We start from the raw sequence: 140,120 nt of genomic DNA, 5'->3' as shown, positions 1-140,120 counted from the left end.
ATAGCTGCCGGCCTACACCACAGCCACCGCAACGCCAGGTCTGAGCTGCCTCTGCGACCTACACCACAGCTTATGGCAACCCTGGATCCTTAACCCACAAAGCGAGGCCGGGACTCGAACCCACACAGACATCATCGGTGACACTGTGTCGGGTTCTTGACCCGCTGAGCCTCCATGGGAACTCCTGATTAGCTTTTCTGAAGGAATGAGGGAACCAAACATTTTCTAGCCCAATAGCTGCCCATCAGGTGCTAGGGCATTTGTTCCAGGAACACGACATCGAGAACCTCTGCAGACATTGTCCTCACCACTTGGTTAAACGTATGATGCTCTAGAGGCAGGGCTGGACCCATGGCCGTCTGTGGGCCCTGTCTTGCCTGTGGTCTGTCTCTGCACAACCAGTCAACCAAGAATGGCTCTACACGTTTTAAGGGTCGTGAACGTAAGACCAAGAAGAACATGGGACAGAGACCCATCTTGGCCCCCGGAGGCTAAAATATTGACTACCCGACTCTTGACAGGGAACCCATGCTCCATGGTTCCTCGGTAACTCAGCCGGCCTGAGCACTGGCCAATGACGAGAGCTCACAGGGTGTGCGGAAGGGCCGCACCTGAACCTTTCACGTCTTTGATAGCGGCATCGATTTCTGCAATTCCTTCCTGGACTGTGATTGTGGGGGTGCGTCCCTGTCTTGGTGAGAGGGACTTCCACCTGACTGTCCATCTCTAAACGCGGCAAAGCCACCAAATGCACCTGTTCTGGGTCCTGGGAGATTCCCGAGGGATGCGTGTATCATCTCCCTGGACCTGGAAGAGGACGGGTGTGGACCAAGAGTCCAACCAGCACCTGAAATCCACAGGCCCCTTCTTGTGCTGAACCATGTGGGGTTTGGAAATAGGGTCTTTGCCGATGGTCAAGGTGAGATGAGGTCATTAGCGGTCTCATGTGTCAGTACAGAGCTAATGTTGAATGATTTTCCGAGCTAATATTTAATGAGCTTCAGAAAGTCTAGGAGTTCCTGCCATGGCACCGTGGGTTAAGAAACTGACGGCAGCGGCTTGGGTCTTTGCAAAGGTGAGAGTTCGGTCCCCTGCCCAGGGCAGTGAGTTAAAGGTTCCTGTGATGTCGCGGCTGCGATCCCTGGCCTGGGGACATCCATGTGTGGCTGGTGCAGCCGTAAAATGGAAAAAAAAAAAAAAGAAAAGAAAGATACTTTCCTCTCCATCATAATCACCCTTGTTGCATCAGTTTCAAGGGCTGCTGTCAGAACGTACCACGAACGGGGTTTACAGCAGAAACCTGGGGCCTCCCAGGCCTGCAGTTCAAGATCAAGGCCTCACCAGGGTCGGTCCCTTCTGAGGGCGAAGCTGTCACACACGCCTCTCTCCCAGCTGCCGGCGGCCCCAGGGCTTCCTTTGGCAAGAGATAGTGTCCTCTCTGTGTCTTCACGTCATCGTCCCTCTGTGCGTGTCTGTGTCCAAACACTCACCTGACAAGGACACGGCGTATTGGATTAGATCCCATGCTTTGACCGCTAATGACCTCATCTCACCTTGATCATTTGCAGAGACCCTATTTCCAAAGAAGGCCACATTCAAATAAGGTGTGGGTGAGGGTTGCAACATTTTTTTTTCCTTCTTCTTTCTTCTTCTTCTTTTTTTTTAATGGCTGCATCCACAGGATATGGAAGTTCCCAGGCCAGGAATTGAATTTGAGCCGCAGCTGCGGCAGCGCCAGATCCTTGAACCCACGGCATGGGGCAGGGGATCAAACCCTGTCTCCACAGCCACCCGAGCTGCTGCAGTCAGATTCTTAACCCACTGTGCCACAGCGGAAACTCCACATCTTTTGGGGGACACAGTTCAACCCCAGCAGAAGAGGACTAGTGAATGGCTCAGCTTGTTCTGGGGGCGTCTTGGAGGCAGCCTCGCCACTTGCATCCGTGGCCTGGCGGTCAGGCTCTTCCTCAAGGGAACCTGGCCTCCATCCTTGCTGAGGGTGTGGGGTCCCCAGCCAGCCTGAGCTACGCAGGTTCTAGGAGGCACAGCACTTGTGAAGGATGCTGGTGGCCCCTCTCCAAGGCGTTTCCAAATGCCCGAGGGACGGAAGCATCCAAAGAATAGCAGGTGACACCGGTAGGAGACTAGGAGGGCCTCTGAGGGTGGAGGTGAGAGGTGTCGGACCTCAGGGTGGCCCAGGAGGGTGCACACCAGAGGTGCACCCAACGTGGAAGCTACCCTGAGCCCAGGACCCCACCCTGCTTCATCGCTGGGATTCCCACACCCAATGTGCCTGCAAAGTACCTGGGAACTTTCTAGAATGCAGGCTTGACTTCAAGCCAGCTGACCCCACACCTAAATCGGGTGGCTGTTACCCACAGAAAGGAGATGCTCCCTACTCCCCACCACAGGTGCCCGCCTCACACTTTATTCCTCATCCCCCTCTCTTGGTTTGCATTTTCTTCTGTGCCAAATCATTTGAAAGTCGTTTTAAAAAAAAAGGTGTCCTGTGATTGTGTGATCTTGTGATAGTGTGTCCAACAGGAGTCCTGTCATCACCACTGCAAGTCTGAGAGGCGGTCTGCGAAGAGACACGGCCCCACCAACCACACCACCCACACGGGAGGGCAAAGTCAGACACATACAGAGAATGAGGTAACAACCACGAATTCGTGTCCCTCCTGAACCCCAAAGATGCTCCCCTTTGAGGGAGTTCCCGTCATGGCTCAGCGGGTTATGAACCTGGCCAGTATCCATAAGGATGTGGGTTTGATTCCTGGCCTCGCTCAGGGGGTTAAGGATCCGGGGTCGCCATGAGCTGTGGTGTAGGTTGCAGACGCAGCTCGAATCTGACATTGCTGTGGCTGTGCTGTAGGCCAATGGCTACATCTCCCATTCAACCCCTGGCCTGGGAACTTCCATACACTGGAAGGCGCAGCCCTAAAAATGAGAAAAAAAGATGCTAACCTTTGAACCGTATTTCCTCCAGATTTTCTTTTGTACCACAGGTCTGTACGAACCTCTTCATACTCCTCCTGAGCCCACTTCTCGCTCGCCCTTCCCAGGCGCACTCATTATGGGGAAGTCGGTGCGCCTCCTTGTGCGTTGTTAGACTTTTATCTCGTCGGACGCAGTTCGGCAACGTCTTGCATTGTTTGACGTATTTTGGAAATCCGTACCGTAAACGATATCATACCTTAAGCGCCTCCCTCCCCCGCTTCCTCCATTCCACTGAAAGCTGCTGCAAACACTGCTGCAAGCATCATCCCTGACGCTGGACCTTCCGTCCCAGCGTGAGGATTTCGCTGAGGTGGACACCAGGCTTAGGACCAGCACACCTGCTGGACTCCACCTCTGCAGCTCCAACTTCATAAACATCCCTCCCTCTTTCTCCAAACTGGTTTGCCGTTTGTACTTCTGTTTCTGAGAGAAATTAGACCAGAGACGTTGGAGTGGTGGGTTTTCACGGTTTTGAGCACACCCAGGTCCCAAGCGCCATCCTGCCTCTGGCAAACTCCACCCGCCCCCTATGAGGGTCTCTGCCCCCCCCGGCCCCTCCCCGGGTCCTGCACGTCGTGCCTCTGCTGGAGACCCTGGCCCAGGACCCCCCTGGAGTGAGGGGGCTGGGCTCCAGATGAGTCTAAGAACGCGAGGCCCCGGTCCTGATTGGGACGCCCTCTCAGGCCGGCTGCGGGGGCGTCCCGACCACGTCGCCCAGCAACAGTGAGGCTCTCTCTGTGGCCAGACTCACTATCCTCCGAGCCGGACCTCTCCGCGAAGAGAAAACACTCCTCCTGTCTGTTTGCTCATTCATTTGTTGGTTCATTCACCCGTTCATTCTCTCATTCACCCGTTCATTCACTCATTCACCCGTTCATTCACTCATTCATTCACCCCCTCACTCATTCCCTCCCTCACTCTTTCATTCTTTTGTTCCTTCGCTCACTCATTCCTTTGTTCATTCACTCATTCATTCGCTCATTTGTGAAATTGCTCACTCATGCATCCGTTTGTTCATTTGCTCATTTATTCATTTGTTTGTTCATTCATTCCCTCACTTATTCTTCCATTTGTTCATCCGTTCGCTCATTCATTAGTTCATTCATTCATTGCCTCCCTCCCTCATTCATTCATTTGCTCACTCATTCATGGTTTGTTCATTCATTCACTCACTCACCCACCCACTCCCTCACTCACTCACCCACCCACTCCCTCACTCACCCACCCACTCCCTCACTCACCCACCCATTCCCTCACTCACCCACCCACCCACTCACTCACCCACCCACTCATTCACCCACCCACCCACTCACTCACCCACCCACTCACTCACTCACCCATTCCCTCACTCACTCACCCATTCCCTCATTCACTCATTCATTAGTTCATTCATTCATTCCCTCACTCATTCCTTCATTGCTCATTCATCCACCCACTCAGGCTTTCCTTCATTCTTCAACAGATATTTAGTGAATGAGGCACTGTCCCATGTGCTGGGACCACCTGGACACACAAAGTGGACAAAGCCCCCTGAGTCATGGAACTTCCGTTGAACTGGGGGGGGGGGTCAGCAAATAATAAGCATGGAGCTGAGCACGTCCCTGGGTGCCTCAGAAGGTGGCGAGAGTGACGGGACAGGAAGGACCAGAGCAGCGGATGGACCTGGGAGGTGGGGATTGGAGGTGACACTTTAGGGACCGAGTCAGTGAGGCCTCCCTGGGAGGATCTGAGAGAGTGAGCCCCCCCCACACACGTGGGGGTCCCCACGAAGAGAGCCCAGCCACTTCATCAGTGTCACCTCAGCTCTCGTACACGCGACCTCACTCTGGAAAGGACTCCGCTGTGACAGGAAAAAGAAAAGCAGAAAAAAGAGAAAATTTATTTTAAAAAAATATTTTAGAAAATAAGAATGATCCCGCCGTTCCTTGGAGCAGGATGCTGAACATTTGGGAGTTTTCAGTGTCGATGTCAAGGGGAGGGGGCCCCTCCGGATGGGGGGACAGGTTCCCCCGTGAAGGGCCTAAGCGCTTTGCACACATGTGGCTTTGCTGTGGAAAAGTCAAATAAGATAAATGCAGGGAGAGAATAAGTTTGAAGGCCAAGACCCCCCCCCCGGGAAGGGGGGGCGCAGCTCCGGGTTTCTCACTCACGTTTCCAGCCAGATGGGGATTCTTAAAATCGTTGAGAAGGGCTGCAAGGCCGCCTGGAAAGGACCAGGCTGGGCCAAGGACCCTCACCTGCTCTGTCCCCTTTCCCAAATTGCCACGGGGCCCCGAGAATGGCCCATGCGCCACTGTTTGCACACCGCGCTGGCGCAGCATCTCTGCTGTGAATCACTTGCCAGTCTCTGCCGTGTTGACTTAGCGGGAGGGTCTCCGACACCCTCCGGGGCTGGGTCGGGTCCTGACCGCAGAGACTCCCACAGGATAAGGGAGGGACTTTCTGCAAGTCAGGTGCGGAGATGACCACTCAATGTGGCATTTTTCTCTATCAGCAAACGCAGCGGTTGGCTTGGCCACGTTTAGGAAACACCCTCTAATCAGTGGCGATTACTTGGAATGAAGGGCTGGGGGACCCTCCCTAGGCAAACGCTATCTGACCCTCTTCAAAGAGCAAACAGAGCCTGTGGTATAAGATCCGGGCCAGGACGCAGTCTCATCCTTGACCCGGGGTCTCCTTTGGACAGAAGAGGAAGGTCACAGCCGCCATGGAGCCCAAGGTGATCGGTGTCCTGGTCCTGGTCTTGGCGCTGGCCCTCAGCAGCCCGGCGCGGGGCGAGGGCGGTAAGACACCCCTTCCTGCTCTGTGGTCCCTGCTTTCACGATACGTAGTTTCGAGCCAAGTGCTGTGCGGTGCCAGGTGCTGTTCTGGGCCCTGGAGGGATGTGGGGAAGCAAAGCCGGCAGAGGATGGCAGCAGGGGGAAGGGGCCGCCAAGCCCTCTGGGAGCGGGTCTAGAATATTCTGCTGCTCCTCAAGCATCGCATTGCAAAGAGCCATCTCGGACGTCGGGACTAAAAGCAGCTCTTCCGAATGTCCAAGCCAAACTCTCCTCCAGGGGCCGGAACCCTCAAAGTGCACACAGACGTCCACGAGCCTATTCTGAGGATGGACGTGCCCCGGGAACTGCCCTGGCGGGTTCCGTGGGGTCTCCCGGGCCCCCTGCTCAGTGGAGCCCAAACCATCCTGGTGCAGGTTCCAGCCACACTAGTCTGTGGGCGGCACCAAATGAGGGCATCAAGGTGGGAGGGCAGTACCGCTTCCTTTGAACTCGCTTCTGTCTCAAAGCCTTTATTTGCTGGGATGACTCGGGTTGTCAGCAAAATTGTGTGATGTGTTTGGAAAAGCTGCAAAGCGCTAAATGAATGTTATTTATTATTAGTAGATGCACGTTGGGGGCAGGATTTTACAAAGTTTCAAAACGAGGATTCTCAGGGAGGGGCGAAGGGAGGTGAGGGGGTGGGCACCTGCCTAGAACACCGTGACTCCGGAGGGAGGTCCAGGCGAGTGGGGCGGGGGAGGGGGGAGGCCCCACAGCCTAAGGCAGGGAGGAGGGAGTGGGCTGAAAGTAGGTAGGGCCTGCTGGGGGGATGAAGGAGGGTGGCGTGTGTCTGTTCACCCCCCTCCCTGGCTTCACCTTCCCTTCCACCCCCGTCCCCAGCTCTGCCCCCTGTACTATCCAGCCCCTGGAAGCTGTACAGCCTGGCTCTGGTCCCCTCACCATGCCAGCTGCCTGCCACCACCAGCCTCTGCCTTGAGGCCCAAGGCTCAACCCTCTGCCATGGGCCTCTCAGGGTCGGTGATGCCGTGACAACAGAAAACTGGAGAATTCCATCCAATTGCAAGCATTGCCCTGAGTGGAAAGCATTTCCGTTTAGTCCCGTCATGCAGCAGAAAATGATGGGCCAGACGGATGCCCTTTGGGGGGCACAACCCTTGGAAATGTCCAGATTCCCTTTAGGATGCCAGTGGGCAGGTCCCCCCGCCAAGCAGCCCCTCCCTGGGCGGCTGCATCAACAGCTGCCGGGAGGAGGAGGGCACCAGAACTGCGGTCCATGCTCTGCACACCAGCTCCCGGTCAGCACTGCCCTGCCCGGGGGCTGGGTGATGATGACCCTCGTGCTGCCGTGGGGAGGCCACACCCTGGGGGGCTGACATCCCCGAAAAGCCCGCCCCTCCAGTGAGAGATGGATCCACACTTTTCTGCAAAGCCACGGAACCCAGAGAGCAGCTCCTTGATGGGCTCAGCGCCGGGCCACTGAGCTGGTCTCACTAGACCTGGAATGTGGGCATCCTGCCCACTCAGTCCAGAGCAGGCCCTGCATCTACCAGTCTTTGGACACACCAACTGTCTTTTTCTGACCTGTGATGCTCCTGGTCATAGCCAGCCTGTGACCACGTCTGCACTGGCTCTCTGTCCGCCCCTCTCTGGCCCCCTCCCTCTTGGATTCTGGCCCCTTCCCTCCTGTCTCTTTACTCTCATCACACCCAAGGCCTCGCTGCTCGGCCCCCTCACCCCGGGGCAGACTCTGGTCCGGGAGTGGGTGGAGGTGGGCACACCTGGGCCTCTCTGGAGCCCGGCTGCTGGTGTTCATTCAGGTGCACCTGCAAGCCTGTGTGCAGAGTAGACCCCCTGACCCTACATGCCCCCCCAACAGGGAAAGGGGTCTGGGCTCCTGTACCTGCCTCAACCCGTCCACCACCAGGTCTGAGAAATACACCTTCTCCGTGCCCTCCACTCTGTCCCCTGCAGATCTTGCATCGGGGTCACGAGGGAGCTGCTAGCGGCCTGTCCCCACCACGTGCTCTCTGCTTTGGGTCAATTACATCATCACTCCCCTGGTTAAAGCTACTGAGTGGCTCCCTTTGCTTTGGGCTGAAATCGCCCACCCCGGTCGTCCGCCTGGCTTCCTCCCCCACCCCCCACCCCACCCCGACTTCCCGTCTCACCTGGACTTGGACGTGCGCCTCCCTAAACACACCTTGCTCTCATCACCTTTGAACACGCTGCTCCCTCTGCTTGCAACGCCCACTGTCTCATTCTCACCTGGTCAACCTCCTCCTACAGGAAGCCCTCCTGGCTTTGTTCAGCTTGTCGTCACTCCTGGGCTTGCCTTCGGCTGGTTGCACTGCGCTTTTTCATACATTTACTCGGCTTCCTCCTCCATCAGCCTCCTTGACAATAATTCCTCTACTATTTATTTATTTATTTAATTGTTATTTCCCCAATACAATTTTTTTTTTCTCCTGGGTCCAGTTACACATGCATGTACACGTTCTATTTTCTCACATGATCCTGCTCCATCACAAGTGACTAGACAGAGTTCCCGGTGCTACGCAGCAGGATAATGCCTCCATGTTTAACTCCTGGGTCGCCGTCGCCCAGCACAGGGCCTGGCGTGAACTTGATCCCCGAGGGGATACAAGACCCCCAGCTCCTGTTTCCGGCACACACAGTGGCACTCAACAGACAGGAATTGTTTGGGTGGATAAAGTTCCCTGGTTGTTGAAATGAATGAGCAAACGAGAAAATGACCCGGGTGGGTGCAGAGGCTACAAACTCCGGGCCCCCTCGCATTTCCGCAGCGTTCAAGGGTTTTCGCCTCAGGAAACGAGGTCAGGGATCCCCCTTGTCCGCGGAGCCCTGGGTCTACGTTGGCTGCGCCTTTGGTTGCTGATTCCATTGGAGACGGAGGGCGGCCTGGAGCGTGGTGGAAACGGAGGGATCCGGTCCATGACTCACCTTCGCCTCTTGGCCGGTACACTTTCAGACACGTGTCAGGTGGAGCCCCATGCCAGAGTGAACTGTGGTTTCTCCGGGATCACAGCCGAGCAGTGTGAAAAAAAAGGCTGCTGCTTTGACACCAAAGTCACTGGAGTCCCGTGGTGCTTCAATCCTGTGGCCGTTGATGACCCCACAGACAACGGTAAGGCCATGACACCACCGTGGGTCTGAGGATGTAGGATTAGTGAGAGAAAATCCCCCCCACCACCCGCCGGACCGCGGGGCCCTAATCCGCATGGCCAGCTGTGTTCTGACCCAGAGTCGTGTCCGCGGGGTGACTGGGAAGCTGTGGTTTTGCCTCCATCAGTCTGAATCGAGGGCTGGGGGTGGGCAGACAGGGCCGTGAGACCCCTTAGGCGTGGAGCCCCAATTTTCCTGGCTGTTCTCCACATCTCTAACCACGGACCTGTGAAGAATTATCCTGGTAATTCATGGCTTCATGGTTTGCTGGGGGTGGGGTAAAGGGAGTGACGATTAAAATATAAAGATGGTCCAGGTTTTCCAAAGACTTTTCCCAGCAACGCTTTTAAGCAAATTCTCTGTCAATTATTTATGAGTGAAAGAAACTACTAATCCTCACGACCACACCTCTTCTCCCCGACTCCCGCCCCGCAGAGGAGTGCCTCCTTTAGATGCTTCTCCGGTGGGCATCGCCTCAGGAGAGGGAAGAGTCTCTGCCCAGAGCGCCCGGAGCCCAGCACCATCTCCGGCCGGACGTCTCAGGTCCTCGGAGCCTGAACTCGCTGTCTGGATGGACTGCTTTGATTCCCACACTCAAGATTAGCCTGAAAATAAAGAGATGAATGTTACTCTGTGCTTGTATCTCTTTTCTTTTTAATTTTTATTATAGTTGATTTACATGTGACCCAGGCATACACCTGTACACTCTCTCCTTCTCGTATTATCTTTCACCACGTTCCATCACAAGTGACTGGACATACTTCCCTGTGCTGTACAGCAGGATCTCATTGTCTGTCCATCCTTTTTTTTCTTTCTTTTTCTTTCTTCTTTTTTTTTTTTTTTTGACTTTTTAGGGCCACACCTGCGGCATATGGAGATTCCCTAGCTAGGGGTCAAATCAGAGCTGCAGCTGCCAGCCTACACCACAGCCACAGCAACGCAGGATCCGAGTCACATCTGTGACTTACACTGTAGCTTGCGGCAAGGTTGAATCCTTAACCTGCTGAGTGAGGCCAAGGATCGAACCCACATCCTCATGGATTGCTACTTGGATTTTTAACTCACTGAGCCACAATGGGAACTCCTGCCTATCCATTCTTAAGGTAATAGTGTGGGGCTTGTATCTCTGGTTTCTTGTCGTGGGCTACGCATTAACTCGGCCTGAGACCAGAGGAGAGCAACGTCTAACAAGGCTAGGCTGACTCGGTAGATTCTAGCCATTGGCAACAACGCACAAGGCCCTTGGCTGGCAGAGTCTCAGGGAAGCAACTCAAAGCTACCCCTTTGTCTAATCGTGAAAACAGGCACCCAACTCTACACGCACACTAACTATTGATTGGGGAGGCTCAACCGCCAGGGGAGAAGAACTGCCCTGCAATCTCTTTCCTTTCCCCAGAAGGAAACTGGCTTAGGAGAGAAAACCCAGAGCAAAATGTCTGAAAGATTAGTGATATAAAAAATGTGAGTTCCTGTCATGATTCTGCAGGATAAGAACCTGACTAATATCCTTGAGGTTGCAGGTTCGATCCCTGGCCTCGCTCAGAGGGTTAAGGATCCGGCGTTGCCATGAGCTGCAGTGTAGGTCGCAAATGTGGCTTGGAACCGGCACTGCTGTGGCTGTGGCGTAGGCGGGAGCTGCAGCTCCGATTAGACCCCTGGCCCAGGAACCTCCATATGCTGAGGGTGCGGCCCTTAAAAGAAAAACAAAATTTTTAAATTAAAAAGATAAAATTAGAATTGAAAAAATTAAACATAAAATAAATAAAAATTTTAAAGTAAATAAGTTAAAAAAAGAAAAATTAAAAAATTGTGGAGGATGGCATGAGTTGGTACCTTGGGCAATGCCACCCCCACCTGCCTGTCCCCCCACCCTTGGGCGGGAACCGGAAAATAGAACAAAAGGGAAAGATGCTGAGCCACAGCGCCCCCTAGATACTGACACAGACAAGACAGAGGGGAGCCAACTGGACCTGCCTGCACCTGTGCAGACGCCCCACCTCCGGGAGGCCAGTGCTGGGCTGAGCAGCCTCCAGGACCCTGCCAGCAAAGCCAGCCCCTGGTGCCTCCTCCCAGGTCCCCTTGCCCTGGACACCACCCACATGGTCGTCCGTGGGGTCCCAGGAGCTGCATGGCACTCCTGCCCTCCACGGCCAGCTGGTCCCCAGGAGGAAGAAGGGAGGCACTGCCCTTTTGGGACCAGCTTTTCCAAATTTGCCAGCAGACCCATCACCCCCCAACCCCAAGGCGAGCAAGTCCAGAGGCCCTGGGGCGGGGGGTGGGGAGGGGTGGGGAGAAGGTCAGGAGAGACGTTGCACACGTGGAAACACCAGGGTGGGGACTCTGGCACACGTGTGCAATAGTACACGTGTCATGTGTGTGCTGTGCCAATCGCGGTGGCTTTCTTTCATTTGAGAACAGATAGGGAAACTTTGGCTTTTTTTTTTTTTTTTTAAATCCCCTAGCGTATCTGATCTTTCTCAACCTTTGCCTGCTCTTGAGAGGAAAGATTAACTTTGCTTAGTCCAGTCCCTTTTGAAATGCAGTGTGTGATCATAATTTACTCAGCTTCTATAGGTGACAGAGTCGGGGGGATAAATCACCAGTCTCCCTCCCCCCTCCCCCACTTTCCGGCCCCTCTTTAGAGCTGGGTGGGTGGAGGGGGACCCCAGGTGTGTGGCTCCAGGGAGTCCTCGGGTCTACATCACGTCCTCTGGGTTTTGCTGGCCTGTCTGAGGATCTCTGTTTGAGTTGGGGGTCCAGCTGGCCCCATGACTTCTCCCCACTTTCCCCAGTGCCAGGGGTCTGGCTTGGCCCCATGACATCCCATGGCAGGCCTGCTTCCTAGTGCCCAAAACCACTCCTTCCCTTCATTCTGACCTGGCTTTCACTCTAGAAAGAATGGAGAAAGCACACACTTTCCCAACCTCTCCTTCAGTTCGAGGTGGGACTCATTTTTGGCCCAGGAGGCAGAAGGAGGACTCTACCTAAAGGCTCTGGGGAAAGGCTTTACTCCTCGGTAAGAGAAGAGCTCCCTCTAGCTGTCCTGAATGGTCCCTTCAGCTTGCCTTTAGATGGTGGTGTGGGGGTGTGATGTGGTGCTTCCAGCAGCCATTCTGTGATAATGAGGAAAAGCCAAAGAACGAGAGCCTTGACATCCCTGAACCCAGCACCACCCACCTCTAGACCTCATGTTAAGTAAACCCCAATGCCCTCATTGGTTAAACCACTGCTAGTTGACTTTTCTGTTCCTTGACCACACATCACCAAGGCCTGTATCTTCACTGTACCTCAGAGCAGTGGGCCTACATCCCAGCTCCCACAGGCAGAGGCAAACGCTCACCCAAGGTAAACCTCTTTAGGGTGAATCCTCCAGACTGGATCCTTCATCACTACAGCATTTGGGGCAATCTTTCCCTGCACACCTGGTGTGCTAGCAACCTCTCACTGAGCCACTTGCAGGCTCCCAGGAGGAACCTGGGCTCAGCATCCAGAGGGAGCAGGGGCAAGGGGGGGGCGAGAATTAAAAGGCATCTCTTTACATTTTCAAAACAAACCCCATTACAAGTGAATCTCACCTTTATCTTCATCCTCACTTTGCAAGTGAGGAAAACTGGCACTGAGGAATGCCTAGTACCTGGCCCAGGGGGGCAGACACACAGATCCGAGCAGCACAGACATCCCTGCAAGGGAGGCTCACTAGCAATTTCACTGATGCGATCCACAGAAAGCCAGGAAAGGAGCCTGGACACGAGGGGACGCCCAGGCTGCCACTTCCCATGTCACAGGCGCCCTCTGGCCCTGAGAGGTAGACCCAGTCTCCGGGGGAGCTGCACCGGCTCCTCTCCCTTTGGCGGAGCAGAGCCACGCGGGTTACACCGCTTTCTGGGGTGCCGCGGTGCACAGCCGGGGATGACCCTGAGCGGTCCTGTGACCGGGGTCTCCAGCAGCGACGCGCCCTCCTCCCGGCACCCGCCTCAGACTGTGGGACGGAAGCCAGGTGACAGGAGGCCAGCTGGGCTCCCTGTTTTCCTCCCGTTTCCCTGGATTCCTGCCCACAGAGGCAGCGGCTCCTCCGTTCCCACCATGTCACGCAGGGGAAATCCTCGATTTGCCGCCCACCAGGGCTTGTCCACCTCCTCTGAGGGCCACCTACGCAGACGGGCCATCTTGTGGCGCCACCACCTGGATGCCAGGCCTTTCGGGCTCACCAGCACCAGGGAGAGTCGAATGTCTCCTTCCCGCTGCCTGGGAATGTAAAGAAACCCCCACAGGCCGCAGGAGGCGTGCAGAGTAGCACCTGCGGCCTCTGCCCATCACGCACTCTGGCCCCGTCGCACCGCCCCACCCCCGCCCCATCAGGCACCCCCACCCCCGCCCATGGCCCGCAAGGGTGCCTGGTCTGTGATTCCTCTTGGGGAGGGAAACTGGGCTTCCTGGGAACCTGGACCACCGCCCGCCCCTCGCCTCTCCCGAGGCAGGAATCCATGGGTGAAGGCGGGGGAGGGAGAGGGGACAGAAGCCACGGCAGGTCTTAAGCAGCAATGGACGCCTTCTCGTAGGTGGCGCAGGGCCTTGTCGCATCCAGCAGGTGGTGGGAGAAAGTCAAGCTGTGACGATGATAAAGTGCCTTAGAGCAGCTTTGCCGATAAGTCACGAGGAGTGTTAACAGTCTGGGGGCCTTGTCACATGCGTGCGCGCACATACACACACACACACACCCCTCTTGAAGGGCCCACGCCCCTCCCTCCCCCAACCTTGCAAACCAGGCGGAGGGAGGCTCCAGGGCGCAAACTCTCTTAAGCCTCCACACTGCTGGGTTTCTGCCAGAAGAGGGAAAACCACCTCACAGATTTTACACCTAGGTTTTCACACACATGAAGCTACAAGGCTAATCTGGCCATTCAACAGGCTGCCCCTGTCACCTGCCAGCTGCCCCTTCCACCCAGCCTGGAAATCACCAACCTGGGGAACTTTCTAGAATTTTCCAGGTCCTTGGAGAGCTTCAGATGAAAGTTCCAGAAGTCTCTCCTGGGAGGAGTCACGTTTGTGGGGCCAGTCAGGGGTCTTCTGGTGGATGCAGAGTGAGAAATGACTGCGTGGCCGAGGAGCCAGGAGGGAGCACAGCTCTCTACACAGCCTGAGGGACAGGACCAGGACAGTGGGTGTGCAAGAGGGGCCGGGGAAGGGTGAGCCCCGACCCCGAAGCTGGCTGTGCCCCCCCCATGCCAATGGCCCCTGAGGCCGTGTAATCCTCTCCGCCTTCCTCCATCCACTGGAGTCGGTGTCCTGGTCAGCTCAGCTGCCAGAGCAAAACGCTATAGGAGACATTTATTTTCTTGTAGTTCTGGAGGCTAGAAGTCCAACGTCCAGGGGTGGGCAGAGCTGGCTTCTCCCGGGGCCACTATCCCGTGTCCTCACGCACATGGTCAGTCTGTGTGTGTGTGTATGTGTGTGTATCTGTGTCTCAATCACCGCTTCTTTTTTCCCCATTATACAGACATCCCTGGAGCACAGGGAAGTTCCAGGCTAGGGGTTAAATCAGAGCTACAGCTGCAGGCCTGCACCCCAGCCACAGCAACACCGGATCCGAGCTGCATCTGCCACCTGTGCTGCAGCTTGAGGCAATTTGGGATCTTTAACCCACTGACTGAAACCAGGGATCCAGCATATCCTCATGAACTCAGGGTCAGGTTCTTAACCTGCTGAGCCACAGCAGGAACTCCTCAACCGCCTCTTCTATTCAGGAAGCTGGTCTTATTGGAGCAAGTCTCGCCCTAATGGCTTCACTTTAACTTAATTATCTTTCGGAGAACGGCTCTCCAAATGAAGCCACACTATGAGGTCCAGGGATTAGGACGTCAACATACGAATTTGAGGAGAGACAACCCAGTCCAGAAGCGTTGGGGTCTCTCACCTGCAGTCGAAGATCGCTGATAAATGCAGATTCCCAAAGGGCAGTGGAGACTAGTCCAACCTGCTCTGGGTGCTAAGGACACAAGAGGAATACGTGGGAGGGAGACGGTGTCAGGTCCAGACGTGCGCAGACTCAGGAACGGAGACGCAGGCGACATGCACGTAGGGTGTTAACAGCAGACAGGGCGGGAGCTGGTCACCTGTAGGGTGTGGTCGAGAGGATGGAGCAAGCGGAATGTGAGTGCAGAGGGGACAGAACGGGAGGCCCAGCCCATCGGAAGCCCACCCTCATTCCTCGTCAGGCCCCCACTGGTGACCTCCGACCCCAGGACAGGCCCCTCATGTTGTCTCAGAAACATGGACATTTAGCCTGGCCGCTCTGTGGGTCACTGTGGGCTGCAGGGTCAGCAGCGCTTGCCCTGAGTCTCCCAATAAAGCCTGTGTCTGCAGTGACACGGCCCCTGCCTCAAACTCAGTTCTGGTCCTTGTCCCCGGGCATCGATGGAAAGGCCGCGAGAGGGACAGGCATGGGGCCATCCCGCGACCCAGGCCCCAGGTCCTTCCACCCACGTGCATCCCGTGCGAAGTGCACACCTGCCCCTCCATCCCTCGTTTGTCACCACGGGTTGGCCGTTGATTCCCAAGACTCCGTGGCTCCAGCTCCTTGACTCGCTGCGTGAGCCTTCCCGCCCTGCGGCTGCCGGGTCCTCGGAGGTTATCGGTGCTGCTTGATAATTTCGCGTGCGACAACAGGCTTCTGTTCAGAACATGTTGAACTAAGGACCAGACCAGGAACCAATTCTAGAAGCCAAGCTGCTGCTTCAGATCCTAGTTGTGGGGTCGGTGGGAAGGGTATTGTTAGCTTAAGAAAACTCCCCGGCCTTCCTTTACGAGTGGGGGCAGGGGGTTTGTGGACATATTCAGGGCCCGTGAGCCTGATGGGAAAGACCAGCTAAGTGGCTGTTAGGAAACATTCATCCATTTAAAAGTCAGAGCAGGAGTTCCCGTCGTGGCGCAGTGGTTAACGAATCCGACTAGGAACCATGAGGTTGTGGGTTCGGTCCCTGCCCTTGCTCAGTGGGTTAAGGATCCAGCATTGCCGTGAGCTGTGGTGTAGGTTGCAGATGTGGCTCGGATCCCTGTTGCTGTGGCTCTGGCGTAGGCCGGTGGCTACAGCTCCGATTTGACCCCTAGCCTGGGAATCTCCATATGCTGAGGGAGCGGCCCAAGAAATAGCAAAAAAGACAAAAAAGACAAAAAAAAAAAAAAAAAAAGTCAGAGCAGACACCTTATGGTTCGTTACAGAAAGATCAATTGTATGGTTTTTAAGGTATTTCTTTTGTTGTTGTTGTTGTTGCTTTTGATGGCCACACCTGTGGCATAGGGACGTTCCCAGGCCAGGAGTCACATCAGAGCAGAAGCCTCAGCCTTCGACACGGCCACCACAACACTGGATCTGAGCTGCATCTGTGACGTAGGCTGTCACTTTCGGCAACTCCAGATCCTTAGCCTACTGAGCAAGGCTGGGGATTGAACCCATGTTCTCATAGAGACAAGTCAGGTCCTTCACCTGCTGAGGCACAATGCCTCCTAAAGGTCTTTCTGAATTGTTCTTTTCAGTTCTTACTATAGCCCTGAGCTGTGCATTTTGCGGTAGCAAATAGATTGAATTAGCAAGAACCTCACACACTTACAGGTTGAGTGACTCGAAAAGGTAGGCCAACGTTGATGGGATTTTCTGTATTTAATCTGATCTGGTTCATGGGTGTCGAGAGCGTGGAAGGGCTGAGAGTTTACCTTACTTGTGAGCGCTTGGTACTGGCAGAAGATAGGAGACTCCCAGTTCAGAGATAAAGACTTTCTCATTCATCGCATGGCTGCACAGTCTGTGGCAGTTCGCTCTGTCCCCAGTCCTCCAGGAGGGGCACAGGTGAGCACAGATGGATGCTGGTACACATGGTGGGTTGGATTCCAGGACAGGAACCCTGACCACCTAGGGGCCCCGATTTTTTAAGGGCCAGTGAGCCTGCCTGCCCTCTGCTCCAGAAAGAGACACCTTCCATACCCTCCACACAAGCATCTTTGCAGAGACAGCCTGGAAGAAAGGACTGTTTGCATTGCTTCCTGTTCATCTCACTGGGCAGGGGGGGATTCCCACCCAAGGCTACAAAGACAGTGAGCCCAGAGCACCCAACACTGGGGAGCTGGGACAATGGCAGGTTACTGGTCACATATGGCCCCCCTGGGGGAAAAGGACGTCCTGCCATGCGGGGCCACACCAGCGTGAACAACCAGGGGCTGTGGGAGGAGCTTTGTTGTATCAAGAGGGTGGAGTGCCCACTGGTTCCCGCAGGAGGATGTGATTGGCTTGTTTGAATACTCCTGCTGGCTGGCAGGGAAGTGAAATCCGCTACTTGGGGAAAGGCAGGAACTGTGCCTGGCCCCTTGATAAGGAGGTTGTTTGGCTAAGGGGCCTTATCTGTGGGAGGAGAAGTCCTGGTTGGGCCGCTCGAGGCCTCTCCATTTCACCGGATGTCAAGGCAGCCCTTAACATTTGACCGTAACTTCAGATCCCATGACACCCCCCGGGCAGGCTGTGCCTCATTCCCAGGACCTGCAAACATGGGAGACGCATGGGGAGTTGTCAGCGTGCTGCATGTACCTTTCTCCAGACCAGATTGCGGAAGGGGGGAGGCACTGGGCACATTTCTGTAATATTTCATTTACAAATGAAATAAAATACGAACATTTCCCTCCTTTGGGTTTTTTTTTTTTTTCTTTTTTAGTATATTTTTAGAGTTGTAAGACTAAACTACAGGGATAGGCAGAGTTCCTTTGTGGCTCAAGGGTTTAAAAATCTGGCATTGTCACTGCAGTGGCGGGCTGCTGCTGTGGCGTGGATTTGACCCCTGGCCTCAGAATGTCCATATGCCGTGGGCATAGCCAAAAAATATACAGGGATAGGCAGATTTTTTTTTTTTCTTAAAAAGCCAGACTAAATATTGTAGGGTTTCTAGGCTATGCAGTCTCTGCCTCAGTCAGCTCTGCAATCATAGCTTAAATGTGGCCATAGACAATGTGTAAATGAGTGGACATGGCTGTGTTTTCACAAAGTTTTATTTAAACAAAGGCAACAAGCATATGAACCATCGCTGGCCAACTCCTGCTATAATACATCATTTGTCCTTGACATGTGGTAACTTAAATGGTTTAAGTATTTATAAGTTTTAAGATTGGCCAGCACCCACTCAAATGCAAAAGAGACACAAAAAAACGCATTTCGAAGGAATGTAAATCCTGACTAACGTCCCTCAAGGTAGCACAAGGAGGAATTACATTGCACAATACAGGCTATGTGCCAAAATGCTACGGTTATGTCCGGTCATGTGTAGCCCTTCAACATAACTCATCAAGACATCTCTAATTTCCTTCCTTCCCAAATTCTGTATCCAATTCTCATCAGCACTGGTTCATCCCTTTATTTCTTCTCTGAGTTTTGGCCCCGTTCTTTATTATGCAGATAAATTAAGTCCTGGGCTTTAGAAGAATCTGTTATTTACCCACTCTATTGATCAGTGCAATCCAACTCCAGAAACGTGGGGTGCTGGGGAGGGAAGTGGAATATCATGCAGCCCCACCTTCTGTATTGAGGAAGAGTAGGCAGGAAATGCTGGCAACAAAAATGTGCTTTTCCCCCTGATGGCAGTATAAACATGAGATATCAGGAGTTCCTGTTGTGGTGCAGCGGGTTATGAACCCAACTAGGATGCAGGTTCGATCCCTGGCCTCGCTCAGTGGGATAAGGATCCAGTGTGGCCATGAGCTGTGGTATAGATTGCAGATGCTGCTCGGATCCCACATTGCTGTGGCCGTGGTGTAGGCCAGCAGCTGCAACTCCAATTCCACCCCTAAGCCTGGGAACTTCCATATGGTACAAGTGCAGCCCTAAAAAGCCAAAAAAAAAAAAAAAAAAAAAGAAAGAAAGAAAGAAGGGAGACAGATACTGTGAGTCAGGATCCCAGTGAGGGCTTCCTAGGAGTATGAGTCTTTGAGGAGCATTTAATCAGCCCTCATTCCGCTTTCCCTCTGAATGACAAGAAAGCTAATCCAGAGACAAGAAGAGGTTTTCCTTCCTTGCTTGCACATATCTGTGTCTAGGTGTTATTTTGTGAATTTCAGAAATTAATTTTCCTGCTGGGCATCACTAGGGGGCAGACTCCCATCCTTCATTTCCTAGGTATCAATTACCTAATGACCCACCCCACACCCTCTTATTAAATAAGTCTAGTTTGTGTAAACTCTGCGTATGGTTCTGGGGATTCAAAAGTAATGAGGCATAAGTCCAGTTCTGGATGTCACCCTATACTTACTTTCTGTGTTGTTTGTGAAAACTGTTTTTCCATATAAACTATAAAATGGGAGTGAAACTGTCAGCTCTTCCCTTGGATTGTTGTAGGAATTAAATGAGATACAGCATGTGAAATTCTTAGAATAGCACCTGGTACAAACTGGCCTGCATTATTAGCTGTTATCTTTAGCACAGTTGATAAAGGAACCAGAAATGTAAAAGTCCCCTTAAAACATAGGTGTGGCTAAGGGCTGTGCATCAGGTGAGCAAAGGATGCTTGGGGGAGGGGTGAAGGGCAGGTGTCTTCTCTTCAGGGAAGTGAAGGAGGCCTTCCTGGAAGAAGTGACTCCTGAATTTAGGACTGAAGGATGGACAGGAGTTAGCAAAGCAAGAGTAGAGGAAGAGCATCGAAGAGAGGGGAGGACGCCCAAGCAAAGGGTCTGAGGTCAAGGAGTGTCTAAAGGGCAAGTTGCTTATGTTAGGAGGGAGACTTGAGAACAGAAGAGGGTGGGGGTGGGTGGGTGCAGTTCTTAAAGGGTCTTGCTTTTCAAGCTAACTCATACTCAGGCTTTACCCTTCAGGCTGGGAGGAGTGGCAGGGGAGTGACATATAGGTTGTCAGTTGATAAAGGTAATTAAGGCCCCAGACTTTTGTCTGGATGGGGACAAAACTCTGTGGCTGAGAGAGTAGTTAGGAGATAGTCGTAGCAAACCAAGGGAGAAATCATGAGACTAGAGTGGGTTGTAGACACAAATGCTGACAGAGGCCACCAGGGGCCATAACTAAATAAATCAGGCCAGGTGGGCAGTGGTGGCAGCAACCTGGAAAATTAAGGCCCTGCATCAAGGGACCACTGGAGCTTCAGCCTGAAGAACCACTTTTAGATTCCTTGGAGGACAGGATTGCAAGGGACAGATTATTTCAGCATTTGTTCGTCTAAAAAAGTATTTTGATATCTCCATACATTCTTCTCCATTCTGTTATGACTCTATAACTCCTCTAAAAAGACAAACTCTTTTTTTCAAAAAATTATTTTTGCCTTTATTTTTGAAGGACATTTTCAGGGAGTATAGAATTCTGACTTGGCAAGGCATTCAATCTCTTTTTTTACACTTTTTATCTATCTATCTATCTATCTATCTATCTATCTATCTATCTATCTATCATCTTTTTGCCTTTTCTAGGGCTGCACCCATGGCATATGGAGGTTTCCAGGCTAGGGGTCTAACTGGAGCTGTAGCCACTGGCCTACGCCAGAGCCACAGAACAGCAACGTGGGATCTGAGCTGTGTCTGTGACCTACACCACAGCTCATGGCAATGCCAGATCCTTAACCCACTGAGCAAGGCCAGGGATTGAACCCGCAATCTCATGGTTCCTAGTCGGATTCGTTAACCACTGCGCCATGATGGGAACTCTCTTTTTGCACTTTAAAGTCATCACTCCATCACCTTCTGGATTGCATTGTTTCATGTGAGAAGTCACTTGTCGCTCTTAACGTGCTCTTCCACGTTTTTCCAGTTGCTAGAAAAGTATTTTTAAATTACTTATTTTCAATAATTAGATCATGCTATGCCTTGATGTGGTTTTCTGCATCTTTTTTTTTTTTTTTTTTTTGTCTTTTGTCTTTTTAGGGCCGCACCCACAGCATATGGACCTTCCCAGGCTAGGGGTCCAGTTGGAGCAACAGCTGCCAGCCTATGCCACAGCCACAGCAATGCCAGATCTGGGACTTGTCTGCAACCTACACCACAGCTCATGGCAACGCCAGATCCTTAACCCACTGAGTGAGAACAGGGATTGAGCCCACATCCTCATGGATCCTAGTCGGGCTGGTTAACCACTGAGCCACAACAGGAATTCCTGGTTTTCTTTATCTTGCTTGGCATTTACTGATCTTCTAAGATGTGTAAGTTTTTAAATTTCATCAAGCTTATCAAAAAAACGGCCATTATTTTTTCAAATGTTTTTTCTTGCACAAATATTTTTTCTTCTCCCAGTGGTTCACCACTTTCCTGTATGTTAGATGGTTGACACTGTCTCACGGTTCACTGAGCTTCTGTTAATTTTTTTCAGCCTCTTTTCTCTCTATGCCCCAGTTTGGAGAGCTTATACTGCACTGACTTCAAATAAAGCAGGCATTTCTTCTACAGCATCTAATCTAAATTAGAATATTTCATTTCAGATATTGTGTTTTTCACATCTAGAATTTACACTTGGCTCATTTTTAGTTTCCATTTCTATGTTCAGATTTTAAAATGTGTTCCCTAATTATATTTTGATGTTTCTATCTCAGTCTTTGAACATTTTAGTGAAGCATCTAGTCTATTTCTATTCTCTGTTATTTATGATTATGGGTTTTGCTTCTTCACATATCAAGTAACTTTTGAGTTTGCATTGAATATTCTGATTGCTAAGTTGTGTGCCTGGATCTTGTTGTTTCCCTTTAAAAAATGCTGAATTTTGTTCTGTTAGGCAGTCAACTTACTTGCAGATTAAGATGATTCTTTTAAGACTTGTTTAAAGTTTTGTTGGAATAGGTATAGAGTGCTTTTACTCTATTTTTTTCTTGCTTTTTGGTTTTTGAGAGCCACACCTGTGGCATATGGAAGTTCCCAGGCTAGGGGTCAAATCGGAGCTACAGCTGCCAGCCTATGCCTCACTAGAGTGGTTTTACTCATGAGATGGAGCCTACTCTCATGGAATGTTGTGGACTGAATGTTTTTGCCCCTCCCCTCCCAAATTTACATGTTGAAGCCATAACCCTCAATGCGATGGTATTAGGAGGTGGGGCCTTTGTGAGATGATTAGGGTTAGATGAGGTCATGAGGGTGTGGGAGCCCCATGATGGGGTTAGTGCCCATATAGGAATAGAGACCAGAGATCTCCCTCTCTCCACCAGGTGAGGAGGTAGCCATCTATAAGCCAGGAGGAGAGATTTCACCTGAACCAACCTGTGGTTCCAATTATGGGCTTCCAGTCTCCAGAGCTGTGAGAAATCGGTGTATGTTGTTTAATCCATCCCACCTGTGGCATATCACTGTGGCCACCTGAGCTAAAACATGGCCGTCCTGTGTCCCTACTCAGTGCTTGGATGGCCAAGAAGCCTTCTCTTGCATCTGGTCTGAACTCACCTGAATGTGGCTGGTGACTGCCCAGTCCCCTTGATGCGTGTTACTTCCTGGGAGCTGTGTCTTCCTGACCTTGCATGTCTGGTAGCTCAGCATCTCCCTAAACTTCAGGGAGACCCCAGTCCTTTTTCAGGGGCTCCCCCTCCTTCAGTTCCCACTGGAAACCCCCCCACCTTGGCTTCTGATTCCAGCCTCCATCCCTCAGCCCCACGAACCTCCCATGCTCTGTGGTCTCCCCTGCTTCCCTGCTGTCCAGTCAGTGTCTCTGGGCAGAAAACCAAGGGGTCCATGGAATTCCCTGCCCCTCCTCCCTCTCTATCCAGTGCAGCCCATTGCTCAACATCTGCAAATGGTCATTCTACATAGTTTTTGAGTCATTTATGGCAGGAGGGAGTGTCTGATTCTAGCATCTCCATAATAATCAGAAGCAGGTGTCCACCTGAGCAAACTCTCTGGAAGCTGCATTTGTTGGTTTCTGTTTCCTATGAGAACAGACAGATAACGTCCCTACCAAGATCTGTTGTCCTACTGGGTGCAGGACTTGTCTGAACCCATGTGTTGGGGGGAGCTGGAGATGTAAACAAGCAGGTGTCCCCTGGGGTGCCAGGATGGGAAGAGCAGGTGGAGTGGGGACCATGGGAACCAGGTTGGCAGGGCGGGTGGGAGGGGCTCACAGAGTAGAGGCCGAGAGGTTAAGGGCCTAGAGGGTTTAAGGTTTGGAGACCAGGTGTGATGGGAGACCAGGTGTGGTGGGAGTGACCAGGAAGCCTTAGCAGCTTAGGACATCCTGAACAGAAAGGACATGTGTCTGTCTCCTCTTGGTGATGAAGCAAGTGGGATCAGGGAGGGGATGGATGGAAGTTCCCAAAGGTGAGGAGGAATGAAACACCTGCGCCTGCAGCTCTGGGTGAGATGTCCACTCGAGTGCTGCAGCCACCTGGGATGTCACACGTCTTGATGTGACAAGGACCAAAGTGAGCTCAGGGTTAAAGCCTCAACAAAGGAGCAGTCTGAGGGTCAGTGGATGACAGTGGGGCGGGGGACTTGAAGGTGGTACAGCCACAGCTGGGTCTCCAAGGAGCACAGCCTTTGTGAGGGTGTGGAGACATGGGGGCTCAAGGTCCACATCCAGCCACTGGTCTGAGCCCATGTGATGGGAACGCAGCCATGGAGGTGGAGATGTGGACGCAGCTCCATGCTCAGGTGGGTGCCATCCAAACTCTAAACATCACATCTATTGTAATGACATCCTTACCGGTGGAGGCAACTTGTCTTGAAGAAAATGCACCTTTTCCTAAGGTGGGGGGACGGCAAAAGCTCCCTCTGAGCAGGTGATGCCCTGGGTGTGGCCTGAGCACCTCCCCCTGAGATGGATGCAAGAGGAGCATCCCAAGGAAGGTGCTGGCCCCTGTCCAGACCACAGCAGGGCCAGAGACCTGGGGGTGATGAGCCGTCCCTTTGGTCTGGTTCCATCTGGAAGGGCTGGGGCAGTGGGGAGGAAGAAGCAAGGACAGCGGGATGAGAATCCGGGAGAGGAGGGAGGGCTCAGAGGGTCTTGGTTTGACTAAGAGTCGCGGGGACATGGACGGGGAAGGTGACATTTAAAGGTTTGCAAGGTGCCAGAGGTTGCTGAGTCAGGGGTCTGGTCTGGAGGGTGTGGAGCTGGATCTGGTAGAAGCCTTGAGCAGAGCCCTGAGCAGGTCCTGCTGTCTAGACCCTGAGGACCGAGGGCTCTGGGTTCTTTGCGCCTTTGTGTCCCTGGCTGCCCGAGGCGTGCTGGTGGCGGGGGCGGAGGGGGGTCCTGGAAGCGCCCGGGCAGTAGGGGTGGATGATCTTCTCGCTTCCCCTCTGCATCTGTCCTCTGTCTCCGCTGCTGTCTGCTCTCCATTTCTCTCTTTGGGTCCCCTCCACAGACTCCCTTCCCTGGAGCATCTGTCCTCCCCAGGTCCAGGCTGGTTTACAGGTGCCATCTTTTAGGAAACACAGACAGTTCCCACGGAAGAAAAGAATGCCACACTTGAGGGTTGGCTGAAATGAACTCGTTCCCTTTACCCCATCCCGGGTCCTTTCATCAGACGAGCCTCATCCCCCTGGAGAGCAGCCCCCTGCCCCAGGACAGAGACAAGGGGCTAGGAGATGCACCTGCCACTCAGGAGGGCCCCCAGCCGTCCTCAGAGACCCTCTCAGTCCTGCAGGAGGGTCCCCTCTCTGCGCCTGGCCCATTTTCCCCAGTAGCCTCAGGCACGATATTTTAAAAATTGCCGTGGTGGCCCTGTACCTTCTCAGGAGACTTATGTGACTCATCCTTTCCTGGGTGTGACCCTGCGAGTGCCCAGCACCAGACGCGCACACGGCCCGTCTTCCACGTTGGCATCCTGGCACGACCCGGCTCCCCGCCCAGGGCAGGGGGAGGTCTGGCTGCGCCCAGGGAGCCTGGCGCCCCCGGCCAGCAAACCTCGCCTGCGCCATCACCCCCACCGCTGGGCCTCCCGGGTGAACTATCTCAGCTCCTTTTCCCAACAAAGGCTCCCAAAAGCTGGTGCCATGGGGAGGTTATCTTGCTTGCTGAGCAAACAGAGAGAAGCTTATAAAAGCCCCTGGCAGCGGGGGCCGTGTACTCTGCAGGCGGCTCCGGTGCAGCTGAGCATGGACGCCGGTTCCCGCAGCGCCCGGCTCCTGGCCATCCTCCTCCTGCTGGGGCTGTGTGCCCTGACGGGGGCCCAGAAGCCCGGTAAGCCACGGCCCGGGTCCTTGACGGCCGTGGAACATTCGGATCAGCGAGTCTGGGAGGCTTCTAGCCCCTGGGCCCCCACCTCCCCGCGCTTGCCCCCTCCCCCCAAACCGTGGTCCTTAGTTTCTTCCCCTCGGTGGGTCTCTATTCATGTCAGTTTCCCTCAAAGAGAAAAGGCAGATGATGCGTTAACCTGAGCTGGGAAGCAGCTGGAAAGTGTCCTAAGATTTGGGATGCTGGCCACGTGGCCACTTTCACCACTTTTAGGCCGTTCAGGAAGGACGGTGGGGTCGGGGGAGGTGAGATGTCCCAGGAAGGCCCCTTTCCAGAGGGTCAGGACAACGTGGGCTGCGGGTGGGCAGCTCGAGGAGGGCCTCCTGGGAGCCCCACCTTGCTTGCTCCTTGCTCCTGACCTTGACCTAAGTCCATCTGCCTGCCCTCTTGCCAGAAGACTTTAAATGTTTTTACTTTTTCGGACCGCCCCCGCGGCATGTGGACATTCCCAGGCTAGGGGTTGAATCGAGAGCCCCCATCCTCAGGGACACCACGTCAGGGTCTTAGCCCGCTGAGCCACACGGGAACACCCACGGAAGGGCACTGGTGAAACACTTTCAGCGAAGCCCAGGCAGTTCCTCTGAAGGACATGGTGCAGTTCGAACACGGGCGAGAGAGGACAGGCTCTCCCAGGGCGGGGGCAGCGCTGCGGGCGTTCCTGGGGGGGCCCCCGCGGGCAGTGGGGAGGATGCGTGTGGCTGACCCGGGGCCTCTCTGCAGCCGCCTGCCGGTGTTCACGCCAGGACCCCAAGAACCGGGTCAACTGCGGATTCCCGGGCATCACCAGCGACCAGTGCTTCACCTCGGGGTGCTGCTTCGACTCCCAAGTGCCTGGGGTCCCCTGGTGTTTCAAACCCCTCCCGGCGCAAGGTAACGTGAGCATCCCAGGCCACTTCCCGGGGCTTGGCCAGAGCCCAAAGGGGAAAGCCAAGGCTCCGGACCCCGTGTCCACACTGGACCCCAAGGCTCAGCCATCTGCCCCCTTGGGAGACCTGCGGGAACTCAGCCATTTCACTGGGTTTGAAAAAACAACCCTCAGGCCCCTCTTGGCTGCAGCTCCTGCAGAAGCTGCTAAGGCGCATGTAGGCATTGATCAGTTCATCATTAATCATTAATTATATTAAGCAATCATTAATACAACTGCCAATAGACCCCAAATGTTAGGAAATTAAGGTAAGGCTCTAGAGTTAGTTACCGTTGAGAGTGAGTTTTATATCTGTGCCTATGGCATCAGGTGAGAAAGTCACTGATTCTGAGGTGTGCCTATGTGTGTGTGTGTGTGGCGGGAAGACCTGGCACTCACATACTCCGCCCACCCTCCCAGAGGCTGCCTGCTGGGCAGAGGCTCCCGGGCTCTGGGGGAAACCAGACTGGCGGCTGGTGGTTGGGGCGGCTGCAGCCAGGCCCCTCCAAGGAGGGCAAGGTTCCTTGGGTTTTAATCCTTTGGTCAAACGCTTTACGTTCTTAAAGTGTCCTCTCGGAGGCAGGTCAACCCATTTTACAGAGGAATAGCAAGTCCAGGGAGGTGAGACGTTTTCCCTCCAGCTCGTCTAACTTTGGGCATCAGAAGGAAGGGGTGGCCCCTGCTGGTGCCCAGATGCAGACGGTCCAGGGGTGACGGTCCCAGAAGTGCCTCGAGCCACCCTGAGCCTGTGAGCCCAGGGTGGGCATCATCTGGGGAGGAGGGGACAGGTGAGTCTGTTCAGCCAGCTGGCCTCACCGAGTCCCCTCGTTGTCCCCTCACCCTGTGGTGCGGCAGAGTCTGAGGAGTGCGTCATGGAGGTGTCCGCCCGCAAGAACTGTGGCTACCCGGGCATCAGCCCCGAGGACTGCGCAGCACGCAATTGCTGCTTCTCCGACACCATCCCCGAGGTGCCCTGGTGCTTCTTCCCCATGTCCGTGGAAGGTAGGGCGCCGGGCACGGTGCTTCCTCGGGGAGGCGGGAGCCGGGCTGGGGTGGGGGTTGCTCCGGGTTGGACAGGATGCTTGATGCCCCCCAGCCCCGAGGGTGGCCGGTTCAGGAACGCCTGCGCTGGTGTGGGAACCCGCCTTTGTGGTGAACCAGCTCTGAAGGCTATTCCAGAATGTTCTCCACAGGGCCAGCTTCTTTCTAAGAACTTAAGACCCCTGGCCTTCCCATCGTGTCTTCTGCGATGGTGGTAAAAGGCAGGTCTCTCTCTCTTGGCCACGCCCCCAGGTCCCAGCACAGGTGGGCAGTGTCCCTGTGCCTGGAGGCTTCTGACCCGGGCTGGGCACCAGGGCAGGACCCAGGGCAAAGCAGATGTGGGCCCTTCCCTGTGGACCCATTGTTCTCTCCTGAGACCACATGGGTCGGGTTCTGCCCCGGGTCCCGCCCCAGCTGTGGTCCCAGGATGCCCCGACCTACTCCCCACTCCCCTGGTGACAGTGTGACCCCGATGTTGAGTGTGGCAAGATCAAGGAGAGACCAGGTATTTCTAAAAGGCAGGAAGGCTGCGCTGGTCCCCAAAGGGCGCCTTCCCCTTTTCAGGAGGCAGGATGCCCCCACGAGCACGGCCTCTCTTTGCAGAAATTTCCAAGTGACTGCCTGTGGGGCCCAAGGGTCTACCTGGCAAATCACTGGTTCTCCGGGGGCTGTTTCCTCGCAGGCAGGCTGCCCACCCCCCGGCAGGGACACGGGCCGAGGGCTGCAGGCCGTGAACCCACAGAGCCCCTTAGCGCAGGCTCCCCGGCCCCCTCACCCACCCCCTTTCCAACCGTCCTGGTTTAAATTTCTAGACTGTCATTACTAAGAGGCCATGGCTTCAGAGAACCCACCAGGCTCCTGGATGTTCTGAAACAAAAGAAGACTATTCATCATCTTATAATTTCAGGTTTTGAGTTTCTGAAATTCCTGGGTTTTCTTAATCTGCTTCCCCCTCTGCCCTTTTCAATGGTTTAACACAGAATTTCTTCAAATAAAGAAAACACTGAAAATCTGCTAAATTTCGTTTCAGCTTCATTGACGCAGAGGTGGCAATAACAGTGTGTGTGTATGTGTGTGTGTGTGTGTGTGTGTGAGAGAGAGAGAGAGAGAGAGAGGCAGCACATGTGTGTACGTGTAATTTTAACACCCTTTCATTGGCTGTAAGAGCAAGAATTTATCTAATACGATCAGGTAACTCTGCCAGTAAAAAAATATCGCCTGCGTGGAATTCAGAATCCACGATCCCTTTAGAAGTCTCGCACCCAATCCTTTGCATAAAACCACAAATGACTTCACCCCCCAAACATATAAAAATTAGGTGACGGGAGTTCCCGTCGTGGCGCAGTGGTTAACGAATCCGACTAGGAACCATGAGGTTTCGGGTTCGGTCCCTGCCCCTGCTCAGTGGGTTAACGATCCGGCGTTGCCGTGAGCTGTGGTGTAGGTTGCAGATGCGGCTCGGATCCCGCGTTGCTGTGGCTCTGGCGTAGGCCGGTGGCTACAGCTCCGATTCAACCCCTAGCCTGGGAACCTCCATATGCCAAGGGAGCGGCCCAAGAAATAGCAACAACAACAACAACAAAAGACAAAAGACAAAAGACAAAAAAAAAAAAAAAAAAAAAATTAGGTGACTCTCAGAGTGACATATAATTTGAGATCGCAATTACAAAACGGCTTTACTTTTAGCAAATGCGTCACGGGCTGTGTGCCTCCGAAGCCGAAGCGAGGCAGGGGACCCCCCCCTTCCGAGGGCTTGGGCCGGCTGGGCTCCCGTGCTGTCCAGGCCCGTCTCCCCTCGGCCTGAGAGCCAGCAGCTTCAGCAACAGGCTGCGATTTGAAAGCCGTTGCAGCGGGCCAGTCGACAGCTTTCATCAAGGCGTGTCTACAGCCTGTGGGAAGGACATTACGTGAGCGACACTTTAGGAACGGGTCTTCAGGAATGGGTGCTGACCCTCTGCAGCTCAGGCCAGGCTGTGGCCTCTCTGTGCTCCCTTCTCCTCGTCCAGTCTGGGCCCAGGGTCACCCTGGGAGTCCAGGGCCTCTCCTTCTGGGCGGCACTGGCTTTGCATTGAAAGGTGGGAATTTTGGGGGTGGGCACGGCCAGGGCATGAGGAAGTTCCTGGGCCAGGGATTGAACCTGTGCCACAACAGCAACCATGCCAGATCCTTAACCACTAGGTCACCAGGGAATTCAAAAGGTGAGCATTTTAAGGAGTTCCCATTGTGGCCCAGCAGGTTACAAACCCGGCCAGTATCCACGAGGGTGTGGATTCAATCTCTGGCCTCGCTCAGTGGGTTAAGGATATGGTGTTGCCGTGATGCAGCTCTGATCCCGCACGGCTGTGGCTGGGGTGCAGGCTGGCAGCTGCAGCTCTGATTCGACCCCTCGCCTGGGCGCTTCCATATGTTGCAGGTGTGGCCCTAAAAAGAAAAAAGAAAAAAAAGTGGGAATTTTAAAAAGCACTTCTTCAAGGAAGGGGCTTGGCCCCACATCACGTCTCAGGACCCCTATTTGGAGAAGGGGTCCCCTTACAGCCTAAGGTCACTGTGGTATCTTTATCCTGCTAGTAAGACACACAGGCTCCATAAAATAATTGCTCTTGTTGGAACACAGGGGCTGAATCCTTGGAGCCAAGGGGCTGGTGGAGGCGGACACGGCGTTGTGACGTGTGTCTCCACGGGGCCCCGTGTCCCTCTCCAGCCTGTCCTCAGGGTGGCGTTCCCGCGTCCCGGAGCCGGCTCCGCCCGGCAGAGCCAAGTCGGGCCCTGGCATTTGCGTCTCTGGGAAAGGGTCTCTGCTGCGGGACTTGCTCGCGCCCGTGCTCCCAGGCCATGGTTGGGGGCTTGGGCCTGGGCTCCTGACCCGGGGCTGCGGGTCCTCTCTCAGGCGTCCTTCCTCAGGCCCCACCCCCAGCCCACCTCCTCCCTCCGCTTCTCCCTGATGCACCGACGCCCTCATTCCCCAGACGAGTCCTGATGGGCCATCTTCCTGATAACCAAGTGTGGGTTTGAAGCCGTGGCCTTCCCCGTGGGTGTGGGGGTCCTTAGGCCGTTTTCACCTGCTTTGCATAAGCCTCTTGCTCCAGCATCGCTGATGACCTGAACTGCGTCATGTCCCAACGTGGTCAGGACCGAGCCCCACCCTCCCATTATAGGGGGGCCACTGGGGGGTTCTCGCTGCCTCTGGAACAGCAGGTGGTGACATTCAAACCCACTCCGTCAAACAACTGTGGTTCTTCCTCTTCCGCCCGGCTCCCCTGCCCTCCAGAGGCGGGCGCAGCCCGGCTGGGCTCAGGGGGATACTGCTGATGGCAGGGAGGACGGGCTTGCTGCAGGGGGTCTGGCAGGAGAAGCAGGGGGCTCCAGCCCCCACCCCCACCCTCCTGGTCTCCAGGCTCCAGGGGCTCACCCGATCCTTGCCCTCTGGCTCCGGTGATGAGGGTGTTTGAGACAGTCCCAGGAGAGGGACCGGCCTGCTCTTTGCCGGAGGGAACAGCAGGAGGCAGCACAGCGACGTGACTGTGGGGGGTTCTCTCCCGGCCCGGATGTTCAGGTGTTTCGTTTGTAAACCTGGGGTGATGATCACACCCCCAGCAAGGTTGCGGTGGGCACTAAAAATATCATTTGCGAGCTGCCTGGCGCACAGTGGGCCCCGCTGCACAGAGCTCCTGCCAGGATGGTCGGCTCTTCCTGTCCTGACACTAAGCTGGACGCTCAGTGGCCTTGCGTCTGAAAGCCCTTCCATGTGCCACACGGAGCCGCACGAGTGCGCCCAGAACGTGGGGCGTCCTCAAACTGCACCCTCTCACCACGCTCGCCTGGCACCCACCCTGGCACCCACCCGTGCTGAGTAGACATTCAGTTGGTGCCTTTGTTCAGGACTCTTCTGTTCCATGAAACCATCGACCCTGAATCGGCAACCCCTGGGCCCCTGCGACTGGGGAGACGCAGGACCAGGTGCCTGGGTAGCACCTCTTGACCAGTTTCATCAACCCATCAACACGTGACCGAGCTGGATGTGTGTTTCTGTACAGACACAACTTACTTAATAAATACTCTTGTTTCATGAACACGGAACTCAGCCCCGCAGCCGTGGAGCGAAGCTCATCCGACCCCGTGCTTTCTTCCAGGGCACAGCCCAGCCTTCCCGCCCTGAGGGCCCCAGACAGCTCTTCCCACTCTGCCTGGAGCTGTTGAAACAGTGAAATCAGCAACAAAAATCACACACATGTGAAAAGGAGGTTTTGAACAGACCTTGATTTTCACCTGTTTGTGCTTTTTTGACGTTGGTTCAGGGCGTGAACTGGGACAAAAGGGCGGAGTCGCCCTGTCCAGCCTCGGCTGGGGACCCTCATGGACGCTCGGACCCTCCCTGCTCTGCCCAGGCTCGTGCGGCTAATGACTGAGAAACACTTGGAGCGAAGGCTTTGGGCTTACACACACGTTTTGGCGAGTAGGCGAATTTGCAAATAGAGAATTAGGGAATAATGAAGATCAATTGTTTATTCAAAATACGTGTTTCATATTCGCTACGTATACATTTGGAGATGAGGTTCACACTTATAAAGACCCCTAGCGGCAGCTTTGGGGTTCAGGGGGACAGCCCGTCTATTGACACCCCCTCTCTCCCACTTTTGCCTGAAGGAGGAGGAGAGGCTGCAGCCCAGCCTGACCTTCACCATGAAATCAGCGGCTGCAGTAAGCGTATGTATCGGACTTCCAGTTTCTGTGTAGTGCACTTATGTTCCGTAACGGTTTCTACATCAAGGTCACTTCCAGGCCTTGTGACCTTGGGCAAGTCACCCAGATGTTGGTGCCTGGTTTTACGCAGGTGCGACATAGGGTATTAATAGCACCTGTCTTTAACAGGACTTTCTTTAAAGACTTGTCAGGATGCAAGGAGCTGATCCCTGATAACGCGGGCGGAACAGGCGTAGCACACGGCAGGTGCTTCACAGAATTAATGCTGGTTGTTGTTGCATTAACACAGACCAGGCCCCGTTAACGGGGGACAGGTGTGACCCTCTTCTCTCAGAGGCTTGTCTGCCTCTGTGGGACAATGGCAGGAGCCCCCCCAGCCCTGGTGGATGGGCATGGAGGAGCCGCCTCACTCCAGAGCCCCTGGACGTGCTGATCCTGGTCCAGCCCAGCAGGCCCTGGCAGCTCAGACACAGGTGTGCTCCAGTACATCCGGGTATCAGGTACCTGGGCTGGTACTGCTCTGGGGCTGGGTGACTGGGTTTCCACGAGGTCCCCTGGATAGAGCTTCCATATTTATTTCCTGTGACCCAAAGAGAGCTCAGCATGTAGTAAGTGCTTGACTCAATTCAGTGCAGTCAGAAATGTGGCTGCAGGGAAGGGCCGTTCTCTTCCTGGTACTTAGAACACAAACTTGATGAACCAAAGTCCCACGGAGAAACCGCCGGGGCCCAGAATGCTCGCGGCTGTGTCTGTCCTCTGGCGCCCTCTGCTGGCCACCCTGGGAACAGGCGGCCCAGCCTCACCAACCTGCAGAGACGGGGTGTCTGAGCCTTAGGACGTGGAGAGAATGTCCTTCAGAAACACTGTAAGTTGCTAAGTTATAAAGTCGGTTCAGGCAGAATGTATTGATGTGGGTGCACGAAGCAAAGAGGCTACATTTAGTTCTGCAGCTTGGGAATTCGGTAGGCTCTCTTCCTGGCTTGAAGACGGCCGCCCTCGGGCTGTGTCCCCACGTGCCCTTACCTCTGTGTGTATATGCATGGAGAGAAAGAGATGAGAGAGAGAGGGAAAGAGAGAGGGAGAGGAAGGGGGCAGGGAGAGAGGTACTCTACCCTTACGGCCTCATTTAAGCTTAATTCCATCTGTCCCGAAAAGGCTCCATCACCAAGGACTGCTGCCTTGAGGGTTAGGGCTTCAACCTGTGAATCTGGGGACAGGACTCAGTCCTAGCACCACCTGTCATGAATCAGTTCAGTCTTCACACCAGTAACACTGATAAAGGTTATACCTTAAAGTTTTTTTTAAATTAGCTTTATTAAGGTATAGTTCAAGGCAATAAAATTGCCTTCTTTTACGTGAACCCCTTCAGCGAGTTTGGGAAAATGCATATCATCGTGTAAACGCTCCCCCAAGGAAGTTATAGAACATATTTCTCCCCTGTCCCAGAAAATTCCCTCCTGCCCTTTTGCAGTCCGCCCTCTTCCCACGTCCAGCCGCATCTTCTTTCCACGCTAGTTTTGCCTCCCCTAGAAGTCCCTGTAGCGTTCGTCACGTGGTGGGTGGTCCTTCCCGCCTTTCACTCATCAGGTGGCTCTGAGATTCACGGGTCGCCCACGCCTGTTCCTCGCTGAGTAGAATTCGGGGCAGCGGCAGGTGGAAGGGCTTCTGTATGTTTTCCATCCTCCAGGCGCCAGGTGTTGGGATTGTTTCCAGCGCTTCCCTGTTATGAACAGAGCTGCTGCGGATGGACACGTGCATTGCAAGTGTAGCGAGGACTGTGAAAAGACTTTTCCCCTTGGTGAATATCTGTAGGTGGCATTGCTGGGTCCTACGACCGCTGTGCTGTTGACGTTTGTAAGAGTCGAGCAAATTGTTGTGCAGAGTGCTTGCACCATTTTGCCTTCCCACCAACAAGGCGTGAGAGTCTCGTTTTCCACACCCTCTCCAGCAGGATGCTGTTAGCTTTTACATTTGAGTCTAGCTGGTGTGTGCAGTGGGCAGCATCTCGGCTTCCACTTTCATTTACAGCCTAATAACTAATGATACAGAGTATCTTTTCATGGGCTTTTCCTTACTTTTTCTCTGGGAAAGCATGTGTTGCAGTCTCTTATGTGGTTTCCATCAGGTGTTGGGTTGTCTTCTTTTTTTGGCTGTGCCTGCAGCATGCAAAGTTCCAGCGCCAAGAACTGAACCTGCACCACAGCAGTAACAACACTGGCTCCTTAACCCCCTGAGCCACCGGGAAACTCCTGGTTTGTCTGCTTTACAGGGAGTCGTAAGAGCTCTTGGTCTGTGTTGCAGGCAAGCCCTGCCCCAGAGAGAGGTTTTGCAGATATTTTCTCTGAGTCTGCAACTTGCTTTTTTATTTCCTTAAATATCTTTCAAAGAACAGATGGTGTTTAATTTTGCAGAAGTCCCATCTTTTCCATTTTTCCTTTATGAGTCACGCTTTATGTGCCCTAGCCAAAAAAAAATCTTTGCCTAATCTTTGCCTAATCTGAGGCTGCAAACCTCTTCTAGCATCTTTTCTTCTAGGAGTTTTACAGCCTCAGCTCGTATATTTTGGGTTTCTGACACATTTCACGTTAATTTTTTCAGTGTGAATTTGTACATTTTCCTTTGTGTTTTATTCTTGGGAGCAATTTACGCGATACTGGGACCATTTGGTATTTGCAGCTTCGTTAGAGTTTCTCTGTGAGACCATCTGGGTGTGGACAGTTTCACAGACTTGTTCCTTGATAACTATTTCTATTTCCTCCCTCGTTGATTTGAGCTTTATGCCTCTACTGAAGCAATTTGGGTAAAGTGTGATTTTCCTAGAAACTGGTCTGTTTCATCTAGGTTTTCCAAATTCGCTGCATAAAGTTATCCAGATAAGCCTTTTATAATTTTTAAAGTTTCGTCTTTTTCAATAGGTGTTTTCCAAAGAATTCTTATTTTGTTTATTTGGGGTTTTTCCTCCTCTCCTTTTGTTTCTATTTTCTTGATTAGGCTAGGTAGTGGTTTGCATATTTTGTTTATTTTTTTCAAAGAACCAAGATTTTGAATGATTTCTTAATTCTGTTCTTTTTCTTTGAGCTACTTCATAATTTCTTCATCATTGCGTTCTTTTGGCTTATGCTCCTATTTTTTTCTCCTAGCTTTCTGAGTTGGGATTTAATTTACTTATTATTGATATGTGTTTAAGCTGTGCATTTTCCACTGATCACTATTTTAAATATTCTTCATAGATTCCAAAATGTGGTGTTTTTATTACCACGATTTTTTAAAAAGCCTCTAATTGGGTTTGTGGTTAATCTTTTAGCCACAAGAGTTTAGTGGAAGATATTTAAATTTCCCTGCGCAAGAACCTTCCAAAATGTTGTCACTGGGCTTCCCGCTGTGGCAAAGTGGGTTAAGGAGCTGGCGTTGCCGCATCCGTGGCGTAAGTTACAGCTGCGGCTTGGATTCAGTCCCTGGCCCAGGAACTTCCATATGCCATGAGTGCAGCTAGAAAAAATAATGTCATTATTTTCTAGCTTTTCCGCCTTTGATCATAGAGTGATCATAGCATTTCTACTGCATGGAAAAGAATGCTTTCTTTGTGAAAAAAATCTGTGATTAAATTTTGTGAATATTTCTTTTTCTTCTTTTTTTTTTTTTTTTCTTTTCACGGCTGCGCCTGTGGCATGTGGAAGTTCCCAGGCTAGAGATCGATTTGGAACTGCAGCTGCCGGCCCACAGCCACAGCAACACCAGATCTGAGCCACATCTGTGACCCATACCACAGCTCACGGCCGTGCTGGATGCTTAACCCACTGAAGGAGGCCAGGGATCAAACCTGCCTCCTTACACACGATGTAGGGGTTTTAACCTACTGAGCCACCATGGGAACTCCAAATTTTGTGGATATTTCACTTGCATGGATGTTGTATTATCAGGATTTAACGTTTGATGTGTGTATGTGCCCGTGAGCTGTCCCTGTGGATCGTATGACTTTTCTCTGTTTTCTTATTTTTTTGTTCACACGACTCATGCCCAGAATGGTGGCCCCTCACAAACCCTGTGTTCCCAATACGGCATCCCCTGTGCTTGTCTCCATTGCTGCCTGCATCACCTATGCTTTCTGGCTTATGCAGTAGAATACCTTTGCCTGGCCTTTTATTGGTCCAGAGATATTTATAAATGTTATATCATCATAGTGAATTGTGGCTTATAAAGTGTCCCTCTTCACCACGTGTGGGTACTTTGTCCTGAATCATATTTTGTCTCATATCAAGTCGCATCCATTGGTTAAATCACTTTTGAGCATCAGTGTTTTAAAATTTCTATTTTGAGCAACATCTTGACTAATTTTTTCATCATGATGATTATGGGTTAAAGGCAGAAAGCAAAAGAGTTCTGGTGAAGAAATACCAGAAGCTGGAGTTTTCTGGTGGGTCAGCAGGTGCAGGATCCGGCATTGTCACTGCTGTGGCACGGGTTCGATCCCTGGCCCAGGAACTTGTGTGTGCTGTGGGCAGGGCCCAAAAAATACAGGGAGTTAATGAGGATAATAATACTAAAAATAATAATACTGAAAGCTCATCTTCAGCTCTTCAACAGAGAAGTTATCTGAGGAGTCAGTTTAATCATCTCATAGAGAACACTCAAGTTTCTCCAAAAAGTAAAAACAATGCCAGAAAGAAATGAACAGGACCATAAAATTTAGTATTGTTTCTTAAGGAAATGCAATACCTAAAATAAATTTTTTTTTACATCAGTTTACTTTATCCTACACCATAGAAACTTACTACAATTTGTTTTATGTAATTCTTAGACAGGGGGTTGAGGGGGTTTATTTCTTACTATGCAAAGGGCAGTGAGAGGCTTGGGAAGCGCAGACCCAGTGCCTCCTCCCACATTCCCCAGCATTCCTGAGCTGCAGCATCACCCGCCCCAGAGTTGCTTACTAGCCCCAGAATCTCTGAGCTTTTCTGCTTTATGGCTACATTGTTCTGGAAATGTACCTTGGCACAGGGAGGATATTGAATTACTGTCCAAATGATCCTCATTAAGGCAAATAAAACCAGCTCAGGGTTCCTGCTGCCTCCCTGCCTCCTCTCAATTTGCTTTATTAGGGTCTGTAAAAGTGCGGTGATAAGCAAGAGCCCAGCTGATGGTTTTCCAATCATTTAATGGCCTTTGGGTGCTTGCCCAGACCTGTGCAAACTTCTAGACGGCTAACTGCTGGTCTCGGGTGCAGGCCCCTCCCCTGAGGGCTCCAGACCAGGCTGGGCCCCACCCTTGTCCCTCCCACTCCCACCTTCACCCCTTCCAGGACTTCCACCCCCCACAGCGGGGGTGCCAGGGACCTGAGCAGACAGCAGCTTCCAGCCCAGGAAGAAGAACCAGCAGGACCAGGACGGGGGATGCCAAGGGTCTGGTCCAGGCCTGGACAGCTGCTCTGGGCATGAAACCCTGAGTGGGACTCAGCCCAGGAGGCCAAGTTGAGCTGGGCTGAGTCGCGAGGCAAGGGGACTGCGTAGAGTTTGCTCTCGAGCTCGTCTCACGGTATCCCAATCTCTTGGAACAGACCATGATGGAAAATAAGACAGGAAAAGGAATGTGTATATATATATATACACATAATAGAGTCATATATATGTAAAAACAGAGTCACTTTGCTGTACAGCAGGAATCGGCACAACATTGTAGATCAACTACACTATAATGCTAGAAAAATGTAACAAGTAGCCAAAAAAACAAAAGATGGTTTGCCACCATGATGATGTTGCCTCTCTGAATGGGTCTCCTGCACCTGCTGATCGATGACGGTGACAGCACCTGCTACCTGCCCCGGGAGTGCTCTTACCTGCGGGGTGGCTCTGACGTCACCGCTCCAGCCTCACAGCCCCCACAGGAGGCACTCTGGCTCTACATCAGGAAACCACAGCTCGGGCGTCTGGGGACACTTGAATACAGTCTTGCATCTCTAGAGCCCACAGGGCCACAGGGCCACCCTCTCCTGACCTTCCTGCAGGACAGCAAAGATGACGTGGGGGGTGTAGGGCCCCACCACTGGGCTCATGAGCAGCTGCCACCTGGATGCCAAGGGCGGGGGACCCTTCTGCCCAGGGCCGTCCAGGGCCCCCCGCGTGCCCTCTGGTGTCGGGATTCAGGGCCTCCTGTTCCTTTCCTACTTCCTCCATCAGGAAGTGTGACATGCATCTGTCGAAGTTCCAACACCCATATATCGTTCCTCCCACCGCTGCCTGTGTGCTTTGAAATTACTTTTGAAATGAGCCTATTCACCCACTCAATCCCTCCTAACATAAAGACTATGAAAAAGAATGTATATGTGTGTATAACTGAATCACTTTGCTGTACAGCAGAAATGAACATATCATAAATCAACTATACATCAATGACACACATTTTTAAAAATGGATAAATCTGGGTGATGATAACAGCTTCCACATAATGCAAATGAACGTCAGATTGATTTAGTTATGAAAGGCTATGTGTTCTTCACCTTCCATCAGATAGAAGTAAAAGGAACACAGTTGACAGAAAACAAAGCACAAAGTTGGCGATGGAAGATCTTCAGTTAATTTCAGTAGGAGAGAATTCCGTGGTGAAATGAAACCATTTCATACTCATATTACCATGAAAAAAATGAAGAAAGACGTTTATGGTGAAATTAACCAGCTGTTGTATTGTGTGTACTCTCAAAGTATAAGCTATTTGGACTACAATGGAGTCTTTCCTATCATGTGAGCCATTTACTTAATAAAATACCTAAAAACTCTAAAAAAAAAACCCCAAACCAAAAACCTTCCTAACGTATCAGCCACTAGAGGGCAGTTGCTCCAGCATTAGGAATGCTGTGTGGATTCCATAATGAGGTATCCGGATTTGAGTTCACGATGCTCCCTTCAGGACCACAGCCTTCTTATCAACCACGACCACATCGTCTTCTCCCTTCACCACATCCCACGGTATCTGGGTTAAAGACTGTGCACACAATTCATGTTTAGTAAATATTGACTGACTGTTCTTTGTTCCATAACATATCAGCCCATGGGAGGTGAACAAATATTAACGCTTTGGTAAAACCCCTCAAGGCAGTCAAACAAACTAATCCTGTGAGTGCCATGTATTATGAACCATCTATTAATGAACCTTGGTTTTAGCTTCTTTCCATTTAATATGAAGCAGGGCTGTTTTGAATCTTGAGAACACGTGAACCCCTTTATAACTAAGAGCTATGGGGAGGCACTGGTCATAGACACAGGTGCTGGTCTGTGGATGCTGACATTCTTGGTGGTCTCACTTTGCTTTCAGTTCCTTGGCAGACTGAATTCTTACTGCAGTGAATACCTGACAGCAGGGGAAAAGCATTCTTTTAAATAGTGAAATGATGGTGCATATGAAGGGTCAACAGAGAGATACACTTTCTTCAAACCCAGTAAATTTCCACATGGTGCAGTTCCTGTCGTGGCACAGCAGAAAGGATTCTGACTAGGAGCCATGAGGTTGTGGGTTCAATTCCTGACCTTGCTCAGTGAGTTGAGGATCCAGCGTTGCCTTGAGCTGTGATGTAGGTCTCAGACACGACTTGGACCCTGTGTGGCTGTGGCTCTGGCGTAGGCCAGCAGGTGCAGCTCCAATTACACCCCTAGCCTGGGAACTTCCATATGCCATGGGTGCGGCCCTGAAAAAAGGACAAAAGACAAAAAAAAAAAATTTCCACATGGCACCTTGGCACAAACCAGCCAGAATCCCTACAGGTAGCAGCCCTGGGAAGGTGGCCAACCAGGAGGAATTCTTTTCCTCTGTGTAGACAGGTGCAAGGTATCATGTGACGATTCCAGGCTGGGTATTTAATACATTCTCTTCACAGTTTTGATGGTCCAGTATGGTTTTGCTTGTGGTGACACATTTCTTAAAGAAGGGAACTGCTTCCAATATCTTCTGAATTCCCTAAATTCTACTCTCTATGCAACTGACCTAACAGTTGTCAGGGAAGTGATGGAAAGGGCCAGGCATGCGATATGGTTGAATTTTATGAGATGTAAGCTACTTTCAATTCTGATCTTCCTCATCCTACATTTGAATGAAAACTCTTATAGCCCCTTTATTCCCCTCTGTTGGAACCGCTTGCTCTTTGAGCAAATTAGTGATCATTCCTAAGTCAGAATCATAACCTCTAGTTTATTTTCTCCAACGTACTTCAAGGTGAAGGATGAGCTGGTCCGTGGTGTGGGGGTTGCACCGAGAGGACATCTGATCCAGGGATTCATGGCATAAAACATGGTCACTTGCTTGGCTGGGACACCCAGTCACTCTCACGATCATGTGAGCGCCATGTGTTGTGAACCATCTATTGATGAGCCTTGGTTTTGGCGTCTTTCCATTTAGTATGAAGCAGGACTGTTTTGAGTCCTTTCCCACCCAGGGATGGAGCCAGGTCTTCACACCTCGTGAACCTGGAAAAACCGAACATGGAGAGAAAGTTGGGATCCCAAGGATTTAGGAACTAAAATACAAGAACTTGAAATGACTTGAGACTTTTATTTACTGTGAAGCAGGATGCTAAATGGGATTTCAGAGTGGTCCTCTCCCTTGTTCCCGATCAGCTAAACCTCTTTTGTATTGACTGGACATCCAGCATGGAATATTTTAATGGACCCTGCAAGCCAGGCCCACAGGGTTCTGGCCCCAGGCCTCTGCAGCGGCTTCTCCCAGGTCTTCTCACTCTCAGCCCTTCCCCTACCTGCCCTCTGGGTGGCCTTATTGATTTGAATGTATTTTATTTTCTCAAAATACAGTTGATTCACAATGTTGTGTTAGTTTCTGCTATACAGCAAAGTGATTCAGATATATGTTATGTATTTCATGTTCTTTTCCGTTCTGATCTATCCCAGTGTAGTGAGTACGTTTCCCTGTGCTATAGAGTAGGACCTTTTGTTTATCCATCCTATATATGCTAGTTTTCAACTGTTAATCCAAAACTCCCAATTCCTCTCTCCCCAATCCCCCTCCTTCTTGGCAGCTGTGACTCTGTTCTCTATGTCTGTGAGTCTTCTTCTGTCGTATAGATAAGTTCATTTCTGTTGTATTTTAAATGCCACATTTAAGAGGATATCATATGGTATTTGTCTTTGTCTTTCTGACTTCATTCACTTAGTATGAAAATCTCCAAGTCCATCCATGTTGCTGCAAATGGCATTATTGCATTCTTTTTCATGGCTGAGTAGTGTTCCATCATATAGATGTACCACATCTTCTCCTCCTCCTCCTCCTTCTTCCTCTTCCTCTTCTCATTCTCCTTCCTTCTCCTTCTTCTTTTTCCTACACCTGCAGCATGTGGAGGTTCCCAGGTCAGGGATCAAACCCGTGCCACAGCAGTAACCCTAGCTGCTGTGATGACACCATCACATCCTTAACCCACTGCACCATGAGGGAACTCCTGTACCACATCTTCTTTTTAGTTGGGTATTTTTCATGAAAATTTTAATCAGCCATATTTCGATCCCTTTTCCTTAGATAAACAGTAGGTAAAGTAATCATCTTCTATATATGTGCTACCCAGATTTATCCACCTTGGACTTTTGTTCTATTTGCCTTGGTGCTTCTCATTCTATAAAAAGAAACAAGACAATAAAAACACTCCCTTTACCTGTCCTTTCCCATGCCTCCCCAGAACCAACCACAGTTCTGAAGTCAGTGCGGATTATTCCTAGGCATACCCATAAACAAAACATAGCCTTTTTTGTTGTTTAAAAAAAATCAGAAATGGTATCATAATACTCAGGCTTTCATCCTATTTTTAGGTAACTTTCCAGATGTATTTCTATTGATAAATAGGTCTGATTCGTTTAATTTAACATAGAATGCATTCCCCTACTGACAGGCAATCAGGTACCTTTGTTTCAATTTCTTCTTTTCAAAACAATATGGACTTGGAATTCCCTTGGGGCTCAGAGGTAATGCACCTGACTAGTATCCATGAGGACACAGGTTCAATCCCTGGCCTTGCTCAGTGAGTTAAAGATCTGGCATTGCTGTCAGCTCTGTGTAAGTCTCAGAGGCGGTTCAGATCTGGCCTTGCTATGGCTGTGGTGTAGGGCAGCAGCTACAGCTATGATTTGACAGCTGGCCTGGGAAACTCCATATGCCACAGGTGCAGGCATAAAAAAAAATAAAACAAAACAAAACAAAACAAAACAGTATGGACTTGTTCAGTTTCCTAGGTATCGTCCAACTACTTGCCAAGGTGGCTGTGTCAATTAAACTTATACCAAGTTTGAGTAAGAATTCCTAATTCTCTACATCCTTATCAACCTTTGGTGATATGAATGCAATCAGATGTAAGTGAAATGGTATCTAATGTTAGCTGATTTTGTAATTCCTGAGTGTGACTGAGGTGGAGCCTCTTCCTACATCCTTGTCAACTGCTTGGTTTCCCTTCCCGTTAATTTCCTATTTGTGCCTTCTCAGAACCACATGGGTTTTGTTTGCATTTCTTTATAGGAGTTCTTTGTGTAGCCTAGCCCTCCTTTGTGAATGACGTGGGTTCCAAATGCCTTCTCCTCGTTCCGGATTTGACTTTTCACTCATTTGTCACCCCTCGATAAATATAAAGCCTTGACTTGACTTGAGTCAAATATATCAACTCTGCATTCCTAATTTGTGCTGTTTTAGAAAATCCTAAGACGTCCTTGACTCAACAAATATACAGGATACAAAGTGAACCTAAAAATCCATTATAGTTTCATATCTGACCGCCAAGCAGTTAGAAAGAAGATCACCCCTGAATAAAGAGCATTTTCCTTCTTCCTTTGTGATTTCTCTGACTTTTTTCCCTGGCCTTATCACATCTGCTAGAACCATCCTTGTAATAGTAAACAGAAATGTGAGATTGAGAATTCTTGCCTCGGTCCCAGTCTTAGAGGGGGAATTGCTGTATTTCACCCTAAGCGATGATGTTCAGTGGGTGGTTTTCAGGATTTATCAGCTTGAGAATGTTCCCTTCTGTTCCTAGTTGCTCAGAGTTTTTAATCATGTAGGGGAATAAATTTTGACAAACATCTTTTATGCATTTATTAAAATGATTTCATGTTTTTATTTTCATTTGTTTCTATTAATGTGGTAAACTGCATTAGTTCCTTGATATTCAACCTGCTTTGCCTTCCTTAAAGAAATCCACCTGCCTCCTGATGTATTTCTGTTTCTATACCCTGCCAGATTCAGTTTACTAATATTTTGTTAGGTATTTTTGAATCTATCTTCACGATGATCTTTCACGGCTCGTAATGTATGTGTCAGGTTTGAGTATTCGGTTCAGGCTGGCCCCGTACAACACGTTGGGAAGTCTTTCTTCCTTATCTTTTTTATTCTAAGTTTGCGTAAGACTTGAGGTCTTTGTTTGAGAGAATTAAATAATGAAACCACCTGAGTCTGAAACTTCCTTTATGGGAAGGTTTTTGATAATAACGTCATCAATTTTAATAGAAATAAGGCAATTTAGATTTTCTACTTCTTCTTGGGTCCAGTTTGGTAAATTGTGTTTTTAAAGGAATTTGTGCACTTCATCTAAGTTGTCAAATTTGATGTTATTAATATATATTGGTTTTTTAAAAATTTTTTTATTTTCCCACTGTACAGCAAGGGGGTCAGGTTATCCTTACATGTATACATTACAATTACATTTTTCCCCCACCCTTTCTTCTGTTGCAACGTGAGTGTCTAGACAAATTCTCAATGCTATTCAGCAGGATCTCCTTGTAAATCTATTCTAAGTTGTGTCTGATAAGCCCAAACTCCCGATCCCTCCCCCTCCCTCCCCCTCCCATCAGGCAGCCACAAGTCTCTTCTCCAAGTCCATGATTTTCTTTTCTGAGGAGATGTTCATTTGTGCTGGATATTAGATTCCAGTTATAAGTGATATCATATGGTATTTGTCTTTCTCTTTCTGACTCATTTCACTCAGTATGAGAGTCTCTAGTTCCATCCATGTTGCTGCAAATGGCATTATGTCATTCTTTTTTATGGCTGAGTAGTATTCCATTGTGTATATATCCCACATCTTCCGAATCCAATCATCTGTCGATGGACATTTGGGTTGTTTCCATGTCCTGGCTATTGTGAATAGTGCTGCAACGAACATGCGGGTGCATGTGTCTCTTTTAAGTAGAATTTTGTTTATATTGGTTTTAATATTAATCTGAATATCATCTATTTGTTCCTTTCAAGGTCTGTAGGACTGTAATAGCCCATTTTTCATTTCTCATGTTGGTCATTTGTGTTCTTTTTAATTTTTTTCTTGATCAGTCTAGCTAGCGTTTTATCATTTCAAAAAGTCTTTTCAAAGATCGAACATTGTTATTTTTTGTCCTGTTTATTTTCATGTTTGTGTCACTGTCGTTAGATCTTCTTGATGTGATGTGGTGCCAGGGCTACTCGAGGCTGTGTGTATTTTTTGACCTTTTTTCCTCTCTGTTCTTCAAATAGGATGATTTACATTGTTCTATTTTAAGTTAATCGACCTTTCCCCCTCTCATCTTCATTTTGCTGCTAACATCATCCAGTAAGTTTTTTCTTTCTGTCTGTCTTTTTACAACTGCACCTGCAGCATATGGAATTTCCCAGGCTAGGGGTTCAGTGGGAGCTGCAGTTGCAGGTCTATGCCACAGCCGGGGCAACACTGGATCCTTAACCCATTGAGTGAGGCTAGGGATCGAACCCGCATCCACATGGACACTATGTCGTGTCCTTGACCCCCGAGCCACAATGGGAACTCCCCATCAATAAGTTTTAATTTCATATATTCTGGGGTTCAATTCTAGAATTTTTATTCACTTTTTTTTTTTTCTTTGCTGGTTTCTTCTTCCTTCCCTTCCCTTCCTCCCTCCCTCATTTCCTCCCTTCCTTCCTTGGCAGGGCCACCAGGAGAGCCTGGTCCATGCCTGCCATATTTGGGGGTGACAGAAGGCTGGTTTCTGACTCTTGAGGAGTCTGCTGTCAAGCAACGAACAAGATGACCCTTTGGGACCTGCCTGCATCCCAGAGTTTGTTTGTTGGGGTGAAGGATGAATGAGCATTTCCAGCGGCGCAGAGACGGGCCATGAGGCGGGGGAACTCCATGCCCTCTCTCCAGGGCATGTGCGAGACACATGCACTCCTGAGTGTGACAGACGTCATCCCAGAGAGACGCGTGCCGTCCCGTTTCCGGGGGCTGGGAGGAGTGGCTGGAGGGCTGGCGGGGAGAGAATCTCCCATCTCCAGCATCAAAGGAGCTGCAGCTTAGGAGTCCCTGGGATGACGACTTTGTTTTAAACAAGACGGGTCCAGAGCCAGTGGAAAAATCAGTTGAGGAAGAACTTGCCTTAACCCTACATCCCTGCACCCCGCCCCTGCCCCTCCCAGGGCTCCTTCCCCTGTAGAAACAGTCAGGAGAGGCGGGATTAGCCCTTCGTTATGGCCGGTGGGGAGCATGGTTACATGAGCCCCTGGGTGCCCATGAATTAGCTTCAGCAATGCACAATTTACAGCTAAGCTTTTTTATCGTTACCTACCCCCCTTCTCCTTCTTGGATTATTTTGAAGGAAATCCTACAGATCATAATATTTCGGTGTACACGCCAAAGAGAGAAGGCTGTAGGTATAGATATAGACTCGTAAATCCTACAGATCATAATACTTCAGTGTATATCCCCAAAAGATAAGAATACAGACATTGGGAGTTCCTGTTGAGGCTTAGCAGGTTAAGGACCTGACATTCTCTCTCTGTGAGGACGCGGGTTCAATCCCTGGCCCGGCTCAGTGGGTTAAGGATCCAGTGTTGCCACGAGCTGCGGCGTAGGTTACAGATGCAGCTCTGTTCCTGTGTTGCTGTAGGCTGCATCTGCAGCTCCAATTTGTCTCTTAGCCCAGGAACTTCAATATGCTACAGGTGCAGCAGTAAAAAGGAAAAAAAGTATATATTGTATCTGAATATGTATATATATGTATCTGAAAGTATATACTGACACACAGTTGCGAGTCTATAGTAGAAGAATCTTGCTATAAATCTATCACTGCTTTTGCTCTATAAATGGAATGAAATCAAGGTCAGCATTGTGATATGAGGAACTGGGAGCCTCAGTTCCTGAAGGACAACTATGTTTTGTGACTTTGCAGATCACAGGGTCATCTAAGTTTCCATCCCCAAAGGGGCAATGGGGACAGAAACAAAAACACCGTGAGCCCTGCGTGGTCATTCAGCTCACTCACCACAGCTGTGGGTCTGCGATGGCTGGAAGGTCGGCGTCCCTCCCAGATTCATGTGCTGAAATCCTAGCGCCCACAGTGATGGCCGTAGGGGGGTGATGAGGTCACAAGGGTGGAGCCCTCAGGAAAGGGGTCAGTGCCCTTTTACCTTGGGCTCTAGAGCCCCTACCCCTTCCACCGTGCGAAGCGCAGATGTCTCCGAGGGTGAAGGACCCGTCCTTGAACCAGCACAGCAGCCTCAGCGGAAGGCCATAGGGTGCCATGGTCCTGGACGGCCAGCCTCCAGAGCCGTGAGGAGAAGCTGTTGTCTACAAGCCAGCCGGCCGTGGAGCTGCTCTCGTAGCTGGCATGCACTGAGATGGGGCCAGATACACACACTGATACCCACCTATGCATTGCCTGGCAGCCCGCAGGCACGAATGTCAAAGTATGACGGCTGATGACACACTCACGTTTGCACAGCGTGGCTCGCATCTGTGTCCAGGGCTTTAGAACAACACACCATGCAGTTCAGACTCAGAAGGGACGGCCACCTGGTGAGGGGCTAGCTGAGAGTGGGTGCCCTCTTGGCAGGTGGCCTGGGACGACCCTCCCCCAACACCAGCTGTCCTGGCATAATGGCTAAGAGCGCCCAGATGCTCTGCAAGTGCCCCACTTTGGATGACTTGTAGCACCTCCCTGCTGAGCCTCCCCTGGCCCTCGGGGACCTGACGGGGAAGTGAGAGCCCTGCCCTTCACCCCCACCCACCGGCAGTGTTGTCCAGCCTCCCTTGAGACCAGGAAGGTGGAATAAAGGACCCATGGGGGTTCTTTGGGTGACAGGTGGGAAGGGATTCAACAGTTGTTGGGTGATGGATGATGGCCGGGGATTAATAGAGATCAACAGACAAACGTGCTTCGTGAGGACAAGGCCGGGGCCTGGGAGAGTGGTGGGGGCAGGTCTGAGCTCCACCAGCCAGGGTCCTGGGTGCGGGGTGCCGAGAGCTGAGAACTGGGCAGAGGGCGTCCAGCTCACCGGGAATGGGGCGGTGGGGGGAAAGGGCCCCGAGAAACTATCATGATCTTGAACTCCCCTCCCCCACAACCCAAAGGCAAGGACATGTTGAAATAGGCCCTCGGGGAGTTCCTTTTATGGCTCAGCTGGTTAAGAACCCAACTAGCATCCATGAGGACACAGGTTCGATCCCTGGCCTCGCTCAGTGTGTTAAGAATCTGGTGTTGCTGTGAGCTGTGGTGTAGGTCGCAGATGCGGCTCAGATCCAGCATTGTTGTGGCTGTGGTGGAGGCCGGCAGCTGCAGCTCCGATTCGACCCCTAGCCTGGGAACCTCCATATGCCACAGGTGCGGCCACAGAAAGAAAACAATTTTTTTAATGGTCCCTCAGAGCGAGGGTCCCCTGGAGCTGCCACAGCAAAGTACCACAGACAGAGTGGTTTAAAGCACAGATGTGTCCTCCCCCAGGCTGGGGGCTGGGAGCATCAGCAGGCCTGGCTCCCTCTCGGGGCTCTGGGGCAGGTCCCTCCTCTTCTCCCAGCTCCCAGCGCCCGCCTGCAGCCCCTTGGCGCTCCCTGGTCTCTGCCTGGCGTCAGGGGCGTCCCTGCCTGTCCCTGTGCACATTGTGGCCTGGCCATGGTGTGTCTGTCTCTTCATCTTGTCCTCGCTCATGGGACACGCGTCAGATTGGACTAGGGACCCGCCCCCTCCAGCCCGACCTCGTTTAACTGAAACTCATCTGCCGCAGCCCTGTTCCGAATAACACCACGCTCTGCGATGCTGGGGGGTACGTAAAGCTGGGAAGACACCGTTCTACCCAGCACACTCCCAAGTCACGCACAGTGACAGCGGCTTGATTCACAGGTGGCTTGTCCACAGCTGGCGGGAGGGTCTGGCTCCCTGGCATCTCCTGCTCGTGCCCAGCTTTTCCTCCCTGCCTGCACCGGGGGCTCTCGGGAACTGTCTCTGCCTCCCCCGGGTGTCCTCCTGGGACGCGGTGTGGGGCGAGGGGCTGGCCTTCTCAGGTTCAAGGGCGGGGCACACCAGGGGCACTGCCAGGTCTCAGCTTCCTGCTGGAGCCCGTCAGCTGCTGGCAAAGTCCGCTGGGTCCAAAAGGTGGGGCTGTGGGTGCGGGTGGTGCCCCGAGCCTGTCTGCTCCCCGCTACCAGCTCTGTTTGTTTCTGACTCATCTCTATTCCTCTCCGTGTCCTGGTCATTGGGCCATGAGTTCCTGGGATGCTTTCCTTGTGGTCGCAGCACCTGAGACTGGCTACAGTTCCACCCAAAGGGCCCTGGAGGTCCCCCTGGAGGAAAGCACCCCAAGTACACTTTGAACTGGACGTCATTTTATCCGGAGCCCCAGGGCTGCTCCATGCCCCTTTATGGGGTAGGGTGGGCACTGGACTGGTATTGGGGGCAGGAGACCCCGGGTCCACGAGGGGCGTCCTTGGGCCCATGGCCTCTGTCCTGACTCAGGACACTCCGTCCCCATTCTTCCTCCCACATTCAGGGGGCTCCAGGCCCCCAAGTGTCCTCAGCCAAAACTAGGACAAGGTGAAACAGGAGCCTTCCTGAATCAGTCCAAGTTCATGTCCAGACAATACCCACACTCAGGCCCTGTTTCTCAGGAAGCCCTGGCAGGAATGCTGCCCTGGCAGGAATGTTTCTCAGGAAGCCCTGTTCAAACACTGTACAAACACGGGGGCGGCGGGGGGGCGGGCAGTGGAGGGAGGGGGAAAAGAAAGGGAGGGGGAGAGAGAAAGGGAGGGGGGAGAGAAAGGGAGGGGGAGAGAGGGAGGGAGGGGGAGAGAGGGAGGGAGGGGGAGAGAGGGAGGGAGGGGCCCACACCCTAGGCAGCTGCGGAATGATGCGACAGCTGGTGGGCAGGAAGCTCCCTGGGGAGACTCTGACCCCAGGGCGGACTCAGGGGAGCTGCTTAGTGTGGCTTTGTACCCTCTTTCTTGGTGTGGCTGAGTAAACAAGGATAATATTAGAAAGCTGAGAGGGGACATGTACAGGTCTCTCTGACTACGTTTTCTGTGAGATGATGAGTTCACTCTTCTGACCCTCACCCATTCATGAACTCCTATTCATCCCTCAAGACCCAGTGCAGATTCCCCACACATCCCCTGCCCCAGCCATGAGATGCCTGCTGCATAGCATTCTGCCAGCTCCTGCAGCCTTGTACCACAGTTCACTCTTGAACTTGCTCTTGCTCACAGGGCTGTGGGCTCTGAGGGTGGAGCGCTGCCTGATGTCCTCAGGGCCTGACATGACAGTCCCAGCACCTGGGCTGTGATCATGCTCAGTCCATGCTTGTTACATATATATGCCAATGGCCACGCTTTCCGCAGGTGGTAGGTGCGGCCCCAGCACTCCGGCCAGATGGCCTGCTTCTTGGACCCGTGCAGGGGGGCCCTTGCCTTCCCTGGCATCTGCCTATGAAGCCCAGGATGGGAGGGAGCTCAGAGGCGGGCTCCCAGGACCTGGCAGGCACCTGCTCACCCTAGTCTCCAGGTGCACTGGGCAGCCACCTGTCGGGGTGGGGCCACACAGGTGACCCTGGGACCTGCCTCTCTGGTTTGTCTTCATTCCCAGAACTTGAACTCCCCCCAAGGATGAGGGGGAGTTCAGGAGGCCTTCGGGGCCTTTGTGCTCTGGCGGTGGGGTGGGCCTCTGCCCTGGAGGACAGCCCAGGGCTCGTAGAACAGAACAAAGAACACACAGGGACCTCCCCACACTTGCTCCCCTAGTCTCCCTCCCCCTTTCCTCTAAGAAGCCCAATCTGAGGAATCCAGCTCCACCCCACCCACCCCACCTTGGCCGTCAAACGGGGGTCTGGATTCTGGACCCTCTGCTGCCATGGCTGCTGTACCACACCTGCCCAGGGAGCAGAGTGTGTCCCAGCCCCCAGCTTGGCCCGGCATCACTACCTTACACAGACCTACAGGCCAGGGGCTGTGTGACAGGTACCATGTGAGGGGCGCCCTGGGCCCCGTGAGGAAGCAGAGGCGACGTGCCCAGGGTCCTGCGGCCCCACACCTGGAACCAGGTCTCAGCTTTGCCATCATAGTCACCCTGCCTCCCTGTCAGGGAGAGGGGTCCCCCTTTGTTATTCCTTCCTCAGCCCGAGCCCCGGGCTCCTGCAGAGGGTCTCTAGCCACATTGGCTGAGTTATACTGAAGCAAAGCTCCAGCTAGTGGCTGTCGTGCTGGCTGCCAGGAGCACTCAGGCGTGGCTCAGTTACCTGCCAGGGGTGGGGCCCAGGCGCCCATCTGGTCCAGCCCCCCAGGTGACTGCAAGGCAGCTGGGGGACCCCTGGCAGGGCAGCCTTCAAATAACTGTCCCTTCTCAGCCGGTTCCTGGGCGTTTGTGCTTTCCTGGGACCTGACCGAGTGCCCAGCCTGCCTGGCCCGGGGACACTGTGGGGTGTGGGAAGTCAGAGGGGTCTGGCTGGAAGAGGCTCCCAGGCACTTCCCCTGTGAAATAATAAATTTCCCTCTTTTTAATAACAAACATCATGCCATTTCCCAGCCTTGATGCCCTCTCTCCCTCTGAGAACAGAGCAAACGCCGCAGAAACAAGGCAGAATCTGCTTTGTCTACAAGCGTGTGCTTGCCTCGGTTTTGGGGTGGGGTGGGGACCAGACAGAAGTGTCAGCTCACATGGGTTCTCGAGGGAGCACGGAGCAGTGGGACAGGCCTGGGGAGTCACGAGGTGGGACAGGTCCCCGTTCGCAGCCCATGCACGGTCTGGCTCTATCAGTCACTCGGGGAAGGACAGCTCTGTGGACAAACCTTTGGCGATTTGAGACCCACCCCCCTAATGCCACACACTACCTGGATGCTAGGTGCGGCCAGCCGGGGCCGCTGCTCTGGGATGGGGTGCAAACCCACCCCATGGTTCCTGGCTCAGAGCTGAACAGAGAGGAGAATGGCCCAGCCAGGGAAGAAGCCAGGAGAAGACATGATAAGGGGACCCCCACTCTCCCTGGTCAGCCAGCTGCAGGGCGGGGCACCTGCCCTGAACAGAGAGTGGAGACCGCAGCGTCCCACCAAGGTGGGTTGCATCCCAGTTCCGCCACGTCTCCTGGTGGCAGAGAAGAGGGAACCTGACTCCATGTTGCATCTCTTCCTTCAGCTCTCTGTGCTTTTTGCTACCTGTGCTTAGTCACCTGGCTCTGAACCTCTGTAAAAGATTTCCTGGGAGCTCCCGCTGTGGGGGAGTGGGTTAAGACCCTAGCTGCAGCAGCTCAGGTCACTGTGGAGGTGGAGGTTCCATCTGTAGTTTGGAAACTTACCTAAGCCCTGTGTGCGGCCTGAAAAAAAAAAATAAAGTTGCCTATAGCCTGAAATATACATAATAACCCTTTTCCAGCTTTGACCTTGAAAGGCAAAATGCTCTTCATTCATCTAGAGGTAAAAAGTTGCAGAACAAAGAAAAACATTTGCCTTGTTGGAAGTTAACCGAAACACGGAAATTACCAGAAACTAGAAATTACCAGTGACGAGATCTACCTGGAGAATTTCAAGAAAAAAGGATGTGGGCATCAAGAAGTTTGCAGCAGGGAGTTCCCACTGTGGCCCAGTAGAAACAAATCCGACTGGTAGCCATGAGGACAAGGGTTCCATCCCTGGCCTCGATCACTGGGTCGGGGATCCAGTGTTGCTGTGGCTGTGGTGTAGGTGGCAGCTGTAGCTCTGATTCGACCCCTGGCCTGGGAACCTGCTTCGGGTACGACCCTAAAAAGCCAATAAAGAAGAAAAAAAAAAAGTTTGCAACAACCAAACACACTCCCTTCAATTTTAGTGTAGAAGACAATTCTAACCCTAGTAAGACGCCTCTTAGGGACACTAGTCCACCGTCTTCTTAGTTGGCTGGTTTTCAGAATAAAGTCACTCTTCTTTGCCCAACAACGCGTCTATTTCTTGGCTTGCTGTGCATCAACACTTTGAGCCTTAGCTTGTTCCTCTGGAAAATGGGTATAGTTGTTCCCGTCTCATTTAAATATGCTGTTATAAAGCAATTTTCAAGTTATGGCCTTCACCTTTTAAAAAGAAACAAACTGGGCAAAGGTGTATAATAAGTTCTCACTTGTGCTAAAAATGTGCTTAAATAGAGAACCTTCTAGAAAAATACCTAAGACAGTGTTAAACTGGACATCACCGGAGAAAAGGTTGGTGGTGGGGATTCTTCTGTATTGTCTGATTGAAAAAAAAACAGCTGCACATATTACATTTTTATGAAAATGTTTTGAATAAGTTTATTCAATTTATTTATTAAAATGATGATAAAAAATCATTTTTTCTAGAGAAAAGCAAAAAAGAAAGAAAAGGAACTTCCCCCTTTCAAAACTGGGAGAGAGAAATGAAATCTCTATGCACCACATACCTGACTTGTGGTTGTCATCTGTTTTCTTTTTTTTTTCAGGGCTGCAGGTGCAGCACATGGACGTTCCCAGGCTAGGGGTCAAGTCGGAGTTGCAGCTGCCGGCCTACACCACAGCCACAGCGACGCCAGATCTGAGCCTTGTCTGTGACCTGCCCTGCAGCTCATGGCAAGGCCAGATCCTTAACCCCCTGAGTGGGGCCAAGGATAGAACCTGTATCTTCATGGAGACTAGTTGGGTTTGCCTCTGCTGAGCCACGATGGGAACTCCTGTTACCACTTTTCAAAAATCCGAGGCTGGTCTGGGATTAAGTGGCCTGTGAACCCCCTTCACTGAGCAGGGACTCTCCTGGACGGCTCCCGGGTGGGTTGTTAGGGCTAATGCCCAGGCTGGTTGGCCCTGCCCTCCCGCCCCACGCTGAGCCGTGAGCCTTTCCTTGGGGCCAGGCCAACACCTGGTAGAGAGGTGTTGGCTGGCAACTGGAATCTGCCTTCGCTGCTTCCTTGTTACCAAAGCCTTTGGGATGGACAAGCCTCCAGGGGCTTTGCAATCTGCAGGGAAGAGCAGGTGGGGCCGGAGCAGGAGGGAAGGGCTCCCCAAACAAACAGAATCCGGATGCCTGTGCAAACATGGGGCTATAAAGAAGTCTTTGCCTCGGACGTGGCACATCCGCTGAGCGGTCGGTTCCCCAGAACCTGCCCGTGACCATGGAGGCCAGGATGTTCTGGCTGCTAGTGGTGCTCCTGGCCTTGGCGTCCTCCAGCTCTGCCGGGGAGTATGTGGGCCTGTGTGAGTACCACTCTGTCTCCCCTACTTGGCAGCGGCGGGGAGGGGCCAGGGGCAAGGCGGGGCCCATGGCAGGGGCCGCTGGGCTCCAGGGCTTCCTGTGGGCTTGAGGAGAGGGACCAAGCCCCATGTCCCTTTAACCACTACCATTTACCAGACACCCAGGATTTCTCTCAACAGCCTTGCAAACAGGGTCTTGCTGCTCCCATTTTACAGACAAGGAAACTGAGTCTCTGAAAGTTAGTAACTGGCCCTCCCAGTCAGTGTTGAACTCAGGATTCAAGCCCAGGTCTGCCTTCCTTGCTAGAGATTTCCGAATGACAGTACAGGTCTTTGCATAGTATTCTGGCGGAGTCACAAAACAAAACAGAAAGATCCATGACAATGAGTTCTGGAACATTTTCCATCTGGTCAAACCTTTTTCTTTTAGCCATTGCGACTCGGGGCAAGGGCTGTGGTTGTTCCCGTCCCCTGAGTTAGGGTGTGGCTTTTATCAGGTTACCTGCTGAGCCATCTCAAGCAGTGGCTCCCAAACGGGGCATCTGTCAGCATCACCTGGAAACTTTGCCAACGCTTGAAGCTTGGGATGTGCCAGTTATATCAGAATGTCTCTGGGTGGGATCAGGTTTCCATGGAGTGAAAGACCCCAGGGCCAACAGAGTTTGGGAACCAGTGGAATACGGAATTACAGACTGGCTGCAATAGAAGACGAGCTGAGATTTCGTGCGATTTCTATTTTCCTGAGGAAAAGCACAGACAGGCAATGAGGCCAAGCAGACTTTTGCTGAACTTTAGACAAAGACTTAGATGAATATCAGAGTTCCCTTTGTGGCTCAGTGGTGACAAACCCGACTAGTATCCATGAGGCTGTGGCTTTGATCCCTGGCCTCGCTCATGGTGCAAGTTGCAGGTGCAGCTTGGATCTGGTGTGGCTGTGGCTGTGGCTGTGGTCTAGACCGGCAGCTATAGCTCTGATTCAACCCTTAGCCTGGGGACTTCCATATGCCACAGGTGCGGCCCTAAAAAGACAAAAAAAAGAAAAGAAAAGAATGTTAGAGATCAAAGAAAGTTCAGGGAAGGTGTGACAGGGGAGCAGGGAAGTGCAGAAAATGGCATATCCTGTGATTCTTCTTCTCTCGAATGTCTACCTATTATGCTACTATTTATTTTTGAAAGGGGGAAGTTTTATTGATAGAACAGCAAAGGGAACATTTGTTTCCGGGTTCAGGGGCCCCTGGATTCCCGTGGGTGCCTGCCAGCTGGAGGGAACCCAGGCCTTCTTGCCTTCCTGAAAGGTGCTGAGGGCACCCAAGTGAGAGACCCGGGGCAGCAGGCCAGACTTCCTACAGAACGTCTCTTTAAAATCCGTGTGCTGAGAGAGGGTCCTTGGCCAGCAGGTGTCGGGGTGGGGGATGGGATCACATCATTTGAACTCAGGAGTGGGTGGGGGTGGGGGTGGGGAGAGGGCAGGTTTGCAAAGCGCAGCCTCCAGACCAAACCCCCCCCCCCGCCCCCCACCAGCAAGGGCTCTGACTCGGCTTTGTCGCTTTGTTTGGGGCAGCGGCGAACCAGTGTGCCGTCCCTGCCAAGGACAGGGTGGACTGCGGCTACCCCCAGGTCACCCCCGAGCAGTGCAACAACCGGGGCTGCTGCTTCGACTCCAGCATCCCCGGGGTGCCCTGGTGCTTCAAGCCCCTGCAGGAAACAGGTGAGCCGGCCCCCAGGAAGCCGCACACGCCTGGGCCCAGGGCGGTCCATTGGCCCAGGGCTTGGTGCAGACAATAATCATTTCGGAAAGATGTTCGAAGTCGAGGCGCTATGTAGAGGGACCTGGTTTGAAACTACCCTGGAGAGAAATGGACAATCCGCAGTGTGGGAGCTGGGCTGACATTCAAGGCCACTTTCAGCAAACCACCCCCCAGTGTGTCTGTCACTGTGACACACCCTCGGTCTGGGTGTGGAACCCGGCGTCACTTCCCGCCCTGCCCCCACCACGAGGGGCACCCCCTCTTTCATGGGTGCAGTGGGGTGCAGGATAGCCCCCGGGGGACCCCGTGTCGGGGACAGAGGGCGGTGCACAGCTGATTGGCCGTCCTGCCTCCCTCGGGGCCCCCCCCAGCTCCCCATATGTTGGGCCTGGAGGTCGCCGTGAGCCACCTGGTAGCCCAGGTGCCAGCTGAGCGCCTAAGACAGTTACTTAAGGCCCCTTCCTGGAACCAGCACCTGGGGGCTGCTCCTGCCCTTTGTCCCCAGAGGAACGATGAAGGAGACCGCCTTCCAGCTGGTCCCAGCTCCCTGGTCAATGCCGGGCCCCTGCCCATTGCCTGGGCCTCCCCCGCTTCCCAGCAAACCCGGGCAGAGGTCCAGACATGGCTCTGGGCCCGCAAGGGAGTCACCTGTTGCCTTTGTGCTGGCCGTCCCCACCCGTCCAGCTCTTCAGTCTGGGACAACCCTTCTTTGGGTCCTGGCAGTGGCCCAGCCCAGGGGCCCAGTGGGGCGTGTGGCTTTTCTCCCACGAGGTGGGGACTCAGGCCCTCCCCAGGGAATTGGCGGAGAAGGTGGCACAGGGCACTGACCTTGGAGCCTGTCTGGACTGAAGAAACCAGGCAGCTGGTGGGCGGAGGCGCGACGGCCCGGGGTAACACCATCTTGCTTTGTTTCCAGAATGCACCTTCTGAAGTGACCACGCTTCCTAGACACCTGGGAGGGGCCCTTCGGCACTCGGCCCCTGCCCGGGGCTCTGCCCAGGACTCTGCCCAGGGCTCATCGCTTCTGCTTTTCTCTCACCTGCTCCTGGCAAGGCTGCGCAGAGAGCTGATGCCCACCCAGGGCCTGATGTCTTAAAGAATAAAGATCCGTGCTCAGCATAAGGACAGGTCATTTCTGAGATGTTAATGTGGTTGTGTTTTATTTCTGCGAGTCATGCTCGCTCCCTTTTCAGCATTTCATGGGGTGTCTTAGCCTCTCCCAGCAGAGGGTCTGCCCCAGGCCTGGGGAGCAGGGAAAAAGCTCCCTGGCTACAGCCCTGGTGCCGTAGCGACGGGAGGGACCAGCCACTTCTTGGTGCCACTTTCCGTGACCCTTGAGAAGCAAGATTTCGAATGTACGCTCCCCAGAAAAAGATTCTTAGTGTCTTTCTTGGCAACGAGAAAGCCAATAAAACCATCTGACAAAGGGGCACTTTTCTGTATTCATTTGCAAGTCAGGTTTGCTCTCTGTGACACCTTGAGGGGCCCGCTTTTGCTTTTTCCCCTGAAAAAGGATGTGGCTTTGTGAAGACGTGAGCAAGGGGCACCACAAGCGTCCAAGACGTCTTAGCAAGCCCTGGACAGAGAGCTGTCCCCTCTCTCACTCCGGGGGCGCACCGGGCTCCACTCAGACAGCAGGCGGTTCCCCTGTGGGGAGCACTGGTTTCTCACACTTGCTGGCTGAGTCTCCTGCCCTCCTGCTGATGACCCAAGTCTCTGGGCCACACAGCAGCAGGATTCCACTGCTTCCACCGCAGCCTGGCTTTGCTCCCTGGGACTGGAAAGCCCTGCTGCCCCCCTGAGATGGGGTTTCGGGTCTCAGCCACCCTTCCCTCTGGAGAAAGAGACATCGGTTCCTTTGCAAAACAAAAGGCTTAGTTTCTGAGCTTGCCTTGAGGCCAGGTCTCTAGGGTGGATCCTGTGACTATTGGAGAAGTGAGATACTATTACCTGCCCCCTGGGCAACAATATCCGAAGTCCCCGCTGCGGGGGCCCCACCCCAGAGCCCACTGGGGAGGACTGTCACATTGAGATCTGTCACCTGAGGTCTGGCAGGAAGAGCAAGTCCCCTCTGATGTGGCACATGATTCCCCACCTGAGACCCCCCACCACCACCCCATGGGCCCCAGCTGTGCACGTCCCCCTTGAGGGAGGGACTCCGTCCTGTCCCATCCTTCCTCCCCATGGCCCATCTCGTGGCAACTCCCCCACCCACAGTCCCCTCCTGCAGGTTTCAACTCACCCCCTGCTCCTGTGAGGACTGGCCACTCCCTGCACAGCCCTGGGGGGTGAGGAGGGACCCAGGGCCAGGGCCATGGGGTCCAAACCCCATCCCCCACCGTCCCCCTCTCCCCGGCCCCAGAGGCATCCTGGGCTCCTGTGCCCGCCCTCCTGGGTGGAGCCTGAGGCCCCCACCCTCACAGGCGCTGCTGCTACCGTCCACCTGTCTCTCGGTGGTCAGACCAGAGAGACCCTGCTTCTCTGTCAAGGTCACTGACACCCTCAAGGGGGGCAGTCCTCACCCCACCCCCACCCCGAGCCCCATGTGGTCTTGTTGTTGGCTTAAAAAATAGGCACAACCTGAATGTTGAGAGTTAAGTTTTACTGGGGGCAAGATGAGGACCAGAGCCTGGGAGGCGGCATTGCTGAGAGCTCTGAGCTACCGCCCCAGCGAGGCAGGGGAGGTCAGTGTAGACGTGAAGGGGGAGGTCCACGCAGCCAAACACACGCTTTACAGCAGGTCACTACTGGTCACAAGGAGCAGATGCCACCGTGAAGGATTTTAGTGCTTTTCTAGATATGAGGAGAAGCAAGAGCTGGGCTCATAAAATCTGAAAATATCTAACTGTCTGCAGACCTGTTCTGCCAGGGTTCCCAGGGCACAGAGGGCCCCACGCGTGGTCTCCACCCTGAGCTCTTTCGGGGTTTGAGGGTCAGCAGCTGCAGGCTCCTGGTTCCCTCCGTGTAGAGGCAGCTGGCGAGGCCCGTGTCCAGTTCACACCATGCCGGCCGTTCCGGCCCTGTCTTGAGAGTGCTTCCCAGGGACTTGGGAAGACCCCTGCCTGGCCAGACCCCGACGCGGGCATGAGTTTGTCCCAGGAGGAGGGGCGAGCGCCTCTTCCTCTTCCCGCCCTGGGGCCCCAGCATCTCTCCCCCAACTCCCTCTGTGGTTCCTGCAGGGCCAGAGGGGGTCCCAGGCCCTGGGGTCCTGGCCAGCATGAATACCAGCCCCTCGCCAAGCCTGTGCCTTGGTTTTGCTTCCAGCCATGGACGTGGACGTTGGACTCATCTGGGGCAGCTTCAGACGTCTGGAGCCCTGGCAATTAGGTCCAGGCCTCTAGGCTGTGGCCCAAGCCCAGGAGTGTCCGGCTGGGCCGAGGAGCCAGGTATGTCCATCTGGGCAGGGAAGAACTGACAGTGGACACGAAGTGGGTTGTGAGAGCTGGGACACAGGGCGAAACAAGATCTCCAGAGCCTGGCCTGACCGTGTAGACGCTGACTCATGGCGTGAGACCGTCCGTCTCCAGCCTGTGTTTAGAATGAAATAAACAAAACCAGTGGCTCCCTTGTCCTCCGAGCCGAGAAGACCACAGACATCTGGGGACCCTGCCAGGCTATTTTTTAAACAATTACATTAAAATGTATTAAATAAAATGCATCCTGCGTTTGGGGCACCCTCTTCCATCTCGTGCCTTGCCCCAGCCACGTGGCGGTGGGGGGCGCTGTGGTCATCTCATAAATGCCTTCCTGGACCACGGACTTGGGCCAGACCCCTTGGACGGGGATGGAGCAGGACTCTGGCAAGCCCACCTCCCCACCCACCTGACTGGGTCCAAACCACAGGGGTCAACAGCCCCCTCTGCTGGCTGACACATGTAACCGCGGCTTCCTGCGCTCCCAGCCCTGGCCTGGCGTCAGGCCACCCACTTCTAGGAGAGATTTATTAAGACGCCCCATCACCCGACCACCCCACCTCCTGCGAGCATGCAGTCCTGAGCACAGCAGACCCCTAATTTCCACTGTTTAAGGGAAGACTTCAGTGTGGCAGAAAATTTGGAGTTTTTTTCTCCTTTTCCTTTTCCTGGTGGTTCAGTCCAACCCCAGGAGAGGCTGTGCCTTGCACTTCCCGCCTCCAGAGAGGTCCTCTGGTCCAAGGTGGGGGCGGCGGCAAGAGAGGCGGAGTCTCAGGGAAGTGCCCCGTGCCCTGTCTCCCCCTAAAAATCCTGAAAGTGCGGCTCATCCTCCGTTAGTGCCCGTTACAGCAGCTCTGCGGGGTGCTCCGCAGTTTGCTTCGTTTAACCCCCACAGCAGTCCTGTGAAGTAGGCTTATTGCCTCTGTTTTCACAAGTGACAAATAGAGGCACAGAGAGGTTAGGTCAGGAGCCCAAGGTCACACAGCAGTGGAGGGAGATCTGGTTCCAGGGTCTGCAGACACCCCCCCACCCCACAGCTCCCACCTCTCAGAGTAGAGGGGGCTCCTCCTCAGTTCCCGGGCTGGGTGCTGACCTCTGGGATGGCGGGGTGGGTGGTGGGCAGCTCTGCGCCCTCAGTCAGGCCAGTGAGGGGGTGATGGCTGGGTGTTGGCTTTGTGTCCTGTCAAAGAGAGCTGGAAGCAGCCCAGCTGAACCTGCAGGTTCCAGAAAGATCCAGGAGGGTGTTCCAAGGGTCCTGGGACCCCCCCCCCCCAGGAGGAGGCACCCTGCCCGGTGTGGTTGCCCGATCCTGGCGAGTCTGGCTCACTCAGCGGGAGAGTGGATGGAATTTGCCCCAAAGCGCCTGGGTGGGGGTTTTAAGTTCTGCAATAGAAAAAGCCAAGTCTTTGCTTTGCTGCCGCAAACAAATTTTGGGGCAAGGCTGAACATTTTGTGGGTCTGCCCACAGTGTGTGGCTATGGCTGTGGCTGCCTCTCTGTTTTCCAGAGTCTGTGTGAAACATCTCCTGGTGACCCTTGGGGTGCGAAGGGACCTGGAGAGGCTGCAGCCCCCTAGGTGCCCTGTGTCTGGGGCAGGGTGGTTTCCGCCTTTCTCTCCCACCCTACCCCACCCAGTGTGGCCAGCTGGGTGTCGTCGGATATTGGGGGACACCCAGACGGATATGGAAAGATGATCAAAGCTCACAGTGACCAAGAACCCAGCCTGAGTCACCCACCAGTCAGGTACGTGACATTTGCTAAACACTGCTTCCTTTGTTCCTTGCAAACCCACGTGGGGGGGAGGGGGTGCCACCTCCCCCGTTTTCAGCAAAGGAGAGCCCAGGAGCCCTTTAGAAATCCGTATCGGGGCTTCACCACGGGCAGGCCGCCTCTGAGGACAGCCCAGCCGCAGGAGGCGGAGAGCTGGGATCCCTTCTCCAAGGCAATGGCCAAGTCACAGCGCCTCCTGCTGGTCCCTCTGGTCTAACTCATTTTCTTAGTCACAGGAGATTTGGGATAAGGAAGTGAAATAGTTAATATGGGCCCAGCCTTGTGTAAAGGTCCATAATAATTTGACAAGTTTACAAAAGAAAGGATGAAATGCTGATGAACTTGAGCAATTACCCTAATTACTGGCTTGTCAGGAGGCAGCCCGTGGTCCCACTGAGCCCGGCTCCACCCTTCAGGTCCACGTGACCCGATGGAGTGGACTCCCAGGGGTGGGTGGTCTTCTTCTGGAATTTTACTTTGTCTTTTTGCTTTGTAGGGCTCTACCTTCACCATAAGGAAGTTCCCAGGCTAAGAGTCGAATGGGAGCTGCAGCTGCCAGCCTACACCACAGCCACAGCCACACAGAATCCAAGCCGAGTCTTCGAGCTACACCACAGCTCATGCAATGCTGGATCCCTGACGCACTGAACAAGGCCAGGGATCAAACCCGCATCCTCAAGGATTCTAGTCAGATTCATTTCCGCTGCACCACAACGGGAACTCCTTACACTGGAATTTTAAACACGCTTCTTGGCTCTGGACATCGGCTGTTGGCTAAGTACCCAGACAGTGCTAACTGACTGTAAAGTTCTGGGGTAGGAAATACAACAGTGTGGGTGGGGAAATTTTTTTTCTTTAACTCAGGGACAACTTTATATTTACCCTTACCTTGCTCGTGAGGAAATTGGGAGAAATTTGCTCAAGGACACAGCCTTGCTAAGACTCAAACCCGGGATGCGCTGGCCACTTTTTCTGGGTTGCAGGTAATCCGACCACCATCAGTGGACTTGAGGCCTCTGGGTACGCAGCTGACACTGACCGTCCAGGGCTCAGATGGCCTTGACACCACCCGTTAACCTTCCTCCTCCCAATCGGTGTGCCTCAAAAACTGGAATCCTCCAATGGCTCAGAGTGGATTCAAATCATGATTCGCGTTCCGCAGGATCCAGGGATCACTTGTCATCAGAGATCTTTCTCACTGACTCGGAAATGGTACACGTTTGTAGAAACTTCCAGAAACCATAGCATGAGAGCTTTGACTTGCCCGGAGAGGCCAGATGGCCCCTCTGGGCTGCTGATGGAAAAGAAAGATAAATACCAGGCTCCCCTCCCCCACGCCCACCTGCAGTGGCCGGGAAACTGTTTCTTTTTTCTTTTTTCTTTTTTTTTTGTCTTTTTGTTGTTGTTGCTATTTCTTGGGCCGCTCCCCGTGGCATATGGAGATTCCCAGGCTAGGGGTTGAATCGGAGCTGTAGCCACCGGCCTACGCCAGAGCCACAGCAACTCGGGATCTGAGCCGCGTCTGCAACCTACACCACAGCTTATGGCAACGCCGGATCCTTAACCCACTGAGCAAGGGCAGGGATCGAACCCGCAACCTCATGGTTCCTAGTCGGATTTGTTAACCACTGCGCCACGACGGGAACTCCCGGGAAACTGTTTCTCTTTTTTTTTTTGGTCTTTTTTTTAGGGCTGCACCTGGGGCATATGCAAGTTCCCAGACTAGGGATCGAATAGGAGCTACAACTGCCGGCCTACGCCACAGCCACAGCAACCTGGGATCTGAGCCTCGTCTGCGATCTACACCACAGCTCATGGCAACGCCAGATCCTTAACCCACTGAGCAAGGCAGGGATTGGACCCGCGTCCTCATGGATGCTAGTCGGGTGCGCTAACCGCTGAGCCACGACAGGAACTCCTACGAACTGTTTCTCGTGATGTTTATACCACGCTTTTTCCTCCTCCTCAGCATCAGGGCAGCTGGTCTGTAAGAGCTTTGCTTCAATGTTTCTTATTTGGCAGTGGTTCCTTCCGCATTGTTCCAGTATGTGTTGAATATTCACTGGAATCCCACACTCTATTCCAAGAATTCCTATATGTTCAGTGACATAGAGGGGAAGGGTGTTGCTGTGAACTCAGACTCCCCTGGGGACCCTTCGAGGGAGGGTGTAGCAGGAAGACTCATGTCCCCTGTGGGTCTGATGCTATGAAGGTGAATGCTCCCGCCTGGGTGGGCAGAACCTCAGGCCAAGTTCAGACACGGTCTCCAACACCCCACGGACAGTCCCTAAACCAATGTGCCCCTTCAAGGAACCCTGTCTGGGGCGGGAATGGCCTGGTTGGGAGAAGCGGGGGTGGGGGGAAGCGTCCTGGCATCACGGGTGCCACAGGGCTGTCACTCAGCTGTGTCCCAAATCAGGTCCTCTTGGAGGGACATTCAGGGATGAGTGACACATCTCCAGGACTGTCACAGAAGCTCCTCCCTCCCTGCGTGTTTGCTCTGACCCTCAGCAGAGGCTGGAAGTTCTGCCCTGGGACCGGCAGTCTTTGGGGACAGGAGCGCTTTCACGCGCTGGAAAGACTTAGAGACCCTCTGAAGCCCGTCCCCATCGGCAGAGGGGGGACAATTGCAATAGCCATGTCGGAGGGCGTTTAGTTTAGTGACAGCAGGACCAGGAGGCAGGCTCAGGAAGATGCCTCTTACTTGTTGGTCTTAGCCCAGGAGGTCTGAGCCAGCCCCCCGGGTCTTGATGCTTTGGGGGGCTGGGGGGGGGGCGGTTCTCAACCTTGGGAGCCATGGCCACCGTCCTTCCTGAGGTTGTGTCTCTTTTGAAACATAACTGCTCTATGTGGAGTGAGGGGAGCCAGCCACCGAGGTTACGCCTTATGTGATTCCACTTACAGGAAATGCCCAGAATGGGAGAACCCAGGGAACAGGGCGGAGAAGGAGCGCTTGCCCGCAGCGGGGCTCGGCCGGGGGCGGCGGGCAGTGACAGCCGGTGGGGTTTCTTCAGGGCCTGCCGACACGTTCTGGAGTTCGATGGCAGCGGTGACTGCACAGTGCTGTGAAAAAACCTAAAAAGCTGAATTTTATGACCAGTAGATTGTAGCTCAATACATTCTTTTTTTTTTTTTCTTTCTGTGTCTATCTTCCTATCAGCTATCATCTTTCTTTCCGCCTTTCTTTCTTGTCTCTTTCTACCTGGGTATCTGTTTGTATCTTTCTTTCCACCTACCTACCTTTTTATTTTTCTTTCTTCTTTCTACCTATGTATCTGTCTCTATCTACCTCTCTCTTTTTCTCTCTCTTTCTTTCTTTCTCTTTCTTCTTCCTTCCTTTTTACCTGGCTATGTATCTGTCTCTCTATCAATTATCTATCTATCTATCTGTCTGTCTGTCTATCTATCTGTCTGTCTGTCTATCTATCTATCTCTCTATCTATCTGTAACCCCCAATGCACTTATATCTCTGTTGATTTAATCTGCTTTTGACGACGGTCTAATTTGCTCTGAGAATTGAGAGTTTAGACCCAAAGGCCAAATGTGTGGGTCTACTCCTCTTGTCTCCGTGCCATCTGTCCAGGTGGCCTCTGAGGGGCCTTGTCTCCTTTAGGAGGCCCCGGACCAAGGGTCACTCCCCCTTTTCCAGACCACGCTCAGGCCGGGAATTAACCGCTGTTTCTCTCCAGGCAGCTGTCTTTGACCCTAGGAGTTACCGCCTCTTCCTGTGGGGTTTTGTGAGGCTCCCTCCTCCCTGCCACGCACCTGCTCTGCTGCTCAGTGCCCCCAGAGGGCGCCCTCGGACGCCTCCACCTGCTCTGCCACTGCTTTGGCCCCTCCCACCCCAGCCCTCACCCACCCAGTGGAATTTGCTGTCTTGGGATGTGCCAAGGTCCCTTTTCCTTCTAATGTCGGTTCCCAAAATGACAACCAGATAAGGCAACTAGGAGGAAGTGAGTCCACTTCCAAGGTCACACGCCAATAGGTGGCCAGGCCACCCGTCCCTCCTGGTCGTGTGGCTGCTTTAACATCGTCCACGTGTGACAGCGACTGAGCACAGACCACGGGCTGCTGGCAGGGGCGAGAGCAAAGGAAGGAACGGAAACGCCTGCGGGCAAATCAGATTCTCCATCAAGGGGCCTCATGGGGGTTTGCCCCGTTCTCATTACATTTTCTGCAGAATGAGTTGCTAAGGAGAGGCGCTCACATCCACTCCAGGCCACAGCCACACTGTCCATCGGGATTAGCACCTTGGGACGAGGTGGCACCAAGGCCCTGGCCACCTTGTGGGGTCCCCAAGCCCATGCACCTGTAATCCCCAAAGCCACCACCTTCAGGTGTGACCTGGGGCCCAGAAGGCTGGAGGCAGAATGTGGGTGCTGGGTGGGACGCCGTGAGAGTGGGGGAGGCTTCCATGGGGGGCGGTCCCAGCTCCAGTGGGACCCCTTCTCTGCACATATGTTTCAAATGTTTCACATTTGGGACTTCCTTCCACTTGCATTTCCAGAAAAAGCGTCCGTGGTTTAAACTGTCGGTTGTAAGGATATGTTTTCCAAATGTTCAGATGTATTGCAGTGCGGTCGTTCAAGAGGAGGAGCCACAGGGTGGAGCAGAAGGGACATGGCCACACAGATTCCAGAACATTCTGATGATGGCGGGAGCGCTATACCTTCCAGTCTGGGCAATGTTGGTGATTCGGGGCGAAGGGCAGGACGCATGGTGTGAGGGGTGTCTTTCTAGGGGTGCTACAGGGCTGGGTGGTTGCCTGCCAGCTGGTTGTCAGCCCTGATTACCTCAGGGGGTGTGCTTGGGCTGGTTTCGGGTGAGATTTCGCACTTTCGTACCCTTTGTTCAAAGAAATGTGGGGACTATTTGTAAATTAAAATTTCTACTAGAGATCCCTTTGGAAAGAGTGGGGGTTTTGGTGGGGAAGGTGGCAGGTTGTCCAGGAGCCGAGGGGCAGCATCTGGGACAGGAAGCGGGGGGAGCATCTCAGCGTGGCTTCTCTCTCCTGTCCCTGCATGCACACCTTCCTCCACACCTGCAGGGTCACCTTGTCGTCCCCATCCCAGGTGATGCTCCCACAGTGACGCCTGGGCCCAGTGCTGACCCCAGGGGCCCTGACAGCATAGAGACCCCCAAGCTGACTCCTGGGGGTGCCTGCTCATCATCTTACCCCTTAGCAAAGAGTCTGGGAGAAGTGTCCCCTGGGCATGGGGCACAGAGTCCCCCAGGCCCTTCTTGCAACCGGATGGGGCCCTTTGCTGGCAGTTGCTCAAGGTCTTCTTCCGAATGTGAGGAAGTCAGGGCGGCGTCAGGAGCCCTGGCTCCCCTGCTAGACTGCCCCATCTGGATTCTGCCTCTGTCACCTGCCTTGGGCCACATGTCTAATCTCTCTGAGCCTCAGTCCCCTGGCCTGTGGAATGAGGCTGGCAGCAGGCCCCTGGCCCTGAGGGCCCCTGTTAAAGGAGACAGTGTGTGAAAGACACTTGACCTTGTGCTACCACAGCACCTAACAAGGCTGCCGCATCACCCCTCTTGTCTCTCTTCCCAACACCACCCAAATCCATCATTATTACACCTACCAGGGGAACTGCTCCATTAAGAGTGAGGTCAGGGGTTCTCATGGTGGCTCAGTGGGTTGAGAACCCAACGAATATCCATAAGGATGTGGGTTTGATCCCTGACCTCGCTCAGTGGGTTAAGGATCCGGCATTGCCACAAGCTGAGGTGTAGGTCGCAGATGCCACTCAGATCCCAGTGTTTCTGTGGCTGTGGTGCAGGTCGGCTGCTACAGCTCCAATGTGACCCCTAGCCTGGGAACTTCCATGTGTCACAGGTGCGACCCTAAAAAAAAAAAGGGTGAAGTCAGTGCAAGAAAGAAAAAATACCCCACAGGCTTCCCCAGACCCCAGACCCAATTCTCCCAGCCGATCTGCAGGCTGGTGGTGTTGAAAGCAAAAAGGAGAGAGAGAGAGAAATCTGAAAATAACGATACTTTATTTTGATTTATGTCACATTTTCATAAATGGCATCTAATTTCAGAAAACAAAGTTTGAGTCTGCAAAAAATGCACGTACAAATCTTCTAAGGAGAGAACTCTACAGAAATAAACAGAGCGGGACCATGCTCTGCAAGGTAGACCTAGCCAGCTCGCATCCCAGGGGCTGCTCAGGTCTATGTTCCCACGGAGCGGAGCGGAGCCGCCACGGAGACAAGAGCCCAAGGGAGCGGCTGTTACTTTAAAGTATGTGTGGGTGTCCGTGCGTCTAGATGTCGAGTTTACCTACAAGAGTGCACGGCTCTCCCACTGCTCCAGCACAGCCGTTCCTAAGGTCACGTGGCTACATCAATGCCAGGTTGTCTACACAGCATTACGCACATCAGGATTACATCACTGCCTAGTAGATATAGCCAGATATTGGCCCATGTTTGCACGCTGATTAAAAATGTTCTTTGCATTGACTCTTGCTTTGGAAGGAATAACAAAGGAAAAACATTCCACAGCTACTCGTCAAATAAAAGGCAGCGATGCACGAGAGATTCGGTCATGAGCAGGTGTTCTGCCAAAGGAAGACAAACCAGGGAATGGGGTCAGCCACGCGGGCTCACCTTTTAAACCCACCCCTTCTGTGGAGACACTTGGGGCCACCCCTTCCCCAGGGAGCAATGGACTGCGGAAGCCGAAACCCCCTTCTATGAGGTGGGTGGTCCATCTTCTTAACAATTTGGGTGGTAGGACTTTTTTTTTTTACCGTTTTTAACGGGCTGAGGACTTAAACTGAGATGTTTATGAAGAAGTCTGGGCAGCTCGTGTTTCCAAAGGTCATGGAAAAGTCCCCCCAGTGACACGATGACAGAGTTGTTAGCAAAGGGAAAGATGCACGAACAAAATACCTGCCGCAGCCGATGACGTACTTTCAAAGAAACCAACCGCGGTACCTTTCAGACTGGGTCACACCTGCGACGTCTGGGACCCATGAAGGTAGGGCCCTCGACCTTGACCCAGATCCTCATGATTTTCCCTTCGAGGCCTGATCTGTGCCACCCAGCAGGAGAGGGCACATTCAGGGCCCCCCAAGAAGGGTAACGTCTCCCCCAAGAATGGATGAGCCTGCAGTCTCCTCTGCTCCAGCAAAGCCCTGTTTGATAAACCCTGCTTTCTTGAAAGTTCCACCGTGCTGGTCCAGGAAAGATGACCCGCGCCTCATGGCAGGTGAAATGAAAGAATGATCCACTCCCTTTCTGGCAGCAAGGCTTCCAGAACTTTCCTTCAGGGAGATGCCCTGAGGAACCTGAGCCCTGCCCCCTAGCAGGCTGCAGAGAGAGTCCCGCCTCACCACCATCTCCGCGCTGACGCTTGCAGGCTGGACCTTAGCACCTCGGCCCCAGCTCACCTTGGCCCTGGAGGCAGGGGAGAGGTGGCTTCCTGGCTGCAGAGGTACCAGCCAGTTCCCCCAAATCAGATGTTCTAACATCAGTGACGATAAGAAAACACCATTTAACTGTTTACAGCATCAGGGTTGCGTTTACATTCATGTGCAGAGCCCAGGCTCAAGGCAGTCAAAGTGGCCAGCAAGGATCTCTCAGGCTTATGGGGACACTCCAAGCAGAGCGCCGGGCCACGGCACTGAGAAAACCTCAGCGGAAGACAGGGACTTTCAGCTTTGCCATCTGGTTCCAGCCACCAACCCCAGGGAGAAATCCACACGTATTTGTGACCACGTCTTTGGCTTGGGGGGAGGTGGGGTCTCCCTGGAAACGGGGTGCGGACGGGGCAGGACTGGACCTCCAGCTGTGTACGTGCAGCCCACACCCCTCGCAAAGCAGGGACCAGACCCAGTGGCAGCCTTCACCCGGTCTCTGACCCAAACCAGGGCACTTTTATGCTTCTGCTCCTTTCTCTTCGGCTTTATGATGGTCTCTCGATGGCGGAAAAGCCCGATGGCTGTGCCCGCATCATCAGTGAACACTTGCCTGGCAGGGACGTGTAGCTGCTGTGCCTGGATGCTCATTTTTGATGCCAGGGACCTCTTTTGAGAACAGGGAGGCGCCAAGGCTCGAAGGCCACGCGTGTCTGTCTGAGGATTGACTCCAAGTTGACCGTTCAGATGATGTAGAGAATCAAGCTTATCTAAACCCTCTGCTTCCTCGAGGGTGCAGAGAGGCGGGAAAGGACAAGCGGGAGGAAACCCAGGCTCCACCTGCAGAAGGACGGGCGTGAGAGCGTCACAGCCCAGCTCCCCTCCTGCCCCAGAGGCCAGGACTTCCGTGCAGGCTGAACGGAGCTTGCGAGTGTGGAGATGAGCCTGGGCAGTCGGGGTGCGGAGTTCCCTGCTTCTTCCTGTGTCTGACCCCAGGGAGGCCCCAACGGGGACACCAGAAACACCTGTCTCTGCAGGGGGCGATGGTCTCGCAGGTGAGAGGCCAGATGCAGGACCCAAAGAGCCACGTGCTTAGTGGACACTGCCCAGGAGGGTGGGGTCTGCAGGGGGCGGGGGTGCAGAGGGGAAGGGTCGGGAGCCTCCGGAGCTTGTCCCAGCTCTGACAGGTCATGCATGTCCCTCCCTGTCACTTGGCAGGACTGAAGGGGCCGCCTCTCTGGGACTCTGGCCAGCCCTGCGCGCCGCTAAATCCTGGAGGCAGTGGGAAACCTGACGACAGCCCAGCCCTGAGCATCTGGCTTGTTGGTCGGTGGGGTGGGTGTTTACCCCTCACCCCCCAAAGCCAGGGAGCTGAGCTAAGGCCACACCAGCCGTGGTCCCTAGGCAGCACCCCCCTCCCCAGGGCCTGTGTCCCCGGAGACCACAGCAAGGGGGGGCCCACGTGGGCCTGTGCACCCGGGCCCTCAGCACTTGCTAGAGTCCTGGCCAACATCAATGAGGGAGAAGAAATGGGTGAGGAGGCGGGGAAAATGGAGGCAAAATGCCACACTTCAACCTAAAGCATGACAGGTGCCCAGAGAGAGAAAGGTGACTCTACAACCGGTGACCCACCTGAACCCCAAGGAATAAACCAGGCCCCTGCGGACGGACACAAACATACTGCAAACACAACCTAAAAGCCCTTCACCTACAGCAATTTAAGCCACTTATTTGGGATTGGAAGCAGTTAACACTGACCACAAGTAAGAAGTGTTATATAAAATATTTTATTTCTTAAGAGCTTCTAACTCCAAAGCCATACACACTGCCCCCCGCCCCCGCTAGGGGCTCAGGCGTTACTGTCTGTCCCACTCGAACTGAGCTGGCATCTCATCTGCTGCAAGTCGGAGTGGATTCTGAGCCACTTCATCCGCTCCACGAGGGCCTGCGGGGAGGGAATTTTCTTTCCTTCTCGGGGCAAAGGGTGAGTGAGGATTTAGAGACAGCACAGATAATACGACTAGTGACACACCTGGAGTGAGCCAGCACGTGCCCTCGTGTGTGCGTGCACAGGTACATGTGCCTACACACACACACACACACACAACACACTCCCCGGTCCCTCTCGGGCCCCAGCGAGCACACAGGTACGAGGGCAGAAGAAGGCACCTCTCCACGGAGATGGGGGTAAGCTGGGCCCCGGGCCAGCTCGGGACACCCCACACAAAGGCGACTGCGGAAGGGGGCGTGGCCACCCTCCCATCTCGCTGACTGGTGACAGCAAGTCCAGAACGAGCCTAGAATTGCAGTTAATGCTAGCAAAGCATCTTCAGGCACAGGTGCCCACTGCAAACAGCAGGCAATGTGGCAAAGCGAGAAACAGACGGGAGCATCAAGCTTGGGCTCGCAGTCCAAGCCCGCTCTTTCCCGGCCCCCTCCGGCCGCGGTGCTTGGCTTCTGCAGAACGAGGTGCCCTCCAGCCCACCAGCACCGAAAGGCAGGCTGGGTCTGAGCCCCCTCCCCAGTCCCCCATGCCCGGGCCACACCAAGCACGCGGGGATGGGTCAACACATGTTTGCTGAGTGAATAACTGAACCGAGGAGTTGGTAAGGTACCCAGCCAGCCAGCCGGCATCCGGACCAGCGGGGAAGGAGATGCTCGGTACAGGGGGGCCCAGCTTCTCTCCTCCGTGAGACCCCAGAGGGATTTCTACTTCGTGGACTTGGTCGGCCCCTGACCTCCTGGCAGTGCCTTGCTCAGGTGGGAAAAGCATCTTTCGGAGTCTCTACTTACAGGCTACGTTTCTACCTACAAGCTTATGCCCCCTTTTTTGGCCTCGAAGGCTCCTCCCCCAAGATGACAGTCAGATGCCAGCACCTTCTATGTCAGATGTTTGCCTGGTCTCCTCCCCTCCCAGGTCATGCACGTGGGAGCCTTCGAAGCATTTAATTCTCAAGCTGGTAAATGGGTAGAGCAGGCGAGAGCGAGGCGGGAATGGCTGCGAATGGGCTCAGAGGCGAAGGCCGGGGTGGTCGGCAGCTCCAGACCCCAGCGCTTCCGTGGAGCCGGGGCCGGACCCCAGTGGGGCCCCTTTCTCTCCCAAGTTCCAGTTGAACAGATGCTCTTCAGATTTCTGTTTCCGCCTCTACTAACAACGGGGAAGGCAGCACCTCCTTCATCAAAAGTACTCCTTCCTTCTAAGTGAAGAAGCAAAATCAGCGATGAAAGGAAGATTTGAGTCGGGACATATTCAGAAATGACTTAAAAGCGTAAGCGCTGGGGAGGCGGCCTGCTTGAAATCCCAAGTACAAAAGGCAGGACATTCTCCCCCAGCTCGTACCCACACCTGCTGAGAAATAAAATCAGCAGGTTACGTGGATGGTCTCGCCTGAGATAAATAAGGCATTGTGTCAAACTGCCCTGCACACTACGGAAAGCAGAGGGAAAACAGCCGGGGAGTCTAACTGCAGCATTGGGTCTGTGCTGCCAAGGGCGTGTGACAGGAAAGCTCGAGCAAGGGACAGGGGATGCTGAGACTGGAGGAATGACAGACAGCATGGCTGGTCTGTCAGCATCCTTGCTCAGCAGGCCCTGGGTCTTCCTAAGCCAGCTGTGCTGCGGTACCCGCTGCATCCCAGTTGGCATTCTTTCAAAACCGCCACGTTTCTCTGCACAAGCATCTCCCTTCTGGCAGCGCAGCAGCCCCCACAGCCCCGAAGACCTGTTTCCCCCCCCCACCCCGCCCCGAGAGGATCTTAATTCGTTCCTCATCTTTGAAGGGATGAATAAAAAATCTGCTAAGAGTGGAGACTTGAGATGCAGGAAGCATGAGCTCCTAGGGAAGCACTAATTCCTCTTGAGGGTTTACGGATGCTTGGGAACCAGATTCTCAATCTAGAGGAATCGCACTGTTTCCTTCTGAAATTGCTGAGACACAGCGCCTGTGGGCTCCGGGGAGGGACGGGAGGCTGCCTGTGCCCGGTCAGTTCTGCACCGTGCGGGCTCTGGTGTCACTTCCTTCTTAGACTCCATGGCCCGTGGCTAGAAGGGCTCACCCGGAGGCAGTGTTTCAGTGCTGGGCTTCAGCTGATGGGCTTCTGGGACAAGATCAAGGAGCTTTTCCTCTTCCCAACTCTCTATTGCACCAGGCTGTTCCCACGTGGGTCCTGCTACGTGTGACATCTCACAGGCAAACTGGCCTTGAAATTGAATACGGACTGTTGATAAAGGCTAAGTTTGACCCTGGTTAAAGAACATAATCTGGAAGGCAACGCCACCTTTTGGTGCAACACAAGCAAATGAAAATTTCATTTTCAGTACCTCGATTGTGTTTTACTAAAAGGGATCCAAAGCGACCAAGGGATCGTCAAGCCTTTGTGAACCAAATCCACCTATAAGTAAAAGCTGGCCTTTCTCCTTCTCTTACGCGGGAAATAAGTTTCTGGAACACCGCCTAGGAATCTCAGAACACTTCAGAGCAGAATACGCCTTGAAGGCGACCTCGTGCTGCTGCTTACAGGTGGGGAAGCGGAGGCTCGGGAGGGTGAACGAATCGGTCCACGAAAATACAGTCTTTCGTTAGGAGACCCTGATTCTAGGTTAAAGGGATTCTAGAAGGGGAAAGGGAGTCCCACTGCCGTCAGAGGAGCTTCTTTGGCCAGTGTCCCCTTCTACCCTGTGGTCCCACTGCTTCTGACCACCCCACCGGAAATTCAAAGGCCGTTTACCCCGCACACGTGCCCACGGCTCCCAGGGGGATTTTCCTTATGTGCTCGTGACACTGGAAAGGCGTTTCAGGTCAGGAAGGGCTACACTAGCCTGGTGCTGAGAAGGTGGTGCTGCTGAGATGCCACGGAAACCGGATGTGGGAGACGGAGCCTCCCACGACTCCAGGTTCGTGGATGGACAGAGATGCAGGCGCCTCAGCCACACTGAGTCTTTGCCAGTTTCTTGCAAAGACCTCAGATCTCACGAAATCCCAGCATCCTCCCTCCTGTGCAGGAAAGAAGTAGAGAGCGCCTACTTCACGGCTGCACCTGCAGGTCCTGCGACGTTCACACCTGGAATTTCTCTAAGCCCAGCTTCCCAGGTTCAGTGGAGGTAGTTGATGTGACAGGCGAAGGAAGAGAAAATGTGATACATCAACAGGGTTGATCTTCTAGAGTCTTTTTCAGGCAAAAATGAAGATGCTCGGAAAGTTAGGAAGAAAAAAAAAACTCCGTACAGTTTGCTCAAAATCAGAAACCTGGGGAAAATAAAAGACTTTGAAGGAGATGGCCGATCTTGCCTTCCGACTTTCTGTGTTCCTTTTGGAAATGTCTGCAGGGCTGAGCGCATAGCAAAGCGCCAGCAAAGTCTGCCTTTGACCTGGAGCCCACATCAGCATCTTCCTCAAGTTCCATCTGCCAATGGGACCAGCTCAGTGATGAGGTAAAACCCCTCACATCTCCAAACAAAGGAGGTTATTTACCCTGAATAACTGTCTTCAACCAGGACGAAAAAGGTGCAGGTTCTGAAAAGCATGAAACTGATCCCCTTGTGGCTTGGAAAATGACTTCTCGTTGGAAAAAAAAAAAGAGGCAAATTGCAGAAAGATGGAACTACGAAAACACCAGTCACAGAATGGAATCTCTCCAAGCTTCGCCTTCCGCTCCCAGACGTCTGACTGCCCAGGGCCCCCCGGGAGCTGCCTGAGTCCCCGGGCCAGGACCAGCGCTTCTGGGTCAGAAGGGAGAATTTTGCCAAGGAAGCCTCTCATCACCAGCTCCGTTGCCGTTTAAAATTCTGCCCCGGTTGTGATATTTGACAATTTTGCATGTGAAAAAAACAAAAACCAAAAAACTTCCTACATCGTCTTCCTAGGTAGAACTAGAAAGGGTGATGGGGAAAGGACCCACCCCAGCCAGGCGGCAACATCCACCACTGGCCGCCCGGCCACCACACGTGGTCCCCGGGGGGTGGGGGCAAAGGGGCGTCTGTGTCCTCAGGCCTGGGCTTGCCGCCGGTTCTGGAAGTGGCCCTTGGCCGCAGCGTCCAGTTCTCCTGTCCCCCAACATCCAGGGGCTTTACCTCTCGGCCCGGATTTTGTACCTCAGCACGAGGTAGGCGATGAGACGCAGGGAGATGAAGAAAATGCCCAGCACGATGAAGTCCAGGTAGAGCTTGGCGTTCTCCACGTCCAGCTCTCTGAGGATGGCCTCTGACTTCTGGAAGTGACACGTCTCGTCAATGTCACAGTGCAGGTCCTCGCGGTCGAGGCCGTAGATGGAGAGGATGACGCCCTCGAACCCGTACCTGAGGAGAGAAGCACCCAGCGTGAGCGTCACGGCCCCTGCTCCTCGGCCAGGTCTGCGGAGGGTACCACGTCCTGCCCGGCCCTCAGCCTGGCCCCGGGATGGTTCCAGGCTTCCTTGGACAAGCACAGGCAACGGCCGTCCAAAGGTTTTCCTACTTTCTTTCCTCCACGAAAACAAACAAACAAACAAGAGTAGGTATAGTTCAATAGGGATATAATTGGGGAAAAAACACCCCCCAAAACCAAACATACTGTCGAAGGTGATACAAATGGAAAAAAAATTGACGCGAGGAGATATTATTCAGGAGCGATGCCAATGGAAATAAACAAACACTAAAACACCAAATTGAACCAAGAGTAGGTGTTGTTCAAAGGTGATACAAACAGAAAAAAAACAAAAAAACAAAAAGACAAACTGAACCAAGAGTAGGTACTGGTCAATGGTGATACAGACAAAAACCACTTTGGCTACTTCTGCTAATACACCTGTTTTTTAACAGTTAAATATAAGAGAGGGTCTGATAGCCTTCCGAAGACGGCGGAGCACTTAAATAAAACATTCCTGCACCACCTGTGGTCCTGTCTGAGCCCTCTGGTATCAGAACAACAGCGCTCATTCTGAGAAGAAAGGCACCGGTGTCTGAGCTCCCGGGCTGGGCAGCAGCACAGACTCCGGGCGCTCCGCACGAGGCTGTTTCGACTTTGCTCTCCGGAGCAATCCATCCAGGTCTGACCTGACAAACTAGAAAGGACAAGCTTGCGGAGCACCTGGGCTGCCGGGGTCAGGTGGAACCGCTCCGGCTGGGGAGAGAAGCAGCGCTAAGCAGACCCCCCCTGCCCAGGGCCGACGCGCCAGAGCACCTCCAAGCAGCGAGGGGGAAACCCACAGCCTGAAGCCCCAGGCCCCCAGCAGCCCTGCTCAGCACTAGGATGCTTTCAGTATGACCTGTTCGCCACTGCATTGTCTCTTCTTTTCTTTTCTTTTCATGCTGCACCTGCGGCATATGGAAAATCCCAGGCCAGGGGCAGAATCGGAGCTGCAGCTGCACAGTCACAGCAACAGCGGATCCGAGTCGTAGCTACGACCTACACTGCACTGGGGCTTGCAGCAACACCAGACCCTTAATCCACTGAGCAAGACCAGGGGTTGAACCAGCATCTTCACAGAGACTACGTCAGGTCCTTAACCCACTGAGCCACAACAGGAACTCCCACTGCATTTCTTTCTTTTTTTCTTTTTTGGTCTTTTTTGTCTTTTTAGCGCTGCACCCGTGGCACATGAAAGTTCCCAGGCGAGGGGTCAGATTGGAGCTGCAGCTGCCGGCCTCCACCAGAGCCGCAGCAACTTGGAATCTCAGCTGCGTCTGCGACCTACACCACAGCTCACAGGAACACCGGATCCTTCACCCACTGAGCGAGGCCAGGGATCGAACCTGCGTCCTCATGGTTCCTAGTCGGATTCGTTAACCACTGAGCCATGATGGAAACTGCCCCACGCATTTCTTATGAAGGTTTTACAGAGATTCGGAACTTTGCTAACGCGAACAACAAAGTTGTGAATCTCTGCAAAAACTTCTCATCTCTTCCTCCAGAGAGGAAGGAAGTTCCTGAAAGACGGAAATCCGCAGGGCCGCTCTCCAAGACGTGCAGAGCACAGGGCCCCCACGGCCTCTTCAGGGCATGGGTCCCTGGTGTGATGTTCATCATGAGAGGGTGTGTGTGGGTGTGGGTGTGTGTGTGTGTGTGAGAAAGAAACACACACACACAGAAAACCAGGAGAAAAACAAAGGGCACTGATAGGCTTGTTCATGAGCCAAGAAGCAGGCCGGCATCCAGCTGACGGCCCAGGAGGGGCCTCGGGGGGCCCCGCGGGTCCCGGGTCCCCTCGCCCTCTGTGGCCCTGGCGTACCTGACGTAGGAGATGTAGGACATCCACTGCAGGTAGGTGGGGATGGTGTCGAAGCTGACGAAGAACCCTGAGAAGAGGAGGACCGGGATGGCCGTGACCGGGCCCACGAAGGTCGCCACCTGGGGAGACACACAGGGGACTGACTCCCCTGCCCCCTCCTCGCTGGCCCCGGGGCTACGGTCCACGTTTCCGGACCGTCGCCGGTAGCTGGAGAGGGGCCGGAGCTGCCAGGATGGGTCACAGCGGTGACGGCGCGGGGAAGCGCCACGTTCTGGGGGTGAGCAGACGGGTCTCCTGCACGGGGAGGGGCTGGGGCCTGGCCCAGCCGGACCCAGCGGACAGGGTGGAAGGTGAAAAGGGGTAGAGCCTCCTCAGAGCAGCAGCAGGGCGATGCTGAGAGGGGGGGGCAGCAGGGCTTTGCGATGCGGGAGGCCCGGCATCCCAGGAGCGGACCCCTGGGGGGTGTCGCCGTGTTGGAGGGGGAGGGTCAGGAGCGCCATGCCCTGGGCGCTAACTGTGGCTGCTGGGGCCGAGCACGTGCCACGGCTGTTGGCGGTGGGAGGAACACAGTCACCATCCCCATCCACGGATGAGGGTGACTCCCCGAGGCTCTGAACACAGAACAGGGGTCCACTGCACGCAGGGGGGTGTCGGGAAGCCTGCGGTGCTCATTCCCCAGGGTTCCAGGACTGGCCTGGGCACCCGGAAGCCCTGGAGGAGCAGAAACTGCATATAGCGGAGCTGGCAGATCAGGGGCAGGTGGTGCCAGGCGTCTAGAAGGCGCAGGTGGAGGGGCTTAGGCACGTGGGTGCAGGGGTGTGGGGGTGGAATGGGAGGTGCCTGGGGGACGGCTGAGTGGGTGACTGACAAAATCACGGTGCCTCTCTGGGCCGTGCCATCTGTGAAATGGGGAGCATCGCACTTAACTGGGGGACATGCCAATCTCCCGAGAGCGCTGAGATCAGCGCCTGGCAGAGCCTAGGTGCCACATAAGGGCACCCGCTGCTGTCCATCCTGAGTGGCCAGGACAGCTCGGCTCGTGCTCTGCTGAAGAGGCTGGTCTGAGACGTTAGGACAGAATCAGGAGGTAGGGTCTCGGGGCAGGGGTGGGGCTGAGCCCCACCAGGGCCGCGGCGCGTGGGCCGAGGAGGAGAGGCTGGTACCTGCAGCGACGTGGACGCAGCTCCGATCAGCAGGCCCAGGGACTGCGCCACCAGCGAGGTCATGGTGCCCAGCGCGGCGAACAGGACGAAGCGCACGGCGTCCGACGGCTGCGACGTCATCCAGTACACGATGCTGCAGTAGGCCACCGGGAACATGATCTGCAGACACAGGCCGTCACCCGCCAGCACGGGCCTCGGCCGCCCACGCCCTCCGCGCCACACCGCTGTCGCGGACATACCTGAAAGGGGACGTCGGCCATGGTCTTGGCCAGGTAGTAGGCCTTCAGGCTGTACCAGTAATTCAGATGTTCTCGAAGAAACACTCCCATCTCCAGGGGAACTAGGAGACAGAAAAAAACGAAAAGGCTCCAGCAGCCGTACCAGCGCCAGGAACTCAAACGGGGGGTCTGGTGCCGAGCCCCTCGCAGCCTCAACCTGACCTGTGCCTCCTGCGGATCTTCAGGACTTAAAACACCCGTGGTTTGGGAGTTCCCACTGCGGCTCGGCGGGTTACGAACTCAACAGTACCCATGAGGATGCAGGTTCGATCCCTGGCCTCGCTCAGGGGGTTAAGGATCTGGTGTTGTCGTGAGCTGGGGTGCAGGTCGCAGACATGGCTCGGATCTGGTGTGGCTGTGGCTGTGGTGTAGGCCAGCAGCTGCGCTCCAATTTGACCACGAGCCTGGGAGCCTCCATATGCTGTGAGTGCAGCCCTAAAAAGACAAAAACAAAAACAAAAAAAAACCCGGGGTTTGAATGGAAAGGTGTAGGATGATTTACCGGCCAGGAAAGCCTGCCGAGCTTTTTTATAACTGAAGAGTCGTGGAGTGGATACGAGCATCATTGCAGTGACTGGTGCAAGTTCCTACCGCTGACCTTATCTCTACTGAGTCACTGTAGCAGTGCCACCCTTCCCCTGGGCGAGACCTCATCAGCTGCCCTTGGAAATGCGGGGCAACTTCATGCGAAGGCATTGTGGGAGCAGGTGTGTAGCTGGAGCTCTGGTGAAGCTACAGCCTTCTACACTGTCAGCCTGAAGCGGCCAAGGGCAGCCTGCTTTGCAAACAGTCTGGAACTGCATGGAAATCTACCTAGAATAGCTTCGTCCACTGATGAACATGGCGGCACCAGGGCTGTCTGAACTAACAAGGTCGCGTTAGATGGGTTCCTGATTAGAAACCTTAGTAGAAGTCTCTCATCAGTGTGGCACCAAGCTTACAAGCATCCCATTAGTGATTCATTCCTTTGGCTTAAACATCGTATATATTTTCACATCTAACAGAAATACTCTAATACTGACACCTGTCCACAAAGGAAATGGTGTTGAAAAAAAAAACAAAAAAATGATACTTTGAGTGTGTGGCCACGCAGACCAAGACCTCAGTGGCAGGGGACGAGGGAGGGAGAGAAGGGGGTGGGGCGGCCAGGCACTCACAGGTGAGGACGGTGGGCATGAGGGCCGCGAACATGAGGAAGAGCATGGAGAAGAAGAGGAAGCCGGAGTTGCTCAGGACCTTCTTGGCTTCGTTCCCAATGCCCAGGTAGAGCAGGCCGATGAGGAGGCCGATGCCGATGTGAGACGTGATCCGCAGGTGCGTCAGGACCTGGGCAGACACGCCGTGCGCTCAGGTGCGCGCAAGGTCAGAGGTCGGCCGCGAAACACACAGGGAGGCGGCGGCCCCCAGAGGCACCGGCCAAGGTGGGTTGCAGGCTTTGCCCTGTCCCCCGAAAACCCTGACCCCGACCCTAAAGAAGCTCATGCACACACACACACACACACACGCACACACACACAAGCACACATGCATACACACATACACACAAGAGCACACACATACAAGTGCACAGATACACACGCACCTATACATGGCAGCATTTTACTGCCATTACAACAGGAGGAATTGCCGTCCTCTGTTCAACCCCCTTCAAAAGTGACAAACCCGGGCAGTGCCCCTTCCAAGGAGAGGACAAGTGACAATGATGGTGGTGACGGGGACGAAGGATGGAGGCGTGAGAGGCCTGCCCTAGGACAGCTCTGCCTGAGAGGCCACCAGCCCTCCATGCTTCAGGCTGGGTCCCAGGGGTCCCTGAGCGCTCAGCCCCCCGTCCCCCCAGGTGGCCAGATGGTCCACTCGAAAGGTGGTTGCCATCGCGGTTCCCAGTCATTCGCCAGCCCCTCCCCATAAGGGTATGGGCAACGCCCCTGCCCTCTGCCTTGCCCCCTGGAGCTTTCCAGGGGGTGGAATACAGCCCCCCACGTCAGCTGCGGTCCATGGGATGTGAGCGCCAGGGACGGTCCCCCAGGAGCCAGAGGCTCTCAGGTCTGCTGTTGGGTGTCTTTGCCCTCTCCCTCTGCCCTGTTCCAGAAAGGAGTGGCCCCTCCCTCCTGGGTCCCAGGATGCAAAGGCACATGGGGGCAGGGCCGCAGCCCGCAGCCGCCAGCACGTTACTGGAGCAAGACCCAAACATCTACTGTCACGGCCACCGCGTGCGGGGAGGGCTCGGAACTGCAGCTCCACGGATGGCTGACGGAGGCAGGTGAAGGAAGAACCCTCTGGAAGCTGAGTCAGGACGAGCACACCCAGGAATGACCCGACGGCCTCTTTTGCCACGAGAACCCGACACACCGCCTTACCGAGTCCCTCATGATGCTGAGAAACGTCCTTTTGAAGAGGATGCAGAACTGGGTGAGGCAGCTGGCCGAGAAGCTGTGGCAGCCCTCCACGGAGGCGGAGTCCTGGGGACACAGCAGGGGGGAGAGCACTGAGACCCCGTCCCCCCGCCCCCTGCCCCCCGGGCTTGGGAAGGTCCTCGAGCAGCGGTGCCCGGCGGCAGGCAGCGTGGCCCGGGCTGCGGGACACTACGATTCTCAACCCTGTCGACGGTCTGCCCGCTTTACCTCTTCAGAGGGCCGGTGCCAGAGAAAAGGGTTCACCTCGGCATCTCCCCCGGGCTCTCGCCTGTGGTCACAGTCGCACAAGCCCTCCCGGACGGCTCTCACCAGACGGCTGTTCTGATCGCCGTACTCGCCGGATGCCACTTCCATGACTGCAGGGGACACAGACAGGGTCACCCTAAGCAGTGCCCGTGTGAACGCGGGGCCTCGTGCCCTGGCAACCGAGTCAGCGATCGAGCTGGAATGTCCTAGCGGATTGGATAGGGGCTGCGTGACGATGCCAGTGACATGATTAAGTCATTCCACAGCTGATGTTCTTTTGGCTCGAAGATGCCCAGCAGGGCCACGTACCCCGTCGGGAGCCTGGACGTGCAAATATGGAGCGTGACGGCAGAGAGCCTGAGAAGTGATTAGCTCGGGCATCTATTCACGTCTTCACCCGTCCAAGAAACACAGAGAAAAAGCCGTGGGAGACAGAAGCAGGGGTTGGAGGGAGGCGGCCCCAAGCCAAGGGAGCCTGGAGCCCCCAGAAGCTGGAGAAAGGACCCTTTGCTAGAGTCCAGAGGGAGCCGGGCCCGGCTGCCACCCTGACAGGCGGCCTCCAGGACCCGGAGAGCATGAATTTCTGTTGTTTCAGGGCACCTAATTTGTGGTCCTTTGTTACGGCCACCGCAGGAAAGCAGGACACTGTGGTCGGATGGGACGGTGGCCGAGGGGGAGAACGGGCCTGAGTCGGCAGGCTCCAGCGCCTGGTGGTCCGGTAAATACAAAGCTTGAGGGGAAAGAGAAAGCCAGGGGTGGGTGAGGTCTCCCGCGTGGAGAGCGGGCTCGGGCTCGGGGTGGGGGGCAGGTCTGATGAGGGAAGAGGGAGCTGGTTTGGGAGGCAGTGGCTGGAGGAGGCTGTGTGGTTGGCAGGTAGATGTGCGGCCAGCATGACAGGTGGATCTGCTGGGAAAGTGACTTGGGAGGCCTGGGCCAGGAGCGGGGCCAGAGGCAGAGCATCGAGGGAGGGGCTCATAAAACTCAAGTCCGTGCAAGTGACAGCGTGATCGGCCGCGAAGCACAGAGGCCACCAAAGTCAGGACCTCCGTGTCAGGAGGGGTAACTCGGACATAAACCCGGTCTCCGGACTCTCAGGTCACCTTTTTTGTTGTGTTTGATCAAAATTTAAATCAGCATTTTAAGTCTCCATTGGTCAACACAAAAACACATTTTTTTAACATTATTTCTTTTTAGACATAACTTCCTTTAGATTGGAAGCATAACCCGGTAAAGTATTAGGAAGTATGTCTCCTAACAATAGATGGTCTATTGTCATTCCCAGGTTTTCATCTGGAAGAAAGACCTCTTTTTATATCTGTTCTTAAAAGTGCTCCCACAGGGTGGTACTTGAGCGATCTGTGGAATATTAAAGTAATTCTTGACTTGGAAGCCTCGGGTAAAAGCGAAACCCACCAAGAATGGAAAAGAACCCCTTTCTCTTCCTTCCGGCCGGTCAAGGATCTACTTACCAAAATCAGCTGGGTTGTGGTAGGTTGGGCAATTCAGACCTAAATCCCTCAAATACGGTACAAGATTTGAGACTTTTCCCCGGTACACACACTGCCCTTGACTGAGGACATAGAGCTGGAAAAAAGGAGATGAGAAACATCAACCCTTCCCTCCTCTGAAAAGCAAGAGGAGCTTTCAACCCACCCATCCACCCACTTACCCGTCCACTCATCTATCCATCCATCCACACACTCACCCGTCTACCCATCTATCCAGCCACACATATCCCCACCCATTCAGCCAGCCAGCCATCAACACACCCATCCATCCACCCATCTATCCATCTATCCACTCATCCATCCATCAACCATCCATCTACCCAGCCACCCATCTGTCCATCTATCCACTCATCCATCTATCAACCATCCATCCACCCACCCATCTATCCATCAATCCACTCATCCATCCATCCAACCATCCAACCATCCATCTATCCATCCATCCACACACTCACCCATCTACCCATCTATCCAGCCACACATACCCCCACCCATTCAGCCGGTCATCCATCAACACACCCACCCACCCACCCATCTATCCATCCATCCACCCACCCACCCATCCATCCATCCACCCACCCACCCATCTATCCATCCATCCACCCACCCACCCATCCATCCATCCATCCACCCACCCATCTATCCATCCATCCACCCACCCACCCATCTATCCATCCATCCACCCACCCATCTATCCATCCATCCATCCACCCACCCATCAATCCATCCATCCATCCATCTATCTATCTATCCATCTATCCATCCATCCATCCATCCACCCATCTATCCATCCATCCATCCATCCATCCGTCAATCCATCCATCGATTTCTCTCTCAGGAGAATCTTTCTCCCTCCCAAGGACTTTGTCAAAGTTCAGAGGGAAGTCCATGATAAGTCAGGGAAGACAGGCTATCACAGGACCAGGAATTACATTGTGATGTTCCTCTTTCCCCTCAGGCTAAGCAGCTGCTCAGGAAAGGTGTTGGAGCTACACACATTTCATTCCTTGGGACGTGTTTTTTCGCTCAGGATAATATCAAAACCTAAGATTTCGGAGTTCCCGTTTTGGTGCAGCAGAAATGAATCCGACTAGGAACCATGAGGTTGCGGGTTCAATCCCTGGCCTTGCTCAGGGGGTTAAGGATCCGGTGTTGCGGTGAGCTGTGGTGTAGGTTGCAGACGCAGCTCAGATCTGGCGTTGCTGTGGCTCTGGTGTAGGCTGGCAGCAGTGGCTCCGATTTGACCCCTAGCCTGGGAACTTCCATACGCTGTGGGTGTGGCCCTAAAAAGACAAAAAAAATAAAATAAAATAAAATAAAACCTAAGATTTCTATGAGAGATGATATTGTACAAAGATCACCTGCTATCTCATTCTGTATGGCAGGTGTTCCCCCATGCAACAGGAGTGGGGAATGAAGCCGCAGCAATGCCATGACTTTTGCCCAGACTCTGGGGCTGGACAGCAGCCCCACAGAGGGCTCTTCCTACCTCCTCTTGCCTGGCCACCTGAGCCCTTTATGGCACCAAGGTCTTATACACCTAACATCCCAGGCCACTCGAAACTGAAGACACCCTTGGGAACTAAGTGGAGGCTGTGCGGTCCCAGGATTTGGCATCCCTTGGGCTGATCCCAGCAGGGCCTCCGTACCTGGTCGAAGAGCTCGAAGAGCTTGGCGCTGGGCTGGTGGATGGTGCAGACGATGGACCTCCCTCCCTGGGCCAGGCCTTTCATCAGGGAGACCACCTGGAAGCACGAGGCGCTGTCCAGGCCGCTGCAAGGAGAGGGGCCCCTGAGACACCTGCAGGACCCCAACCACGGCCCACACGCAGTGCCCCCTGGCTGGGTCTGCCCAGGCCGCCCTGAGCCCCCGTCAGCCGGGGTGGGGAGTCAGAGGTGTCACCCCCTGCGGCCACCAGTGAAAACCGCCAGCCAGAGGGCAGGGTCCGGACCCCCCCCCATTACCTGGTGGGCTCATCGAAGAACATGACGGGAGGATTGTTGACCAGCTCTAGCGCGATGGCCAAGCGCTTGCGCTGGCCGCCCGAGAGGCTGCCAGTTCGCGTGTTGGCACACGACAGCAGGCCCAGGGCCGTCAGGATCTCCTTGACCTGGGGGGATGGGGCAGGGCCAGGGTGGAGTCAGGGACCGCCCAGCACACCTCACACCTATACCCCCAGCCACCTCCCACCCCACCTGCTCACACATTCCAATGGACATGCAGATTGGGGCCCATCCCAGCCTGCTCAATGCCAAGCGGGCAGGCGAGTTTCCAAGCCCGAGGTCCTGATCTGGACCCAGCTGGCAGAGAAGCAGGGCTGGAGCCAGACCCTCTGAGCTGGATCCCCCTGGTGACCTGGCAAGGCCCTGCCTTCCCTTGTAAGACCAGCTCAGGACGCAGGGCAGCGAAGACACTGGAAAAACATTTCAGAAAGGATATGGGTCAGTGGACACACAGGTGGACGGGTGGTCAGGCTTCTGACCAGCACAGAGGGAACAGCCACCCTGATGGTTTCACAAGATAAGGGATCAAGGACTTGACACATCGAAAGCATTTACTCGACGGCAGCTATTAGTGACGCTCTGACTGGTGCACACAGCAACTGTGGACACGACCCCACAGGCCAGGTCTCTCGGAAAGAAAGGCTGAAGGCTTTTTTCACTTGTAAACGGTGAAGAAGGTCTCGGACGTGGCAGAAGGAGATGAAATTGCTTCTAGCCGATAGCAGAAGCCCAGCGTGCAGTGAGCTCCCCTCGCTGCTCTGGATGACTGACCCAGCTTTGACTCAGGGAGCAGGAAGGTCAGCAGACTCCAGGGCAGGCAGTGGTGTCCGTGTCAGCTGCAGGTTCAGGGTTCAAGGTCCATCCTGGCATCTTCTCGGAGGTGACCGCAGGAAGGCGGATGTCAGCTGCCACCCTCCCTGCCTCCATGCCGGAGTCATCTCCCAGGGACAGCCTGCCATAGAGGTCCTGCCAGGATTCACTCGGCCATGGTCCCAGCCCCCGGTGGCAGCAGCGGGTGAACCCCAGTCCAGTGGCTTCTCTGGGGAGCTGAGCTCATCCCAAAAGGGAAGGAACTTGCGAGGAAGAAAATGTCCACCCAGCTCTGGAATTACTCAGGCGCGGTCCGGACAAGATGCGGCTTTGGGGACGGGAAGAGCCAGGACACGGCTGCCCCACTTGCCAGGGAGCAGGTGGGTCAGACAGATACGGGTTCGAATCCTGCTCGGCCTCTTTCGGGCACACTTTCCCTCGTGGAGACGGTCCGTTGGCTTTCCCAGGATGACACGGCGCCACGGCGCTCTAGGAGCCCAGGCCCACGGTACAGAACAAAGCCCGCCCCCCACCTGCCCTCTCCCCGCCGAGAGGATGCTGGGAGCAGAGGTCAGGGTCGTGCTTCCTCCTGCTTCTGCCCCAGGTGGGCATCTTGTTCCGGTTTCTCTTAAGAGTAACGCTCTGCAGGCTGGTTTGGTTTTAAGACGAATCAGAAAAATTCATGTCCCAGCTCCGGAGCCCTCACTGCTGAGGAAGCCCCCTGGCTGGGCTCTGAGGGCCGAGGATGCTTTTCTGGGAAACAAGAGAGGCCGTGGCAACACTCCAGGACCTGCTGGAACACCCCATTTCTATTGTGTTTCCTCGAGATGTAAACAGCTGGACTTAGGGCGCGGAGCCAGGCAGCCCTCTGGGCACCCTCCCTGGAAACAATCACTGGGCCTGCGGATGGGGTCTGTTGGCGCCGACCCTGCGTGGCTGAGGCCCTGGAGGCAGGTCCGCCCAGCCAAGCTGGGGGCTTCCAGGTGTAGGCGGCCTGCCGTCCAGGAAAAAGCTCTCCGCGGGAGCCCCTTTGTCTGCCACCAACTTTAAGCCAAGTGCCCCCTGCCCGCCTCCTCTTGCGCCCAAGCGCGGCTTTCACATCTTTGGATCACACAGTGATCTAATCTGCCTCATCTGTCTGTTCTTTCCGTAGATTAAAGAGTAGAAATGAGAATAAGTAATTAACGGATGACCTGGCCTTGTCCCTAGCTTCCCCTTCAGTCCCCTCACAAACTGTGTGAACAAGACAGCATCTAAAGAAAGATCAGAGGCGTGGGCCCGACTGCCGGCCGCGGGGGATGGGACCGCTCCGACCCCCGTCTCCATGAGGACAGGGGTCACGTCTCTTCTTCCTTTTAAAAACCTTCAAGGCTGAGCAGAATCTTAGGAGCTTATTTGAGGGCTCCGGGGCCCACCACTCTGCAGACTGTCCGTGTTCTGATTAAAAGCAACTTTCTTTCCAACTTTTGCAAGTATTGCTTTTTTTCCAAGGACCAGCAGCCCGCACTTGACTCGGTAACCCGGTGAGAAGCGCATGCAGGACCAGGAGCGCCCCCCTTCCCCCCCGCCGCCGCCCCCCTCGGGGGTGGGGGGGGGGGCTGGCTCAGTCCAGCGGCAGAGCCGTCTGCAGACAGCTGCAGGTCCCACTCCCTGGGACCACTCAGCCGCACAGCGAGAAGACCCTCACTGAGGTGGCATCACTGCTCTGTGACCCAGCGGAGACTGCGGGTGCTCTTCAGGTCTGATCCGCCACCCAGCACGTGGAGGACGGGCACACGGACCCGCCTCCCCAGACACCTCCGCTCCCCGCCAAGAGGGCCATCGAGCCTGTGCCTTCTGTGCAAACAGGCAGGGGGGCTCCGGGACAGCCCCAAGACCTTTTCCAGATACCCGACGGGGGCCGGAAGCCGGCCTCTGCAGGCCCGTGACTTAGCGGTCACAGCCAGCGCAGGGGCAGAAGGATGGGCGCTCGAGCTCGTCCTCCCGCCCTTCAAAGCTCCTCCCCCAGCCCCCTTTCCCGCGCAGAAGGGCTGGGCCCTCGGGCGATGCTGCAGATAAGTCATCCACGGCCCACATACTCGTGGATCACGTGTATCCGTGGAGCCCAGATGCTAAAGACATCCTCCAAGTCGGCTTCTCCCACCGGGGAGCCGGCCCTGGGGAGGGATGGAAGCCACGGCCCAAGGCTGTCAGGAGGCCAGGCCTGAAGGGGCCTCTCCTAGGCTTAGCTCTGCTTCACCACAGGCCCCTCTGTGCCTGTAGGACCCTCCGACTTCCCTCGTCTGCTCCCCCACGTGGTAGCTGCACACTGGTCCTCCCCTGGCCAAGCGAGGCTTCCCGCACCCCGGGGCTGCTCACCCTGCGTGTCTGAGGCAGGCTGTTCAGAAGAGACTGGCGGTCCTAGCGGCCCTCCGCTCTCAGCCTGCACAGCCGAGTCCCACCCAGCCCTGTGCCTTCACAGAGGATGAAAGCACCTGCGCCTCCACGTTAGTCCCGCCTCTCCGTTTTGGGTTCCGTTGATCCATTTTACGCCCTTCAACTGCAGAATCAGGGTCCACGTGAAACGCCTCCAAGGCGGCGAAGAGGAGGTTTTACTGGCCATAGACATGGGGCTCTCCTCCCCTGCCCTCCATGCCTCGGCTGAATCTGGAAAGTTCCGCCACCTCCACCGCCGCCGCCACCGCCGCCGCCGCCGCGGGGCACAATGCAAGAAGGTGCGGGGCGGGGCAGGGGGAGGCGGGGTGGGGCGGGGAGGAGGGGCTAAAGATACCCTAGGTGCCAGGGTGGTTGGTGTCACACAATATCAACTGCTGTGCGCGACAGGAGAGGGCACAGAGCTTGTACGCGTCACTCTTTAACATTTCCTCCGTGTTTGGCTTTTCTATCAGTCATTCCGCTTAACACCAAAACATCAAGAGCCCAGTCGCAGCCTTGGCACTAACCCTGCAGATCCTCTCTTTCCACTGCTAAACCTGTGATCCTACAGGGCATTGCAAGACAAAACAACGTTGTATATATAATATAAACGGCCTGCCCCCCACTAACAGGGCTTGCAGGCGCTCCCTGCTGGGTCTGCTCTCCCAGCACCCCCATGCTGCCTGGGGTTCTAGGGAAGCAAAAAGAAAAAGAAAAAAGAAAAAAAATAGGCAACAAACAGAATTAGAAGGTCTCTGTCCTCCCAGAAACTTGTGTATGCTATTTTTGAAAGGCTGGTTAATTCTTCTAAATTTCTTCTTGCAATTTGTGTGGAGGAGGAGGCTGGTTATTTTTAAATGAATGACTAACCATCTTCATTGTTAGTGTTTCACAAGGAAACAATGGATTTAAAGTGTATTCGGCACTAGAAGGGGCAGCGCACTAGAAGGGGCAGTGCGCTGGGTCCAACCTGAGGCTGGATCCTGCCACACCCTCCCTGTGTCTGTGCGCTGGCGCCTGTGTCTGAGAGGCTGGTGGCCGCGTGGTCACTCCGGGCGCTGGTGGGCCAGCCTGAGCACACGCGGCGATGCCACCAACCGCACACACAGACAGCGGCTCCGAACCACAAACTAAAAGAGCACAAAAGCCCCCCTCCCACATCTGCCAAGTGGATTTCATGCAGCTCTGGCCCACGCGTGGCCCACGCGTGCACGCGTGCTTACCATCTCTCTCCTGCCTTCGTCCTTCTCCTGGAGCTTCAGGTGTGCGGACACCTGCAGGGGACGAGGGTAACAGTGTGACATCAGAACAGATCAAACTCCCTCAGCAACCGTGGGCCCAGAGCCCCAGGGGCTGAGCTGCCCAGTGACAGAGGACACATCCTGGGAGGCCTGGGCTTCCCACCTGCCCTGGCTGAGCTCAGGGGGGTCCGGGAGGGCTGTCAAGCCTGGGAGGTGTCCTGTCATCTCGGTGGGATTCTCTGCTGTCAGCTTTGATGTGGGCAACCGAGGGAGAAGGAATCCGCAGGCATCGGGGGTGGAAGGGCACGGGTGCTACTTAGGAAATTCACAAGCCACCTGTTAAAGCACTGATGGCTTAGTTATCTGCAGTGGGAGTGTTTTGACACCAGAAATTGGCGAGTGGGACATAGGAGGGCTCCAGTTTTGTTGTGGCTGTTGTTTTGTTTCATTCGAGGGCCTGCTTGCCAGCACAGCACGGGTCCCCTGACCCTGCGCGCTGAGGCCTGTGTAGCCATCGTCACGCCCAGCATCTGCCTCGGTTCCACTCTGCCAACTCCTGTGACCTTGGGAGCAAGGACCTCGGCCTCCTCTTCGGCACAACGGGATCTAGGGAGGATTCCCTGAGGCCCCACGAGAGACTGAGATGCAGGGAGAGGGGCCAAGAGGTCCCAGGTCAGACAGCGCCACCGCCTGCCTCGTGACACTGAGTGTCACGTCTTGGTCGGCCTGGTGGTTGCAGGTCAGGAGCAGGACAGGGAATGCACAACCAATGGCCGGTGGCCCACAGCATCCCTAAGCGTGTGGCCGGACCCTGCAGAGTGAAAGGTATCATTTCTCACCCACTCAGCTTGACAGCATTTATCAAAGGGATGGTGCAGTTCTCAGAACCAACATCTAATTCACTTTCATTCTGAAAAATCAATGGATTTCATGGCAGAGCCTGATGGCAGGTGAGGGGAAGGTGGAGGTGACTGCAGGAGGCCCCAGTCTTGTTTGCAAAGACAGCAGCGACTGAGCTGGAAACCAAAGTCTCTCCAACAGTGACCAGGTGTTTAACTCAGTGACTCTGAGCAGCGAAGCTCGGGTCGCCCCAGACGAAGGTGAAGTGGCCATTCGGGAATGAACACCTAGGTATAAAGTGAGTATTTCCCACCGAGAGCATCCTATTTATTTATTTATTTTGTCTTTTGCCTTTTCTAGGGCTGCTCCCACGGCATATGGAGGTTCCCAGGCTCAGGGTCGAATGGGAGCTACAGCTGCCGGCCTACACCATAACCACAGCAACGCAGGATCCAAGCTGCGTCTGCAACCTACACCACAGCTCACAGCAATGCCAGATCCATAACCCACTGAGTGAGGCCAGGGATCGAACCTGCATCCTCACAGATTCTAGTCAGGTTCATTAACCACTGAGCCATGACGGGAACTCTGACCTTCGTATTTTCAAACTCCTCCTGAATTCCCCCATCAGAATGCCCCCTCGGAGGCCCGAGAAACCACGGGTCAGGGCCGCCCAGTGCTCGGGGCTGCTGGGTGAGGCCCAACTGTGGGGTGACCGGGACCAGGTTGGTGCCTGAGAACCAGCCTGCAGCTGTTCTGTTTCCCCACAAAGAGGGTTGGAAAGCCAATCACCCAACACCTTCTCTGCTTCTCTTTGCTGAGCTAAGGACGCCCGGGACCTGCCCTTCAGGTGAAAGGCTGGGCAGGCGCCCCTCCGAGACCCTGCAGAGAGGAAGCCTCGCCCCGTGCACGTCAGGAGCCCCCAGGCCAAGAGCCAGCCCTCCAGGCAGAAATGTTAAGATGAATGGCCTGCTGCTGCCCAGACAGGCAGGGGACAGCCCGTGTGTCAGGAGCGGCCTGGAGGCCAGGCCCTGCCTTGTCTGTGGACGAGGAGATGGCAAGGAAGCAAGCAGCTCAGGCACACACACCCCGTGAGGACAAGGCTGCCCACTGACCTTCCGACCTCCCTGGCTGGGCGGCTCTCGAGGGGCTCCCACGGCCCACACATGGGTCAGTGGGTCCCTGCTCACTTGACGCTTGGCTGGGTCATGGTTGTCCAAAGAGCACGGCCAGGCCACACCATCCTGGAGCCCACTCTCTGGGCCGCCCAGGCTAACTGCTAAACGCCTGTGCTTCTGCAGAATTGCATGTGTGATGACGGGGCCAGGCTGCGTGTGCAGACCTGACCCCGTGGGTGTGCAACAAATGCTGGTTTCACCCCCACCTGGCAGGCAGGCAAGTGGGGGATCAAGACCCCCGGGGCCCTAACCCAGGCCCCAGATGGCCTGGAACTTGGGCCCAAAGCTACAGAACCCTGATGGGAAGGAAAGACCCTTGGCCCGTGGGGGTAGGACCGCGGTCACCCCAGAAGGGTCACCGCCAGCAGCCTGGTCAATAACCTTCTCAGAAACTTGATCTCCATGTGCCATCTGGGGTCTACGAACCCAGGATCTTGGGATGGGGGTGGGGAATCTATCTGAACAGCACACCTGGTGAAGCAGGTGCAAGGGAGGGGTGCTTCCACCTGCGGGCCGCCTGGCAGAGCCCGCGCTGGAGCCGCCCCGTCTAGCGGGAGGAGCGGGGCGGGCGGCCCCGGGCTGCTCACCATCATGGCTTCCTGCACAGTCAGGTGCGGCAGCAGCATGTCGTCCTGCATGATGTAGCAGGACACCTTCCGGAAGCAGCGCAGGTCCCGCGGGTGGCCGTTGATGAGGACCTCGCCCTTCATGCCGGTCTCCCTGCAAAGCCGGCGAGAGGACACGTCAGCCCGACTCCTCCTCCAGGGCCTGGGGGGGGAGAGAGGCCGGCCCCGCCCAGCGTCTTCCAGCCGGACCAGCCGGGTCCCCAAGCCAGGCGGGGACCTGAGGCTGGAATAGCGGCAGCTCTCGGAGGAGGGAAAAGCACAGAGAGGGAAGCAGGTGTGAGGCCGCTCTGGGCGGCACGGTCGTGACAGGTGCCTACGGACTAAATCAAGGAAGACAGGCAAGGATGCTCCAACACGTGGCCACGAGGTCCCACGGGCAGCCCTGGCTCTGCATCTGAACAATCCCGTGAGTAACCAACGCTACACCAACTGCCCCAAAGGCCCGTCCGGGGTGTGGCCACCACGCCAGAGCCGTCCCTGTGGTGGCATGACGCTGCTGTCTGGGAGGACAGGGTGGGCTCTGGGGGCTCAGGTGGCTCACAGAGGGGACGTCCTGGCCCTGGGCCCGCTTGGCCAAGCGGATGGCAAGTTGTGCTCTCTGACCACAGCAGGGGGTTCCCACGTGTACCGTGGAGATGGTGGGGCGCGGTACTCACCCCCTCATTCACAGATGCATCTTCTGGGGGCATCATCTCAGCCCAAGGGCACATGGGAGCCATGGGCATCACTTTCTCCAGCCCTGCCTCCCAGATGCCGCAAAGAGCAGAAACGCGGGGGGTCTACAGAGACCAGGGAGGTTGGATGTGGTTTCCACCACGTCCAGCCCGACTGTGACCATGGGCCCCTTCTTTCCACCAGGGAATGGGTGGCATCGACTGGCTTCCCAAGAACCAGGCTGGGAGCCCGGCCCCTGTCTCTAGGTTGCTACTGGGCAGGAGCTGTGGGTGTGGGACACGCTGAAAAGCGGCGCCCACAGAGCAGAAGCTACCCCCTGCCACCTCCTGTGTCCCCCACATATGCTGGGTGTTGGGAGGTCGGCTCTGACCTTTAGCTGTGAATGCAACAGACGGGAATCTGCCACAAGTGAGACTTTTAAAAAACCTAATTCCCAGGATTAGGGTGTAATTCAGAAGTCCTATGGAAATGGGGAGATTTGTCTCTTTTTAGCCAGTAAATGAAATTATTTTTAAAATTCGTTTGCTAAAGTAGCAAAAGGAAGGCCTGAGATTTGAAGAGAATTGGCTTTAAGAGGGTGTTTTGTCAGCACTTCTGAAGTGTCCCTTTTCTGGTCACTCGTATGTGAATGACACTGGACACGGGCGTGCCGTGGTTTCCACACATCAGAAGAGCTAATGTGGCCACAAGCGGAACCTGATGGTTCCTCTTCTCTTCTGACCTGGGACCTTCATTCACACCTGTCACAGCGTCTCCTCCTGCCATCCCCCCCACACCTGGACCTCTCCGCTCCTTCCTGTCCCGCCAGGCCTGCCGAGGCTCAGCTGACTCAGGCTGCCCCTGGCTGTCTGCCCCGGGACCTCCCTCCCCTGAGCGCAGCCTCCCAGGCCACCGCCAGGTGACAATGAGCAGGTGCCTCCTTCTCATGCCCCCAAAGCCTGGAGCTCTGCTCCCATCAGACTCCAGGGTCTCTTAGTGGAGGACGCCCCTTGGGCACCCCTGCCGCCTGCCCGGAGCCGTAAGAAGCGGTGGGATGGAGCAGTCAGGACGCCGTTGGCCCGGCCGACGCCCGGCGGGGCTCTGCTCACCTGTATCCGGCCAGGATGTTCATGAGCGTGGACTTCCCAGCCCCGGAAGGACCCATGATGGCCACCAGCTCTCCACTGTTGAATTTCCCGGAAATGCCTTTCAGAAGGGTCTTGTACCCTGAAAAAAGCAGATCACACTTGTTTTCCAACCATCCCACAACTCACTGGTTTTTGCCCCCACACCGCAGAGGCAAACACACAGCACGCTTGCCTGCAGAACCAAGGCCAAGGGCCAGGCTTTTTACACCATAGGACTCATAAAAATGCCGCGGTCTCAGCAAGAAAACAGACCCCGAGTCTGGTTGAGGCCTCCGCCTCCTCCTCCTCGGTTGTATTTCACGGGTTATGTTCGTGATACGGACTGGCGGTTATAAAGCGTTACAGGTTGCAAAGCGCTTTCACGTACATCAGCTAAAGTACAAGGAATCTGTCATCCTGATTTCAGATTAAGGAAGCAGCGTCCAGCCGGGAGGCCTGGGTGACCTGTCTAGGCCCCGCAGCCAGTGTGAACAGATCCTCACCCAGGGTCACACGACCAGCCGTGATGGTAAATCCGTGCCTTTATCAATTAAATGATGAATGAATTACTTCATTCATAAGTTATCGACTTAAACTCTACCTATATATACCTTATGTATACAGAATTTATTCACAAATCATTATTATAATGAACTGATTCATAGATTAATAACTAGTCATTAAAAGTTTCTCGTTTGGGGAGTTCCCGCTGTGGCTCTGCGGGTTAAGGACCCGACATTGTCTCTGTGAGAATGCAGGTTCGATCCCTGGCCTGGCTCAGTGGGTTAAGGATCTGGTATTGCCGTGGCTGTGGTGTAGGTTGCAGATGTGGCTCTGATTAGACCCCTGGCCTGGGAACTTCCATATGCCGTAGGAGTGACTGCTAAAAAAAGAAAAGAAAAAGAAAAAAGAAGTTTATCATCTTACCGTTATATCACATTGCTTTGGACTTTCTGCCAAAACTCCCCCCGAGCTTTATAAAAGGAAAAAACTACACATCCCAAATGGAGCCACGTTCCCTTTTGTTCAGGGAGGCTGTTAGAGGAGCTACAGAGACTAAAATAGAAGCAACCGAATTCGTCGATAAAGACCCTGATGCAGAAACCCTTCTCGGTCCCCGAGAGACACCCAGCACGTGCCCGTCAATGATCAGAATCGGCAAACGCAGCATTTCAGCCACCCCGGCGGTGAGGGCCTGATGAGGATGGGGCGGGGGGGCCTGGTGGAGCCCCTGGCTGGGCTCTCCCCTGTCGCTCCCTGGACGCCCGAACCTGGGAACCCGGGTGTGGACTCGAGCCCCAGCCTGGGCCCGCCTCTGTCTCTCCCAGGGGACCCCTAATGGCCCAGCCTGTCAGCAGGTGCCTCCCTGAGATGGATGGGGAGTCCCTGGGGCCGTGTTAATCAGGCAGAGAGAAGCGGAAACAAAGGCAGGAAGCACGCGGCCCTGCAGCCTGACTCATCACAGGAGCGGCAGTCCCTCAGGGAGGCTGGAGACGGTCATCCCGATGGGACAGGGGCCCAGGAGTGGAGGCGTGGGGTGCAGGGGGTTGGGGGGGTAGGGGCCGGTCTGGAAAAGCAGCTCAGAACTGCAGTTGAGTCAGACCCCTCCCCCTGGGACGTCGGCGATGGCAGCGGGGGAGAGCAGGGAGGCCAGCGTGGAGGCGGGGGCCCGAAGGACCCTTCGCCTCGCAGTGGACAGAGGAAGGAAGAGCCGGGCACAGCGGGCCCCCTCCACTGCAGGGTTGAGCCCCAGCGGGGGCTCCTCCAGGGACGGAGCTCTGAGGAAGGCCAGGCACTCCGGGACCTCGGGCCCTAGGGGACACATGTGACATCACGGAGGGAGCAGCGGGGCTGGGTGTATGCTCATTACTGGCCTCCTGGCAATTCCAGCAGCATCGGGGTTACTCCAGAGCAAACCTTCCCCAAGCTTGGAGCCCATCTCCAGCTGGTCTCCTGTCGATTTGGAGCCACCAGAGGAGGCAGACTGGTGGCCGGGGAGGAGCACGACCACCTGGAGGCCAAGTGCAGTCTGCACCTGGGTCAGACGCCTGAGGACAGCCTCGCCTTGGGGATCTGGAAGGCCGCTGCCTTGGCAGGGCCCGTGGTGCTGCTCCTGCTGTCGCAGTCCTGGGGCTGACCCTTGGAGTTGGGGTCCACACGGGAGCACCGGACGATAATAATAATACTGGGGGTGGAGCTCACACGGGCTGCGATGCCCACGGCCAGGACGCCGGGAACAGACAGGCGTGTGGGAGCTGGGGCACATCTGGCCTTTCAGGGGAGAACTGGGCAGAGTGGGGTACAGACTGTGGGCTTGTCATTTACAGCCACCAGCCTGGAACTGGGGGTCTGACCATGGACCCCAGGGCTAAGCCAATGCATGTTGAGCTGAGCCTGTTACCTGCCTCACAGCTCATGCCTCCGGAGGTCCTCGGGCTCCCGGGGGGCCAGGGGTGAGGAGGGTGTGTGACGCACTGCAGGGCCCCCCATGGGGTCCATGCTTTCGGGGGTGCTCCTCTGATATCAGAAAGGTGTTTTCTTTCAAAACCACAGACTGGCATTTGGGATTGAAGACCCTTGAAAGTGACACCGGACACAGACGTCCATGCACCTGTGCCCGCCGCCGGCTGGGGCGAGGACACAGGGTGTGCGCTGCGGGCCTGGAAGCCGGTCGGCAGCTCTCCCATCAGAGCCACGTTGGAGAGCGTCCTGTATTTATGTAACGAGAGCGTCCTCCCTGCAGGGCCCTGTGTCCTGTCCCCTTATAGAAATGTGCATGCAGCTGCACCGCCCGCCGCCCTACTTTCCCGCCATAAGCTCGGCTCAGCTCTGTTCTTGGCATAATGGATAAGCCGCCACCTCCGTGTGCTGGGGACACTTGTTCACACGGTGCTCGGCCTGGGCGAGCCGGCGCAATGGACAGAGACCGACAGACCGCGCCCTGGGCCCACTGCTCCCAGGGAAGGCACTCTGCTCGGACGCTGGTCCCTGTGGGAGAGCTTTGTGGTCCTAGGATGCAGAGGACGCAGTGTGCAGTGAGAAGACAGCAGGAGCGCACCCCCCCACCCCGGCCCTCCCCAGGCCCCAGGACTGTTGGGACAGATGCGCTGATGGGCAGATGGGAACCCAAGGCTCTCAGCCACCGAGCCCTGGCCAGCCTGGGGTCAGTTTGTCTCAAAGACCCTGATGCTTTACATCTAGCAGGTGTTGCGGGGGTGCGGGGGGGGGATGGTTCTTCATGGGGAAAGTCATGCAGTGTTCGGTTCTGGCTCAAAGACCAGTCACACTGGGCAGTTGGAGGGAATGCCATCGCTGGAGGGTGGCTAGAGCAGGGCACCAGGGAGCCCCCTCCTGACTCGTCTTTGGTCTTCAAGAGCCACCTGTGAGAAGCTGGCCTCGCTTTCTAGAATTTTCCTTCGCAAAGACCCTTGCTAAACAGGCAGTGTTTGTAAGGGAGCCACAGACCTATCACAGCATTTCAAACAATCCCCGGTTCCACTCAGCTCGGAGCTGGTGGCCGGGCCCTCTGCCCTGCCCGGCGAGCAGCAGGAAGGAGAACCACGACGGTAAAGCAGGGAGGGCTTTCTCCACAACCCGCCGACGACACGAAAATGAAGCCAATTGGAAGTGACTTTTCCATGATCTAATCCTTTCCAAGGGGAGGTGTGACATGTTCAGAAAACCCACACATCCGTTCCGCACCCAGCTGGCAGGGGGGCTGTGGTTGTTTGTAAAGACAGGGAGATAAAGGCGCTTATCACCAGGGAGCGCTCAGTGGGGCCAAGAGGCTTTCTAGTTACACCTGCAGTGAGTCCCTTTTAGAATGTTCGCTATTGGGAAGAGCCTGTCCAGACATCCTGAGTTTGTGAGACGGCAGCCAGCCCCCAGCCGAGACCCTGATAGGAGCTCGGCCTCTGATTCCTGCCCCGTCCACGCCTCCTTTTGTTGCCCGGTCTTAACGTTGCCCCCAGAGGCCCCCCGACGTCAGCTCTGTGATGATGTAACCAGAAGAGTCTTAAGCAGTGTGTCCTGTGTGTGACACTACGCTTGGCGCGCGGGGTCCCTGGAAACGTGTCTATGCCGTTCACTCTAGGAAGGGGAGCTCTCTGCACAAGCGGACTCAGAATGACCGCCACCGCCATTTCGGTGTCGCCTCTTTCCAACCATCCCCGACAGGACCAGAACCCCCTGCTGGCGATGGAAATTTTCCCCAGTAGGAAATGCCCGGGAGTTCCCAGGAATCCTGCTGCCTAATGGTCCCTGAGGTCACCCCGCGGGGCAGCCCTGCCTTATGGAGCGGCCACTGGCCCCTCTGTCTTACGTTCTGTGACATAAACTCAGGCCCAGGGGACAGCACACAGGTCACCAGCAAACACCCGCTCACTTCTGAGTAATAACGTCTGATGCCAGTTTTACCGCCGCCGAGAAGGCACAGGGGAAAGCGCACACATCCCAAGAGCAGGCGCGAAAGACTCCACGGATGGAACCACCCGGGAGTCGGCCCCCAGATCCAGACACCGGATGACGGACGGAGGCCCTGGGACCCTCAGGCTTCCTGCCATCACTGCGGTGGGTGACTGCTTTTGAATCTCTTTTTCTTTTTAGGGCCGCACCTGTGGCATACGGACGTTCCCAGGCTAGGGGTTGAGTCAGAGCTGCAACTGCCGGCGCAGCACAGCCTCAGCAGCGCCAGAGCCGAGCCTTGTCTGTGACTTACACCGCAGCTCGTGGCAACGCCGGATCCCTAACCCACTGAGGGAGGCCAGGGATCAAACCCACATCCTCATGGATAAGTCGGGTTCTTAACCTGCTGAGCCACGACAGGAACTCCTGGTTTTGAATCATAAATAGAACTCCCAGGGTGTGGCTATTTCATCAGAGGAGTACACTCTGCACCCCCCCACCCCCTGACCCGCCAGAATAGAAATTTCCTCCCTCAGAAATGCAGACAAACCTCCTTTGCTGTGGAGAAATTGAGGGACACACTTTTGGTGGGAAATCGTTGGCCAGTATTTTCTCCTGCGTGCCTGTGTGCGGGCCTGCGCCCCGGCCCCGAAATGGGCTCCTCCGCCCCAGCCCCACCCCCGCTGGACCGAAGCCCTGAGATGAGCTGATTCTTGCCCAGAACGCAATCAGGAGACCAGGGAGAAATGGCCTCATCAACTGTTTCCCTGTCCTGTGTCCGCCAACAGTGCTTTAAAGAGCAATGGTGTTTGTTCACACCTAGACGGTTCTGTGAGGTCCACAGGGCCGTGGGCACGTGGCTTCTCACTGTGGAAATGTGCTCCAGAAGGAGAGGCAGGAAGCAGCCTCCCTTGGGGCCCGTGCGGGCTAGCTGTGCCACGACCTCCCCCCGACGCCCCCCAGCACGCTGAGCCCCGGGTGTGGAGGAGAAAGGAGGGGTCAGAGAGGGCTCAGGACCTGTGGAGGCCACACAGCAGCTGACATTCCAACCACTGCTGCCCGACTCCAAGTAGCTCTGGCACCCAGGCCAGGAGCCGCCGCCAGCCTGGGCAGTGCAGTGGGGGAAGGGGTCTAGGCAACGCCCCCGCCACCCCTTCCCACGGGCCGCTTGCTCCCGGTGAATCGCTGCGGTCAGCTGCACTTGGGAATGCGTGATTCGTCTGCTATTGCACCAGACATTTAACAGAGGGTGGGAAGGAACCGCACACCTCCCCCCCCTCCCCCCCCCGCAAAGATGAGGTTCCCTTGGTCATCAAAGGCCGCGGTGGTCACCTGGGAGCCGGCAGCCTCTCTCGGGACTGAGGTGGCCGGATGCCCCGAGAGCTGAGGCACCCGTCCCTCTGTGTCCCGTCCCTCTGTGTCACTCTTCTGGCCAGGCTGCATCCTTCAGTTTCTTTCTCAATTTATGAACATCCTTAAGCGGACAAAAAATAAAGAAATCCCAAAACGTCTCTCCAGGATGCGCGAGGCCTCTTTCACCGGGGAGGATGCAAGCCCCTTTGGAGGGTCCGAGCAGTTCCAAGCTGCAGTGTCGCCGGCACATCCGGGCCTGTTGCCCGAGCCCCTTGGGGACCACCAGCCCCGACCCCGTTACCCGCAGACAGTAATAAGCGGCTCATCGCCCGTCTCCAGCAGCGGCTCGCTCCCCTGGGGTTTCATGTAAGGAGCTGCGGTCTTTTTAACAAGAGGCGGTTTTTCTAGAACGTTCAATTGCGAGCTGCGCCTCACTGAGGCCTGTGGTCTCACCGGGCAGAGGTGGAGGTGGGGGCCAGGGGGCGCCCTTGTGGGCGGGCTGTCCTAAGGTCCGAGGCAGCAGCGGCAGCTCAGTGCTCAGACCCCCAGAAGGTGGGTGCGACGGGGCCACACAGACCATTCCTCCTCTGAGCCTCGTGGCAAAGAGCTGAGAGAGGAGGGTCGCAGGGAAGGGTCCCCGGTGGGCGGAGAGAAGCCGGCCGGCAGGAGGGAGGCGCCAACCCCTCGCCCCGCCCCCAGGATCCCCACACATCAGCCAGGCGCCAAGACACAGTCAGACCCTGCCCACCGGCATCCTCACTGCGACACCTCCCCTCAAGGAGGGGACAACAGAGCACAGAGCAGGCCGCCGCACTAAGCCCACTCCCATCTCTGCACATCCGAGAGGCCGGCTTTCCAAACACAAAAGCCAAATCGCCGTCATCCCCTGACCACCCGCGACATCCAAGACCCCTTGAGGCGCCTCCCTGCCGAGTCCACGTGCAGCTACAAGGAGGCCCCAAAGCTTACCGGGTGGGCTGCGGGGTGGGCTGCGGGGTGCCACCCGCCGTCCGAAGATGGTGGCCAGGGACGCTGAGTTGGAAGGGGCAGGGACAGGAGGGACACGGGCTGGGCGCCGGCAGCCCACATACAAATGAGGGACGGCTGGCTTTCTGGTGCTTTTCCCACTTCTGGGATCCCTTTCTGTTTTTTTCTTTCTGCTGATGAATATTTTCCTGACATCAGCTCCTTGGCTCCCTGGCAGAAGCAGGGGTGGGGGTAGGCCCGGGAACTGGGAACCCGTCGTGCCTCCTGCTGCCGCCTCTGGTGTCACCCTCCACGGTGGGCTGGTGGCCTCAGACCCAGGTCTTTCACTCCCCGGTCCCACTCCTGCAGAGTCAGGTTCTTCCTGCCTCCTTGCAAAAAGCATCATTTTAGATATTTTGGCGAGCTCTTTTTAAACCTTTCATTTGCAAAAGGACCACAACAAAATCACTCAGAGGCAACCCGGGGAAGGAGGGCCATGCAGCTGTCAGTCCCTCCCAGCTTCAGCACGGTTCCCATGTCACAGAGTGACAAGACCCTGGCTGGGCAAGTGCTGACAATTCAACATCTGGTCCCAGCTCAGCCACCCCTGCTGCCAGTCTCCGGACGCCACCTCAGGCTGAAGGTAAGCATCTCCTCTAAACGTGTCTGGCCCCTGTCGCCAGCTTCACCTGAGAAGTGACGCAGGGCCCTCGCCTTCCTGCTCGGGGTCATCCAGGAAATGCTGACGCTTTGCCCTTCCTGCCCGGGAGCCCTGACGTGGCTTTGCTGGAGATGGTATGGCGAGAGGGATAGGGTGCAGGTGTGGCAGGTAGCAGCCCTGAGGGGCTGGTGTAATGGGCACCTTTTGATGCACAACTGCCCAACAGTCACAAAGTCCTGGGTCCCGCAATCCTGCCAGTTAGGAAAGCAAGACAGCGGCCAGCTCCTCCAAAGCCACACTGGCTTGGGCCAGCTCAGTAGTCCCCAGGTCAGCACAGTGACCCACCAGGGAGGCTCCCAGGAAGGGTCCCTCGAATGAAGGCGGTGATGCCAAAGGCTCAAGTCCTACAGACCAGCTGTTGGCCACCCTTTTCTGTAAGGGACTGGGACATCAATATTTGAGGCTCTGCAGGACACGCGCTCTGTCACAACCACTCAGCTCTGCTGTTGTGCTACCAAAGCAGCCAGATGTAACAAACAGACATGCCTATGTTCCAATGGAGCTCTATTTTCAGAAGCAGGAGGTGGGTTCCAGACCTGCCCTGGAACCGTGGAGTGGGATCTGGTCCAGCACTGGCGACAGCCACCTCCCACCTCGTCCTCTCTCCAGGAAGTGGGAGAGGGGGCCGGGGAGGAGGGGGCGCTGGTTCTCAGGGAGAACAGGAGAGCAGAGGCCAGTCTGCGAGGAGGGCACTCACTCTACACCCGAAACAAGGAAGAGTGCTGACCTAGACCTCAAGGACTCGGCACAGCATGGGCCCCTAGCTGTGGGGGAATCCTGGAATCAACGACCCAGAGCACCGAGCAGGAGAGGTACCAGGCTGCAGGAGTGCCTGCTGCTAGGAAAGCTTGGGGCTGGCTCCTCTCCCACCGCTCCCAGACTTCCCACCATGCCACCGTCATTAGAAACTGAAGCTGCTGCCGGGGGCACCATCAGACTGCAGGGCAGTGCTCATCAGAAGCTCAGAGAGAAGCTAGCAGCTGCCCTGCTCCAGTGGCCCCTTCTCTGATAGAATGTTCTAGTCCAAGTCTCCAAAGCTCACTAGGCTCACACAGAACACGTTCAAAGCAGCCCCCAGCTGCACCCCCCAGGGTGGTTTTCAGACCCAGATCTTTGGAGACTCAGGGTGCGGAGAGCTTTGGGTGGATGGCTGGCTGGGTGGGTGGGTGGATGGATGAATAGATGGATAGATGGGGGCGGGTGGATGGATAGATGGGTGATGGATGGATAGATGGGTGGGTGGGTGGAGGGATGGATGGGTGGGGGGGTGGGGGGGGTGGAGGCGGTAGGAGTGAAAGATCTGTGTTTACCTCACTGTGTGGGGCAGAATAACAGTCCCCGAGGATCCCAAATCCCAACCCTTGGCATCTATGAATATGTTGTCGTACATGGCAAAAGAGAATTTGCATATGGGATTAAATTAAGAATCACGAGATGGGGAGATTATTATGGACTATCCTGGTGGATCCAGGATAACACGAGGGTCTTTATAAAGGAAAGAGGGAGGCAGGAGATACGAGGGTGGATGCAGAGAAAAAGGGAGAAATCTCAAGTCTCAACACTGCTGGTTTCGAAGGCGGAGGAAGAGGCCACCAGGCCAGGAATGCAGGTGCCTCTGGGGCGGGAACAGGCAGGGAGAGGATTCTTCCAGAAGGAGCACAGCCCTGATAACACATGGGTTTTAGATTTCCGACCTTCAGAACTTTCAGGTAGTAAATCCCTGCTGTTAAGGCCGTAAACAGTCCATCTGTGTTGGTGAAGCCACCAGGTTTGTGGTCACTGGTCGTGGCAGCCACTGGAAGTGAACACGGTCACCCCCACACAGCCCACCCTGGCCACGCCCCTGCCAGCCCTCCCAGGTCCTCCCTGGGGACCACCTCCCTCTGAGGAGAAGCCCCTTCCGCCTACATAAACATCGTGTTACGCCTTTTAGCCAGCAGGCCCTGCCCAGGGGCGGTGTCTGAGGAGGGGTGGTCTGGAAGGGGTGGGAGCCGGCCTCGGGCAGCTCTGTCCAGAGGTCCTGCTCCTTCCTACCCAGGCCAGCCTCAGACTTTCCCAAGCAGCCCACGTGGGCACGAAGCCTGGTGTGAGCGCCCCCAGGGCAGGCTTTCATCACGGGGGAAAAGGAGCCGACGAAGCTCAATGGAATTAAAAGTGGAAAGACAGATGATGGGCCTCGGGGTTTCCGGTGGGGACCCCTGGAGAGGGAGGCAGCCCGGGCCCCATTCCTAGGCGTGCTCTTGGCTAGACAGTGGCCACGCCCAGACCTCAGTTTCCCGAGATGAGGTAAGACGCCCTCCAAAGCCAAAGCCCCTCCCAGCACCGGAATGCTCCAGCTGTGGTCACGTGCCTTTCGTCCCTGGTTGAGATGCTGGTTCCTTCCGAAATGGCCCAGGGCTCCTGACGTCAGGGTCCAAGACATGAAACTCTGTCCCTAGATCCGATGCTCATGGTTAGGGCTAGAGCTACTAAGGCTGAACCCCAGTTTACCGGCGTCCCGGGCCCGGCCCGGCATCTCCCCTCGGGCTTTCATTTCACAGAGATGTTATTCCAGTTGGTTCTAAACAATGACAACTAAAATGAAACAAAGGAGCCCGAGCAAATTTTTATCTTTTTAGGGCCACTCCCGCAGCATATGGAAGTTCCCGGGCTGGGGGTCAAATCAAATCGGAGCAGCAGCTGCCAGCCTACACCACAGGTGCAACAACGCAGGATCCAAGCTGCATCTACGACTTGTGCCATAACTCACGGCAATGCTGGATCCTTAACCCACGGAGCAAGGCCAGGGATCGATCCTGCATTCTCACAGACTCTGTGTTGGGTTCTTAGCCCACTGAGCCACAATGGGAATTCCATCCCAAGCAAAGTATAAAGAGCCAGACGATCAACCTGGATCACTGGCTGTTTTCAAATGGATGTGTGTCTTTAATTTTTTTAATGGTAAAATTCTGTCCAGCAGACTCACAGGATTCCAGACCTAGGCATTTTCTAGCTCTGCCAAACAAGACTCGCCCAACTGCAAGGCACGGCCCCTCACGCCACACACATCAGTGACCCTCCGCTACCCAGAACTGTCCTCACTGGCTCTGTATTTTCTCTGCCGAGAGGCAGAAACACGGGCAGACATTCCTACCCGGCTGATGAAAATCAATGCCGATGTCACGGGTTGTGAAAATGACACCAGTCAAAGGATGGTCGGATCTGGTTAGCACGGAGACACTCCAGATCGTTCTCGAAGGTTGGAAACCAAGAAGGGGAAATCGGCTGAGTGAAGGGAGAGGGACATGGGGGTTGATGGGGGGCAGAGAGACGCCATCTCTGATCTGGAGAGGCTGTCTTCATGGCTCAAGTGAGGACAAGCCACTTCCCGATCGTTCGGTCACCCCCCGAAGGGACGTGTGAGTACCTCCTGTGCACGCCGCTGTCGGGCATTTTCACCGGGGCTGCATGGCACAATTCTGCCCACGGGCACGGGCTCCACCGTAAGGTGTCCCTCTCAAGAACTCCTTTGCTGGTGTGATGCGGGGGCTCACTCCCACCGGCCGGGAAGCACCTCTTCACCATACCTTTAAGCACATTCCAATTTCTGGAAGGTGATGAGCGTGATGGGTGTGGGGCCGAGGGAGGGGCTGGTCCGATCGGGACCTCCCAGCATCGTCCTTTCCCAAGGTCACCGGCCAGGCCCCCCTGCTGGAGCCAGCAACAAGCTTTGGGATAAGGATGCTTAGAGGAGGGTGGACAAAAAGGGGGTCCCCGCTCATCCGTCCCCAGCACCAAGCCAGCTCCACACACGTCCTGCACAAGCCGCGTCTCCATTCCTCATCCTGTGCCTCCTTCAGAACAGCGTAAACGACAAGGAAGAATGCAGAGCAGGTGCTGCACGAGACGTAAGCCTGCGTGGCCACCAGCCCCTGGGCCTCAGTCTGGCCTGGAGCTTGTGGAACAGTGATGGAGTCTGGGGCTGGGCCAGCTCATCCCCGTGGGCCCGCAGATTCCGCCTCTAACGAACTGTGTGCCTGGGGCAGATCCGCCCCTGACTCACCCTCCTCGTCTGGTAACAGGATGACTGAGGACTTGACCTTTCATGTTTGTGAAGACAGACCGAGACCGTGTGTTCCAAGAGCAACCTCTGGGCTGCAGGTGGGTGGTGTGATAAGTGGTGGTTGTGGGAGCTGCACCCGGAATGCAAACCACGGGACAGCTGGTGGCCATCCTTGTACACACACACCATGTACACACCAGGTACACACACACCATGTACACACACACATCACCTGTAGCCAGCTTTCCCCAGTCAGGTGCTCAGAGCAGCTCTGATGCTGATGCCGAGACAACATGTGTGCATAGACCATGTACCTCCCACACACACACCCCAGGTACACACACACATACACACCCACACATGCCCCATGGCCAGTCAGTTCACTGGTGCACCAGCAGTGAAGCCCCTGCCCAGAGCAGACACTAAAAAATAGATGGGTGTCATTTACATCTGCCTGTCGGGCGTGAGGCAGTTTTCTATTGCTGCGGTATTTTTCTAAAGCAGAACTGGTCTTTTTCACAAGCTTCTAAACCTGCTAGAACAACGAAGAGAAAGAAATCCTTCTGAGGATTTCAATCACGCCGAAAGCACTGCTAAGGATGCCCAAGTCATCTGCACGGGTCACGTCAACCTCAGTCTGAAAACAACACAGCGATGCCCATTTCTGCCCCCAAAGTCAGGACTTTCCCCTCGGTGCCAACACGGGCAGGATGAGCCCAGCTGTGCGCCCCCCGCCCTCCCCCGCCCTCCCCAGAGAGGAACGGGGGTCTTGGTGAGAACAGACCGCCTTGTTCTCCAGACTGCCTTCCTCCCTCTCCAAGAGTAAGCTCAAGGCAAAAAGGATCAAAGTCCCTGTTCCCAGACACAGGAGACACAGCCTACCTGCTTCTTTCCCTTAATGGCCCCGGGGCCAGCTCATCAATGCCTCAGTTTTCCTGATTAAGTGGCAAAGCCACACCCATCGCTCAAACCTTCTTGTTTCCTGCACCTTCTGAAATAGGGGCTTTTTGCATTTACGGCAATAACAGCAGCCAGGTCTGGGCACCTGGGACCCAAACGTACCTGGTGAGGGCTCCTAAGTCACGAGGATGGGGTGCTACTGGTAAAATGAAGATGTTACCATGTGTCCCCAAACCAGGCAAACAGCATGTCACCTCTTGCTGCCCCTCTCCCCCCCCACCCCCACCCCCCGTGGGTGTCAGGGCAGGAAGTCCATTCTGCCTGCAGAACTGCTGCTTCATCTGTCAGGCTGCGAACACCGACTCCTGGACCTTCAGAAGGCGCTCAGCCCTCGAAGTCAAGGGGACAACAGACAAAGGGGCGAGCTTCCTGGACGGTTTCTCCAGGGCTCGAATGGTCCCCTGACCCCAGCTCAGGGATGCTCTCCATTCTTTTTTCCTTAGAGCCTCTCCCCGCTTCAGCATTGTGTTTCAAGCTCCCTGTCATTCCGTCTGCCCCCACCGTGCCCCCCGCAGCCCGGGTGCCCTCCTGGGTCCACCTCCGCCCCAGCCCCAAGCAGAAGCAGCCCCCTCATTCCTCTGCCTGCTTGGGCACAAGGGTTCTGAAGGGTGGAGGGGGCAGTATCTTGTCAGTAAATGTCATGCAAAATGATGCCCTGTGTCCACAAGCACCCCCAAGAAGCATCCACAATTTCTGCTCGCCTCCGATCCCAGCAAGAACGGTAGGAAATCTGTCATCTTAAATCACACCCCCACAATGCAGGGTTCTCTGCCTGTCCTGCCAAGCCCAGTTACTCTGCCAATTCAGCGGACAACGACAGGTCAGGGGCCACTCAGCAGAGCTACTGAAATGCAATTTCCCTTTCATGTTCCCAGAGCACCAATGGTGGCGCCCAGCTCCTCCCAGGCTGCCTCCTGGCCCAGGGTGGTGAGATGTGGACGGCAAGTGCCCAGTGGGTCCCGTCAGACACACACCCCTCTCTCCACCACAATCCAGGGGGCTCTTCAGCAGGGAGCTCAGACGGGAAAACGATGAAGTGGCCTTATCCCAGCCTTGCTGAGCTGAGCCGGGCGTGGACCTGGCTCACTCCCCACCCTCCAGGGTGGCTGAGTAGCTGGGGCATTCTCACCTCCACGGGCAGTGCATCCCTGGTCTGGTCTGTGCTCTGCTAGGGCACCTGCCCACGTGGATGCTGCAGTCTCCGCCCCTTGCCTGTGTTCCTGGCTAAGGGCCCACGCCGACCCCAGCATCTCCCGCTGGAGTAACCCTTCACTTGGGGCACAGCAGGTGCACCCCCTGGGGACCAGCTGCTCCCAGGCTGGGATCTGGATATGGATGCCTCATCTGCTGCTTCCTAAAGCTCTGGCTACACCCAGCCCTGTTCCAGGGGCATGCAGACATGCAGGACTTTGGAAGGCAAAGCGCGCAGGCGGCAGCCTGAGCACAGAAATCCTTCCACTGCCGCCCCCAAGCCTGAGCCCCACTCGCTGCCACCTTCCCCTGGCCTGGGAGGACTCTAGGAGGCAGCTTTCCCACTTGTGACCTCCCAAACCCCGCCCATGACGTGGCAAAGCTCAAGACCCAAAGAAAGGCCCACGAAGACGCAGCAGTTGCCAGGGAGGCAGAGGGTGGGCCCCCCCCGCCCCAAGCCAGGAAACTGCTCGAGGCCCCAAGGAGACTTCTGTGCATAGAGCTTTCTCTTGGGACACTTTTCAAAGCTGAATGACATTGGGGCCACCTTCTATTACAGAAAGATCACAGTACGGACCCAACCAGAAGCCGCAGATGCTCAAAAAGGCGGTGGTGAGACACAAACAGGACAGAAGCTTAGCTAAACTTCCCCACCAGCCAGGCTAGGGCAGCACTGCCCATGGAACGCCCCCCAGCCCTTTGCCTCTGCCCTCAGCCCCAATGGCCGTCTCACTGGGAGGGCACCAATGAGATACACAGAATGACTGTGTTCCCCGCCCCAAATTCATACTATGAAAGAGGAGGGAAAACAAACATCAGCGGGTGCAGAGAGCGTTGGGGGCAGGGCTCAGCTGACGACCCCCAAGCTTTGGCGCTCATGTCAGCTGGAGCCTGGCCCCTGCTATCCCCAGGGACACAGCCCCAGGCAGCCGAGTGGTGGGGTTGCCCCAAGGGAACCCCAAGGAGCCCACATAGCACCATCAGTTCCTGCCAAGTCTCACCCTTGTCTTCTCTCTTTCTCCCACCCCCTGTGGTCCTCAGTCCCTCAGGCTGACAGTCTGGGTCCCTCGGCCCTCCCGTGGGGCTCACCCAGGGCCCCCCCGCACACATGCACATACCCGCGGGTCCTCGCCTGCAGAGAGCCTGCATTCTGCCTCTCAATTCTGCACGGTCCCCTCCCTTGTTTTTCAAATTTCGAACTGTTTTCCAAGATGATGCTACTGCTGTGATGACAACTACAGTAGCAGATGCTTACATGGACATTCTACATCTGCGCGTTCTACACTTTCGCGTGTATTCACCTTTTTAATTCTCACCAAAGCCCCACGTGGTACACACATCAATACCCCCGTCTTATAGATGAGAAGATCAGAGAGCTGAGATACTGTTCCCAAGGTACCGCGACGGAGAGGTGGGAGGCAGGACTGAAACGAGGCCAACGGGCTCTCAGTCTGTGCTAATTCTCTCACACAGACAGTACGTCCGAGAGGCCGAAGGAAGACAAATGAACACACACTCTGTGCCTCCCGACACAGTCCCCAAGGTCACCACCCTCTTAAAGCTTATTATTCCCTTATTTTCGTCTCTATGGTATCACACATCGATGCATTCTGCAACAATTTGGGTAAGGTTTGCATGTTTTTGAAATGTATCCAGATGGTGTCGTATGTATCCTAAGAATTGCTCTTCTTTGGTCCACGGTATTTTGTCTGTGAGATTCGTTCTTGTGGATGCTATGATGGCGCTCATGTACTTCTGCTCTTCTAGAATATTCTATCGGGGAGCTAACCACTGTCTGTTACCCGTTCTCCTTTCAACGAGCATTTGGCTTGTCTTGTCTCCAGTCCTTCTGCGATTATGAAAACACAGGAGAGTTGAGAGCGTTGCCCACACCTAAGAGGGAAACTTTCTATGTCTTTGACTCGGCATAATAAAGCCAATTACGGTTTTGGGGGCTGCACCCCTTCACGATCCCCTCGGGGGACTGGAGAGCTTCCTCCCCCTCCCCCGGCGTCCTCACCAACACTCCGCAGGTAAGGTTCTTGGTCAAAATGCTAATACTTTCTTTTCATTGGTACTAGTTTTCCGGGGCTGCCCCAATAAATTACCACAGTGTTTGCTGCTTAAAACAGCAGAAATGTGTCCTCTCACAGTCCCCGGGGCAGAAGTCAAGGTGTGGGCAGGGCCCGCTCCCTCTGAAGCTCGAGGGGGTCCCTCCTGCTTCTTCCAGCCTCCAGCGGCTCCGGGTCTCCTTGGGCTGGTGGCCGCACCTCCAATTCCTGCCTCTGTGTGTACTCGCCTTCACCTTCTCGCCTGCGTCCATGTCTTCAGCTCAGGGTGTCCCCTTCTCTCCTAAGAACTTGCCCTTGGACTTCAAGTCCACTTTCATCCAGGATGATCTCCCCTCCAGCTCCTTGATAACATCCGCAAAGCCCTGTATTCCCAGGAAGGCTTACAGGGTGCAGGGTGGGAGCACGGACCCATCGTGTTGCAGGGTCACCATTCAATCACTACCCCATTGTCACTGTGGATGAAGAATGCCACCTGCCACACCAGCAAACAGAGGGTGCTGCAGCCATCAAGCCAGCAGCCACTGCAGCCGCCCCCGATGGTGCCCCCAAGGGGACTCGGGACGGGAAAGCAGAGGCTACTGGCCCTAGACGGCTAAGGTGTGTGTTAAAAGATAATTTCAATGAGCCCAGACTCTTGCATCTTCCCAGACACAGAAAAGCACGAAATGCATTCACTTTTCGATGTCTGGCTTTCTTTAATTAACAGCAATCTTCTGATGTTCCGACTACCTGGTTTTTGTGGCAAAAACTCCTGGCTCCTCCCTGATCTCTTGGAGCCCCTCAGAGCCACCTGAGAGGCTGTCTTCCAGGCTTGAGTCCTCAGAAAGTCCGGCAAATAAAACACTCCTCAGCCTTTACGCTGTGCGTGTGTTTTTCTCAGTCGACATCACACTCAAGTCCAAGATCATCACCTGAATTGTGGTGACACACCCTCTGTGGGCCGCCAGCCTCCAGAAAGCCCATCTCCATCACTGGGTACCACCGACCTCTCCCAGCATCACTTCTCAGATCCAGAGCCAGGCCCTCTGCAGGGTCTCCCCCAGCTGCTCCCATCCGCCTCCTGTGGTGAAGAGCCTGCCTGCAGCCAGCCAGGCTGGGCTGCCTCCACTCCTACTTAGCTCCAAGACTTAGTGAAAACACGTTGCTTATAACAGATAATTTAAAACGTGTTGAATGACAAACAGATGCTTAATTCCCCCAGAATAAAAACGGAAAAAAAATTCAGGGAGTTCCCCCTCTGGCACAGTGGGTTAAGGATCTGGCATTGCTGCAGCTGTGCTGTAGGTCACAGATGTGGCTTGGATTCAGTCCCTGGCCCAGCAACTTCCATATGCTTCAGGTGCAGCCAAAAAAAAGGAAAAGAAAAAAATTCAAATATTTTCTACACAGAGAATTACTCAGATTTACAAAGAGGCCAACTCAACAAAAAGTAGAAAAAGACTTCGCTAGACATGGCTTCTTTAAAGTTTACAATCCCAGAGTTCCCATTGTGGCTCAGCGTTTAATGAACCCGGCTAGTAACCATGAGGACACGGGTTTGATCCCTGGCCCCGCTCTGTGGGCGCCAGCGTTGCCAAGAGCTGCGGTGTAGGTTGCAGACTCGGATCAGATCTGCGTAGCTGTGGCTGTGGTGTAGGCTGACAGCTACAGCTCTGATTTGACCTCTAGCCTGGGAAACTCCATATGCCGCAGGTGCGGCCCTAAAAAGCAAAATAAATAAAAAATACAAAAATAAAGTTTACAATTCCTCACACGTTTACCTTAGAGCTTCACATCTAATTAAAAGTTGCAAGGTTTCCCCAATGTAATTGTAAAATCAGGGTCAAGGTTATATTTTTGTGGCACTGTTATAATTACATGTGTTGAATTTTTTTTTTAATTTATCCTAATCTGGTTACATGCAGCTTTAGTATTGACAGTAGAGTCATCAATACCTCACCTTCTCACTTGGAACGAAATAAATACATGCACATTAGATACAAGCTTAGATGGGGCAGTAATAGAATTTAATCTGAAAAGCTGATTTACCTTAAACCAAAAATCTCTCAACCTGGGATTTGGTTTTCTAATCTGTAAAATGAGAGGATTGGCCTCTAGGAATCACTAACAGCTTTTCCTAACTTAAAAAAAAAATTACCCATATATAAATATAATCTAATGACACATGGATGTGTTTATAAATACATGTACAAATACATGCACATGCTATTATATCTTGAAATTGCATTTCTTCCTCTCTGCAAGGCAAATTTATGAAAAAGAGAAGAGCAAAGCAACCCTCGTGGAACTGGATGTTACGCCCCTATGTCAGTGAGGAAAACTGGCTAACGACTCCTCTCTTAGCCAAGCAGCTGTTTATTCTTCTTGTGCCGGAGCTTCATTTTTGAAAATATTCATTCACAGGTAAATTCTTAGAAGAGCTTTATTGCTTTGCCAATATCTTAGGTAAAAAAAAAAAGTCTCAGTGGCAATAATTCCTTTTAATAACTATTTAATATCTTGATGACTATGTCTCCCCTCGAGAAACAGCCTTTGTAAAACTCCCATCTATTCAGAAGCGCCTGGATGACAAAGTCCTTTACTGCACAAGTCTGCAGGCTGACATGGGAGCCAGGGAGCCGCTCAGAGGTGGGGGCTACTTGGTGGGCAGCCACCTCTCGTCCCCTGGCCATCAGCTCCTGTCCCCACCACCCAGAGCTGCTGCCTGCTGCCTCCTCCAGGATGGAGAGTCCCCATTGCCCTAGACTTTTTTTTTTTTTTTTTTTTTTTTTTTTTTTTTGCTTTTTAGGGCCACTCCTGTGGCATATGGAGGTTTCCAGGCTAGGGGTTGAATCGGAGCTGTAGCTGCCGGTCTACACCACAGCCACAGCCACACCAGATCCGAGCTGCATCTGTGATCTACATCACCGCTTGCAGCAACACCGGATCGCGTTAACCCACTGAGCGAGGCCCGGGATTAAACCTGTGTTCTCATGGATGCGAATCAGATTCATAGCCCACTGAGCCACAACAGGAATTCCTGCCCCAGACGCTGAGATGCTCCTGCCTGGGGCCACTGTCCCTGATCTTACTCGGGGACATTCCCTGGAGGTTGTGACGCAGGCAAGGTGCCTTGTGCTGCCTCCCCAGCACTCTCCCGTCTTGAGCCCCGTCTGCTGGCCTCAGTGCTCCACCACGACACTCAGGCGTGGACGCGCGTTCCAGAAAGGGTGAAGCTCAGGCTCAGGCGGGAAATGCCCAACCACCTGGCCTCCCCCGAGAGGTGGGCCAGTGACCTTAGTACCCACCCAACCAGCCTCATCCCCTCTGAGCTGTTCTCGTCCCAGCCCTGACAGGACCCCTGCCTGCGCGTCCAGCCCCCAGCCTCTCCATGCCTCCCTCACCTGGGACTCGGCTGGCCTTTGCTTCTGCTGGGCATCTGTTCCGCCCCACCCTCTCCTGTCCCCTGGCTGGCATGTCATCTTTGCAGAATGTGGGGCGCGGCTTACAGACAAGAGGACCCCAGTGTCCGTGAGAGCACTTGGTCCAGGCACTGTCACTATCGTGAAGCAAAGTGGGGTAAGACGCCCTGTTTCCCCACTGGGGAATCCCTCTATCTGGCTGAATGCCTAAAGGTCAACTGGAGAAGAATGCAATTTCTGGTTCTTTGACAATTTTCATGACTACGAAACCCCAAACCAACATCCTCCTTAGGAATCAGGCTTCTGCACGAGCCAGCGGAAAGGCTCGAGCTTCTACGTAATTCCCTTTTCTTGGGTTCTCCCATCTATGGACTTTCAAAAGTGCTCTGAACCTGAAGTCGGCTTCATCCTACACCCTGTGGCACAAAGCCTGGGGCATCCAGAATTCACCAGAGGAGCCCCAGGGGCAGCACGGGGGACACACTACAGAGGCCTGAACCATGGGAGGCGTCTGGGGGGCAGAGCTGGGCTGTGGCCCGGGGACCGGGAGCTGCCAGGCAGGGGCATCCCACTCGCAGGTCACCCTCAGCGAGCTGGTGGAAGAGGACAGAGCCCATGCTTCCACTTTGTCCTCCCCTGCCGGGCAGGGCTCTCACCAGCCACAGCCGCCCCCAGCCTCAGGTCCTCCCGGAAGTGTGGGGGCTTCTTCCTTCTCTTCAAGGGGTCACCTCCACCCTTCACATGAAAATGCTTCCCCAGGGGGGAAGGTCACTGGCAGCTCTCAGCAGGTGTTTTCCAAGCTTTTTGCAGAGTCAGGCATTTGGCATCGGGGGAGCAGCCTTCCTGTCCACAGGCCCCCCTTCAGCGGAGCAAAAAGCCTTCAACCACTAGCTCCTACTCCAACCACTGAGACGCCTCCAAACTCCAAGGGTCATTTTTAAAATTCATGAAATTATGATCTCTGCGATTCAGAGCCTGCAGTCTGGGAGGCAAGGAAGAGGCTCCAGTTCTTTGCCCAAAAGAGAGCGGGGATGGCCGCGGAAGGGGACAGTGGAGGAAAGAGACAGCGGAGGAAAGGGACCGCCACGTAAGGGGATGCCCGCGCAAGACAGGAGCGATGGCTGTGGGAACACGGGGCGAGAAAGGACAGACTCGTGAGGCCCCTTGGACGCGCTGGCTGGTGGGCAACGCAGGGACTGGTCCTCTCTGCCTGTGTCCTATCTGGTCCCTGGAGCCGGTGAGGGGACAGCGGACCTGCCCCCCTTCTTCTGCGGTGACCAGTATCACTAGATAGAAAACACCGATGGAAGGGCTCAGGCGGGCAGGTGTCGAAACCGCGCATCAGGAGGAGGCTCGGACCCAACGCGCCATCATCGTCCTAAAGGCCCGCCAGCCCTCGGTCTTCCCAGCAGCGCCACGGAGCCCCTCACCCTGGCCCCCTTCCCCGGAATTCGCAGAGGAACTGGCTGGGGGAGGGGTCGGCTGGTGACGGACACCAAAACGGCTCTGCCTGGGGGCTTGACCAGGTGTGACAAAGAAGCGGAAGGAAACCTTATCTTCTTTATCCCGCGCAGGTGCTATTGCGCACGCGCACACGGAGGGTTGCCTAGACCGAGGCCTCCGGATCAGAGGAAGGTAAAAATACAACTTGTGTTCTCTTCGATAATAATACCAGTGGCTGAATCCAGGCCTTCCCGCCCTGTTATGCAGCATCTCAAACCTGTTGTGCCACGGAGACGCCCCAGGGGACAGCGAACAGCTCCAGGTCACTGGGGAGGGGCGGGGCCCGCAGGCTCCCCACGTCTACGGAGCAGGGGGCTCGGGAGACTATACCAGCCCTGCATCCCTCACAGAGTCATGTCTGCATCCTTGTTCCACCATCCTTGTCCCCAGGGAAGCTGACTATGCGGGCGAGGCCATTTCCCGCTCCAGCTTTTACAAGGTCAAGTGTGGCTCTCAAGTGGCGGAGGCTCCTCTCTGCCCTACCCCAGCGGCTCTCAGAGTGGGTTCCCCAGGCCAGCATCAGTGTCACCGGGCACCTACTGGACATGCCTAGGCTTGCCTGTCCTGGACCTGCTGACGCAGAGCCTCCGGCAGGGCGCTGGTCACCCTTAGGGCCACTCAGATGCTCACTCAGTTTGGGACCACGGCTCACTGCCACTTCAGCTTCTGGGCTGCTGCAGCCTCAGGGGCTCTGAGAGCAGCCGTGGACGTGGAGGGGTCAAACAGCCCCCCAAGAGGTCAGCCTCCTTCCAGGGCGAGCTTGCCCTTACCTCTCAGTGCGTCTCCCTGACAGGTTCACCTCTGCTCTGGGTACCGGGCACCCATGCCCTTCATTGCTCCAGCATCTTCCGCCCTCTCACAGCACAGGTCTTAAAAAGCCCATATTCCCCAACAGAAATGCAGAAAGTCAAAATTCAGTAGTAAGAACGGCCCAGGCTTTGATAATTTTGCTTAAAATAAAATAAAACCGCACTGGCTTCACTTTTCTTAGAAACATGTCTCACTCTTCCTCCTCTTCGCAGCAGGTACATTTGTAAAACAAGGGACCAAAGAACCAAGGGGTGGTCTCCATACGACGGAACCATGGAATCATTTAGAAAGCAGAACAAAATGACCAAAGCCCGTGGACTCCCCAAGTCCCCCCCAGAAACACACAGCTCTGAGTTGTTACTGAAGGTGGGGTCTGGCTGCTCTCTGCTCCAAAGCCAGGAAAGAGGCAAGGTCGGTGGGAAGGAAAGTTTGCTTTATTTCAGAGGCTGGCAGCTGGCGGGAGTTGGGGGGGATGGAGGTGGGTGCAGATGTGTGTCTGTCCAAGGGCTGACGCCCCCCCACCCCCCACTGACAACCAGGGGCAGAGGCTTTTATAGGTGGGGGGAGGGAGCTCTACAGAGGCAGCACCGTCAGCTCTGACGTCATCTTGCAGTTGGTCCCGGTGGGCTGAGCAGCAGCAGCCTGACTTTGTTAAGCACAGTTTGTCTTCAGTTCCAGGGTCAGTCTGTTCCCATGTCTTTGAGACCAGTTCTTGGAATGGTGGCAGTGAGGTCAGGGCATGATAGTCTGGTCATCACGCCGTTAACGTCTTCCACCTGGTGGGGTTTCAGGGCTGACAAGACAGCCCACAGGACACGGCTGGGATCTGACTGACAGCCCTGGAGGAGGAACTAAAGGTCCTTGACTTGACTTGATGACTAAACTGTTATTATTTGGTTTTGTTTGTTCCCCTTGGGTCTGCATTTCCTCACTTCCCTGATTAAACTTATTCTTTGACTGAACTTTTTTTACAGACAAAAGGCAAGCAGAGGAGTTCCCACTGAGGCTCAGTGAGTTACGAACCCAACATAGTGTCCCAGAGGATAAGGGTTCGATTCCTGGCCTTTCTCAGTGGGTTAAGGATCCGGTGTTGCTGTGAACTGTGGTATAGATCACAGATGCAGCTCGGATCTGGTGTTACTGTGGCCGTGGTGTAGGCCGGCAGCTGCAGTTCTGCTTCGACCCCTAGCCTGGGAACCTCCATATGCTGTGGGTGCGTCCATAAAAAAAAAAAAGGCACGCAGAGGACATGGAGGGGAAGGACCATAGGTCCTGCAGTCCTGCTCCATTTCCACGTGTCCCTCCTGCAGTTGATGGTGAGCTCACTGATGCCATGTAAAGGCCATAGCCCCCGTGGGCAAGTTTTCATGAAGCTGGTGGCCCAGCCCAGCTGTCCAGCTCAGCACCCTGAGAGGCGGTTACTTCCGAATGTGGGCAGTGCTCTCAGACCAAGAGTCACAAACTCCTGGAGATCCAGGTGCCCCTTCCTGGACGTTCCAGACCCTTGGGCCCCCTTTCCCTCTGGAGAGTCTGTCCACATGCCCCCACCCTGAGCTGACAAAATCACGGAGCAGCGGATTCACCCACACTGCCTGCTCCCACGTGAGCGAGGGTGGCGTGCACGTGGCACGGCCGCCTGCTGTCCCCGAAGACACACAGTGGGTTTCAGCTGGGCCAGGCCTGAGCCCTGGCTGCAGGCTCCCCTCCCCACAGCCTCCAAACTCCTCAGATTTCCCTCCCAGGACACTGCGTCGTTCTCGATGAAAACAACACTCCAAGGTAGGAGTGTGAGAGAAGGAAGCATTGTAACAGCTCGAGTTCCTTACAAAGGCCCACGGACCCAGGACGTCGGGGCATCTTTGGACAGGACCCAGGACAAGAAAGAGCTGCGGTCAGGCATTCAGATTCTGGGGTCCGAATGGCCCCCGCAGGAACCCTGAACTTGTTGGAAATCTCCAGCCAGGATTTCTTCCTTGATGACGTGGAGACCACGACGGACAAGGTGGCGGGGACACGGCCAGGCAGGTGACACCTCCTGGCCACTAGGGGGCCTCGCAGCCCAAGACGGGCACACAGGGCTGGACCCTCCCTCTAACCCAAGACTTAGAGATGCTTGACCTTGGGAAGGTCCCAAAGCCTCCCTGCTTCTCCCGCTAGCCCAGTAAACACTGAGCTAAGTCAGCACTCCCCAAAACCCTACAGCAGCCTCACTCCTTTTATTTCTAAAGTCTCAGATTTTACCCCCGACTTACATTTTGAATGATAGCCAAAGGCTTTGATCCATCCTATTGAGTCTAGGCTATTATTAGCCTATTAGATCCCAAATGGTACCATTCACAAGGAACCAGCTACTGTTTCTTAAATACTGCATGGCAGGCACGGGGCTTCACCTGCATAAGGTGATCTGTCCAAGATGGACAGATTATTATTATTATTATTAATAACCCTTTTCTACAAGGAGGCAAAGTAGCTTACCGCCCAGCTACTAAGTGGTAGAGCCGGGATATATATATATATTTTTTATCCCTTTCCTCTTATGGCTGCACCTGCAGCATATGGAGGTTCCCAGGCTAGAGGTCAAATCGGAGCTGCAGCTGCTGGCCACAGCCACGCCACGTGGGATCCGAGTTATATCTGTGACCTACACCACAGCTCACAGCAATGCTGGATCCTTAATCCACTGAGCGAGGCCAGGGACTCAATCCGCATCCTCATGGACACTATGTCAGGTCCTTAACCCACTGAGCCACAGCGGGAACTCTCTAGAGCCGGGTTTTGAACCCATACTTTTACTCTGGAGGCTGCATTCTCACCACCCCCCTCCACTGACAGCATGTTAATACAAGGCACTACACCAGCAATCACTTATTAAAATAAATGGAAAGAGGAGGAACATTTTAACCAAGCCCCACATATAATTTGATTTATCTTCACCTCCTTTTTGTTACACATTAACTCGGAATTCCCTGAAGGGAGGAAATGCATGTTCTATACAATTTCACATTAATTTCTGCAAATCTAAGACCAGCATTCACACGCTGGCCACGCTGCCGCCACATGGAGACCACGGCTCGCCACGGACACCTCCACGGCGGCCAGGTGGAGCAGTGGACATAAAATCCTTCATCTTCGGTTGTGAAAATCTAGCCACCGGACTCAGCTGCACAGCACCTGATAAAATCTCCCATGCTCCTAAGGTAACCTACACAAACCTCACTCCTGAGTGAAGTTCTAACGTGGAAGGTTGCTGGGAGCTTGGTTCCAGTGGTGGAAACTTCCATCCAGTAACTACAAGTATAGATGCTTCCATGCAAACATCTCAAGGAGTCTACATCCCACAGACTGCAACCTCAAGTTCTTGGAAGGCCTCCTGGGGAAAGCAACCTTCGGGTCCCCAGAAGCACACACATGTCCTACCAAGCGGCATTTGTCCCCATCTCTGAAGCACTCGGCTGATTGCATCCCAACCGCTGCCATGAGCAGGAAACCCAGGGCATCTTAAAGAAGGTATAGAAATTCTCCCAGGGAACAATTCCAGAAACTTGTCCGCTGTCTCCCTCAGGCAGAGCAGGGAGCTCCGGGCATCAGGACAAGAGATCCTGGGTTCCAAGGGAGGGATGGCACTTCCGTGCTGCCTGGCAAGTGGGCGAGGGACTTCCCTGCGCTGCGCCACGTGGGAATGGTGACAAAGCCTTCCACGGGGGTGCTGGGAGGATGGGGTAACCGACCACACAAGAGCTGTACGGTGGTGGCGGTTGTTGCTGTTAAGGACGACGAAGTTATTAGGTAAAATCCTTAATGAAGCCAAGGACCCAAAGACCAATGCTTCTGCAACCTTTGACCCCCACACTAGAAAGCACCGAGCCCCCCTGTGTGCCAGCCCCGACACAACTACGTCACGGTCACTCCCGCTCTGACCCTCTAAGGCTGGCACGCTCATCAGCCCCATTGTGCAAATGAGGAACCGAGGCCCCAAGCCACGTGGAGCCAAGATTCCAGGGCAGAGCACCTGACCCAGCATCCAGGCTCTTACCCCACCCCCACCCCCGCCGCACCCCGTCCGCCCACCCGCGATGCAGATGCAGGGGCTGAGGCCAGCCCCACGGGAGGGCCGACCCAAGGAAGCAGCACCTGAACCCACTTCCCCCAGGGTTAGTCAGAGCTGGCTCGGGGCTCGAGAGAAAGGGAGGCTCGAACCCTCTTCGGGGCTCTGGCTCCCCCCACCTCTCCTAAGGCCTCTTCTGGGGTCAAAGCACAAGCTCTTCCACTGCGAATGTGGGGCTTGTTACTCCAGTCACTGGCTTGGCAGCCATCGAGTGGGTCTCGACTCTGCATGAGGACCGAGGTGGGTGCCGGGGACGGAGGGCGACTGGCGGAGGAGGTAAAACATAAAATCGTCTGCGGAGTGCCAGGATCACAGGGCAGAGGGGTAGACAGGTGCCCAGGGAGGACCCTGGCCCCAGAGGAAAGGTGAATGAAAACAGGCTCCCCTAACCCCGAACCGGCAGAGGGCGTGGACCCCGCAGAGACACACGGACCCTTTCTCGGCAGGCGGGCCACCCAACTGGCAGATGTGCAGTGGCTGCAGGAGAGGCTGGAGACCAGCAGGAAAGAGCCCACTGAGAGACTGTTGGCCAAGCTAGGCCCTTTGAGATTCACATCACAGAGCCCCATCCAATTCTGAAACCAAGAGCCACTTCTCTCCTGGGAAGAGAGAAAGTGACAAGAGGGCAATTGTCACCCTCCCTTCTAAGCCCAACCAAAGTCAGAGAGGAAGAAACGGTGCGAGGTTTGGACCAAGGCAGACGACACACCTGTGGCAACTCAGGGGACCCCACCCGAAGCCCAGGACCAGAAGGCACCCTCTCCCACCATCGAGGACATAATAGCACTTTCTGGGCAGCCTGACACGCAGGTCTTCGGAAACAGGAAACCCACAAGCTTCCTCTGCAAGGCCTAATGGGGACTCTCATGAAATGTGAAACTAGATGTCGGGGCACCCCACGTTTCAACCCGCTTTCAGACACGGTCTGTTCCTGTGTTGGCCGTAGGCGCCGTTATTGTTTATAGCGACGGAACACCTCTGCCATGATAAATGTGCCCTTCCTCCTTTTTCCAAAGGTTTTTCACCCTCCCCGCCAGCACACCTCAAGGGAGAATTTATTGCGTAAAAGCTCGGCACCACCGTTTCTCACTCCTGTATTCCACCTTCAGGGCAGTGAGTCTCAGGGATCTGAGTCTCTAGGTAGATTTAGGAAAATGTCAACTCTACGGTCACAAAGTCAAACAAGCAACCAAGTGAAACTCAAGTCTGTGAGAACAGCCATTAGCTCCTGGTCCCCCGTGTCCGGTCAGGAAGCATCGGAAGGATGGTGCTGAATGATTCAGAACTCACCGCGATTCAGCCCACAGGCACCAGGCGGGCCGGGTGTCCGGGAAAGACCCAAGTCACCAGGGAGGCCCAAGGCATGGCACCTCTGCTGCCACCCAGGCCTTTGAGGTGCTGGAATGGAGCCCAACTGGTAGAAATCATGTTTGCTTTTCTTGTCACAAGTATGGGTGCACGCGCGCGCACACACACACGCTGTCCTGGAGGCTATGGGAAACACACCTAAAGTTCAGCTTCTGTTTCTCCGAGCCTGCCTAACACGCCCAGGATGGGAGTGAGTCAGCAGGGAGCGGGGGCGCGGCAGCCTGGCTGCGTGACACTCTGGATTCCAGCCCACTTACTGGGCCTGCCACTCAGATGCCTAAAGGGAATTCCAGGATTCCAAAAGCCACCCTGGTCATTTTTAAACGCTGACTGCTCAGTTTGCTTGGCCCAGTCCAGGAGGCCCTGCCTCTCGTTACCTCACCCACAGGGTGAACCTGAAACAAAGCAAAACAAGAACGCTTTACAAGGATTCGGGTATCCGCGGTCTCATGGGACATGTGGGCACCTGATCTAAGTCCTTGCCTTCCACTTTTTATTTTTATATTATTATTATTTTATTGCCTTTTAGGGCTGCACCTGCAACATATGCAAGTTCCTACACCACAGCCACAGCAACGCGCGATCCAAGATGTGTCTGTGACGCACACCAGACTCACCGCAATGCCGGATCCTCAACCCACTGAGCGGGGCTGGGGATCGAACCCACGTCCTCACAGATTCTAGTCGGGCTCCTTACCGATGATCCACCACGGGAACTCCCCTACATCCCACTTTAAATAGAACCTGGGAAGTTCAGGAAGCCTCCCCATTCTGACGAAAGCTACAAGGACGAGACTCCAGACAGGACGCCAGCCATTTTCCTGAGGACAGCCTTTCTAAATCTCTGTGTGCTATTTCTAGTTCAGGGACGTCTCCCAATTATGTTTAAATAGACATCAAAATAATAATCACCGTGTAAAAAATATCTCCATTCATCAGACGCATTTTAATGACGTCTCCAGAGTAAAAAACAGGCTACAGGAAAGGTTCTCCCACTTTCTGGACCCAGGTGTTGGTGGGATGGGGGGTGGAGCAGTGGGGCGTGCGTGCTGGGGGAGGCCGAGTCCCCCACCGGCCCAGAGAGGCCTCAGCATCCGGACCCAGGAGCGCAGCATCCTCTGCTTGAGCTTAGCAACAGCGCCCGGCGCGCAGCCAATCGCGCGGCGCCGCCGAGGTTACTCGCGAGCATTGACCGATAGTAACCCCGGCGCGGGAGGCAGCAGCAAAGGCGGCGGCGGCGGCAGCGGCCACTGCGCACGCGCAGCGGGGCGCACCTGCCCTGCCCGCACCTACGTGTGCGCGAGGGGCGCGGCGGGGTCCTTCTCCTCTGACCATTCAGAATTTAAGGGCTGCCGAGGAAGCTGAAAACCTCCAGGCAGCCTCCTCCGCCAGACCCTCAGCCAGATCTACATCTGAGAGCAGGTGTGTTCCGGCCACTTGGCTGGGACGGCGCAAACGTCACCCTGGGCCCCAGGCCTGCATTCAGCATCCACACCAGCCAAGAAAAGAAATGGCTTTTTACTCTGTATTTCAAGCCGGGGGAAGAGCCACCTCTCCGCTGGCCAGGGCCTCACCTTCCCTAGACTGTGCGGGCAAACACGGGCTGGAATGAATTCGCTCCTTAGAGACAAACCAGTCTCTTGGAAGGAACGCAGTGAAGGGCAAGTGGTCTGGTGACCCGGTGCTGGAGGGCGAGGGCGAGCAGAGGGGCCTCCGTGCAGCCCCCATCCGATGGACGGAGTTCTAATTCAGGATGGAGGCCAAAACTGCCCCCACAAAGGAAATCTGAGAACCTTCTGTCCTGGGAGCTCCCGAGGCTTTTTGTGGTACTTCTGTGACCAGGAGGCTCTGGGGTCGTGTTTGTCGTGGGCAAAAAAAGATGAGAAAAACAGCTCATCTTATGTGGGCTAGCAGAATGGCAGAGGGAGAAGAATTCTCCACGGAGCTCGTTGAGAGGCAGGCAGTTAAGACTCGAGGTCTAGGCCTGAACCCCAGGCCTGTCTCCCTCTAAGCCCCCTTCCTCCTGGGCACGTTGTCCAGACCGAAAAGGACTGGTGGCTTTCCTGTGAGCACTTACTTGATACCATGTGCGAAAGCCAACAGCCTTCGCTTAGTAAGCAGTTACCTTTAAGTAAAACATAAACACTTCTCCCCGGAAAGTGGGAGGGAAGAAATAACAACTGAGAAATCCCATAAAACTCCTGCTAAGGCTTCACTTTCAAGACAGGCAGTTAAGATAACAAGGCAGGGGACTCTTTTGTCTGGGCGCATCAGCTGGCCTCGTGACAGTGAAAGAAACAGAAAGAGTGACTCAGGTTCTGCTCACCCGTTGGTTTTCACCCTTATCAGTTTTTAACGGAGAGCAAGAACATTCCCCAAGGGGCGCCTGCCCGCTGCCCTGCCCCTATGGATGCCACCGAAGTGCCTACTCCTGAGGCAGGACTCCAGCCCCACTTCCTCCGAGAGCCATATGCTTCCTATCGTCTCCTTTCCAGGTAGCCCTGGATCTCGATGCACCTGGCTACTGCCTGGATGGGCATTTTTCCTTCCCGTGTCCGAGCTCCTTTCAAGACCAAGAATATCTGTATTCTGCAGAGCTCCAAAAAGCAGACCTCGGATCAGCAAATGAACATTGCTCAATTCAGATTTCAGCTCAACAGACAGAAGCCTTTTCTAAGAACCTGAGTTGTGCAAACATGGGCCCGGTCAGGCAGGGAGGTGTCGGTCCCTGGTGCTGGCAGTGCCCAGACGGAGGGTGGCCACCCTTGTCAGGTCAGGATGGGGCAAGAGGGATTGCTCCATGCGCAAGCAGTCAGACAAGGGAGCCTCCAGGCCCCTTTGCGCTCCAAGATTCCGAGTCTAAATATAGGTCTCGATGGGACATAATCAGTCTTGAAGTCACTCTGGCGTGTCTTAGTTTTGACACCAAATGCCATTGACCCCACAAGCACAAAGGCGACTAACAACAACACAGCTGACAAAGTGAGAAGTGACGCTCATGGCTACAGATGAGGCTGGATCCCTGCAGCCGCCATCCTGGACTCTGCAGACTCCTCTTGATGCCTTTTCTCAAGTTGGGCAAAACCCGACTCAGGATTGGCTGTATTTGATTTGAAGGAAAGCTCTCCTCTGGTGGCGTGGAACTCTAACAGCCTGGGTTTTACAGAGAATACACCTCCACTCTACAAAGCCTGAGTTTGTACAGTTCAGTCTGTCTAACTGTTCTTAATCTGACCCACGTGGTTACCTTTGTTCCTTAAATAAGCAGATCTGTTGACCCTAGACCTGAACTCAAAAAGAGCAGGTGTACAGTGACTAAACATTGTCTTCTGCCAATTTCTAGACAAAAGAAGTGGTTTCACGTTCAGTAGAATGTCACCTTGGCTTATGTCTTGGCCTTGGCAGATTAGGTTCTGGTTTATAACAGAGGATGTTAGTTCAAGCATGTGAAATTTTCAAGACATTTTGGAGGTATTAAAGGAAGGCAGGAAGGCACCCGCCCAGCAGGTGAAAATGAGGGTGGCAAGAATGTCCTCAAAAAGTGACACCAAGGCACCAGACCCCACTGAGCAGAGCACAGTCCTGCAAAGTAACAGTGAAGGGGCCAGGTGGCTCCAGACCAGGCACACTCTCTGGGAAAACGGCAACGTGTTAGCATGCCCGCATAAGGAGCCTGCCAGTCGGAAGGTGATGGGGGTGGCCCAACATTGAAGCGAGAAGAAGGTCTCAAAGCTGATGCTGGCAGAACCACCCGTGCCACGTCTCCTGGGGGCTGTATCTGAGAGGGCCACACTTGAATCACACAGCCCTGACCCCGGGGTCTGTGATGATGGTCTGATATCCACGCAGCGTGCCCCGGGGAGAGGAGGGGCTGGCTGGAGAAGGGGAGCCTAGAGCCCTTGGGTCTGCCAAGGGCTGCCTGTAAACTAGCAGACCCTTTTGGTTGTTTACGTGGTCACTCCTCATCCCCCGATCATGAGTCAGCCCCAGCTCAGCAGTTTTTCAAAGAGCCTACAAGGCCGAGGGTCAGAATTATTCCAGAAGAACTCCCCACCAAAGGTGCCTGAGAACCTGAGAACTGGCCGCAGAGGGGACAGGAGCCCTCCAGCCACCTCCACCTGGGATCACCAAGGCAGCCTGGGGTCATTGGGCTCCGTCTGTAAATACGATATAGCCTCAAGCAGGTAGCCCTTGCAAGGTTTAGGTTTGCCACATGGCACTGAAAGACCAGCTGTGGCCTCAAATAAAGAAAAAAGCAGAGCATTAAAAGCCATTTCCTGAAGTTCCCGTTGTGGCTCAGCAGAAAGGAATCGACCCCTAGCCTGGGAACTTTCATGTGCTGCAGGTGCAGCCCTAAAAAGCAAAAAAGCCATTTCCTTTATGTATGTATGTATTTGGCCATGCCCATGGCACATGGAAGTTCCTGGGCCAGAGATTGAACTCATATCACTGCAGCAGTGACCTGAGTCACAACAGTGGCAACCCCAGATCCTTAACTGCCAGGCCACCAGGGAGCTCCACCAGGGAACTCCAAAGCCATCTCCTTTTGCAGCCCAAAGAAAGCCCACATTGGCAGTGATGGTTGCTGAGAAGCACAGAAGTAATTCATTCATGCCAGGGGAGAGTGAATCTGCCCTCACAGCGGGCAGCCTACCCTGCTGGAGCCCCCTCTCTGCTCTGGATTCCCACAGTCCTTTTTTTTTTTTTTCTTCTGTCTTTTTAGGGCTGCACCCTTGGCATATGGAAGTTCCCAGGCTAGGAGTCTAATCAGAGCTACAGCTGCCGGCCTCCACCACAGCTCACAGCAACGCTGCATCCTTAATGCACTGAGGGAGGCCACGGATGGAACCTGTGTACTAGTCAGGTTCATTACCGCTGAGCCACGGTGGGAACTCCCGCAGTCCTCTTTAACTGGCCACCCCTGCCCATCCTGTCCCAGCTGGTTGGATCAAGTTCCCCAGGGGACTTGGTTGGAATCCAGTTTTCCCTTAACAGATTTCCTGAAAGGGACATTAATGGCGCCCTGTACTCATTTTAGCCGGCCTGTGGTTGCAGGCCTTGTGACATAGCCATGGAAATTAAGAGAGAGCAAGCTTCAATTTGAGAAGGGTGTTCAGATGCAATTGTACAGCTCAGAAGCAAACCAATACAGATAATCCGATGTGGAGGAGCCCAGAATGTTGAACCCAGCCCTGGCCTTTGGCAGAGATGAGGCTGGAGGGTCGGGTTTCCAGGTAGGAGGGGGCGTCCCATGCCATGGCGTGCCCCTTGCTGAGAAAACAGCCTGGCTCGGAGGACTCCAGAAAACTCTCTAAAGCCCCAGCTAGGATTGCTTTTGTTCTCAGCCAGCTAGGTAAGCTTGGGAGGTGTATTGAATTTCTTAGCATCCTGTCGCCTGTTTGTGTGTAGCAGGCACATCAGCGTCACGTCCCTGGTGAGGGGACAGGACAGCTACGCCTCCCCAAGGGACTAGGAGATCTCTTTATGGGTCCTCAGCGAAGGCAGAGGTGATTGACATCAAAGCAGGCCAGTTAAAGGGAAAGTAAGTCAGAGTCAGTGGTCAAGGCCACCCCCCATGGTTTTTGTCACATGGGGGTGAAGCACATGTGTGCCATGGTGGTCCACGGTGTGCCCACATCAGGGCTGGGTGCTCCCGAGGTGTCTTGTGGCCTCACCTCTCCCAGACCTGCTTTCCCGTCCCGCCTCCTCTGCCACTATGACCTGGGCTGTGTCTCTGTATCTCATGTGCTCCATGCATTGAAAGGACAGAAGTGGCCCCTACGTCAAGGGACCAAAGGACCCCTTCAGTCCTACCGATGGAGAGGGCGCCAGGCTCCCGGAGGGCGGACAACCCGGCGTGACCCCCATACGCCACCAGCTCTGTGGACCAGCTCTGCAGCCAGGTCACCCCACCGCTCAAGTTCACGGGGAGGGTTCTCTTCCTGACGAGGGGTCCTAAATATTACCAACACCAACGCAGGTCTCTTCCAGGAAGCAAAAGCTGCTTTCGAAACCTAAGTCACGCGGGGGTGAGTGAGGACAATTAAACTGATTGTTCCCGCACATCCCTCGACACAATGGCCTGTGTGACGGCACCGAAGTCCATTCTGTTCCAAGTCATTTGTCCCATCAACTTCACGCTACGTGAGTGAATTCCTGGCGGGAAAGCAATTACTGGGTCAGAAGCCAGTGAAACTGTCCTTGGGGCACGCTTTTTTCTCCGGAGAACCGTTCCTTTCACAATTATGTTCTCTACGAGGAATCTATTATGCGATCCAGGTTTTCCTCCGAAGACATCATTAATCATATGGTGAAAATGTAACTACAATTGAAAATACAAGATGTTTGCTTAGACGCCACACGCGATGCCTGGCCATCGCCAAGCTTCAGAGTTTTCAAGAATCCATGCCTGACATCTCCTTAAAAACACTGCTACGGATTCACTCGTGACCTTTCTTCTAAGGATTATGAAGCTTCCTTCCCCATCTCCTTTCTTTGAAACGATTGTAGTATTGTTCCAGTCGTGGTGCAGAGGTTTGCACGGGCATCCTGTGCCGAGGTTGTAGCACAGCACGTGTTCTGGGAAAAAAAAGCTTCCCTGGAGTTTACAGGAGTGGCCGGCGCCTTGTGATGGGAAGAAGCCTGGACCAGGGGTCCCACGCCTGGTTCCGGTGCTGGCTGTGACCTTGAGTAAATCACTCCAGCCCTCAGGCCCCCGTGTCCTTCAGCGCACCCCCAGGCCCTCCTGAAACCCCTCCAGCGCTCACCTTCGGAGATGCCTCGCCCTCCTCAAGGCCATGCCTCCAGCCTCGGTGTGATCATGACATAGAGCTCAGCGTGCAAGGCTGGATTTCACAAAATTAAAAATAATCAATGTGATACAGATAGAAAAATGGAATATGGTGAGAGAAGTAAGAGCACACGCTCCCACCCCAAAGATGGGTCACACTTGGCATCGCGCAGAAGTGATGCCAACTAGAAAACTGCCACCGTGAGAAAGGGCAATGCCTGCCAGCTGGGTGAGCCGGTGCTGAACGGGCCTTGGGGGCACCAAGCCTGGAGAAGGAGCCCGGCCTCCCTGTGGCTTCGGGGCCGCCCCCCGGCACCCTGAGCTCTGCACCAGGTGCAACGCAGACAGCGAGCGGGACCACAGACCGGGAACCACCGGCAGCCAGGCCTGCCTCCTAGCCCAGGCTCGAGGCAAGCCTTTAGCCCTCGGCTTCCTTCTGTTCAGCGAGAAGGTGGACGCGTCTCTCCCGCCCTAAGTGCAACAGGAGTGAAAAACCATCCAAACTGAGAATTGCAGGGCACCAGGAACAAAGAAAGGTGGGGGGTGGGCGGGGCGGGGGTAGTGCACCGAGAGGGAAGCCAGGCAGGTGCTGAGCAGGGCGCTGGGGAGGAAGCCAGATACAGATGTCAGGCCTCGCTGGTTGAAAAACCGGCAGCCAGGCCACCCCAGACCACGGGTGCCTGCCTTCCCCTCTGGCCCCCAGCATCTCTGACTCACAGGCAGCTAGCTCCCTGGGGCCCACTTCCTCCTCCTCCTCCTCCTCCCTGCCTGAACCCACAGAGGTTACTGCAGGGCAGGCAGCCACCTGGGCGGGGCTTCCAAGGAGGCCATGGACAGTGGGGCCCCTCCCTCACTTATTAAAAGGCCATCACCATGGACAATTAGTGTGACCAGTCCTAACCCGCAGAGAATACACGCTGGGCAAGGCACACACCCGGCCAGGAAGTAACTTTTCTCACTCCAGCACTGGCGGAACACCTGCTGTGTGGGATTTCAAACCGAGATTCTGCCGTGGTTTTCAAATGTTGGCACGTCTGCCTGGCAAGCTGTCTTCACTTTGGGGGGTCCCCGGCCCAGCCGTCCCAGCACTGTAACCACATTTCTACGGCCACATGCAACACGTGGACAGAAACCCATCCATGTCACTCACAGGTTTGCCCACGTTTGTCCATAGAGACCGACCAAGACAGAACCTCACAGGCCCTCCTGGTCCCCGGTGCACGTTTTCCATAAAATCTTTGTCCACGTGGCGGAGGAAAGGGCTATGACCTTAGGCTGAAATTCAAGAGGCTCGAATGGACCCAAGTCTGAGCCTATCACAGAATTTCTTATCAAAACAAGGGTAAGTCTCAGACAACTACGCTGTACTGTGGTCCTGCTATACTGAGAAGGTTCGGGATCTGTTCCCCGTTGTGCAAACAGACACAAAGTCATCCAACAGCCAGACCGCCTTGAAAGTCCCAGGGGCCGGCCCATTAAGGTTCCAAAGTCATGGCTCTGAGTGAGTCTTGGTGGGTCTTCTTTACAAAGAAGAACAGAATCTAGATTTAAGTGGCGAGGCCAAAATCATGACAATATGCCAGTGCTACTTGAGTCCCTTTGTTCCAAGTCCCTCCTGGATTTTCAAGTGGTTTTACATGATTCACGAGCAACAAGGACCGTTGTTTCTGGGTGATGTCTCCCCCAGTTGCCCCCCTCCCCCACCAAAGGTGGATGGAGGGTGTGTGTGCAGAGCAAGTCCCACAGGAAGACGTAGAAACACCAGCCCATAGAGGCTTTAACGCTACACACCCTGGACATCTAGAGCTGGCAAAACTGAAAATGTTCAATTCCCATCAACCCTCAACAGGTGGGTGGCAACCTCCTGTCTGTGTGGCTTTCTCGAGGCCTCCCGAGTCCCACGGGCTCCATCTCTTCTGCTTTTCTTGACCACCCACCAATACCCCCTCAGGGGACAGTCCTTCTGAGATGCTTCAACGTACGTGACTGGTTTCCAGGACAGTCACTCTAGGTTACTGGTTTCTTTTCAAAACTTCAAGCGTGAGAGGAAGCACCTGTCTTCCCCGTTGCTGTGAAACATGAAAAATAGTCCCATCTCGAGAGACTAACATAGACAGCATCCCGTACGAAGACCCCCGGCGAGCGGACCAGAAACCCACACCCGCAGACCCTCGTCGAACCTTGGGATCGGATCAGAGTTTGAGAACCACTGCGTGACTCGCAGACGCAGACGACAAATTTATGGTCCCTGAAGGGGAAACGGGGGTGAAGCAGGAGTTTGGGATTAGCAGGTACAAAGTCCTATATGTAAAATAGATAAACCCACAGGGACCTACTGTACAGCACAGTGAATGATCCCCAATACCTTGTAATAACCTATAATGGGAAATAAGCTGTAAAAAAATATATATGTATATATATATATATATATATATATATATATATATATATATACACACGTGTATAACTGAATCACTTTCTGTACACCTGAAGTTAACATAACATTGTCAGTCAATTAAAAGAAAAACACTGAATTTTGAGTCATCTAATGCAACCTGTCCATGTTATAGGCAAGGAAAACATCAGGCCTGAAGCAGTTAAATAAGTGGCTCCGGCACCGCCGGGCTGGGAGGAGCCGGGCTCCCAGCGTTCAGGTCCAGAGTCTCCCAAAGCACCTGCTCCTTCCTTCGTGGCCTCTGCGGCCTCCGAACACACAGGGCAGTCCCCTCCCTACCTTTCTTCCTCCACCAGGGACCCTCTGGGACCGAGTAGGAGAGGTCCTTGAACTCGATGTTCACGGCCGCCCTTCTGGGCAGGGACGACAGGCGCTGGGCCTCCGTGAGGTTGTTGTCCTCCCTCCTGAGACGCCCGTTCAGCAGCTCCGTCTCCCCGATGTCCCTGTTGCCGGAGACCACTTCGTCCACCGAGACACACACCGACTTGGGCTCCGTCATCGCTGCCGAGTAACTGCTGGCATTCTAGAAGCATGGGGAGGAAGCACCAAGAAAGGGTATAAGCTACATTACGGGGGGCACCGCCGCGGACCTGCCTTTAGGCTCGGGGCCGTCAATCAGTCAGTCAGCAATCAACCTCCCCCCCACCCCTCCACGGTGCCCTCAGCATCACAGGAAGGGCTCGCCCAGAGGACTTCCTCCAGCCCTTCCCTCCTCGACTAAAAACACGCGAAAGCCAGCATATGAAACCGATCTACCGTCTCACTGAGGAATCCAACTCTCATCCCAAAACTATAGTAAATACAACACTTGTCTCAAAGAAGAAAACACCAGCTGCCCTAAAAAATGACCTACTTACGATCCACTCATTAAACCAATAAAGACCCATGAGGCTGCCGAGCGCAGGGGACTCTATCCAAGCTCTTGGGACAGAACATGGTGGAAGATAATATGAGAAAAAGAGTGTGTGTATACACACACACACACACACACACACACACACGTGACTGGGTCACTTTGCTGTGCAGCAGCAATTGGCACAACATTGTAAATCAACTATGCTTTTACACATTTCAAAAAGAAAATGCTTTATGTGAAATGAGCGCCTGCAGCACCTTCCTCGCCCAGCGTCACAGACGTCTCCCCAGAGCAGTGACACCCCTTGGCCCCTGGGCTCCTTGCAAGCTGGCCTTTGTGATGTCCTTGTAAATCTCCCAAACCCCCGATATCTCTCCTCTCTCACTGTATCTTCATAATAGGATGGACGGCGTGGAAAGGTGGCTTTCTTTTTCTCTGAGATATGGGCAAGGACACTGAGGCACAGACTATTTTAAGGAAGCTTCTCTGAGCCCAGGGTCATGTGAGGGGTAGAAGGGAGCCCAGAATAGGAGTCATCGGACAAAACAGGTGCCTCCCGCACAGCCTCACCAGGATGGCTCCCCGCTACGTAGGCTTTTCGAGCTTCTACTGGTGTTCACACTGAACTGTTACAGATCTGCCAAGAGCCAAAAGTATTTATGCAAGAAAAGGAAGCGCCTTTCCTAATGGCTTGGCAATGCTGGACAAATCGATATGCTTCAGGCACCTCCAAACACAGAAGAACCCTGGGTGGATAAATATCATGCTGCGCTTTTCCCAGCTGTCTCTGGACTCTAGAGAGAACATTCCACAGTCCCCAAAGCGTGGGCCTTGGGCAATGCCACTCCATACGCTGAAGGCTGATCAGGACAGCCCATCAGTCACCATCTGGGTAATTCAGGCCTTTCTGATGCCCGAAGGACCGGGGAGACACCGCTGTAGCCTGATCTGTTCTAAAGAGAAGCAGCATCATACTGTTATTTTTCCATAGATTTATTGGGTATTTTTTCAGAGTTGATGGCTTTTTGATCGTTATCATTTCTGATAAAAAATCAAAACCAAAACCAGGGAGTGGCTCATCCATAAATACCCTTGCAAGCCCAGCAACTCAAGTGACCGAAACAAGCCCTCCCCCTTTAGAATGTCGTCCCGAGGGGACATGGCCGCAAACCTTGAGGAGCTGGCATCGTTGCCATCGTGGTGTCTAAGGGCTCCAAGATCCTGGAGGATTTGGAGGTTTCGAATATTTAAAGAACAAATGGGGGTCACAGGGAGATGCGCACCAAGGGGTTTCTGGTTCCTGTGATGTTTGAAAATGTTGCTTTGCTGTTTAAGAAAAAGACACCACACACACACACACACACACACACACACACACACACACACACACACTCCTTCCAGGCCTCTCCTACCTCTGGAAAGCTTAACCAAGTCAAAACTCAGCTCATTGACTGACGCTCTGTGGGTAAAAATTAAAGCGCAGTGTGAAGCTCTGATGAAATTAATCTGGGTTTGCTGTCGGCCCCGAGCATGTGAAGTGCTTCAAACACAGACACAAGTAGGTTCCCTGCACCCTCCCCCGCCACGGGCAGGGTGGTGGGTGCCAGCCTGACAGCGGGCCTCCTCTGGGCTGGGCTGAGCCGGAGCCTGTCCTGTTCCCAGGACGGCCCTCGCACCTGGGCCTGCCCACAGCTTCTGTGTTGGGGCCTCTTGAAGGAACAGCAGAGACTCTGCCCCAGCTCAGCTCGCTTTTGGCTTTGACCAACTCGGAAAGAATATGCCCCTTCAGCTCCAGCACCCAGAGCAGCACCAAGAGCCACCCCTGTGCCCACCCGTCTTGCTCTCCAGGGACATGTGCTGTAACCCAGTTCAACTCCACAGAAGCCCAGGAAGCACCGAGTCCTGGCTTTGGTGGGGGCAGGGTAGGAGAGAGCGAGGGCCCTTGGCAAGACGGTTATCTCCAGGCCTGGTCCCCAACCTTGTCCCCAACAACATCTGCACCCCCACCTTGTCGCCCAAGTGGAAAGGCTGGATGTTTGCCTCCAGACTCACGTCCTGCTGCCAGGCTTGACTCAGCCCAGCATCCCCAGTTGCTGGGTGTTCAGTTAGGGGCGGGGAGTTTCCAGCAAATCCCTCCCCAGGGTGCAGCCCCCAGAACCTCCACCCCAGTGTTCTAGCCGCCCTGGCCCACCCCTTCCCTCCCCCTGCACCTGCGCTGGTGTCGACCCTGAGGAAGTCCTTCCAAGGATGAAAGGCCATGATTCCACCCACCTACCCCGGGAGCCAAGGCCAGACCTGGACTCTGACGGGGGTCTGACTTTCCCCTAAGGACTCCAAGCCTATCTATTCTCTCAGGCACTCACAGCCCAGATAAAGGCCTGGGCATCAGCAGTCAGCCAGACAGACGTAGCCTGTGGCCTCAGCAAGTTCCAGATCAAGACTGAGCCCCAGGAGTTAGAATCAGACAACAAGGAGACCCACACTGTCACCCAGTGCAGCACAGGCCCTGGGTGGGGACAAGGTATTTCAGGGGTATCAAAGGTAAGGTCACTTAGCATGGCGGGGGGGGCTGGTTCAGGACCCTCCCTGCGGGATGCGGGTGGGCGCAGCGTGTACAAAGGCAGCAGGAGAGATCACACATCTGGAGACCTGAAATTCAGGGGCTGGAGCTCTGATTTGGAGTTGGGCGGGGGTGGTGTCGAATAAGATGGGACTGGAGAGGCACATGGGGTCCCCACACAGAGGCCTTGCAGAGCCGCTAAGGGGTTTGTACTTAGCTAGAGGTCTGTACAGGTCCACGAGGGGTCTCAAGGCAGAAGCAACAGACCAAAAGCACAGTCTTCCTGCAGCAACGTGCGGAGGGGAGGGTGAGTGGCCCTACCCAGCTGGGGGCAGTGGGGAGCCCCGTGAACAGGCCAGTGGGACCAAGCTGGAGGAGCAAACTGGGCACTGAGAGAGAAGCCAGAGGCAAGTATTTACTAGTGAAAGTTGTTTTTTTGTTTTTTGTCTTTTTGTCTTTTTCCATGGCTGCACCTGCAGCATATGGAGGTTCCCAGACTAGGGGTCGAATCAGAGCTGTGGCCACTGGCCTACGCCAGAGCCACAGCAATGCAGGATCTGAGCCGCATGTGCCACCTACACCACAGCTCAAGGCAACGCCAGATCTTTAACCCACTGAGCGAGGGCAGGGATCGAACTCGCAACCTCATGGTTCCCATTCAGATTCATTAACCACTGAGCCACGACGGGAACTCCTACTATTGGAAGTTTTGAATTCCAATGCCTCCGGCTTGGTAGGTAAGCAATTATAAACAATAGCGGCTCTTGGATCAGCAATTCCCAGTTACAACGTGCCCATTAAACTCCCACGAAAAGATTGCTCCTCTTAGAGACGCCTCAACTCCACACTCCATTTCCCATAGAGACCACCTCCCCTGTGCAAGACCCCACCATTAAAGAGCGGCCAAGCTGCAGCCCAGCTGTGTGCGGCTTCCCCGTCTGCCCCATCCTGCCAGCCAGGATCCCTAACCTGCCCCATCCTCCCAGCCGGCATCCCTAAGAGCACTTGCATTTGGCTTAGCTTTCTACAGACAAGGTGCAGTGGCCTCTGGGTCATCCCAGCCTCTGTGCATTACAGGGAAACCACACAAGTGACAGGAAAGCACACCAGCCCATCGCCAAAGAAACCAGCACCAAAGCAGGGCCCACCATCACCCACTGTCCCTCCACGGGTATCCAATTAACAAAATCCTGCAATCCTGTCTGACGGGAGGCAGTGGCTGTCACTCCGAAATAGACCAGCTCTCTGGAAACACATCCTCAGATGAGAGCGGCCGGCGATGTAGGTTACAGCTAGCCTGTCCTTAAGCCTCCTGAGCTCATTAAAAATGAAACAATTACATCTTCCCTCCCCGCTCATTCCCTTTCCTTGTAAGCTTCCCTCTCTTACTGATGCGTGGTCTTTGACACACCTCCCCCCCACCCCGCAATGTGTGCTGCCTAATAAATGGTAAATAATGGTGAGTCTGCTTACAGGTGTTGAAATCGAGGAGACCCTATTTTGACTCTCCCGCCGCTGGCCGCTAGTGAGAAAGTTTTCCATTTAAAGGCTAGTATATGGAGATGCTGGTTTAGCTGGGAAGGGTCTCACACAGTCAGCAAGCCCCCGGGCCATTGGAGACTGGTTCACTCTCTTTCCCCAGAAGCATAGTTAGAGATAGGAACTTCTTCCACAGCATCTTGGGGACGGGAAGGGAGGGAAGAGGGACACGCAGGCTCCAGACCCTGACATGCATTCTCTGACTTCTCTCACTACTGCCAGCTTTGGTGCCCAGCTAGACCAGCAGACTCTGCAGCTGGAGAGCAGATCCTTCCCTGAGCCATGGGCACAAAAGACGAAAACATACAGGTCCAGAATCCTCAAGGCCACTCACTGCCTAAGGGAAATAAACCCAAATGTCACATCCTTAACTAAGCAAAGGGGAGATGTCACTTGCCTGGCCACTCAGGATGCCAAAGTCATCGTCTTCAAAATCTAGCCTCAAACAGCTAACTACCAATCCCAGTGGGAGCCCATGCCCACCCCACCCGGCCCAGCTCAGGAACTCCAGCACACTGCCTGGGTGCTTCTCTCACCCTTCCAGGCACCTGCTCCAGATGCATAGCTGGCAGTCAGCCTCAGGCTGGACCCCAGAGCAAAGCTTAGTATTCCAGGGAATCTCTGAAAGGCTCTGTTTGGGACTTGGATAGGATTTTTTTTTTTAATTAAAAAGAAAGCGTGAAGTTTTCAGAGAGAAAAGTGATTTTCACATAAAACAATGTTCCCTTAAAAAATGAGCCTAACTAGGAGCACCTCCAAGTGACTCAAACACTTGCATTCTGGGGCTATATTGAACCGTAATGTAACATCCACGAAACGCTGACATAAAACATCTGTACCTTAGAACATTGAGCCGCTGTTTTTCCGCATGTAGGAGCTACTTTTGCAGCTCCGAAAGGGCTTCAAGAGTTACCCGGCATCTTCAAGATCTGAAACTTCCTTTACCCACAACTAACAATAATAATCTCCTTACTTTTCCATAACCACCATAATTTAGGAATCCCAAAGACATGAACAAATGTAAAATGAAGAATTGCTACGTGTTCCACAAAATGTCATGAGGAGGGGACTGGCATTTTTGTTTTGTGATTCCGCTTATACACAAGAAGCTAAGTATGGGGTCTAGGCAGTGTGTGCCCAGAGATGGGACCTGGCCCCCGGGGGCGGGGGCTCCCCCTGCCCCCAGCTTCTTCCTGCTCTATCATCTACCAACCTCCTTGATGGGTCTGCGGCCCCATTCTATCGGTTTACACAAAATCATTATATAATGAGCTGGCGAGGCTGGGTATGTTCTACAGTAACCTGTTTGGAATCACAGGATGCAGTTGTCAGAGTAGAGCATGCGCAGAAACCCGGCTACTTTTTTTTTTTTTTTTTTCCTCTTGAGCTCAAGGCAAGAGGTAACTGTCGGTCAAACCCTGCTGAGCCCTGCTGACTTCAAATAGAGGATGCTAAAAATGAAATAAAAGCAAGGGGTGGGGGCAAAAACCGATGTGTACACTGTGGGGTGACAGCTCATGGAAAGTAACTAGCAGGATAGTAAATACACAGACAAATGAGAGAAGAGGGATGGATAGGGAGGGTGAGAGGGGTTGGAATATGGAATACTTTCTGTTTGTACTTTAGATGACCTGAAATCAGTCCAGAAGTACCTAACTGCACTGTGGGCATGCTAGGCATAAAAATGAAAGGCTCTAGAATGCGTGAGACGAGGGTTAGTTTGCTTTTTTCTAATGTGAGTTTATAGAGCTGTTTTAAAGGAGCAAGAGGAGTCTTAACCATTCACTTGAAGAGCACTTGCAGTGACTGTGCCCAGCAGCGAATTCAGCTGCAGCCGGTGGTCCCCTTACGGGGCTGGCGCCCTTGGGGAGAGTGAGATGCGCGCCTCTGCCCCCACCCTGGTCTCTCCCCAGGATGCAGAAATGTGGCTGGAGTGTCCAGGCTGGACCCTCATCCGCGTCCGCTGCTCCCTCCAGAGCAGGTCCTGGAGAGGCTTTCCCCTGACAAAGGGGCAGCACAGGCTCTGGCTTCCCGGATCACCTCCTTCTTTTGTTCCCCCAGACCGTGCCGGAGCTCCAGAGAGTAAAGGAAGAAGCGCCCGCTCCGTAGGCTCTGGCTGTGCGCGCTGGCAGAGGGATCGGACCCCCTTTCCCTCTGGCCCAGGCTGCCGCCCATCCCCAGTACCCTCCGGGGCTCCAGGCCCGAGGCCCCTCACCGGGAGGCGGACGAGGTCAAGGCTATTTCTCCAATGTGGGGACTGCCGGTCTTCTCCCTCCCTCTCCTGCGCCCCCCCCCCGCCCCCCGCCTTCCCCCCCGTCCTAGGCTGCAAGGAGCATCTTGAAGCGCCAGGTGGCCAAGACAGGGGGCGATGGGAATCGGGCGCCTCCCCCGGGGCTCGGAGGCAAGTGTCAGGATGCGGGTGCGGGTCTTTGTGCGTTTCTTATTCTCTTAGAGAACAGAACCAAGCTCCGGGGGCGAGGGATGCGCTCACTCACCATGGCGGTGCCGACCGAGAAAGCGGCCATCAGACAGGCCATGCCCCGGGGCGGCGGCGGCGGCGGCAGCGGCGGGGACGAGGCTGCAGGCGACGAGGACCGGCGGAGGGCACGAGGTTGCGCTCGCCCCAGGGTCGGCTGCTGAGACCAGCGCGGGATCGGGCTCCAGCTCTGCTGCTGCCAGGGCCGGGCCCCGCCCACGACCCGCCCGCGCCGGCCCCGCCCACGACCCGCCCTCTACCCGCCCACGACCCGCGATTGGCCAGCGCTCGCGGGCGGGGCGGAGCCGGCAGGTGCGCGTGCTCTTGTTTTGCTCCTGCGGGGGCGCGGCTGGCCCAGCCTCTCCTTCTGCCTGAGCCCCGTGGCCCGGAGTTTGGAAACTCGCGAGGGTCGGGCCAGCGGCGACAGTCAGCGGGGGTCCCCCGCCAGGACCGTCACCTCCAAGCCTGACGTGCTGTGCCTCGTGGGAACCGGGGAGGCCTCTGGGGAGGGAGAGTGGAAGGCAAGGGAACTTCTGCTTTCTTTCTTCGTTGTTGGGCCCCTCTCTGCCAGGAGGAGCGTGAGAACCAAAGAAGGACGGTCGCTCTGACGCCGGCAGTACAGCTCTACATCGGGGCTAGCCCCCCACAGGCAACGCACTCATTCATGCCACACTGAGGCTGTGTGCCAGACACAGAGCTGGGTAACAAAGGGGAGCTTAGGGAAGATACCCAGGCCTATGTCCTCCCGTGGCTCTCACCTCTGCGGCCCAACAAAAAAAGAAAAGGCTTTTTCTTTTTTCTTTTCTTTCTTCTTATTTTTTCTTTTTTCCTGTAGATGTGGTGTTTCCAGTACTTGGCCCAGAGCTGTGTTCACGTAACTGCATAAGGAATGACACTTTGGGCACCCTCTCCTTTGGCCCCAAACAGGAATATCAGATGGCCTGGCATCTGCTAAAACACCTATTATATGTAAGTGGGACCACTTCCTGGTAACCATGGTGATAAGACATTCCTTATGCGCAAACAGAGGCTAATGTTTTTATTCAGCAGTTTGCAGGTGGGGCCCGCAGGGAAGAATGCAACTCTCCTTACCTCCAGCACACCTGGTTTGTTCCTCCTCGCAGCCTCTGAGATGAGCAAAGCCCCCATCTTTCTCCTCATCCAGAAAGGGAGCATGACTTCTCATGCCAGGCAGATGAGCTTCCCACCCCAGGGCTGACGACCATAGCCAAATTCTCCCCTAAACCAAAGGAGAGAGAGGAGGTAGAACGTGTGAGTTCAAGGGCAAGACGGCCCAGCTTTGGTCTGCAGAGTTTCACGTGAAGAGTCCCTGCATCACCTCCATTCTATTGTTAGGAAATAGGACTGGAGTATTTCCAGGTGCCACTCTCTGCATGCTGGGCCCACGAGGTGCGTAGTGCCTTAAACGTGCTGAACAGCAAACTCTGAATGTTATCAAAAGAGGATTCAAATCCACAAACCTGCAGTGACCCTCCAGTGGGAGGCACTTCCTGTCTCAATAGGCTGCCCGTACCTGCCTTAAGTAGTTGTGGCTGGCAGGCGATCCCTGAGTGAGATCGGCCACCCTGCCACCCTGCGTGCTCTGTGTTCCACAGTCCACAGCATCCGTGAGCCCCATCTCTGCACATGAGGCTGCGAGCTATTCCATCACGGCTCCATATTTCTCTTCAGGCCTTCGTTCCCCTGAACCAAACATTCCTGGTCCCTCTGACATCACTGTGGACAAGATGCCCCTTCATCCTGCTCATCTTTCTCTGCGTGGGTTCCGTGTTCTCCATGTCCCCTGTGACACATGGGGTCCATCACTGAACGCCTGGTCAGGGTCTTCCCTCCCCTCGCTGACGAGCACCTGCTCCCTGGCTCTGCTCCAGTCATCGGTAAGGACATGCTTTCCCTGCCGCAGAACCTGCTACCTGGTATCCTGGGGCAAGCGGGTCGATGGACTCAACCAGCAGCTGACTATATTCACTTTCCTTGGACTTCGGTAGTTTCACTTGCCTGGTTGGCACTGTAGCCCCCAAATTCCATTTTAAAGAGTGTCCAATTTATTTCTGCTAAGCATCAAGCCCCTGAGGCTGGGAAATGGCCTCGGGTGCAAGGATTCTGCTCTTAATGGCGGAGGAGGGGGCTGGGGTACAGGTGGCCTGTGGCAAGCCTGTGGATTGACCCAGGTGTACTTGTACAGGGAGCTGGCCACAAGGGTGTGAGGCTGGCTTGCCATCTCGTATCGCCTGCCCCTGGAGGATCCGTCCAGAGAAACTTCGGGGACACCCCATGGCTTCCTGGCCACCATGCTCCCCGCCGGCTGGGAAGAAATCTTAGGGATGCAGTCTTCTTTGCATCTGGGTGATCTGGCTTTGAACAGTTTGACCTCGACCCTTTTTTGACCACAGGGTGGTCAGCTCTGAATTAACCTGAGTGTTCCCTGCTGGGCTGACTCTTCTGCTCAATGGCAGAGCTGCACAAACCCGAAGTCCATTTTCCTTCCAAGACCTACAATTTCAGTCATGCTTTTGGCATAGGCTCAGAAATTCCTGCTCTGCTGGGATCTGCTCTCAAGGCTGGGAAGCCGGGGTGGACGGGAGACAGGAAGCCCAACCCTCAAGTGTGGTCAGACAGTCATGGGGGAGACGTTCTTCTCTAAATTGGATGTGTTTTCAACTGGTTCTGTGGGCTTAACATATTTTAGAAATAATGGTTTGCCTAAGTTAGAGGAATTCTTTCTAGTAGTTTAAGGGAGAGCGGCCAGTGGCAAACTGGTGACGTCTGGGCCTCCTGGTCTACCACGGTCCTGTTCTTTTGCAGTCAGCCCTTCAGGTGTCCCCCCCTAAGGACCGGATATCTGCAATTGCATTCTCCCCAGACTGCCTCATCACCAGTGCTCTGCCCTCTTGGAATCTGCGCATCACGTAATTAATTTACTATGGATTGTGCTTACTGCCCAGCACTGCCCTCTAGAACGTAAGCTCCATGAGGGCAGGAATGCCATCCCCTGATGGATCCCCGGCCCTGGCAACAGTCCCTGGAAAAGGATTTTGTCCAGGCTCATCAGCTATTCAGTCGAGACGTCCCACCCCCGTCCCTCTGGCTCCCTACCCCAGCTGTCTCCAGCGTGCCCCAGTGTGGAAACAGGCCTGCCTTGCCAGGTCCACCAGGCAAACATCTCCCTCGCCGTTTCCCAGAGGAAAACAAAAACGACAGAAGGCTGGTCCCCCTGCCCCTGGCCCAGCTGCCCTCTCACCACATGGACCCCTGCCCAGCAGCATTATGAGGGCTTATGGGATTTCTATCCTTAAAGCCTCAATCAAACTTGATCTCGGAGGGACAGTGTAGGGAGGTATTTGTTTGCTTTCTTACTTTTTACAACCCAAAGCTCTGACTCTGAAAGTAAACATTTTCAGCCAAATAAAAGCAGAATCCAAGTGTTCCCACCATGGTGCAGTGGGTTAAGAATCTAACTGCAGTGGCTCAGGATCCTGCCAAGATACAGGTTCCATCCCTGGCCTGGGAACTTTCATATCCCATAGGTGCAGCTATAAAAAAATAAAAAATAAGGAGTTCCCATTGTGGCTTAGCGGAGACAAACCCCACTGGGATCCATGAGGATGCGGGTTCAACCCCTGAACTTGCTCCGTGGGTTAAGGATCCAGCATTGCCCTGAGCTGTGGTGAGGGCCGCAGACATGTCTCCGATGCCGAGTTTCTGTGGCCATTGGGTAGGCTGGCGGCTGCAGCTCTGATTTGACCTCTAGCCTGGGAACGTTCATATGCCTTTTGTGCAGCCCTAAAAAGACAAAAAAAAAAAAAAAAAAAAAAAGAAAAAGAAAGGAAGAATCTGAAGCCACAAGAGCCAGTAGGAAAGAGGAGGGGCTTGTCCCCTCCCCAGGCTGACAGTGGGGGGTGCTGGGTGGAGCTCCTGGGAGGCAGGGAGGGTGGGGAGGAGCCCTGCCCCAGGGGTATCCCCAGGCCGCACAGCAAGTACTCACTGGGGCATCCCTGTGAGATCCTTGCCCTCGGCCAGGGCAGACCTGCTTTCAGGTCACAGATCCTGCCTTTCCGGCTTCTCTGATCCTGCAGAGAATTAGCGGCTGTTGGGCCCTTTCTACCTCTGTTCCCAGGGAAGTCATTGCCTCCACTTTTAAAAAGGAACAGAGAGAGAATGAGAAAGAGATAGAGAGGAGGTGGGAGGGAGGGAAGAGGAAGGAAAGGGAAGCAGGAGGGAGGAGGAGAGAAAGCAAGAAACTTAAGAGGCAGGAATAGGTGTAGAGAAGCCCAGGGCTGGGCCCTTGATGGGAAAGTGTGGGAAGGGGTGCAGATGAGCAGACGCAGAGACAGAGCT

The 140,120-nt window shown here is 54.5% G+C and overlaps 4 protein-coding genes and 2 long non-coding RNA genes across 8 annotated transcripts; 3 read left to right on the top strand and 3 right to left on the bottom strand.

The window, feature by feature from the left end:
- Positions 1-5,660: 5,660 nt before the first annotated feature.
- TFF1 (trefoil factor 1) lies at positions 5,661-9,592 on the top strand. Its single transcript, XM_003358973.4, has 3 exons — positions 5,661-5,783; positions 8,770-8,925; positions 9,399-9,592. Exons 1-3 carry the CDS (start codon positions 5,708-5,710, stop codon positions 9,413-9,415), a joined length of 249 nt encoding a protein of 82 aa, XP_003359021.1. The 5' UTR covers positions 5,661-5,707; the 3' UTR covers positions 9,416-9,592.
- LOC146397914 (uncharacterized) lies at positions 8,175-17,169 on the bottom strand. Of its 2 annotated transcripts, none has more exons than XR_014823954.1 (7): positions 16,571-17,169; positions 15,471-15,704; positions 14,878-15,076; positions 13,926-14,100; positions 12,539-13,570; positions 9,372-9,568; positions 8,175-9,230 (listed from the first exon to the last, which is right to left on the bottom strand). It is a non-coding gene; the product is annotated as an uncharacterized LOC146397914 (long non-coding RNA). The 2 variants fall into 2 exon arrangements; XR_014823953.1 differs by having other exon boundaries at positions 8,175-9,189; positions 11,948-13,570; positions 16,571-17,165.
- A 7,798-nt stretch (positions 17,170-24,967) lies between these two features.
- TFF2 (trefoil factor 2) lies at positions 24,968-28,104 on the top strand. Its single transcript, NM_001444825.1, has 4 exons — positions 24,968-25,086; positions 25,861-26,010; positions 26,900-27,046; positions 27,898-28,104. The coding sequence occupies exons 1-4, from the start codon at positions 25,002-25,004 to the stop codon at positions 27,909-27,911; spliced, it is 396 nt and encodes a 131-aa protein (NP_001431754.1). The 5' UTR covers positions 24,968-25,001; the 3' UTR covers positions 27,912-28,104.
- Positions 28,105-53,068: 24,964 nt separating this feature from the next.
- On the top strand, positions 53,069-56,366 carry TFF3 (trefoil factor 3). Its single transcript, NM_001243483.1, is given in 3 exon segments — positions 53,069-53,191; positions 54,750-54,896; positions 55,853-56,366. Coding segments are annotated over 3 exon segments (243 nt in total). The 5' UTR covers positions 53,069-53,109; the 3' UTR covers positions 55,867-56,366.
- A 12,887-nt stretch (positions 56,367-69,253) lies between these two features.
- Positions 69,254-135,981, bottom strand: ABCG1 (ATP binding cassette subfamily G member 1). 2 transcript variants are annotated; one of them, XM_021071021.2, is made up of 15 exons: positions 135,781-135,981; positions 128,610-128,853; positions 92,172-92,289; positions 90,370-90,502; positions 87,747-87,797; positions 83,260-83,405; positions 82,945-83,068; positions 81,257-81,371; positions 79,749-79,897; positions 79,485-79,586; positions 78,285-78,453; positions 77,089-77,189; positions 76,850-77,008; positions 75,687-75,805; positions 69,254-73,776 (listed from the first exon to the last, which is right to left on the bottom strand). In XM_021071021.2, exons 1-15 carry the CDS (start codon positions 135,820-135,822, stop codon positions 73,548-73,550), a joined length of 2,001 nt encoding a protein of 666 aa, XP_020926680.1. In that variant the 5' UTR covers positions 135,823-135,981; the 3' UTR covers positions 69,254-73,547. The 2 variants fall into 2 exon arrangements, with proteins under 2 accessions (XP_020926680.1, XP_084848321.1); XM_084992195.1 differs by having other exon boundaries at positions 76,850-76,982.
- Positions 114,029-116,558, bottom strand: LOC146397913 (uncharacterized). Its single transcript, XR_014825221.1, has 2 exons — positions 116,229-116,558; positions 114,029-114,802 (listed from the first exon to the last, which is right to left on the bottom strand). It is a non-coding gene; the product is annotated as an uncharacterized LOC146397913 (long non-coding RNA).
- Positions 135,982-140,120: the final 4,139 nt, after the last annotated feature.

Source organism: Sus scrofa, chromosome 13 (genome assembly GCF_054392235.1).
Source record: "Sus scrofa isolate SSC_HxYL_T2T_F1_AM1 chromosome 13, Sscrofa_HxYL_maternal_Yorkshire_Landrace_v2.0, whole genome shotgun sequence".
Lineage (NCBI taxonomy): Eukaryota > Metazoa > Chordata > Mammalia > Artiodactyla > Suidae > Sus > Sus scrofa.
This window is presented reverse-complemented; position numbering and strand designations above follow the sequence as displayed.

Bases quoted from the DNA above. Each gene is read 5' to 3' on its own strand.
- ABCG1 (XM_021071021.2), bottom strand. From the start codon at position 135,822: ATGGCCTGTCTGATGGCCGCTTTCTCGGTCGGCACCGCCATG. The intron at 83,406-87,746 runs GTAAGCACGCGT...CCATCCCCCCAG, and splicing joins ACGAAGGCAGGAGAGAGATG to GTCAAGGAGATCCTGACGGC. The intron at 75,806-76,849 runs GTACCAGCCTCT...GTGTCTCCCCAG, and splicing joins CTGCGTCCACGTCGCTGCAG to GTGGCGACCTTCGTGGGCCC.
- TFF1 (XM_003358973.4), top strand. From the start codon at position 5,708: ATGGAGCCCAAGGTGATCGGTGTCCTGGTCCTGGTCTTGGCGCTGGCC. The intron at 5,784-8,769 runs GTAAGACACCCC...GTACACTTTCAG, and splicing joins CCCGGCGCGGGGCGAGGGCG to ACACGTGTCAGGTGGAGCCC.
- TFF2 (NM_001444825.1), top strand. From the start codon at position 25,002: ATGGACGCCGGTTCCCGCAGCGCCCGGCTCCTGGCCATCCTCCTCCTG. The intron at 25,087-25,860 runs GTAAGCCACGGC...GCCTCTCTGCAG, and splicing joins GACGGGGGCCCAGAAGCCCG to CCGCCTGCCGGTGTTCACGC. The intron at 26,011-26,899 runs GTAACGTGAGCA...GTGGTGCGGCAG, and splicing joins CAAACCCCTCCCGGCGCAAG to AGTCTGAGGAGTGCGTCATG.